Here is a 142,419-nt window from a genome sequence, read left to right on the forward strand (position 1 = left end):
AAACTGCATTGGCAGCTAGCAAAGCTTAGGAAAGAATGGCTAGGCTTAAACCATTTTCCTAAGCACCATGATTATAAAAATGATTATAATGAATAAGACCTAATCTTATTAATCTTTCATTCTCATTATAAGCCTGCAAAGTAGCTCCCATTTTCAGATCATAAAACAGAAGCACAGGAAAGTTGGCTAACTTATCCATAGTCATATAACTGCTATATAGAATGGTATTTGAACATAGGTCTAAATACAAACCATTTTCTCACCCTATTTCTACATTGCGTTGCCTTCCGTTGGTTGATGGGTAGATGTAAAAAAAAAAAGAAAATGCTGAACATACTCACATCATGTCCCTCTTGAGGCGATATAATTGGAATTTCACATCATCTGTGTAGTACTGTAGTACCCCCTTACCCATGCAGGATACATTCCAGGACCCCCAGTGGATGCCTGAAACTGGGGATAGTACAGAACGAACCCTGTAAAGACTGTTTTTTCCTATACATACCTATGATAAAGTTTAATTTATAAATTAGGCACAGTAAGAGATTAACAATAACTAATAAAAATGTAGTATAATAAAAGTTATGTGAATGTGGTCTCTCTCTCTCCCTCAGAATATCTTATTGTACGAATTTAATGTCTTTCCATCTTAACTAAGCGCTTATCTCACTGTGGCTGTAACTTTTGCAGTTCAAGGTTCAACAGCAAAACTAGCACAAATTTTTTTCCTTCTTCACGATAAAACAGACTGGAGTTGTTCTTAGACCATAGCACCCTCAGCATAGGACTTTTTTTTTCTTTCCTTATAAAGTCAGGAACTTTCACCTTTCCACTTAAAGGAAGCACTTTTCAGGTTCTTTTTAGCACATGCAAATTGCCAGCATTACTACTCTTGCACTTTGGGGATATTATTGAGTAAAGTTATTTGAACACAAGCACTGTGATATCACGATAGTCAACCTGATAACTAAGACAGCTACTAAGTGACTAATGGGATGGATGGGATGGAGAGGGAAAGCGAAAGATTTCATTATGCTACTCAGAACGGTGCTCAATTTAAAACATGTTTATTTCTGGAATCTTCCATTTAATATTTTTGTACCTCAGTTTACTACTGGTAACAAATTGCAGAAAGCAAAACTGCAGATAAGGGAGGGGACTACTATATCCTTGCCAGAAACGTTTAACTGGATTTTAATATGAGGAAACAATCAGGAAGATGCACATGCAGGACACTCTACACCACTGGCCTGGCCTCTTCAGAAAAATCAATTGTATATATTTTATGCTGAACTTCTTGAAGCATGTTAATGGTACTGTGGTTATTTAGGAGGAAAAGGCCTCTCTCTTAAACGTTGCTTAAGTATTTAGGGGTAGGGGCTTCCCTGGTGGCACAATGGTTAAGAATCCGCCTGCCAATGCAGGGGACACGGGTTTAAGCCCTGGTCCGGGAAGATCCCACGTGCTGTGGAGCAACTAAGTTCGTGTGCCACAACTACTGAGCCTGTGCTCTAGGGCCCATGAGCCACAACTACTGAGCCCACGTGCCACAACTACTGAAGCCCACATGCCTAGAGCCCACGCTCTGCAACAAGAGAAGCCACCACAATGAGAAGCCTGCACATCCCAACGAAGAGTAGCCCCCACTCGCCACAACTACAGAAAAGCCCAAGTGCAGCAACGAAGACCTGACACAGACAAAAATAAATAAATAAAATAAATTTATTTTAAAAAAAGTATTTAGGGGGCTTCCCTGGTGGCGCAGTGGTTGAGAGTCCGCCTGCCGATGCAGGGGACACGGGTTCGTGCCCCGGTCTGGGAGGATCCCACATGCCGCGGAGCGGCTGGGCCCGTGAGCCATGGCCGCTGAGCCTGCGCGTCCGGAGCCTGCGCTCCGCAACGGGAGAGGCCACAACAGTTAGAGGCCTGCGTACCGCAAAAAAAAAAAAAGTATTTAGGGGTAAAGTGTCACGTCTGGAACTCACTTTCAACTGATTGAGGGAAAAAAGTGTGTGTATATACTAGAACGAAACAAATGTAGCAAACCATTAATCGGTTTGAAATTTTTCAAAACAGAGTAGGGAAAGAAAAAGCTAGAGACCCCATTCTGTTAGGGTAGAAGCCCTACCCATCATCAAGCTATGACTGTTCTAGCTCTACCTAAAAGTAGACCATATTGTTAGTTTCACATCCCTACTTCTTAAAAAGGGGGAAAGGGGGACGTTGTGGTAGGGAATTAGCATTTTATAAAACGTCATTTGTGTTAAATCTTACCAAAACGGATTTTTTTTCCTTTTTTTTTTGGCCACATCACGTGGCATGCACGATCTTATTTCCCCGACCAGGAATCGAACCCATGCCCCCTGCAGTGGAAGCATGAAGTCTAAACCACTGGACCCCCAGGGAAGTCCCCGAAAACTGATTTTACTAACATTTCCTTACATGGCTTTAGGAGAGAAGACATCTAAATTTCAACCTACTATTAATCCAATTCGCCTGAGGCTGCAGTCTGAACTGGCTGTATTATAAGTCACTCAAACCTAAAACCTCTTTATCCAGCAGCTGGTTTCTACTATTACGGGGCTTCTAAAGTAAGACAGGATTTGTGTATTTTATTCTCTCAAGTAAACTTGGACTTCCCTGGTGGCGCAGTGGTTAAGAATCCGCCCGCCAACGCGGGGGTCACGGGTTCGAGCCCTGGTCCAGGAAGATCCCACATGCTGCAGAGCAACTAAGCCCGTGCGCCAGAGCCCTCGAGCCACAACTACTGAGCCTGCGTGCTGCAACTACTGAAGCCCGTGCGCCTAGAGCCTGCGCTCCACAGCAATAAGAAGCCTGCGCACCGCAATGAAGAGTAGCCCCCGCTGGCCGCAACTAGACAGAAAGCCTGCATGCAGCAACAAAGACCCAATGCAGCCAAAAATAAATAAATAAAATTACTTAAAAAAAAAAAACCAAACCTCATTTACTCAGTTCTTTAAGCAGAAAGCCTCCAAATCTACCCCAGCAAAGTCTTCGATGTCCAAGGCTAATACTGTACTGCGAGGGAAGAACATGTAGGGAAAAAAAGAGGCACTAAGGGGCTGGCTATTATCAGCACATCCTCAAGACTATCTTAATGACCACTTTAAAACTTTATTTCACCCGTTTTTGGGAAGGTATACAATTTGATCTATCCCCAAGGACATCCAATCCCCTAAGTCCAGGGTACTTGCTGGCCTGTCAGCAAGAAAATTCTATATAAATGACTTTTAATTTTTAGCTAATTTACCAGCCAGTGCACCCAAATATGTTTATGCAGCTGACTTTCATGTTGGGTGGTTTCCAGAGAATTGAAGCAGTTCTCTCAGCATATAACACGGAAACCAATGAAACCAACGACCCTATAATAGTTCTTTTTTTTTTGCTTTTCAATGCAAACACATGAAACAATACCTAATTTCAGTTCAAACTCATTTCCCTTTTATTAAAGTCCAAGTTTCATTACATGGTTTGGTACTCAACAAAGGAAAACTTGTTCAAATAAGGTAATATGTTTTCATCAGTATTTCCAGGTGATTGTTTACAATCAAGTAGCATTATCAATAAATCCTTAGGAAGCCCATCTGTAAGAGAAAACATGAAAAATTAGCTAGGAAATAAAGAAAAGGTAGAAATCTTACTAAAAATAACCTTTAGAGCAACAGCCCAAGAAAATCACTGTCTCTGTGTAGTCTCTTCTGCTCTTACTTAATCCTGCCTACAATCAACACACCAGGTACCGCTTAGTTTTCTGTTGTCATACGCCCGGTAATTATCGGGATAGTCTTCTTTTCCAATCAGAAAAGTGTTGGGGAGTTGCCCTCTTAAAAAAATGTTAAGTAGAAGAGTACAGTGTTACTGCTGCTACAAAATATCCTACATAACAAAGATCTTCTGGACTCCTTGGAATAATACTTGATAAAGGAAAGCCTTTCCACGTTTTACAAAGATGTGCTATCTGGCTCCAGGGAGGAGGAGGAGGTGGTAGTGGCATAGGGGTGGACAAAGATAAAATTAAGACTCCTGCTCCAAAGCAAGCTGTGAAAAGAGACCTCAAAATTGGATTACAAAACCTCAGGCAGGGCTTCCCTGGTGGCGCTGTGGTTGAGAGTCTGCCTACCGATGCAGGGGACATGGGTTTGAGCCCTGGTCTGGGAAGATCCCACATGCTGCGGAGCAACTAAGCCCGTGAGCCACAACTACTGAGTCTGCGCGTCTGGAGCCTATGCTCCGCAGCAAGAGAGGCCGCGATGAAGAGCGGCCCCCGCTTGCCACAACTAGAGAAAGCCCTCGCACAGAAACGAAGACCCAACACAGCCAAAAATAAATTAAAAAAAAAAAAAAAAAACTCCTTTAAAAAAACAAAAACAAAACCTCAGGCATTTTCTGCTCACTTTGTCAGCAGGAAGATTGAATACAGGGATTCTTTTTGACTTCTAAGAGTTTTTAAAAATTTAATTTAATTATTTATTGGCTGCGTTGCCTTTGTTTTTTTTTGTTAGATTCCATATATATGTGTTAGCATACGGTATTTGTTTTTCTCTTTCTGACTTACTTCACTCTGTATGACAGACTCTAGGTCCATCCACCTCACTACAAATAACTCAATTTCGTTTCTTTTTATGGCTGAGTAATACTCCATTGTATACAGGTGCCACATCTTCATCCATTTGTGTTGGGTCTTTGTTGCTGTGCATGGGCTTTCTCTAGCTGCAGCAAGCAGGGGCCACTCTTCATTATGGTGCAGACTTCTCTCTGCGGTGGCTTCCCTTGTTGCAGAGCATGGGCTCTAGGTGAGCGGGCTTCAGTAGTTGTGGCTCGCGGGCTCTAGAGCGCAGGCTCATTAGTTGTGGTGCACGGGCTTAGTTGCTCCACGGCATGTGGGATCTTCCCGAACCAGGGCTCAAACCCATGTCCCCTGCATTGGCAGGTGGATTCTTAATCAGTGCGCCACCAGGGAAGCCTTGATTTTTAAATAAGTGTTTATTAGGTGTGAAATTAGATGTTGACTAATGGTATCCTAACCTGGCTCTTTATCTTGTGAGGAGTCTGATACTAGCTCTTTAAATAATTTAGGGTCCACTTTTATTAAAACTTTTATAAGATAGTTTAGTTCCATCTTTTAAAAATAAACTTCTTCTTACTCTTAGGAAGCAAATCCTCTACTTAAGCCTCATCACTTACCTCTGAGAAGTAAGAGTATGGCCTTAGTAAATGCCTCAGTACTGCAATGCAAAGGATGTGTGGCATAGTAAAAGCAATGGACTCTGGAGCCAGACTGCCTGGGTTTAAATGTGGGCTCCTCTACTAGTTGTATGACCTTGGACAATGTGCCTCAGTTTCCTCATCAGTAAAATAGTAAAATGGGAATAATTATAATAATAGTAAGTACCTCACAGGACTGTTTGAGGATTAAACGAGTTAATACTTATAAAGCTCATAAAACAGTACCTGACACGTAGTAAGAGTTATATACACTATGTGTGTTTGTTAAATAAAAGAAATATATGACTTTTTACTTATATATTTTCTGTTTTACAAAGGATTTTCTGCGTACTGCTCACCACCCAGGCAATCCTGTGGCTCGTTTTATTACCTAATCTGTCTTTCCATAGAGGACAAGGTATCAAATAAGCTTTTATTATCAATGAATATTACTTAACTATCATATTCCAACATGAGCACACAAAAACAGAATCATCAAATCAATAAAACCCTATTAAAAATAAACAGATGTATAAAAGCGTGCATGATGAACACCTTCTATGTAGATTATCTTTAGCTGGGGGAGGTTAAAGGGCTGGAATTAGGGAAGAGGTACAGAGAGGGCTTCAACTCTATGTGAAACATGTCATTTCTTGGGGGAGGGGGAAAACTAAAGCACACATGGCAAAAATAATAATATCTCAAAATCTGGGTGTGGTTACACTTATTCCTTATGCTATTCATTATGCTTGAAATATTTTATATAGATTTTAAAATAAGGCTTTTACTTGCCTTTACGCCAGTAAAAGAATAATTACGACAACTAGAAACAACAATTCTAGCTCCTTAAATTAATCATCATAGGTACTCTCTCAATCTCTAAGCTCATAGCCTCTAAAAAGGCCACGAAAAGGTCTTACTCTGAGAATACTGAAATGCCACTCACTCACCCCTCCCTGGATTCTTTCCTGCCTTTTTCAGGTATGTAGCTTACCCATGGGGTTTACACTTTGTCAAGGCCCAGTTCCTCTGGAGTGGAGATTCCCAGTTCATTTAAAGTTGGTCTAAGTTCCTGGATGACATAGGGGTAGATTTCCTTATGAGGTCCTGCTTTGTCCTGATGGCAAAGAAAACAGTCACATTTAGCTCTGAAAAGCTGTCTCTATTAACAAAATGAACTTGAAAATGCTTTTAATCACATATGCAGAGGCTAGTAGCAGAGAATACAAGTCACCTACTTTTAAGTTAACATATCTGTTCAAAAAAGACAGCAACTTGGGACTTCCCTGGTGGTGCAGTGGTTAAGAATCCGCCTGCTAATGCAGGGGACAGACGGGTTTGAGCCCTGGTCCAGGAAGATCCCACATGCTGTGGAGCAACTAAGCCTGTGTGCCACAACAACTGAGGCTGTGCTCTAGAGCTCGCAAGCCACAACTGATGAGCCTGAGTGTCACAACTACTGAAGCCCATGCGCCTAGAGCCCGTGCTCTGCAACAACAGAAGCCACTGCAATGAGAAGCCCGCGCACCTCGACGAAGAGTAGCCCCCACTCGCTGCAACTAGAGAAAGCCTGCGCGCAGCAACGAAGACCCGACGCAGCCAAAAATAAAAAAAACAAAGGTAGGTTTTTAAGACACCTGGAGACTAACTAAGACAACTGCACTAAACCCAAGGGAAAAAACATTTTAAAGCCTTGAGTTACTGGAAAAGAAGGTGGTGATGACAGAATTTTGTGAAGGCAATTAAACATGCCTAGCAGGCAACAGTAATAATTAAATTATCACAGAAAAAAGTTTTTTGATTTGCCTCAATTTGAGACCCTAACTGAATTAACTACTGGTGCTGAATGGATTGATAGCCTACAGAACCCTTAATTATCTTACCCATTTTAGATAAAGTAATATCATTCTTTCCCTCTTACAGACCTTGAATTTCTTTCTTATAGAACACAATGTCTTTTCACGGAGAGCCACACTTAGAGGATACTTATTTCCAAGGCAAGAGAGTTTTGATGAATACTCGCCATAACATACAATCACACCTATATTGTCATAATATTTGTTCCTCAGGGACAAATATTAAAAAAGTCAAATGGACTAAGACAATGCCAAGCTATTACTCTTCTGTCTTTAACAAACTCTAGGTCCCTTAGCTGTATTTGCTAAATTATAAAATTCTTATTTAAAATTCCATGCATTAACTTGTTCATTACAGAAAAATTAGAAACTATAATCAAATAAGAGGGAGGAGAATAAGTATATATCCTCTTACATTTTGGTCATTCTCTCTATACTTTTTAATAAAATGCGGTCATAAACTGCAAAAATTATTTCATAATTTCTCTCAGTTAATATACTATGAATATCTTTAGTGTTAAACACATTTCTACAACATGAATAATAACCTCTTCTGGGAAGTCCCACCTTAAGAAACCACTAGCAACATTTAATTTCGTATCACAAACAGCACAAAGATAAGCTGTACACTCTTAATTATTTCCTTAAGGTAAATTCTCAAATGGGTATCAAGCATAATTTTTAAGTCTCTGAATAAATTCTACCAAACCACTCTCCAAAAAGACTGTAACCGCAATGTACATTCCCTCTAGCTATATAAACTAATTTTAGGTATTTTAACAAACTCAGAAACACAGAATATGCTAATACCTAATCAACAGTCCACCTACTTCCAAAACATTGTTATTTTACTGACCTTAACAACCTCTAGGATGCGGACTGCACTAGCAAAATCATTTAAGCGTCTGCATGCCCGCAAAGCAGCATCAATGATTTTGGGTTCTGGAACCAGATCATAGCCAACAAGGGTGTTCATCCCTGTCAAATTAAAAAGAGGGGTCATATCAACCTGGTATATCCTCACTTAAACTATGAGTTAGTTATCTGTATTTTTATTGAACCATAGACATGTGATCTTGTCTGTTTGAGCCTCTATTCTCTTATCTCTAAATTGAGATAACTGGGAATTCCCTGGCTAGGGAGGACTGGTTAGCACTCAGCGGGTCCACTGCCAGGGTCCTGGGTTCGATCCCTGGTCAGGGAACTAAGATCCTGTAAGCTGCATGGTGCAGCCAAAACTAAAATACTCTAGATAATGAGATCACAGTGGATCTTCCACAGTGAGTTAGTGAAAAGAACTATGCAGTAGCATGCAGACGGAAGGAAAAAAACCTCAAGAGTTTTCTTAAATGCAAACCCTGTTTTCAAAAGTAGCTGGTTTCTTTTCAAACAAGAGGGCCATTTTCAACTTATATCTTTAACTCTTAGTATGATGTATGTACTTTGATTGCTTTAAAATAGATCTGATTGGAAAATAATCTAAAAACAACCACAGAAATACTTAAGGAGAGGTAATGAAGCCCAAATGAGGACATTAAGGAGATACAGAGAGCCATTAGCACACAGTCACGAACATTCAACCAGAAAATGACTGGGCATGATTCCTTTTGGCTCAGCACAAAATGATACATCATAAAATTTAAGATTCTCTTAATGGGAATGCAGAACTGCTGTTCTTTTTCTTACTTCTACTCAAGATTATCCAATAAGAATTTCCCCAGCTGTAGCAAAATGGTGTCATTACATTCCTGCAGAAAAGTATGAAGCACTTAGGTTTCTTGCTTTTATTTGTTTTAAAATATTTAAACAAAGGACACCAGTGACTGCAATGCTAGAATACAGTCATAGAGAATGAACTCCTGGTCTGAGATAAACTTCTTACACTTAGAATTAGTTATCTACCAGTCTACTAGCCTGGTTATTATTAATGCTACTTACTTATGTTAAATGTGTACTTACAAATTTAGGATAAACAAGTTCTAGCTTATTCAGATCGGACTCTTATTCAGGGCAAGACAAATCATAACTGAGAATAAAAATAACAAAAATCCCAAACTATTACCAAGAGGGGAAGAGAACCAAATGACTACTTGCGTAAATTATCTAAAAATTACACAACTGTTAAATCTTGCTCACCCCGGCCTATCATTATAGCAGTGATGATTTTGTCCCCCAGGAGACATTTTTATTTGTCACAACTGGGGGTGTGTGAGGGTGTTGGCATCTAGTGTGTAGAAACCAAGGATGCTGCTAAATATCCTACAATGCAAAGGACAGCCCTTGCAACAAAGAACTGTCTGGCCCAAAATGTCAACTGTGCCTCCTTCAAAACCCTGCTTTACAGGAAATACTTACTCTGGAAACTATAAACTTTCCTAATTGCAAGATGCATGACAATCCCCAGTTTGCATGATACATGTTTTCAAAATACAGCTGACCCTTGAACAACATGGGTTTGAACTGTACAGGCCCACTTACACGTGGATTTTTTTCAATAAATACTACAGTGCTACATGATCCGAAGTCGGCTGAATCCGTAGATGGAGAACCTTGGACACAGAACTGTGGATAAAGAGGACCAAGTGTAAAGTTATATGTGGATTTTCTATGTGGGGGTGTGTTGGTGTCCCTAACCCCCCAAGTTTTTCAAGGGTTAACTGTAGTTACTTTCAACAAAGTAGTAGAAGACTACACAGCAGTTCATAACTCTATATGAAAATAGACACATATGCCTATGTTCCAATTACCTTTACGCAATTCCCAAGCATCAATATCTGGCCTATTGAAGTATGTCACCCAGCGAGCATCAAACTCCTCATCTGTCTCATGTGACCCATGGGAGTAGCAGCGAATTGACTGGATAGCTATAGGGGAGAGAGAGCAAAAACTTCAATATATAGAAGTAGTACTTGACATATCTTGCCAATACATAAAGTTTTTTTTTTTTCTTTTTTTGGTGTGTCTTAAAATACACATAAAATTTACCATCTTAACCATTTCTAAATGTACAGTTCAGTGGTATTAAATACACTCAATGCATGAAGTTTTGAATCAGCTATGTATGTCATGGTAGGAAAATTATTCAGCAGGTCAAATGAAACAAATCTTATGTAGTGATTTGAAAAAAATCTTAAAAATTAAGCACATTAAAGCAAGTAGAACAAAAAGTATTACGTATGTTATGTTCATGCTTTTATCCCACTAATGTATAATGCTGGCATGTAATTGTTAACAGCGGTTATCTTTGGAAGGAAAAACTTTATTTCTTTATACACTTAGTTTTATGATAAGCAATTATTAATTCTTAATTTAAAATAATGTCCATTCTTGGGAATTCCCTGGCGGTCCAGTGCTTAGGACTCTGCGCTTTCACTGTCGAGGGCCCGGGTTCAATCCCTGGTCGGGGAACGAAGATCCCACAAGCCACTCGGTGTGGCCAAAAATAAAATAAAACAATGTCCATTCTAGTTCTTAAGCAAATTTATAAGATACACTTTCTTGATAAATTAAAAAAAAAAACGTATGCTCTCCATTAAATTATATCCCAAAATAAATTATACATCCTGACAAAGCAATGGTAATTTAAAAATTGTTTTATCAAACTTCAGCCCCTTCCTTGAAAATTCTAATTTAAAAAGTGACTTACACCAATGGAAAAAAGTTTTACTATATTTCTAAGAAGTGAGATTTATTAATATAACACTATCAAGAAAATAGGAAACGCTTAGTATTCTGCTCTCAATCAATATACCCCTTCTAGTACCATATGAAAAGCCTTCCCATTTTTAGTTTCTGCCTATCAAATGGACAGTGAATTGGGAGTTAAGAAATCTGAATTCTATCTAAACAGCCTCTGAATGGAGCAGAAGGTGGGAAAAGGCATTTTTACCTTTGGGTTTTAGGAGGCAGCCGAGCCTAGTGGTCAGATGCTTCTAGGCTCTTCACTCTCCCACTGTTTGGCCCTGGTAAAATTAACTCAAGTTTTATATTCCTTATGTATAAAATGAGGATACTACTACCTTAGCAGAGTATGATGATTAAAAATGAAAGCAAGCTAACACTTTGCCCAGGGTTTAGTACCTTGTATGTAGGTACTCAATGAATGGTAGCTTTAAATTAATCCTTATCTAGAAATGTCTTAATTGATCTTCTATTTGTGGAAATTCTAATTTATAGAAATAAAACATTCTTCAAATTGCATTTCTTGTTATATGAATTAGACAAGCTTGGTATAATTTCTAGTTATTTTTAAAGGCTTAACATACCAAAAATAACGCTTTAGCCCACTGTTACCAAAAATTTGTAAACTACTTTTTTTAAAAACTAAACTTATTCCTAGCAGAATAAAGTGTAAGTATATAATCGAAGTATAAACTGTTACCAGTTCCTTATCAAGTTAAATACACACCTACCATACCCAGTAATTCCACTTCTAAGTATTTACCCAAGAAAAATGAAGTATATAATTCTCTCCAACCACCCAGAAAAGCATTTCATGATAACAAATTTCTTTTGCTCACTGCTGGGCATGGGCATGGATTTCACTGGATGACCGTGGCTTTGTTTTGTTTCCTAACTATGAAAAAGATGGCTAGCAACTACAAATCCTAGACAGAGAGATCAATGGATCACCTTTGACAATTTGTTCACTTTCCTTCTGAGAGTCCCAAATTACAAACTGGTTGTATTCAAAAACAAAAAAACAAAACCCCTGTATGAGACAAGTATTTAGAATACCAAGCAAGCACTGGGAACACACATAGCTTCCAGGTTGGGAAAAACATACTCTCCCACATGGTTTAAATTATATTCTTAATTCCAGTAATGGGCAGAGCAGGATCTATTCTTGTAGTTATTATGAACACGCTTAACATTTTGATTTTTAGGTAAACTATATAGACATCTTTTCCCTCCCCCACACCACCCCTACTTAAGTACAGCATTTCCACCTAGTTTTGAGGCTTGTATGGTAAATTATTTTGGAAAACAATTACTCAGTGCTTTAATATAAAGTAAAGATTCCAGAGTAGGGAAAAGGAAGCAGCTGTAAAAAATTGGGACATTTCTAGGGCTACAATCTAAAAGTCTATTTCTAACACTGCTTTCTGGCATTCGGTTAAGCAATCTTTTTTTAAAAAAGGGTTAACAATATATTTAGAAAATTTAAGGGGCTCATTAATCCCCTTCAATAACTAATCAGCTCAGACAAGGCTCAGAGAATGGACATTTTGGTGGTGGTGATTCTAGGAATAATGGAAAGAAGTGAATAATGTAGAGGATACATGAACAAGCTCAAAGGCAGGGTTGCAGAGGTGTAAGGCTTAAGAGCAGTCATGAACCTTGGGGTCCAAAGGCTGGAAATCTATAAATGTGGGAGTGGTGCAGAAAAGGTTGGAAGGTAATAGAAAGTGCTACTTAAATTTAGCCCTGCAGCAAGAAAGGAAAAGCGGAAACTCCTCCCACCTTTCCAGAGCTATCAGGGTAAGGACAGGTGCCAGGATTGTGTAACTTTTAACGGTTGACTAGAGAATCTAACCATTACTCAAAACATTTAATTATGTAACTCAGCAGTTATTGGAAAACAATTCTGTTACAAGTTGGAGACTTCTCCTGGGACCAAATATGGAATTTGGGTTGCTACTTACCTACAGCAAACTTGAGGCCCCTCAGGTAACCCCTCCAGAGCTCTTTCACTTGACCTTGGATAGCCTCATCCAAGAATCTTAGTCCTTTCTGACTTTTAATTGCATAAAACCTCTTCATCTCATATTGATAACAAACCTCACCTATAATATGCAAAAATGAAATGCACTATAAAAAAGCAAATAGGTATTAAGCATTTGTGCCAGGAAAGGTGCTAAGAGTTACATTATCTCAGTTAAACCTCACAACTACTAAATATTATCCCAATTTTACAGATGAGACAACTGAGTCTTAAGGTTTAATTAATAAGTCCTTGGTCACACAGCTAGAAAGTAGCTGACACAAATGTAACCAAGACTGCCTCCTTGTGGCAAATATTTAGGTTTACAGGACAACACCTAAAATAAAGCTTTTTATGAATTATACTAGAGAGGGTGACTAGAGTGCCTAGAAGATAAATCACTATGTCCAAACTTACTAAGAGTTTGAGTTTACATGTTTAAATATGCATGCTTAGGGGGCCAAATTTCATAATGTCGCATACACTACCATCATGGACCAAAAGCAAAGTGCAGTTACAATAATTAAAAGTTCCGTGCTGGACACAAAGTTTCCCGGAACACATATAAGGGGAAGGCAAAATAAGAGACAGCAATCAGCAGACCATTTCATACTCCAACAGTCAGGCTTCTAACCGGAAGCCAAAAATAACGCTTCCCCATGTTTGTAGAAGCCAGTATTCCTGGGTCTGTGGTACCCAATTTTCGAAAGAGTAATATTCTTATCATAAGACCTATCAACAGTCAGGCTTTCTTCCAGACCTCAGGAAACAACCACACACGTCGATCTATCGTAAAAATGGAAGAATTAGAACGTGGCACAGCAGTCTCTAAAAAGAACAGAATGGTCTGAGGAAGTGACACACAAAACGCTAACCGAGAAATGTCGGATGAAACGGCTATACTGCGTTCCACACGGGAAGTATAACTCATTCTCGGAAGACGCTGGGGGCGGCGGTGCCGGGGTCCCCGGAGGGACCACCCCCCCCCGCCCCTACCCTGAGCTCAATGTCACCTTCGCCGAAGCGCTGCAGGCCGGCGGTGGCCACTCCCAGTCAGGTGGCCGCGGGGTCAGCGCCGGGGCAAGGTCACGGCCCGGGGACCGAAGGGGTTCGGTGGGCGCTGGAGGTGCGCTGCGCCCCCTCCTTGGCGCCCACAGCAGGTCCACACTTGACCCGTCCGCGGTGCCCGCACCAGGAAGTCACGCCGAGGGAGGCCCCGGGGGCGCGCCCTCGAGTCCTCCAAAACTCGAGGCGGCGGAGAGAACGGCCAGCGGTCACCAGGTTCGGCCGCCGGCCCGCAGGGCAGGAGCTAGGCCTCTGGGCGAGCCTGCCCTCGCGTGGCAGCGGGGGCCCAGGTCACCGCAAGGACACGCGGGCGCGGACAGTGGCAGGCGGGGGCCTTACCGGCGGCGGGGCCGGGGGCCGGAGTGGGGTGCAGGAGGCCTCGAGGGCTGGTCCGGGCGACTGCGGCTGCTGCTACCGAGCAGCGGCGGATAGCGGCGCCTAGCATGACGGTGATGGCGGCGCGCAGGATAAGGTTGAGGAGAAGCCGGGTGTGAGCTCAAGACCGCTCGCGAGCTCGTGGGGGCCGGACTCACGCACCGACGCACGGCGGGCGGAGCGTGAGGGCCCGCCCACTGCGGCGTTCGCGCCTTGGCGGAAGGGGGCACCACGCGGCCTCGGGCGGGCTACGGCGGCGCGCTCAGGACAATTTATTTCGGCCCCGCTCTCCGCCGACTCGCTGGTCCCGTGGACTGCAGCGGCGATCGTGGAGCTAGGATGGAAGGAAGAAGGCGAAGAGCTGTCAGTGGACCGTAGCGTGGTTCAAGTCTGGCTCGGGAGGCGACTCTAGCACCTCAACATTGGAACAATAACAATAACAACGACAAATTATTGTAAAAATACCTTCTTTGCTTTACCCCCCTGTTTGAGCCTAAAATAAGAGAACGAGTGGGACAGAACGACTGCTTACCTATAAGGGACCCTATTAGTAACTATTCTTATACCACAAGCCCGCAAGCATTCAAAAATTGAGTCCAACCACTTGACGTTACAGAGAAGGAAACAGGCTCAGAAATTAGATTCCTTGCTGGCAATCGAGGCTCTTTTCACCTAATCCCCAGTCCCAGGACTCACCTGGGTATTTCTGGTGAAAGGCCCTCCCCCAGTCCCTACAGGAGGCGGTTGATTAAATTCCAAGACTCTTAACGTCTAATCTGGCTTCACTAACTGCATTCTGACCTTGAGCTCCTGGGCAGTGAGACCACATTCTCCAGGCCTGAATTATCTCGGTGCCACAAGGAGTTAATGAGACAAGTCTCATTTTCTCTTGTTATCCCTCATTCTCTATCCCTGGGTCTGAGGAAAGAAAAGATGGACATTCACTCTCCACTTCCTGACTCTAGGCCCTGTCTCCGGGGTGTCAGTATTGGCCCTTCTCTGTTTCCTACCTAGCAGTGCTTTAGGGGGTATGAACCTGGCTGGGAAAATGATAAAAAAGCTTTTTTTCAAAGCACCTGTACCTCAACTTCTCCCACCAACCTAACGAAAGGACACCTGGGGAAGGTTTCGCCTCTTTGATTTCAATTAATATTCATCAAATCTCCAAGAGCTGGAAACTCAGGATGAGGTCAGGACTCCTATAATTAAGAAAGCACTGGGAAAAGAATCTAGAAAGAAGTGCGTATATGTGTAACCGATTCACTTTGCTGTGCAGCAGAAGCTAACACAACAGTGTAAATCAACTGTACTCCAATAAGAATTAAAAAAAAAAACAAAAAACTATAAAAACTTGAAAAAGAAAGCACTGGGCTGGGAGTTCCGTAGCAGTCCAGTGGTTAGGACCCGGCGCTTTCACTGCCATGGCCTGGGTTCAGTCCCTGGTGGGGGAACTAAGATCCCTGAAGCCTTGCGCAGCCAACAAAACAAAACAAAACAAAAAACCCACTGGGGTATATGGCAACTGAATCCCAACTGGTCTCTGCTGTCAGTCTCTCCACTTGGCCTACAGGACCTTAGATTGGCTACAGGAGTGTTGCGTGTTTTTTTTGTTGTTGTTTTCAGAAACAATTATGACCATAATTTATTATGTGCCACTGCATGCTACAAACTATTTATTATCCCATCTAAGCCTTATAACATTGTTGTGAGATAAGTATTTATCCCTATTCTATGGATGAAGAAATAGACTCAGAGGACATTGCCCAAGAATCACACAGCTGATAAACAGTAGTGCTTAGTTAGATTTGAGGCCAGTTTTGTCTGACTCCAGAAATTTTCTTTCCCCACCACCCATAAAGGTAGGCTTTGCTGGCTTCCCAGCAAATTCTGAATCCCCTGCTACTTTGAGGGCAGTTCTAAGCCCTCATCACCTGTTTTAGGTTTTTTTTTGTTGCTGCATACCAATTTACCACAAACTAAGCAGCTTAAAACAATATCCATTTATTATTTCCCAGTTTCTGTAGGTCAGTTATGCCTTCATAGCATAACTGGTTTTCTACTCAGGGTCTTCAGACAAGACTGAAATCAAGATGTCAGCCAGGACTGTAGTCTCATCTGGAGCTCAGAGTCCTCTTCCAAGCTTGTTTAGGTTGTTGGCAGAATTCAGTTCCTTACAGTGGTAGGACTGAGTCCCCATTTTTTTCTTGCTGTCAGCCAAGGATCACTCTTAGGGCCTTACCACATGGACCCTCCATAGACCCTCTCACAATACCACCACTTATTTCTTCAAACCAGCAGGAGAGTATCTCTGACACTTCACCCTCCTTTAAAGACCTCATCTGATCAGGTCAGGCACATCCAGCGTTCTCTCTCTTTTGATTAATTCAAAGTAAATGGATTACTGGGTCCGTGTGCCGCAACTACTGAAGCCTGTGCACCTAGAGCCCGTGAGCTACAACTACCGAAGCCTGTGTTCCTAGAGCCTGTGCTTTCTCTAGTTGCGGCAAGCGGGGGCTACTCTTCGTTGCTGTGAGCGGGCTTCTCATTGCGGTGGCTTCTCTCGTTGTGGAGCACGGGCTGTAGGTGCACGGGCTTCAGTAGTTGCGGCACGCAGACTCAGTAGTTGTGGCTCACGGGCTCTAGAGCTCAGGCTCAGTAGTTGTGGCACACGGGCTTAGTTGCTCTGAGGCATGTGGGATCTTCCTGGACCAGGGCTCAAACCCGTGTCCCCTGCTTTGACAGGCGGATTCTTAACCGCTGTGTCACCAGGGAAGTCCCAATAAATTTACATTAAAAAAAGAATAACGATAGAACCTACTTAATAGGTTATTGGGAAGATTATATAAGATAATGCATGTAAAACACTATGTCCTGGCTAGACATAGCTCAATAAATGGAGCTCAATAAATGGTGAGTGTTGTATTCTTCTGTTGTAAATTATAGAAAGTTCTTTTCCCAGGGCATGGCAGGTTGTGAGACGAGGGACAAGGCATGGAGGTGGGGGGGGACAAACACACCATATAGATTACCTGGGAATCAGGGAGAAAGGGTGGCAGGAGCCTTCAAAGGTGATCCTGTGGGGGGCCAAAATACAGTATGGGTAGGAGAGCTCTAATGGTACTTTTTCATAATTAATTAATACTTATGTAATTTCCTAAATTATTTCTTTTATGATCAGAACATCATTAAAGGATATCATTTTTGATTGAGATATAACTCACATACCATAAAATTCATCCTTTTAAAGTGTATAATTCAGTGTTTTTTTGTATACTCACTATGTTGTATAAGCATTATCATTATCTAATTCCAGGACATTTGCATCACGCCAAAAAGAAACTCCATACCCGATGGCAGTCACTCCCCATTCCCCCTACCCCACCAGCCCTAGGCAACCACTAATCTACTTTCTGTCCCTATGGATTTGCCTATGCTGTACATTTCATATAAATATGAATGTTATTTCATCTGGTTTCTTTCACTTAGCATGTTTTCAGGGTTCCTCCCTGTTGTAATCAGTACTTCATTCCTTTTTATGGCAGAATTATACTCCATCATATGGATATTCCACATTTTGTTTGCCTATTCATCAGTTTATGGACAGTTGAGCTATTTCCACTTTTTGGCTATTATGAATAAGGCTGCTGTGAACATTTGCGGACATGTTTTTGTGTGGACACGTGTTCCATTATTTTGGATATATATCTAGGAGTATTATATGGGTTATAAGGTAAGTCTATGTTTAACTTTTTGAGGAACTGCCAAGCTGCTCCAAAGCAGCCTACATCATTTTACATTCCTGCCAGCAATGTAGGCAGGTTCCATGTTTTCCACATCCTTATAAATTTTCTTTTAAACAAAGAAAGCTGAGTCTTTGTAGCTGTCTGAACTGAGCCCCACGCCCCCAGTTTCCAATCAGGAAACAGAGCCCAGGGCAGGGGTACTTTGTGTTCTGAGTTCATTAGCTGCTCTCCTAAAGGTTTCTTCCTGTGTCCCCCAGCTCCTTGAGCCAAGAGACTCTCTTTTCCAGCACCAGCTGTAGGGGGCAGCTCTCAACAGTTCTTGAATAGTTGAGTTTCTCTCCATGGCTGAATGGGAAGGGAAAGAGAAGGGGATTTAGCTTTGGGTCTCTTACAAGTGTGAGTGCCGCTCCTTCTATATAGTATCTCAGGGACTAGGCAACCTTGATTAATCATCAAAATCACCTGAGGATCTAATTGAACTGCCCATTTCCAGGTCCTTCCTGGGATATTCTGATCCCATTGCTTTGGAGTTCAACCCCGGCAATCTGTATTTTTTAAAAATTGAGGTATAATTAACATATAACATGCAATCTATATTTTTAACAAGTGCCCTAGGTGATTCTGATGATGAATGATTGGGAAGCCTGGTATTGTCCCCACAGCGATCTGTCCCATTTTGTAGATGAGAAAGCTGAGGCTCAGAGAAGAATTAACTTGCTCCAGATGAGAGTCAGCCTCATTTCCTGCAAAGCCTGTTCAATATGACACCAGGCTTCATATTTGCTAGCAGAAACCTGCAGAGACCCTCTGTCCATGCAAGACTGGACCTTGGCAAACACCCCATATTCCTTTTCCCTATTCCCACTGAAGGTGGTGGGAATACCTATTGTATTAGTTTCTTAGGGCTGCTTTAGCAAAGTAACACAGGCTGGGTAACTTAAAACAACAGAAATGTATTCTCTCATAGTTCTGGAAGCTAGAAGTCCAAAATCAAGATGTCTGCAGGACCATGCTCTCTCTGAAGGCTCTAGGGAAGACTCCATTCTGTACCTTTTTCTTACCTTCTGTTGTTCGCTGGCGACCTTTGGCATTCCTTGTTTTGCAGCTGCATAAACTCCAATCTCTGCCTCCATCTTCACATGCCATTCTTCCCTCTACGTGTCTGTCTCTGTTTCTTCTCCTCTTTTTTTTTTTTGCGGTACGCGGGCCTCTCACTGCTGTGGCCTCTCCCGTTGCGGAGCACAGGCTCTGGACGCGCAGGCTCAGCGGCCATGGCTCGTGGGCCCAGCCACTCCGCAGCATGCAGGATCCTGCCGGACCGGGGCACGAACCCGCGTCCCCTGCATCGGCAGGCGGACTCCCAACCACTGAGCCACCAGGGAAGCTCCCTCTTCTCCTCTTCTTATAAGGATATATTGGATTAAGGACTCATCCTACTTCAGAATGACCTCACCTTAAATACTAATTACATCTGCAAAGACCCTATTTCCAAATAAGGTCACATTAACAGGTATCAGGGGTTAAGCCTTCAAAATACCTTTCGGAAGGACACAGTTCAACTCACAGTATCTATAATAGTCAGCAGATGTCAGAATCCTCAAGTTTGATATCACCATGGTGACCCTTAGCTTCTTCAAAGAGAAGATAAAACCCAAGGGCCCAGACGGTGGGGATAGGGGATAAGCAGTGGTGGGGAAAAGGGGAACATTTGGTCACTGTTTATGGGGCTGGACAGTTAAGGACTTTGATGTGGCATCAGAACAGTTCAGAAATCTGGTTCAGCCAGTCTTTACTCACTCAGTCAACAGCTCTCTGTGGGCTTCCTGTGTTCCAAGATCTGGGTAGGGAGCAAGGCAGGCAGGATCCATTCAATCATGGCTTATGGTTTACTGGGGTGACTGACAACCAGAGGTTCACAATAATGAGGGCACAATTATAAACTAAGGTCTGTGCTCTGACAGGAAGAAACCTGGTGTCACCAAAGAGACCTTCCTGTGACTATATTCCCTCCTTCTTTTTCTTCAATTGCCCTTCTCTCTGGGAGGCCTGTAGGTATTTCAACATCTCAGCGAAATAGAGGGGACTAGAGAGTCCCTAGTGGCTAGTATGGGTATAGCAATGATCCAAACTGCAGAACTATGGAGTGGGGGCAGGGACATGAAGGGAGCTGGTAGGTGAGATGGGTGTGGCAGGGTGGGAGTGTCTGACCCAGGTCTTCCCCCAACCGTACAGTGAACATGCCCTGGCACATTCATGGGCAGTGGACAAGAGCTTCTAAAGCTTTTACCAATTTAAAGCTGTGGACCCCCCCTACCTCACTCCCCTTCCCCACCAAAATCCATCTATTGTTTGATGCCAGGAAGGCAGGCTAAGTCCTGGCCAAGCTAGGGTTAAAGCCACAAGGAGAAACCCTTCTCTATCCTGGCTATAATGGCAGTGAAATCCTACCTAGCCTGGGGTAGCTCTCATATCTGTCCCCATCTCTGTCCCCACTCCCACTGTCCCATCTCCTATCTCCCTGCAGTATATGGAATGCAGTCAGGCCCCTTCCAATCCACCTCCCACCTACACAGGTGCCAGAGGGATCCTTCTCAAACATCAGTCAGACCAGGGCACTCCCTGGCTTCCACTCCCTGCCCCCTCCCCTTCATTCAGGGAGGCTCCTTGTGACCTAGATCCCACCTGGTATTCCAGTCCCACCTGCCTCTTGTCATGCTTCCTTCAGACACTTGTGGCTGCCTCAACACCAGACAAGCATCACCTCTCTGTGTTCTGCCTGGAATTCCCTGTCCAGTCCTGTCCAGCTGGCTAATTCCTTCTGATCATTGGGGAACCGGCTCCGTCAACACCTCTGAGTGAATTAAATGCCTCTTCTCAGAGCTCCCTTCTCCCATTATCACTGCATTGTGCTGTAACTTTCTTTTTTCTCTCTCCTAGACTGGGACATCGTTGCGGCAGATACGATGTCTGATTATTCTGATTCTTCCACCCCAGTCCCACCCTGGGCCTAGACTGAGACTTGGCATAATAATGAAGTCCCTCGAGGTCCAGCTGGTGGTCCACTGCCCATCTGACCACATGCTCTGGCCTTGGATGATACACATTTATGTTCCCAAATGGATTTTGATTGTGTGACGGGACAGTTTTGTGGGTGTGTTTTCACTGTCACCCCTAGCCTGGAAGTGCCCCAAGGCAGGGCCCAGGTAGCTCTTGGTTAGAGGCCACTATTGGAAAGATGAGGTCTCACGGTTGTGGTGGTGGTAGTGGGGTTTCCCACTCCCTCCCATTCTGCCACTAGTCAGTTCTCAAAGTGAGCATCTCTTGAGATGCTCCCCTTGCCACTCCTTGCCTTACTCCAGCACTTCTCAGGTTCCCACCTTAGCCTTGGGCGTGGGGATGTATAGGGATATCTGTCACCTTCCTTTGGAGCCTGCTCCTGGGTCAGCAGGGCCAGAGGGTCCAGTAAAGCAGGGGTGGGGAGCTCACAGGTGCTGGGTTCCACTGGCACCCATGAGCACCTATCAAAATCCTGGGAACTGAAGCTGCTGGGGTAGAGTAGAGGTGCACAAAAGAAAGCCAGTTTCATAACCTGCTTTCTAGCATGGGGGCAGAAACAGCCCACATGTGAACAGGTTAACGCTCTGAAGGTTGGGAAATACCATGAAGGGGACTTACCTGACCCAAGGCATCAAAAGAGAGTCTCTTCTTGATTAGTCCTGGTGACCCGGCAATCAGGACTTCAGACACTGGTGGTCTTGGAAAGTTGGCCATTTTCCAGAACCAAGACCAGTCTCTCTTAAGATCCTACCATGCAGGACCTCTTCCAAGTTTTATCATGTACTTTAGATGCAGACGCCCAGGGCACCTTAGTTGTCAGGATAGTTTACATTCTCTCCACACTTCTTGGGCCACCAGCGAGAGTCAGACAAGCACACCCAAACCCCTTGGCCCTCCTAGGGACTTATCAAGAACAAGAAATTGGGGAGGGCAACCAGTGTCAGAATCTGTATGGCAGGGCTCTCTGATCCAAAGCTGAAGCCGAGATAGGGGGGTGGGGGTGGACTCCCCAAAGAGCCCCTTCTGTCAACTGCAGAAACCTACCTCTTGTTACCAGCAGGATTTATTTCAGGTTTCTGCCTACCAAGTGACTTACATACTTCCCCATCTCCTCCTTTGCAAGGATGCTGTTAAGTTGCAAGGGGGCAGGTCCCCTGAGATCCCAGGGCTATGTGCCCCCCGCTGCTGCCACCCTACCTGCTAGAGTGCTTCCAGTACACACAGCACTCTCTCCACCCTCCCACCTTACTTGGAGTTGGGCAGAAAGGCTTATAAGGCCATTATCTCTCAACAGACAGCTGTGCAGGGCTGGAGGCAGCAGCTTATCAGGGAGCCTGCAGTGATTCACAACCCAAGTCCCAGCTTCTCTGCTGAATAGTAATTTCCAGCAGTGGATTTGCGCTCCGTCTCTCCTCCCCCTCTCCCAAGGGTGTGCTGTCCTTTCTCAGAGAGAGAAAGCAGTGAAGGGTAGACCCTATCCATGGGGATGGGGGGGCTCTGTGCCAGCTTTCTGGATAAGGCTGTCTATTGGCAGGAGGCTGCAGGTTTAGGGACCCCAGTTGGATCTGCCACCCTTGGCAGTGACAGAAGAGTTCATCGATGCTCACCTTCCTTCCCCATCCAGAAAAGCAATGTGCTGTTCCCTTTCCCTTAGTAGTAATGTGTAAGGTGAAAATGGTCCCCTTCTGGCCACAAGCCCTTAAGCTAGAGCCAGCCAGGGAGGGCTGAGAAAGAGGGAGAAGCCAGGGACTGGGTAATGTGCCCCCTGCACCATTTTGAAGCTGTCCAGTTTCTGTGCCTGACCCCTAAGACTCCAAAGGCTAAGGATCCAGGCTGGAGGGGACTGACACAAGGGGGCAGACCAGAGCAGTCTCTGCACAGGCAACTGGTTAGGAAAAAACCCAGGGACAGAGCCATTTTTGTGTTTGTTTTATTGGAAGCAAGACTCCAGCTGTGGGGCTCAGGGGAGGAAGCATGGGAAGTTCTGTCCTGGGTCTCTCCCTCTGGGCCAGCATGGGGAAAGGGGGATGTTAAAAGAGCTAGAACCTATGGAGATGCCCCTGCCAGCATGATCTCAGGATGTTCCTTAAAAGCAGGGGAAGGGAAACGAAAGGAAACTGTGTCCTAGGTGAGGGGCACAACAGGCCACTCCCACAACTCATAATCTGCTGCCCTCAGGCGTGGTTTCCAACCCCTTGCCCTCTGCTGACAGTGGTGGGGTGATACCAAGAGCCTTCCTCAGCTTCCACCCTCCAGGCCCACTTCAAGAATCCTAGGTGCCTTTAACCCTTGGGGGTCCTGAGCAAGGCTCAAGAGTCCCACTGCCCACCATTCCCTCCCTGAGGAAGGTCCCCGTATGGTTCAGAAAAGCTGAAGGTGCAGTTCTGTGTCGTCAGTCCACATAGGTGAAGGAGCAACCCCACCACGAAGCTTCCCTGGGGTCCCCTTCTTGTCGCCTTGGGGTCCATGCTGCCAGGTCGTGGGTTCCAGAGTACCAAAGCATGAAAGGCTGGAGGTACATCTCAAGGTCGAAGCTCTGGAGGTAAGATCCAGCCCACCTAGGTGGCCCAGAGGCCGGAGCTCTCAGGCGGTCTGGTCCTCTTCAGCAGCACCTGGCTCAGGTTGTGACCGCTTCGCAGAGCCTTCTCCAGCTGCGGGTTCCCCTAGACTCCTCTTGGACGTCGATGCAGCTGGCTGGGACGAGGGGCCAGGATGGGGGTTCGGGGGCTGGTAGCCGGGTTGGCGCGGATCCAGTGAATCCTTGGAAAGTAGGATGGCGAGGCTGGGCACGTTCTTAAGTACACTGAGACTGGCGGCTGGCTCGCCAGGCTTCTGACCAGGCGTGGGCTCCGGAGGGAGGCTCTGCCACACTTCGCGCACGCTCCGGTAGCGCAGCCGCGTGACCTGATGCAGACCCGCCAGGCGGCGCTTGAGGATCTCGGCGCACGTGACGGTCTTGGTGGTGGCCCGACCGCAGCCGCTGAAGACGATGGTGCGCGTGGCTGGCTGCGCCATGCTGGCGGTGGCGAAGGCCAGCAGGTTCCGGATCTTACTGCCCTCCTTGACCCGCATCTGCACGGCGCCCGGCGCCAGGTCTGCGAAGGGGCCCGAGCCCGGGCCGCCTCCCTCGTCCCCGCTCCCCACCGGCGCCTCCTCTGAGTGCACCTTACGGAAGTTCTCCATGCGCCGTCGTTGCCGGGACCGCGGGGACGCAGCCTTCGCCATTGGGCCGCCTCAGCCCCGGGGCTGCATGGCGGCGGGTCGCGTCTGGCAAGGGCCGGCCGGGGTAAGGGTGAGGGAGCTGCGTGGACGCTGGCGGGCGGGCTAGGACGGTGCGATCCTCGTCTTCCACTTCTCTCCACTGGGCGCTGCTCTACTCCGCGCTCTCCGCGCCTTTGGCTGAGGCCCCGCCTGAGAGCCTAGGAGCCCCGCCCCTACCTCCAGGCCCCGCCCCTAACTCAGCCAGCCCAGCTGGGGCCCCAGCCTCACCAGCCTCTCGGATCCAGTCCGGTCGTCAGCTACAAGGGCGTGGGAGCTGCGCGCATCGTGGGGCGCCGTGGCAGCGCTAGGGGGTGACCTGTCAGGTGAAGTTTCCCAGTAATCGCCATCAGCCCTCCCAGAGCCGACCCTGATAAACGGGCAACCTAAATAAAAACTGCGTCTGCAGGGCAAACGGCGCTTCGACCCGGGTGCCCGAGCCCTTTCGCGTTTCAGCTGAAGGCCACCCCTTGTCCCCTCCCAAGGAGAGATTTCAAAGCGGCCTGCTGGGGGCTGCACCTCTTTCTCCCACTCCTTGGCGGAACCCCCCACCCCCACCTTCGTCCCTTCGGCTCCCGAGCCGCTATTCTCCACTCAAGGACAGCCCTGTGCACCGTCAGCAGACTGCGGGAGGCGCTGTCTCCGGCTCCGCTCCGCTTCTGCCTTCGAGGACTACGTCGCGGCGTGGTCCTCGCAGAGCAGCCGGAGACTGAGGTCTCAGCCTCTCCGTGCCTGACTGGTGCTGGAGGCTCCTGGACGCCCGCACACCCCTAGGGTGTGGGGACTGAGGCTCTGGGCCAGGCTGTTCCCTGAGATGAATGGGAAGAGAGCAAGGAGACCATTTCTCAAAGGGAGTTAAGCTCCCTCCATCCATGCCTGAAAGTCGAGTATTAGGGCTGCATGCTTTAGGGTAAGCCAGGCATTGTTCCCTGCTAAAGTGGGTCCCCCTTTTTCTCAAGTGGAATTTGTTGTTAGCCTGGCTCGCTGAGACCCAGCAGGGTCCTTTTTCAGAAAGGAGACTGGGTGAGGGCAGGTTTTGAGAGAGAAGGGAGGTAGGTGGAAGTTGAAGCCCCGGGGGCATTACGAAGCTACTGGGTGCCCCTCCCCGGGAACTCCGCAGGACTGAGGGAGTGGCCCCGGATCTCCTGCCAGGAGAGATGAACAGTGAAGGGAGAGGTGAAGTTGGGGTTGTTGATGGACTGATGAGAGGGAGGGGGTTTGAGAAGGAGCTGGACCCTCCCTAGAACTGCCCTAGCGTCTCGCTCTTCATCCTTCCAACCCCTCGCGCACGCACAGAACCGAGAGTGGGCCAGACCTGATCCGGCGGGAGTGACTACGACGGGGCTTGGCGGGGAGGAGCGCAGAGAGCTGCGGCGGGAGGGAAGCCCTTGAAGTGCTGGGGGCATGACAGTGCCCGGGGGAGCTGGGCCCCAGTCTTGAGACGGGGCTGCCGGGGTCCCCCTCCCTCCCCTCGCGTCCTCCTCAGCATCTTGTATCTCCCAGCTCCCATCTCCCAGCCTTCCTGTTTGGAACCCGGGGCTGACCCCATTACCGCCCCTTGGGAGTGACTGGAGCAGGTGGACCTTTGAGCCCCAGCGTACGAATGACCAACCGCCTCTCGGATCTTCTGCTCGCATTCTGGGATCAGGGGCCCTCGAGGTCGCGTTCCCCTCGGAACCTGTATTTCCGTCTCGCCAGCTCCCGCGGGCCCCACAAGGAGCAGCCGTAGGGGTCGGAGGCACAGCAGTCCGGAGAAGACACAAGAGTCTGCAGCGCGTGGCGGGGCGCAGGGAACCTCAAGCTTTGTAAGACTCGGGCAGTTGTGGGACTTAAAGGGCATCCGTTTCTCTAGGCCTGAGAAAAAGTCCCCGAACAGCTGGAATCTATGTTCGAACGGGTTGGTTAGGGAAGAAGCGAGCTCTCCATCCACGCGGGTATGCAAGCCTAGGCTGAACGTTCACTTGGAGGGGATTACGCGGGGGTCTGCAGTTTGGAGAAAGGGGCCTGGGAGCTCCCAGTTTACGTCGGGTGAGAGTGACGCCGTTATGCGTCCGCCTGAGTTGGCCCTGGAAAGCGCCCCACCGCCATCCCCCTCCACTGCCGCCAGCTGTGGAAGTCTCGATTCACTTCGCTCCCCAGTCAGTGAAGGGAGACCGCGGAAAAGGCCCGCATCCCCTCCCGTCCCTCCCCTCCCCTTCCCAGCTCCCTCTGCAGCACTTAAAATGTAAATGTACTCCGTGATTAGCCGCCGGGTCGCTAATTACCGCTGAAGCCATTCATTACACTGTCAGCGCGCGTCGTAGCCAGCCGGCTGTGCACTCCTGCCGGGCCGCGGAGTGGCAGGGCCCGGTGGGGAACGAGTGAGGGATGGGAGCGGGGGCGGGGGACTCGAGGAGGGGAGCGGAAAGATTTGAGGTGGGGCAGGAACTGTGAATGAGGGGAGCGAGGTTGGCAGAGAGGACGCGAGGGCGGGAAAGGGGCCAGTGTGCTAGATGGTGACGTGCGGGAGCGGGGCGGGGAGAGCGGAGAAATGCACAAGGCAGTTAGGAATGGAGGCGAAGGAGAGGTAGCGAGGATAGCTGGGGAAGGGGGCGCTGTGATAGAGAAACCGGGATGAGGAGAGGGGCGAAGGCAGGATGCGCTGGGGGAGGCAGGGAGGAACCGGGAGGACAGGGCGGAAGAGGTTGGGAGGGGAGTAGAGGGCTCAAATCTGGGAACGTGGGTAAATAAATGTGAGCATCTGTGGCGCACACTCCGCGACAGTTAGAAACGTGGACAGTCAAGACTTTCTGTTAAAAAAGTCGGGTGGCAGCTATCCACACAGTAGGACCACAAGTATTGTTTTTTTAAAGTTCGGGAGTCTGTTTCCGTGTGTGCATGTTTATAGCTGTAAATGTAGTTTTCAAATAATTTTAAAATATCTGCAAAAAAACAGCACACTGCATCTGTTACCTCTGAAGCCACATTTTGTGGGCCTCTCTAAGGAAAGAACTACTAAATATGAATACAAAATTAAGCCCAGAGTTTTAGAACAGTCTGTGTAAGTGAGGGCCTGACCTTGAAGCCTGAGCTTCATTAGTTTCTTTTTGCCTCTTTGTGACCTTGGGCAATTTGCTTAATCCTTATGCCTTGGTTTTTTTAGCTGTAAAATGGGGCTAATACAGGAACCTGCCTCATAAAGTGGTTGTGAGACACATAACAGTATTAGAACCTTGGCTGGTAAGTTCTCAGGAAATGTTGGCTAATGTTATTTTTCATACATTATTTGTGATTAAAATAAATTTTAAAAATTTAAAAAGGGAGGGGGAGGAAGAAACCTGGTGAAAATGAAAAGAAATGGGCAAAGCCTTGGAAATAACAGTTTTCCTAATATGTTGGGGACTAGTGAGTGGCAAAGTAGACTCCTTTCACCCTCCAAGGAGGTGGAGGGGTGACTAGGCTGGAGTCCAAGCCTCGCCAATGCAGCACCAGCCCCTGATCTGCAACGGGACCTTTCCAGCAGTACATCCCGCCTCTCGTGGACAAATCGCCTGTCACCCCAATACTGGGAGAAGATCCCTGGTGCCGGGCAGGTCTCTTCCTCCTCTGTCTCCAGAGGCAGGAAGAGGATGGGGATCCCCCTAAAACTCCTGGTCCTAGTCCCAGCTTGTCCAGGCAGGGGCTTGGGGGGATGCAAAGGAGTCAGAAACTAGCAAGTTAGAGAGGGCCAGAGGGAGGTCAGATTTATCAGGCACCCACCAAGTGCCCAGCATTGGGCCAGGTACCCTCACATCTATTCCCTGATTCAACCTTTGAAATCTTCCTTTCTATCATTGTTTGACAGATGTGGAAACTGAAGCACGGAGAGATTAAGTAACTGGCCCAATATACCACAGCTAGAAAGCAGCAATCACAGATACCTAAATGCAGGTGTTCTACCTCACCTGAGTTTAAGAAAAAAAGAAACTTCTTAATGATTTGAGCTCCCCAGTAAACGTATGAGTTAGGTTTGGGGAGAGAGGCAGTTCCTACAGTGGGGAAGATGTATTGGTTATCTATTGCTGCATTAAAAATTACCCCAAAACTCAGTAGCTTAAAACAAAAACATTCATTCTCTTACCCAGTTTTTGAGGACTAGAAATCCAAGAGCAGCTTATAGTGGTGGTTCTAGCTCAGGGCCTCTCATGAGGTTGCAGTCAAGATGTCAGCTGCGTCTGGAGCATCTGCTCTCAAGCTTACTCACATGTTGGTCAGAGGCTTCTGTTCCTTTTCACATGGATCTCTCCATAGATCTCATGACAAGCAGCTGGCTTCCCCTGGAGCTGAGAGAGAGGGGGAAAGAGAAAGGGAGGGAGGGAGGGAGGGAGAGAGAGGGAACAAGCATGAAGCCACAATGCCTTTTATGGCCCCACCTCCTCTGAAGGGGAATCTGGTTCCAATTCTTGAAGGGAGCAGTATCAAAGAATTTGTAGACATTTCAAAACCACAACAGAAGGGGAGTATTTGGGAGGCAAATTCAGGAGGAGAGGGAATCAGGACTCAACATATCGAAGCAAATATGTGGAAAGACTTTGAATCAGGAGAGCTGGATTTATTTGTTTATTGTTAAATGGATGTAAGAGTGACAACTTCTCCGAGATTGTTTTTGGTCATGGGCATAAGAGCAGTCACCGCTCTACAGGGCTCTCCTGGAGGTTGAGTAGGATTATGGCTATCAGAGCTCTTTGTAAATTTAACACTGCTAGGCAATGATGCCTGGAGGTGAGCGTGGCCTGAGAGAGAGTTCTGCTATAACAGACAGGTACCTCCTCCATTAGACTGAGTCCGGGGCCCTGGGCCAGTGCTCTGATTCTAGCTCCCCATCCTTGTCTCCGCTACAGTCCAGCCTCCTCACCATGTTTCACTTCCATCAATGCTTTTCCCCTTGGGCCAGCCAGGATAGGACCCAGGAGTCCCAACACCACCAAAGCCTCTACCTTCAGGCCACTCCTCCTGCTGTGCTGGCTGTGGCCCCACAGATGGGGAACAGGGGTTTGCATAGCAGACCCAGTGAGTGCTTCCCTTTGCGGACAAGAGCCATTTACCTAGCATGAAATTCGCTTGCTTTTCTAGCCAACAGGCCAAGTCACCTGAGTCCTGGGGTAAGAGGGTATATGTGAGACCTAGAGTGAGTGAGGAGAGGGGTCTGTAGGATGGGGAAAAGAGAGGCAAAAGAAGCCACTGGAGCTCCTTCTCCATCTCTTCAGGAGTGGGTGCTACCGCTAGTCATCTACCTTCCTTCCAGATTCCAGAGGCAAGTATAGTAAAAAGCCACTCACCTGGGCAAAGTTAGAGTTCCCAGGAGAGTGCTTGTCCCCAAAAGACTTCCCAAGAGCCTGCTGGGATGCCTGAAATCCCCCGTTATTTCTTCCACCTTTAGGTCAGTTTTGCCCTCTGAAGATAAGGTTATACTCCTAATTCCAAGGTGGGAATTGATCAAAAACAAAAGAATCAGCATGTTTGAGAACCTTGGGGTGGGAGGCAAGTATAGAGCTGATAAGGTGTGGGAATAGTTACCAACTCTAGCGGACACTTACTTAGCACTTACTTTGTGCCGGACACTCACACATATTAACTCATTTCATACAACAGTGAAGCCACTACCCGTTTCGTAAATGAGGTAGAGCCAGATCCAGAGTCAGTATGGCTTGAGCCTGCTCTTAATCATGGCATTAGACCATCTGCAGGAGAAAGGGGAAGCAGAGCAGAAAACCACCAGCTCTAGGCCTCCGCAGCTACCCACAACGAAGGTCCTAGAACTCCAGGGTAGAATTCTGCTCTGCCAGGTGCTTGCCTGGGATGGGGGGGGTGGGGGGCACCAGGGCCGCTCTTCCTCCTCCCACTCTGACCTGGGCCACAGCTAGGGTGCTTGGTTTATGCCTTCCCAGAATTACAATTATCCTTCAGGGATGCACTGAGTTTTTCTACAACTTACAAAATGCTTGCCCATCTAACACACATGAGCAGCTGGTGAGGTGGTTAAGAGCATGGACTCTGGAGCCTGACTGCCTGGGTTTGAATCCCAGCTCTGCAGTTTGCTAGCTGTGCTCTTGGTCAAGCTATGGGACTTCTCTGGGCCTCAGTTTCCTCTATTGTAAAATGGAACCTATAAGGATGATAATAGGACTTACTTCTTGGAATTGTCTCAGGTTATGTCCCAGTACCTCCATGGGATCATCACTCCCACTTTGCAGATATAGGCTAAATCCCTTGTCCAAAGACTCAGCTACCGAGCAGCAAAGCTTGTAGGCAAACCTGGTGGGTGGGGTTAAAAAAATTAAAAAAGAGAGAGAGAGGCAGAGCAGAATGTCAGCCCTCATGGGGCAGCCAGAGCTGCTGGGCCCCAGCTGTTTGTTGACAGGTAGGAATGCAGACCCAGTGGTTTTGTTTTGCTTCTGTGTGATTTGACATTTTCTGCTTCATTTCAATGGGGAGTGGTTGTATCAGCTTTTCGGAATGCTACATGCGTAGATCCCTTCTCCCAGAGTCAGGCTTATAATAAACTGTAATTTTGTTGCCGTAGAGGCCCCTAGGTTTTGGAGCACTGGGAAGAAGCCAGGAAATAGTGTCCTCTTCCCTGCACCGCCTCTTTTCCTGGCAATTGTCCCTTCCCCACCTCTTCATGGTGGTGAGAATGGAAGCAGCTCTCTTCACATAATACTCCTGTCACCACCATCCCAGGGTTCATCCCAACTGGGGTTCATCCCAGTTCAACAAGCTAGTTGGTCAAATCCAACTTTATGGCCATGAGGGTCCCCTGTCACCACCAGGTAATTCATTGTCTTCCCTTCTCTTGAGTAAGAGATGAAGTTAACCAAGTGTGCCTGCCCTCTATTGTTCTGAATTGAATCACAAGGTGCCTTGTGCATACTGTCCCAGAAGATAAATTTTACATATTTCAACAAGGGAAAAGAGCATATTTTGTTTGCAGAATTCCAGGGAGAACCCTCTCTCTGCCCAGAAATCATGCATACTTGCTGATGAATGACCTGCTCAGTGAACCTTCTTTGGGAAAGATAATAGTTGTGATTGGGTGTCACCAGCTCCCATCATTTCTGCCTCCAGGGAAGCCATGGGAACAGGCAGAACTCCCCTTTCTAAAGCAGTTGTCTTGTTGTATCCACAGATCTTCACTCTGGGTATTGGCACACCTTTCAGATTCTTCCCTGAAGTTCAAGTGAGCAACACAGGTCCAGTGTTTTCAAAAAAGAAGCCCAGGGACTTCCCTGGTGGTCCAGTGGTTAAGAATCTGCCTTTCAATGCAGGGGATGTGGGTTCGATCCCTGGTCGGGGAAGATCTCACATACTGTGGGGCAACTAAGCCCTTGTGCCACAGCTACTGAGCCTGTGTGCTCTAGAGCCCGCACCCCACAACTAGAGAGCCTGTGTGCCGCAACTAGAGAGTCTGAGCACCACAACTAGAGAGAAGCCAGTGCACCACAACAAAAAGACCCTGCATGCTGCAACGAAGATCCCGCTTGCCTCAGCAAAGACCCAACACAGCCAAATAAATAAATATTAAAACACAAACAAAAAAGAAGCCCAAATTTCATATTTTTGTGTAACAGTTTAGGTTTTTAAATGTTTCAGTTAACTGTTGCTGGCTAACAAATCACCTTTAAACTTTCTTTTTTTAATATATTTATTTATTTATTTTTGGCTGCGTTGGGTCTTCATTGCTTTGCGTGGGCTTTCTCTAGTTGCGGTGAGCGGGGGCTACTCTTGTTTGCAGTGCATGGGCTTCTCATTGTTGTGGCTTCTCTTGTTGAGGAGCACAGGCTCTAGGTGCGCAGGCTTCAGTAGTTGTGGCACGTGGGCTCAGTAGCTGTGGCTCGCGGGCTCTAGAGCGCAGGCTCAGTGGTTGTGGCGCATGGGCTTAGTTGCCCCGCGGCATGTGGGATCTTCCCGGGCCAGGGCCCGAACCTGTGTCCCTTGCATTGGCAGGCAGATTCTTAACCACTGCACCACCAGGGAAGCCCCAAATCACCTTAAAACTTGGTGGTTAAAAATAACAATGATTTCTTGTTTCTAATGCTTCTGTGGTTTGGCTGGGCTCAGGCTGGCCATTCTGCTCCATATGGGTCAGTTGGGTCACTCACTCATAGACCTTCAGCGGGGAGCTTGACCAGGGCTGGAACACTCAAGATGGTTTCATTCACATGTCTGGTGCCTCAGACGGGGTGGCTGGAATGGCTGGGGGTGCTGGATGGACCTGTCTCCACATGATCTCTAGCCCAGGCTTATTTCTTAAGTGGCTTGATCCCAAAAAGATGAAAATGGGGGCTTCAAAGACTCTTAAGGTCTATGCCCAGAAGTCACACATTATTACCTCCTTTGCATTCTATTGGTCAAACTAAGATGCACATCTAGCCCAGATTCAAGGTGCAGGAAAATAAATTCCACCTCTTGGTGGAAGGTCTGACATGTATATACAGGCACGGGAACCATCTCTCTGGACAGTCTACCATATCAACTAACTCCTGTCATTAAAACACACATATCTGGGGGCTTCCCTGGTGGTGCAGTGGTTGAGAGTCCGCCTGCCAATGCAGGAGACACTGGTTCGTGCCCCGGTCCGGGAGGATCCCACGTGCCGCGGAGCGGCTGGGCCCATGAGCCATGGCCGCTGGCCCGCGTACCACAAAAAAAAACAAACAAACAAACAAAAAAACACACATATCTGCAGGTCAGTGTGGTCCACAGATGTAACTTCTACTTGAAACTTTTAAGAAATTCACCGGAAATCCTTCATGACCAGGGGCATTTTATGACAGGCGGTAGGGTGGGGATTAGCAGGAGAAGGATACTCTGGGCTTTCTCTGGTATTCATGAAGCCTTTTTTCATTGGAGGAGATGAAGTCAGAAGCTAGGCACTGCCCATGTCTGACTATTATTACTTCCTTCTTATTAACCTACTTTGGGACTACTTCCATCCATGAGCCTGAATCCCAAAGCTCCCCAGTTATAACCTGGAGGGAAGAAGGCTAAATGATTGTTAGGATTTCTTTAAATACCCTGGCAGGTACATCCGCTTTTGCCTAAGAAATCATTGCAGGATTTTTTTTTTTTTTTTTTTTTTTGCGGTACGCGGGCCTCTCACTGCTGTGGCCTCTCCCGTTGCGGAGCACAGGCCCTGGGCGCGCAGGCTCAGCGGCCATGGCTCACGGGCCCAGCCGCTGCTCGGCATGTGGGATGTTCCCGGACCGGGGCATGAACCCTTGTCCCCTGCATCGCCAGGCGGACTCTCAACCACTGGGCCACCAGGGAAGCCCTCATTGCAGGATTTTAATCCGGCCTGTTTTGATTAGGTTAGTACTTTGAAATGCTCACTTAGGATGCTAACATGCCTCTGTTCCAGTTACCAACTGCTGCTTGACAAATTATCCAAAATTGAGTTGTGTAAAGCAATAATTTATTATGTTCACAGATCCAGTGGGACAGGAATTTAGGCAGGGCAGCGAGGGTGGTTTGTCTCTTTCTTGCCCGTGTCTGTGGTTTCAGCTAGAAGACTCATATGAAGGCTGGGGGCCAGAATAATCTGAAAGTTTTCTTACTTGCATGTCTGTTGGTTCTTGCTGGCTGTCAGATGAAAGCCTCAGATCTCCATGTGTGCCTCTTCATGTGGTCTTTCTTCTTAGAGTAGTTTGAGCATCCTCACAGCATGGCGGCTGGATTCCAGGGTGAGCATCCAATGACAGAGAGAGCCAGGCATAAACCATATCGCTTTTTATGACCTAGCCTTGAGTGTCACACAGTGTCACTTCTGCCACGTTCTGTTTACCAAGGAAGTCACTAAGCCTTTGCCCAGGCTTGTGGGCAAAGGAAGTAGACTCCATTTCTAGATGGGGGATGGCAAAGTTCTGGAAGAGCATGTAGGACTAGAAATATTGCTGTGGCCATTTTTAGAGAATATAATCTGCCATGGCCTTAAAGAGGCATTAATTCAGTGAAACCACCATTACATCCAAAATCTGCACTCCTCCCTCCTCTGACGTCATCTCCCACCACTCTCCCCTTTACTCATTCCATTGAAGTCTCACCAGCTCCCTTGCTTTCCCTCAAACACAATGAACACACTTCCATGTCAGGGCCTTTGTACTTGCTGCTCCTTCTGCCCGGAATGCTGTCCCTCTGATATCCCCCTGGCTCTCTCCCTCATATTCTACAGTCTCTGCCCAAATGTCACCTCTGAGAGGCTTCCCTGACCACCTTAATATAACAAACAAACAAACACAAATCCCCCTACTTCAGTCTCTATTCCCTTCTTTGGCTTTATTTTTCTTGGTGACATTTATTGCCTAACATAATTATAGTTTAAAAATTGTTTATTACCTGTCTCCTCCCACTAGAATGTAGGCTCCATGAGGGCAGGGACTTTGTTTGGTTCTCACCTGCATCTCCAGCACCCAAAACAGTGTCTGATACTCAGAAGGTGGTCAATATTTGTTGAGTGAATGAATGATAGGCTTCACTGGGTATGAAAAATCAGCAACTCACTCCCAGGACATGGTCTAAAAGAGTGTTTCTTAAAGTGTGATCCAGGGATCTTTGGAGGTCCCTGGATTTTGGTGGGGAAATAGAGGGAGGGAGGATCTGTGGGAGCAAACATTTTTGGGAACACTAAGATATTATTTGCCTTTTTCATTCTTCTTCTCTCATGAATGTACAGTGGAATTTTCCAAAGGTTGCATGACATGTGATATTGCAACAAATTAAATGCAGAAACAGATATGGGACTCCAGCTGTCTTCCATTAAGCCAGACACTAAAGATGTCTTCAAAATTGCAAAACAATGCGCTCTGCTAGTGGGACCTCACCAGAACTTGACCATGCTGGCACCCTGATCTCAGACTTTCCAGTCTCCAAAACTGTGAGAAATAAATCTCTCGTTTAAGCCAAAACAAAACAAAACAAACAAACAAAAACACAATGCCACTCTTCTCACTACTTTTTTATGTGTGTTTGTTTTGGAAAATATAATTATTTTAAATAAAATTATGTTAACATGTAATTTATTATTATTATTTTGAATGGACAAATACATAATTTTTTTAAATGTTTTAAGTTATAATACAGTAAATATTGGTAAATAACCCACATTTGTAAAGTTCTATGGGGTTAATAAAAAAAAATCCCATAAGGACTCAGAGGCAAAAAGTATACAAGTCAATTTTCACTGCAAAGTAAAGGAGCTGTTACAGTGGAGGATTACTGGACTGAATGTCACTATTATGACATAGTATGAGTGTGTTTTGTGTTTGGTAGTTGCAATCCTTGTTGCTTTTGTTGTGGTCATCCAGTTACAATGCTTGGTGTCAGTTTATTTATCTCTTGTAAAAATAAAATACAGTGTGTGTGTGTGAAAAAAAATTAAAAATAAAAAAGTTTAAGAAAAATAAAATAAAATTCACTGATTAAAAAAAGTTCTATGGGGTTAATAATTTTTAAGAATGAAAAGTGGTTCTGAGACTAAAATGTTTGAGAGGGTAGGAAGCAGAGAAGCTAAATTGTTTTCCATACTACAGAATTGGGGAATATGGAGCTGATCATCAGCAGTTCCAGAGAGATGAGGGCTGGGAGGAGGCCGAGGGGTCTCGACCCAGGGAAGAGTTGAAGTGTGCAAAGGAGCCAAGCATCACGGTGGCCCAGGTACCCATGGAGGAACAAGGCCAGAGCATCAGGCTCTGAGTTCAGGAATGACCAAAAATGTTCTAGAGATAGTCAGGTATGTTATTGACTGTTTATTGTTTTAATTGATCCAAAAAGATTTAATTTGTTTGGGGGAATATGCATAAAATATTGTTATTTTCATAGTAATTTACATATAATAACAAAAGAATAAAGCAACCAGATCCTTGAAATCACAAGCGAAAAGCATAACGCTGGTGCAAATTTTCAGTTTCTAAAATTAAAAGCCAAGCAAGGAAAGTAATATATATATTTCTTATTAAATAATGGGTGGCCATAAAATTATCAATTCATGAAAGGAAGGCTGACTTATAGCAAACTAGCTCTCAAGAGACTGATGAATAAACCAGACACGAACTGTCAAAGCATCTGGCAGTCACATCCTCTGACTGATCACACCCCTAAGAAAGGTCCATGGGAGGCCAGGTAATGACCAGAGTTATGACTGATGGCTCTTGAGTCAAAGCAAGGGAGTTTGTCATATGACTTACCAGTTACCCTTCCAATAAATACCTTTTCTGCTCACATTCGCCAGAGTTGGCTTCCTCACATTTACAGCCAAGAACCCTTGGTTGATCAAAGCATCTTCAACACACATGGGATACTTACTGCCTTGGGAGTGGCTGAAATCACCGGGGGATATGAGTTAAACAATAGCTTGAGTGCGCTAGGGACAGAGGAATAACAATTTTGCTTTTCCTTTTGGGAGATGTTTGAAAGATAAATAGAAGAAAGAAGAAGTTGAGGGCACTGAAGGAAGAGGATAATTGATGGATTAAAATCCCTGAAGAGGCAATAAGTGGTGCTGGAAAAACTGGACAGCTACATGTAAAGGAATGAAATTAGAACACTCCCTAACACCATACACAAAAATAAACTTGAAATGGATTAAAGACCTAAATGTAAGGCCAGACACTATAAAACTCTTAGAGGAAAACATAGGCAGAACACTCTATGACATAAAGCACAGCAAGATCCTTTTTGACCCACCTCATAGAGAAATGGAAATAAAAACAAAAATAAACAAATGGAACCTAGTGAAACTTCAAAGCTTTTGCACAGCAAAGGAAAACATAAACAAGACAAAAAGACAACCCTCAGAATGGGAGAAAATATTTGCAAATGAAGCAAACGACAAAGGATTAATCTCCAAAGTTTACAAGCAGCTCATACAGCTCAATATCAAAAAAACAAACACCCCAATCCAAAAATGGGCAGAAGACCTAAATAGACATTTCTCCAAAGAAGATATACAGATTGCCAACAAACACATGAAAGGATGCTCAACATCACTAAGCATTAGAGAAATGCAAATCAAAACTACAATGAGGTATCACCTCACACCAGTCAGAATGGCCATCAGCAAAAAATCTACAAACAATAAATGCTGGAGAGGGTGTGGAGAAAAGGGACCCCTCTTGCACTGTTGGTGGGAATGTAAATTGATACAGCCACTATAAAGAACAGTATGGAGGTTCCTTAAAAAATTAAAAATAGAACTACCATACAACCCAGCAATCCCACTACTGGACATATACCCTGAGAAAACCATAATTCAAAAAGAGTCATATACAACAATGTTCATTGCAGCTTTATTTACAATAGCCAGGACATGGAAGCAACCTAAGTGTCCATCGACAGATGAATGGATAAAGAAGATGTTGCACATATATACAATGGAATATTACTCAGCCATAAAACGAAACGAAATTGAGTTATTTGTAGTGAGGTGGATGAACCTAGAGTCTGTCATACAGAGTGAAGTAAGTCAGAAAGAGAAAAACAAATACTGTGTGCTATCACATATATATGGAATCTAAAAAAACCCCAACGTTCTGAAGAACCTAGGGGCATGCAGGAATAAAGACACAGACATGGAGAATGCACTTGACACGGGGAGTGGGAAGGGTAAGCTGGAACGAAGAGAATGGCATGGACATATATACACTACGAAACGTAAAATAGATAGCTAGTGGGAAGCAGCCACATAGCACAGGGAGATCAGCTCGGTGCTTTGTGACCACCTAGAGGGGTGGGATAGGGAGGGTGGGAGGGAGACGCAAGAGGGAGGAGATATGGGGATATATGTATATGTATGGCTGATTCACTTTGTTATAAAGCAGAAACTAATACACCATTGTAAAGCAATTATACTCCAATAAAGATGTTAAAAAAAAAAAAGGAAAAAAATCCCTGAAGAGGAAATTTACTGGCAGTCCAGTGGTTAAGACTCTGTGCTTCCACTTCAGGGTCATACGTTTGATCCCTGGTCGGGGAACTAAGATCCCGCATGCAGTGAGGCACAGCCAAAAAAAAAAAAAAAAAAAAATCCCTGAGGAGTTAAGGAGGGGTGGAAATCAGAGCAAAGTTGGGGGGCTGTCCTTAGACTGGGAGAAGATGGGGAGACATCTGTCTCAGTCTGTTTGGGCTGCTATAACAAAATACCACAGACTTGGTGGCTTATAAACAACAGATATTTATTTCTCACTGTTCTGGAGGCTGGAAGTCCAAGGTCAGGATGCACTCATGGTGGGGTGAGGGGCTTCTTTTGGCCTGTAGACTTCTTGTTGTATCCTCACATGGTGGAAGGGGCTAGGGAGCTCTTTGGGGGTCTCTTTTATAAGAACACTAATCCCTAGTCTCTTCTCAAAGACCTCACCTTCTAATACCATCACATTAGGGGGTCAGGATTCAACATATGAATTTGGAGGGGGCACAAATATTCAGCCTATAGCAACAGCTCTTCCTTTGAGACAAGTAGGAAGGAGGAACAGATATAGGGGCATGTTAACTTTTCCCCCGAAAGAGTTGAGGTTACCTGCTGAGACTAAATGGAGTGGGCACTATTGGGAGGAATTATCCCCAATGGGCTTTTGCAATGTCCACATTCAAGGACATCAGCTGATAGGAGTTTATTGAAAGGATACCCAGGGAAGAAAGCAACACTATTATTGATCACTGATTCATTCCAAATATGTATGGGGTCCCTGTTATGTGACAGGCACTGATGTAGGTGCTGGGGATACGGCAGTGAACAACACAAGAACAGTACTTGCTCGGTGGAGCTCACATTCTAGTGAAATAAAAATAGCCCAGTAGATGTGCTCATCACCACCTCCATGGCGCTGAATTGTCAGATGAACTGAACTCCTGATTGCCTCTGCAGTCAGCACACAGAACAAAGCCCATGGCCCGCTGAATATGCCCAGTTGGTGCTCACCAAGTGTGGCAGACAATGCTGGTACCCTCCTCAGTATCCATTCTCCCCGTCTTCCTTACTAATACAGCCCTGGTTTTATTGGCAGAGACAATTGTTCCCAGTTAAAAAGTTAAAATGTGCCACACAGTCACTTCCTTGCCAAATAGGAGTGACTATGTGACAGTTCAGGACAATGAGAGATAAATAGAAATTGTTGGGTAGGGCTTCATGGAAAGCTCATTAAATAGGGGTGCAGACTCAGGTAGCATGCCCTTTGGCCCTTTGCCCTTCCTCCTTCCAGCTGTCTGCAATGCAGCCATGGTGGCTGCAGTTGAGAAGCCATCTCAAAAGTCTGAGGAAAAGGCCAAGAGATTTGCAGAGATTTCTACCCTGAATCATTTTTTAAAATTGAAGTATAGTTGATTTATAGTGTTGTGTTAATTACTGCTGAACAGAAAAGTGATTCAGTTATACTTATATACATTCTTTTATTTTTTTTTTGGCTGTACCGTGCAGCTTGAGGGATCTCAGTTCCCTGATCAGGGACTGAACCCGGGCCACGGCAGTAAAAGCATGGAATCTTAACCACTAGGCCATCAGGGAACTCCCTATACATTCTTTTTTATATTCTTTTCCATTATGGTTTATACAGGATATTGAATATAGTTCCCTGTGCTATATAGTAAGACCCTGTTGTTTACCCATTCTATATATACTAGTTTGCATCTGCTAATCCCAAACTCCCCCTCCATCCCTTGCCCACCCCCCTACCCCTTGGCAACCACAAGTCTGTTCTCTATGTCTGTAAGTCTGTTTCTGTTTCATAGATAAGTTCATTTGTGTCATATTTTAGATTCCACATATAAGTGATATCATATGGTATTTGTCTTTCTGACTTACTTCACTTAGTATGATAATCTCTAGGTCCATCCATGTTGCTGCAAATGGCATTACTTCATTCCTTTTTATGGTTGAGTAGTATTCCATTGCATATATGTACCACATCTTCTTTATCCATTCATCTGTTGACGGACATTTAGGTTGTTTCCATGTCTTGGCTATTGTAAATAGTGCTGCTATAAACATAGGGGTGGATGTATTTTGAATTATGTTTTTGTCTGGATGTATGCCCAGTAGTGGAATTGCTGGATCACATGGCAACTCTATTTTTAGTTTTTTTGAGGAACCTCCATACTGTTTTCCATAATGGCTACACCAGCTTAAGTTCCCACCAACAGTGTAGGAGGGTTCCCTTCTCTACACACCCTCTCCAGCCTTTGTTATTTGTAGACATTTTAATGATAGCCATTCTGATCAGTGTGAGGTGATATCTCATTGTAGTTTTGATTTGCATTTCTCTAATAATTAGCAATGTTGAACATCTTTTCATGTGCCTGTTGGCCATCTATATGTCTTCTTTGGAGAAATGTCTATTTAGGTCTTCTGCCCATTTTTGTTTGGGTTATTTGTTATTGTTGAGTTGTATGAGATGTTTGTATATTTCAGAAATTAATCCCTTGTCAGGGATTTGCATCATTTGCAAATATTTTCTCCGGTTCCATAGGTTGTTTTTTCATTTTGTTTATGGTTTCCTTTGCTATGCAAAAGCTTGTAAGTTTGATTAGGTCCCATTTAAAAAATATATTTATTTTTATTTTGGCTGTGCTGGGTCTTAGTTGCGGCATGTGGGATCTTCATTGTGGCATACGGGATCTTCGCTGTGGCATGTGGGATCCTTAGTTGTGGCATGCGGGATCTTTTAATCGCAGCATGCAAACTCTTAGTTGTGACATGCGTGCGGGATCTAGTTCCTCAACCAAGGATGGAACCTGGGTCTCCTGCATTGGGAGTGTGGAGTCTTACTCACTGGACCACCAGGGAAGTCCCCTTATTTTTTTGCTTTTATTTCTATTGCCTTGGGAGACTGACCTAAGAAAACACTGGTATGATTTATGTTAGGGAATGTTTTGCCTGTGATCTCTTCTAGGAATTTTATGGTGTCATGTCTTATATTTAAGTCTTTAAGCCATTTTGAGTTTATTTTTGTGAATGGTGTGAGGGTGTGTTCTAACTTCATTGATTTGCATGCAGCTGTCCAACTTTCCCAACACCACTTGCCAAAGAGACTGTCTTTTTCCCATTGTATATTCTTGCCTCCTTTGTCTAAGATTAATTGACTGTAGTTGTGAGGGTTTATTTCTGGGCTCTCTATTCTGTTCCATTGATACATATGTCTGTTTTTGTGCCAGTACCATACTGTTTTGATTACTGTAGCTTTGTAGTATTGTCTGAAGTCTGGGAAGATTATGCCTCCTGCTTTGTTCTTTTTCCTCAGGATTGCTTTGGCAATTCTGGGTCTTTTTTTTTTTTTTTTTTTTATGCGTTACGCAGGCCTCTCACTGTTGTGGCCTCTCCCGTTGCGGAGGACAGGCTCCGGACGCGCAGGCTCAGCGGCCATGGCTCACGGGCCCAGCCGCTCCGCGGCATGTGGGATCTTCCCAGACCGGGGCACGAACCCGTGTCCCCTGCATCGGCAGGCGGACTCTCAACCACTGCGCCACCAGGGAAGCCCAATTCTGGGTCTTTTACGGTTCCATATAAATCTTAGGATTATTTGTTCTAGTTCTGTGAAAAATGTCATGGGTAATTTGATAGAGATCACATTAAATTTGTAGATTGTTTTGGGTAATATGGCCATTTTAACAATATTAATTCTTCCAATCCAAGAGCAATCAATTTCCTTTATTAATGTTTTATAGTTCTCAGCATATAAGTGTTTCACCTCCTTGGTCAGGTTTATTACTAAGTATTTTAACTTTTTTGGATGTGGTTGGTTTTTTTTTACATTCTCTTTCTGATATTTCATTGTTAGTATAAAGAAATGCAAATGATTTCTGTATGTCAATCTTAAATCCCCCCCCCAAAAAACTTGAATCCTGCTACCTTGTTGAATTTGTTTATCAGTTCTAGTAGTTTTTGTGTGGTCTTTAGGGTTTTCTGTATATGATATCATGTCATCTGCATATAATGACAATTTTACCTCTTATCTTCCAATTTGGATACATTTTAATTCTTTTTCTTGTCTGATAGCTATGGCTAGGACTTTCAGTACTATGTTGAATAGAAGTGGTGAGAGTGGGCATCCTTGTCTTGTTCCAGATTTAAGCAGAAAGGCTTTTAGCTTTTCACCATTGAGTATTATATTGGCTGTGTGTTTGTCATAAATAGCTTTTATTACATTGAGATATGCTCCCTCTATATCCACTTTGTCTACCCTGAATCTTTTTTTTTGGGTGCACTGCACAGCATGCAGGACCTTAGTTCCCTGACCAGGTATTGAACCTGTGTCCAGTGCAGTGGAAGCATAGAGTCCTAACCACTGGACCTCCAGAGAATTCTACCCTGAATCTTAAAGTCACCAAGCCAACTCACTTATTCCTGGACTTCTCATTATGTGAGAAAAAGACTTATCTTGTTTAAGCCACTGTTATTTGAGTTTTCTGTTACATGTAGCCAAGCTAAATCCATACATAATGCACCAAGAATCATCTGTGTTTGTGGCCATGAGAATGACTTCTCACATCTTTCATGACAGGGAGCGCAATTGACCAAGGGACCCAGCTGCTGCTTTCTGAAATCCATCACTGCATTTGTTACAAGGCCAAATTTCCCATGGGCTGCTTCTGGCTAATGAATGAGCACATATGGGATATTAAAGCAGGCCCACTCCTGGGAAAAGGTAGATGATGGGTGGCTTTTGCTGGAGGACTCCCCGGTGGCATTGCTGAACTTTCCTGCACCGCAGTCTAGAACGCTTCCACCCACCTTCCTTCCTTCTCTCTCTCCTTCACTCAGGCTCAGACTTGTAGCATGGTCTGATGGTTCTCCTAGGCTCACCTGGCTCCCTCTTCCTTTTCTCTAACAAATCATTTCCCCTAATAAATATCTTGGGTGTTTAATCCCATCTTGGTGTCAGCGTCTCTAGGAACTCAGACTAACACATTCCTAAACCTGTTTATGCCTTTTTACTCATTATTGTAAATACATAATTTAATAAAGTGTAACTAAACCAAAGAAATATGAGTGCAAAAGGAAAGTGAGTTATTATTTATATGAAAACTAACTTTACTGCTTTGGAAACTTTTGGAAAAGATAGTCATTTTTTTAAAAAGCTGTTCACAAAAAGACAAATACTATATGATTCCACTCGTATGAGGTATTTAAAGTAATCAAATTCATTTTGGTTTTGAAAGTAGAATTGTGGTTACCAAGGGCTGAGGCAGAGGGAGAAATGGGGAATTGTTGTTTAATGGGTAAAAAGTTTCAGTTTTGCAAGATGAATTGTTCTTTGTACAACAATGTGAATATACTTAACACTGGATACTTAAATGAATACTTAAAAGTGGTTAACATGGTAAATTTATTTTTTGTTTTTTAATCAAAGTATAGTTGATTTACAATGTTGTGTTAGTAAATTTTTTAAATTGAGTGAAAGATTCTTTAAATTCTACAGTGCTTTACAATTTTCAAAAGTTTCACACATATAATTAAAGATGGTAAATTTTATCTTGTGTGGGTTTTTTTTTACCACAATGAAAAATAAATTAAAAAAATAGCTTTTGAGTTTGGCTTGGGGAAACCACTATAAAAGATTTGGGAAACTATAAAAACTCAAGAGTCTACACTCAAATTCCTTTGCAATTGTCCTAAAACTCTTATGCATGTTATAGAATCTGGAAGTCTAGACAATTTGTTATGGGTATGTTCTACAAGAAATAAGGAATTCCAATCAGCAGATCCATATTTTTTAAAAAAAGCCTTAGTATTACATCAAAAGATTGGCAAGTTAATACGCATTTATATGTTTTAAGTTAAAACATGTCCAAATACATATGATTTTTTATGATACTCCTTTTAAGCTGACTTTTTTGTTGAATTGACCAACTTCTGGTTTCAGTTGCATCAGATAAGAGGGCTTCTACTGAAATAATGATAGTAAATGTGAATTGCTTTATTGCACAATTATTATATGCCCAGGGTGAAAGGCTTGAGTATAGCTACAGGAGGATGAGCAGAGAAGGGAGGACGTTTCAGGCATCAGGAAGAGGCTGATAAACAGGGCTCAGGGAATAATGTCCTTCAAGATTGAAGGACCTGTTTGGCAGTGCCGAGAGGACTGGAAGAAGAGCAGGCTATGGTCCAAGAGACAAGAGGGGAGAATGAGATTCTTGGGCAAAACTGTTCCTGGTGATGGATGACAAGTCCCATAGTGAGACCATGGGAAGAGGGTGATGGCTGAAGGAGAAACAAAGGTCACTGGAGTGAGGAGGAGTCATAAACCCAGGGTGTTGGGTGGGTCACCCAGTGAACTCAGAAGTCTTCTAGACTGGCAGCAAGATTGGGCCTGGAGGAGAAATGGGGGGCCAGATATGTGCTGGAAGCAGCTCGTACTGGCTCACGAGAGCCAATTGCTAAAATTTCAATTTTGTGTTCTGCTTGGTAAACACAGCCATTATTAAAAGTTTAATTATATTACCTTACAATGAAGTCAACTATGTTAAAACAAAGGTAATAAATATTCAAAACTCATCACTTTCAGACATGTTTGTTATTTGTCTTCAAGGAGAAGAAACATGAGAACAGTTAACAATCCTAAATTCTGAGTGCGGTAGAGTTATATGTAAGGTAGTGCTGGCACAGAGGAAGAAGAAAGCGCAGGCCCTAGGGGGATGAGGCAAGGATGTGAATTTCAGCTTCTCACACGTTTTTCTCCTCTGTACCGGGCACTGAGCTAAGTGAGTTTCATGCATTATTTCTCACGTCTTATGGCCACACTATGGAAAGAAAAATATTTTTTTAGCCTTATTTTTCAGATGAGGAAAAAGAGACTCAGAGAAGTTAAGTAGCTTGCCTAAAGTCACACAGCTAATGAATGGCAGAGCTAGAAATCAAATCCAACCTTGTCTCTTTATGACTGCACACTATTACTTCTCCAACAAGTTGTGTTTAAGATACAGAGCTCTAAAAGTAGAAAACATTTGTTTTTCATGTCTCAGCTTTAAACAACCACTTAATAATTTTCATGATGATATATATTTTATGTTTATAAAAATATAGATGATCCAGGAAAAGGTGTTGCTTAAAAATTCATTGTCTATGGGGTTTCTGTGGTGGCGCAGTGATTAAGAATCTGCCTGCCAATGCAGGGGACACGGGTTCGAGCCCTTGTCCGGAAAAATCCCACATGTTGCAGAGCAACTAAACCCGAGCGCCACAACTACTGAGCCTGAGCTCTAGAGTTCGCAAGCCAAAACTACTGAGCCCGCGTGCTACAACTACTGAAGTCCGCGCACCTAGAGCCTGTGCTCCGTGACAAGAGAGGCCACTGCAATGAAAAGCCCGCGCACCGCAGCGAAGAGTAGGCCCCACTTGCCGCAGATAAAGAAAGCCCACGTGTACCAAAGACCCAATGCAGCCAAAAGTAAATAAATAAATATATTTTTTAAAAAGTTCATTGTATGGAATGATCTCTATCAACATTACTCTGGTGCCAAGAATTTGTGAGATCATGTAGCTTTCAAAAACCAAATTCAATTATGAAAAAACAAAACAGATATGTTGTTTCACTTTCTACCATGCCTTAGAAAAGCTTTTCCATAGACTTTAAAATAAACATGTTAGTAATAAATCATATTTTTTGAGCTGTAAAAAAAACTCATCACTTTCTAATAACTTTACAACATTTTACTGTTCATGCTCTTTAAGTTATTTATGTTTCTTGTCTCTGTGTGGTGGAAATACTACATAATGGTGTGCTATGGTACATCTTTTCTCAACTCTGCATTCAGTGACATCATGTTGGTAGCTCAAAATCAGCCATGGTGAAAATATTTACATCACAGAAGTTAGAAATACTATAATTACAGTTAGATTTATTGTTTTGTTGATTATCTACACTCCTTCATCAATTGTAACTGTAAGTTGGCTATAGATGCAAGAGTTAAGGAAAAACCAATGAAAACAGTCTCTGAGAATCAACTGGCTATATGAAATTTACAATAAAGAGTATTGTATATTTTATTATGTGTTAAGTTATTTGTTACACATACATATCAGTAAAACATAAAAAATATATGTGTATATTTATGTACACATTTTTCCCTAAAGAGCCAGTTGTTAAACATTTAGCAAACACACCTCTCAACTAAGGTCTCCTTCCCCTGAGACTGGCACTGGGGTGATGGTGAACAATTCAGATGTGGACCTGCTCCCTCCATCCTGCTCCAGAGCTCACAGGCTCATGAAGAGTCAGGCACCTAGATAACAACACAGCACTGGGTGGCAGGGAGAGAAGCACGAAGCCGAGGTGCCTAGTCCAGGGAGCCATCCAGAGGAGTGGGACTCACGTGGGCACTCAAAGGATGAGTAGGAATCAGCCAGCCAGAGGAACAACGCGAGCTAAGCCCAGCTGTTGACAGCAACAATGTCAGAGAGTGGCTTGTGTGTCTGCCAGGGAGAAACCAGCAGGTTATAGGATGCTCCACCTGGCCTTGTGGTACCTGGAGAGTGGAGTAAGGGCAGTCTCTACTAGAGAGGGTCCTCTGGACCCCAGTCCTAAAATGAGTAAGGATTTCTGGACAAAGGGACAGGGATGGGAGTCAGGTGAGGAGAGGAGAGGATGGAACAGCATGTGCAAAAGCAAGGAGGTAAAAGAGAATCTGAATTCTTAGAACTACAAGCTGTGCTGGGTGACAGCAGCAGTGGGAAGCCTCGGGAGTGCCCTAATTACTTAACTAATTGGCATAACTAAGATTCCTGTGACTGCTTGGAGGAGAATGGCTCGAGAAGGTGTCAGGTGGGGTAACACTAAAGCAGGGGTCCCCAACCCGCAGGCTGCAGACCGGTACCAGGCCGCGGCCTCTTAGGAACCGGGCCACACAGCAGGAGGTGAGTGGCAGGCAAACGAGCAAAGCTTCATCTGCTGCTCCCCATCGCTCCCCATCACTCGCATTACTGCCTGAACCATTCCCCCGCTACTTCCATGGAAGAATTGTGTTCCACAGAACCGGTTCTTGGTGCCAAAAAGGTTGGGGACTGCTGCACTAAAGGATGTAATGTCTTTGAGGAGACTACTGCAGTGATGATGGAATTGGGTAGTGGGTATGGGGAAACAGAATTGATAGGACTTAATTTCCAGGGGTCGGGCTTGGGTAACTGAGGGTTGACACAATCATTTTTTTAAGAGTACTGGTCAGTTATTTTGTAGAATGTTCCTCAACTTCGGTTTGTCTGATGTTTTCCTCATGATTAAATTGAGGTTATGCATTTTGGGGGGCAATAAAATCACAGAAGGCAGTGAAGCCTATCAGGAGGTACATGATGTCAACATGTCTTATCACTGATGATAGGGCCATTTTTGGAGGCAGGATCACAGGAGGAGGAACAAATATAGGGAAAATATCTGGGGTTCCAGCTTGGGACGGGGCTGGAATGCAGAAGAGAATTCAGACCAGAGACAGAGCTCTGGGAGCCCTGGGCTCCTTAGAGGTAGCGGAGGACTTTGCAGGGGGCAAGGTTGCCAAGGGAAGAAGGTATCAGGATGAGGAGGTAGAAGCAAGACTGGCTTTGCAATATAACTTTTCAGGCAGGTGAGGACTGGAACATGTCCTGTGGTTTTGGTATCCATGGGCCCAGCCAGTGACCAAGGCCACTGTTTACCAGGCCAGGCCCAAGCTGGGACTTGTGAAAGGTATTTTTTCTCTCTGACAGTTAGTTGGAGCAGGTTGGGAGGGGCACTCCTGTTCTACCTCGACAAGTGAGCAGTGGGTGTTGCATGTTCAGAGCTGCTGGCAAGGCTGCAAGAGGCGGTGGTGATGAAAATGAGCTGTGTGTAGGCCAGCAGGCTACCCAACGCCCAGCACTTCTAGCTGCCTGCAGAGAATTAGCTCTGCAAGTGTTAGTGGATACCAAGTGCAAGTGCGGGCGTTGGCGCCCCCAAGTGGTCTATGGGGGCACTGCTGGTAAAAGAGAAGCAATGAGAGGTGGTCATTGACCTGGGTTTCATGTCCAGGCAAGAGGTTGGAGGTCTGGAATCACCTTTGTTCTCTAGATTCAAGCTGCCTCAGGGATCCCCATTTTTTTAAGCTAACAGTCCTTTACTGAGTTATAATCAATAAGTTTTCAGTTTGGTAAGTGTTTTGACAGTTTTATATACCTTTTAACTATCACCCCAAACAAGATCTAGAATATTTCCACCACCCAGAAATTTCTTTTCTGTCCCTTTCCAGTCAATCTAATCTACCCCCATAGCCAACCAGGAACCACGATTCTGCTTTCTATCACATTAATTTTCCTGGTTTTGAACTTAATATAAGTGGAATCATATAGTATGGTTTTTGTTTGTTTTTTTGGCTGCGTGCGCAGCTTGCAGGATCTTAGTTCCCCAACCAGGGATCGAACCTGGGCCCCCTGCAGTGGAAGCCTGGAGTCTTAACCACTGGACCACCAGGGAATTCCTCCTAGCATGTATTTTTTGATCTGCCTTATTTTGCTCAACATAACGTTTTTGAGATTCACTCGTGTTGTAGTTATTAATTGCTCATTCATTTTTATTTTTGATTCATATTCCATTGTTTGAATATACAATAATTTGTTTATCCATTCTCTTGTTGATGGCTGTTTCTGGGTTTTAGCTACTACGAATAAAATTGCAGTGAATTTGCAAGTTTTTTGTGAATGTGTGTTTTTATTTCTCTTGGGTATATAGCTAGGAATAGAACTGATAGGTTTAACTATGTTTAACTCTTTAATGAACTGCCGACTGTTTTCCAAAGTGGCTGCACCATTTACCTTCCTTCCAGCACTGTATAACGGTTCCAATTTCTCCCCATCCTTGTTTTTTAAAAAATATTATTTATTTATTTATTTATTATTTATTTTGGCTGCACCAGGTCTTAGTTGTGGCAAGCAGGATCGTTGTTGTGGCATGTGGGATCTTTAGTTGTGGCATGTGGACTTCTTAGTTGCAGCATGCATGCATGTGGGATCTAGTTCCCCGACCACAAAGTTGGGCCCCTGCATTGGGAAGCATGCAGTTTTACCCACTGGACCACCAGGGAAGTCCCTCCTCATCCCTGTTTTTTTTTAAATTAATTAATTAGGCTGCATCCGGTATTAGTTGCAGCACGTGGGTACTTCGTTGCAGTGCATAGGATTCTCTCTAGTTGTGGCGTGAGGGCTCTAGAGCACTCTGACTCAGTAGTTGCGGCACGTGGGCTTAGTTGCCTCATGACATGTGGGATCTTAGTTCCCTGACCAGGGATCGAACCTGAGTCCCCTGTATTGGAAGGCGGATTCTTAACAACTGGACTACCAGGGAAGTCCCCCCATCCCTGATGATACTTATTATTATTTGTCTTTTTGTTTATAGCCATTCAAGTGGATGTGAAATTGTATCACATTATGGTTTTGACTTGCATTTCCCTGATGACTAAAGATGTTGAGTATGTTTTCAAGTGCTTATCAGCCATCTGTATATCTTCTCTGGAGAAATTTCTATTCAGATCCTTTTTATATTTTTATAGTGGATTGTTTGTCTTTTTATTATTGAGTTGTAAGAATTCTTCATAGGACTTCCCTGGTGGCGCAGCAATGAAGACTCAATGCAGCCATAAATATCCCTTAAAAAAAAAGAATTCTTTATAAATTCTATATGGAAGTCTCTTATCAGATAGATGACTTGAAAATACTTTCTCCCATTCTGTGGGTTGCCTTGGGGAGGTTCCAGTCTGCTTGGGGAAAGAAGACAAACATGGAGGGGTGAGGTGGTGGGAAGGTGGTGCGGAGGGGAGAGGCATTGTAGGGGAGGTCTAGGGTGAACTCTCTGAGCTTCAGGTTGCCCACCTAGGTAGTGAGTGGATGAGCTGCTCTGACATTGCCATGGCTGCAAATTTCCACAGGACTAATGGGTGACATTAGAAGCAACAAGCGTTGCTTAAGAGCCAGCCAGGCTTGGATTTAGATCTTGGCTGTAGTCGACACTACTATATACATTCCCTTTAGCCATTCCTGATGGCTTTTTATATTCTTATTCTTATCTTCTTTCCATATATATGCTTATATTCTTATATTCTTACTGTATGTGAGCCCCTGGGATTTTCTGCCTAAGGGCTTTCTCTGCTTAGAAGGTACACAAAGAAATCTGCAAGTTCCTGGAGCAGCCCTCAACACTTAGTTTCCTCATTCTTTTGGTGGAATAACTCATTGTATTCTGCATTGTGTCTTGGAGGTCCCCAGTAGAATTGCCCACAGTGGTAACCTGTTCATTACTGCACCCTGAACTGAGTTCCTTTCATTTCTTTGTTTCAACTTCCTCCACTCCTCTACTAGTGCTTCCTGGGATCATCTCTCAAATACAGCAGTGTTTGCTTCTAGGGAAACCCAACCTAAAGATACTGGTTCTTCCACCTCTTAGATACATCAATTCTATTTTCTTGAGCAGATCACCTTACCTCTCTGAGCCTCACGTTCCTTATCTACGAAATGGAGATAAAAGCATTTACTTCATAGTATAGTCACGAGGCTTAACATCTCCCTCAGATATATATAGGGTTCAGTAAATGCTAATCCTCTTTTCTTTCCAGTTGTTTACTGTCCTGTAAATAGATATCCTCCCAGAGACTGTTGGGTGGACATGCCTCAACATGCCTCCTACCATAGTTGTGCAGGAAAAGATAAGCAGCCTGCAACTGGCCCTGTAGGTGACTGGATTACTGTTCCCAGTCATTTGCTCTCTCCCTGCTCTAGGATTAAACATCCCCACTGTTTGTCATGTCTTGCATCCTCCAGAGGGAGCAAGTCTCCCTGTTGCCCTGGCATTAGCCATAGGACATGCGTTGGTGAGTGGCATGTGAGCAGATGTGACATCCACCCCATTTGAGAAGAAGCTTTAACTGTCGTTGCATGGTTTGGCTCTGGCTCTTTTACTCCGGCTCTCCACCATGAGAAAGACGTGTCCCCAGAGCCTGGCACACAGTATGAGCCAGCACTTATTAGACACTTATGTGTACCAGGCACTGTCTCAATTGTTACCTATGTCTACACGTGTTTATTCGTTTAATCCTCACAGGAACTCTAAGACATAGGTATTATTATCATCTTTATTTTACATATATGGAAAACTAAGATTCAGTACAGGTGAGTGCCTTGCTCAAACGTACACAATTGGGAAGGCGCAGGCAGTCTGCCTTCCAGGTCTATATTCTTTTTTTTGTTTTTTAGATTTTACTTATTTATTTATTTATTGGCTGTGTTGGGTCTTTGTTGCTGCGCGCGGGCTTTCTCTCGTTGTGGCGAGTGGGGGCTACTCTTCGTTGTGGTGCGAGGGCTTCTCATCGTGGTGACTTCTCTTGTTGCAGAGCACAGGCTCTAGACGCACAGACTTCAGTAGTTGTGGTACATGGGCTTCAGTAGTTGTGGCTCGCAGGCTTCAGTGGTTGTGGCTCATGGGCTCTAGAGCGCAGGCTCAGTAGTTGTGGTGCACGGGCTTAGTTGCTCCGCGGCATGTGGGATCTTCCCGGATCAGGGCTTGAACCCGTGTTCCCTGCATTGGCAGGCAGATTCTTAACCACTGTGCCACCAGGGAAGCCCCTCTAGGTCCATATTCTTAATGACTGCACTATGCTGTTTCTCATAGTTAATCAACAAATGCTTGTTGAGTAAAAGTTTGTTCAAATGACTGTAACTCCTGAAGCATTGTTTCCTTCTCTTTACCCAGATTCTGAAAGTACAATCCCCTGGGACAAAGATGGGCTTCTGACTTTGGACCTGGGCACTTTTCCTGCCTCAGTTGTTAGCTAAATAGGAGGCCCTTCTACTTCTCTTGATTTGGGAAAAGTCATCTGTGGATATCAGATGGGAATCCAAATATTTCTCCTGTAGGACCCACACGGACCACAAGATATCTCCTGTAAATTCCTTGTGGATCCCAGACATCTCCACTGTAGATTTCAACATGGACCTCAGACCCCTCTCCTGGAGGCTGATATGAACCCTATATCTTTCCTGAGGTCCCGATGGACTCCCAACATCTCTCCTACAGGAGCCATGTTTGATAACCTCCTCAGGGTCATGTTCATTTCATTGGGTCCTCTCACAACTCTGTAAGTCAGCTAAAGCTTGTCTTATAGCAGGATAGAGAACAGTTATTATGAAAGTGAACCAGGGACAGGATCAAAAGCAGAACCTCTTTGCCCTTCCCTGTAGCCCATGACTCTTCTGTTCTGATTGGCATAGATTATGCTTCCTGCACAACACTCCATAGCCCCTGAGGCTCCCTCCCTTTCCTTTCCTCTCCTGCACTAATTCTTGTCTGCCTTTATTCACTCTGGCCCCCTTTCTATCCCAGCTGTGGGAGTGAGGCCCCACTCCCAGCAGGCTGAGACCAGACAATGGGCCCTTATTCTGGGCAAAGAATCCCCTCAGTGTCTCCCACCCACTGAGGCCCCCTTCCAGGCCCAGGATGGTGTGGGCGGAAGGCACTGTGGAGGGCAGGAGCCATTGGCTGGCAGGACAGAGGGTGGCCCTGGTTGTAGATATCCCACAGGAAGTCTACAATGTAAACATCACTCACAATAAAAGCCAGTCTGTCTTTCACTCCCAGCCCCATCTCTCCAAGTGGGTCTCTCTCAACCCTCATTGGTTCTGGGTTTTTAAACATTTAGCCTGATTTCTACTCACTTTCAGTGTTCATCTCTGCATAACACAGTTTCTTTCCTTCTCTCTCCCTTCCTCTCTCTCTCTCTTTCTTTCTCTGTTTTTCTTTCTAGGCCTCTCCCTTTCTATCCCTCTGGGTAATTTGTCAGTCCCTATTTCTTATCTCTTTCTCACTTCCTCATGCTCTCTCCCCTCTATCTTTCTTTGTCTTTTTTTTCCCTTCTCCAAATCTTGATCTCTCCATGTCTCTGTCTCTTCGTGTTTCTATGTCTCTATGTTCATGGCTCTCCTCTCTTGTCTTTCTATGTCTATCTTTTTTGGATTTGTGTGTCCTTGTCTATGTCTCGTTTTTGTCACTTTATGTTTCATCTCTGATATTCCATCCTCCATCCCCTCTCTGTCACTTTGGGTCTGTGGATCTGAAGGGCTTTCACCAGTCATCACACTCCTGCTCACAAAGCTCCCTCTCATTCTTACTTTCTGGTACGTCCCAGTGGCTCCTGGGACTGGCATGGGAGGTTATTTTCCCCAGTTTACAGATTTGGAAGCTGAGGCTCTGATTGTTGGTACCAGACTCCCATTTCTGGGTCTCTTCCTCGACGTTCTCGCTTTGCTCTTGTCCCCGTGCCTGCCGACCACCTGATCTGGCCCTGTCCCTGGAACTCAGCACCTCGGACAGCTCCTGTAAGGTGAGGGGATGGCCAGGCCTTCCTTCTCGCGAGTTCAGGAGGAGCGGCCCTAGAGGAAGCTCGGGAATCTCGCGAGAGCGGCTGCTGCAGGCAGGCCGGCGCGGGCGCGCGAGGAACTGGCCCCGAGGCGCGCGCACGCTCGCGCACCCAGTCCCCAGACCCGGAGCCGCTCGCGGCCGGCTCCGCGCCGCATCGTTGGGCGCATAGCAGCGCAGCGCGGCGGCCTTTCCGCAGCCGAGCGACAGCAACGGGTGAGTCCCGGTCCTAAAGGGCCAGAAAAGGGCTTTGTAGGGAAGTTGGGCGCGGGGCGAGAGGGAGTCACCCCATCTCCAGCTTTGTACACCCTACGCTTCACCTTTGGATGCCGGGGGCAGGTCGAGCTGGAGAGGCGCAGAGTCGAGGTGACCTTCCCTGTTGGGGCGGGGGAAGAGAATCTCGGGTGCCCCAGACCCCCCCAACCCCCGCCATCCCCATTCCCGGCTCCCACAGAAGGATCCCAGTCTTGGATGACGTCAGACCCCTGGATTCTGGAGCCTGGGCCTTGGGCCCTCCATACCCCCTCAGCCCCACCTGGCGTTCCCTGGAAACAGGCCTCCTCCTCTTCCTGGGGATGGCGCACGCGGCCTGGGATGGGGGCGTCTGGAGGCGGGGTGGCTGTGGCCTCCTTTGGGTCCTTCCTCACAAGAGGAGCCTGCAGGTGGATGCAGGTTGTATTCCCCACCTCCCAGACCCCGCCTAAGCGAGGCGGCAGACCTTTGGACAGCTCGTCTGAACCGCCTCAGTGTTTCATGGGATGGGTGCATTGGCTTAAGCCTGTGGGCCGCCAGGGCTTTGGGCTAGTGTGTTGGGGGCGCCAGAAGAAGCTCATTCCAACGCTGACAGGAGTCAGTCACGAGGATTGGGGTGAGATGTTTGGGAACCTGTCTCTGCCCCTGCCTCTGGGAGCTCGTGATCCAAAGGTTGGAAAAACCAAGTATAGACTGGACTGAGAATTCACTATCTCAGGCAGTTCAAACCGGCAATGCCCCAGCTCCAGGATAAGGAGTTGAGGGAGGGCTGGGCAGACTTTCCCGTGGACACTAGGAGCACAAGGAGAAAGGGAGGCAGGAGGCAGTGAGATTGGGATGAGAGGAGAGGTAACAGAGGGCATTTTCGGGGAATAGTCTGGGCAAAGGCATAGAGGTGGGAATTAAGCATAGCTGTTAGGGAGCCTGGCCTGTGAGTCCAGCCATGTGACTGTGCGCATGGGGTGGAGAAGTCTGGAGAATTTTGCAGCCTGTGCCCTAACTGTTCTGCCTCCAAGGGGCAGGCCTCTGAGAGAGGGAAATGGTTCTTGCAGGGGCATGACTAGCAGAGAGATTTTGTCTGGGGCTGCACAGATCGTGCTAGTTGAGATTTGATCTGGGTTTGATGAGCCTGAGTTGCTGAGAGAGGACTGACTGGTCATGGGCCACAGAAAGAGGGTCTTCTTAGGTCTAGCAAACCCATGGAGAGTTAGCAGTGTCCTGGGAGGGGAGCTCTGGTTAGGGGCCTTGGGCTCTGTTCCTGTTTCTTTAACCCTTTCTCTGGTGGGCTGGCTGGCCACCTCTTAACAAATTGATTCCTCTCTCTGGGTATCTCTTTGCCAGCACCTTTCTCTAGGGATGAAATAATAGGACTAAGTACTGACCTCCCTTGAGGAAGCTGCTTGTTCTAGTTTAGAGCGTCCTTCTCAGTTCTTCTACCTCTTCCTTTTCCTTTTCTCCCCCCTCCCTCTGCCTTCCTCTCCCTGTCCCTGCCCCCTCCCCACAGCAGTTCCTCTACAGGCTGCACTTCCTTCCTTGCTGACAGCCCGGAGTCTCTGAAGGTCTCCTGGAGGAAGTGTGGTACAGCAGGGTTCACGGAAGCTGTGGGCTTAGCCTGATTTGGGGAGGGCATCAGTTGCTCCACTCCTACCCTGGGAGGGTGTCCAAGGCTTAAGGAAGAACATGATTGACCATTCTCTATGCCCTGCCCTGTGCTGGGTCCCTCCTGGAAGCCCCATCCATGACGGAACAAGGAAGAGATTGGATGAGAATGAGTGAGCACTTGGTGCCCAATAACTGGTTCAGAATTTAAGCAGTGGGAGGCACAGCAGGGATGTCTGGAAGGGCTTCCCAGAAGAGGTGGGATGTGAGAAAAATAGAAGGACTCAGAGGCGCTGATGGGGCTCTGGTTTAGGGTCAATGGAAGCAGATGGGATGGCTTGATATGATCTGCATGAAGCTGGGTTGTGTGGGAAGCAGGTCAGCCTGTGGTAGAGAAGCAAAAGGTGGTGGGTTGGAGGTTTGTAGCTGATTGACACAAGGTCTTGATTGCCAAGCACAGGATCCGTAGGGGCTACTGAAGAGTCATAGGATGGTAATAGCAATGCTAGGAGTGTACTGTTCTCTGAGGAATATTCATAGTTTGGGGACATCAGGGCTGGAGATATGGGATTGGGTGTGGGATAAGGGGACCAGAGGTAGAGCAAGAGGGGAAAACTTCCATCTTAGCAGATAGGCTCTGGGCAGACAGCAAGAAAATGACCATTTCTATGCCAAGGATGGGGGCTCATCCCATCCTTGGCATAGAAGGATGGGGAGGAGGGAGGGCTGGTGAGTAGGGAGTCCTGGAACTAAGCCCAGGTCCCTATCCTGATCTGAGGCCAGACTTGACTCCCTTCTCTCTGCCATGGACCTTACTCTCTTTACTGTGGGACCTTCTGTCCTCCCAACTTCACAGTTAGAAATGGAATAGATTATAGTCTGTTTTTTTGGAACAAAATTCAGTTAGTATTTGCTGTCTTATTGATAACGAAGGAGGTGCTTCCTTAGGCCTACATCTTTGGGGGGATATGTAACACCCCCAATGCCTCCCAGCGTTATGAAAGACTCTCAGTTGAGGAATAAATTGCTACTTCTCCCATTTTTCAGTTTAAGAACTTTGGTTTGCAGAGGCCAGTCATTGCTGCTCCCCTCTCCCCCAACACAAGTATAAAGAGCAGAGAGCCTGGAACCTTCCATTCTTGTGACCTCAGCCTCCTGTACCCCTCCCAAGCCTAAATTCTCTCTGGGCTAACCATGTACAAACAAGGCAGCCTTGCTCTGTGCTCTGGCCCTGAGTGCTGGCCTTCCCACCATCCATACTTTGCTACACTGACTTCTCTGTAACCATGGGCACACCTTTGGGAGACAGCCTGGGACCAGATGGGGGTCAGGTTGGAGCCAGGGTTAGAGCCTACTTCCTTGAGGCTCCTACAATCTAGTTATTGCCCACTCTCCCCCTGCCTCTCTTCTTTGTTTCCCTGGAGGACATTAGTGCTGGACCACAGTCTCCCTTTCCACATCCCATTGTCGCATGGGGGGCAGTGCCTCCTTTGGCCACCCTTTCTACCAGCTACACCTGAGTCTGGTCATCACTGGCATGTGGCCACCTCCAAAATCTTAAACTCCAGTATCATTCTGTGACCACAGTCCAAATTCTGCTTTACCTACTTTGGGACCTCAAGGAGACCTCAAGTTCTCTGACACCTCCATTTTCTCTATCTCACGAGCACGACACCTTCTGTGTCCTTCCTGGACTCCATGGTCCAGGATTTTAACCATCCTCTGGCTCATACCTTCAATGATCATGCCACTTTGCCTGTGTGTCCCACCCCAGCAGCAGACCCCCCAATTCTGGATTCTACACTCAGAATGTGGAAAGCTTCTGGTGGCCATCACATACCAGGGCAGTCTGGTTCTGCTTCCGTGGAGGGTCTCCAGCCTCAGCTGTCCCTCCATCACTTCTAGAAACCCCTTTCCTCTTCCCATCAGCTCTCCATTCTATTCCATGGGAGGAGTATTCCAAACTAGGACTATTATCCCAAAGCCCTTTACTCATGGAGAGGGTTAGTTGGCGGGGGGTGGGGTTGTATGTAGGAGTTGGAACCACACTTATGTTTCTCCACTTCTTGAATCCCAGTAGAAGGAGGGCTCCTAATCTAACATACCCGCTCTGTGCTATGGGTGCTGGCCCTACGTATCTCCTGAGATACCAGTGTCTGTCAGCTCTTTCCCCCTCTACTGTATCTTCAGCCTCTCCACTGTTTTCCTTAATAATACCTTCCTCCCGGCTTATATATATGCTCAAGTCTCCTATCTGGAAAATCCTTTCTAACTGTATGTCTTCCTCTAGCTGCTGCTGTTTTAAACCTATGGCTTTGTCTCGCTAGAAAAGTGATATATGACTGTTGCAGAAATTTTAGAAAATAAAGATAAAAGAAAGACAACAAATAACTTGTAATGTCACTATCAAGAGATTGCTACTAAAAAAAAAAAAAAATCCTGTATGTTATATTAAAGTCTCAGCTGAGTTTTTTGATTTAAAAAAAATTTTTTTTAGGTCTTTATTTAATTTGTTACAATATTGCTTCTGTTTTTTTAAGTTTTGGTTTTTTGGCTGCGAGGCATGTGGGATCTTAGCTCCCTGACCAGGGATCAGACCCACACCCCCTGCATTGGAAGGCGCAGTCTTAACCACTGGACCGCCAGGGGTGTCCCTCAGCTGAGTTTTTTGAAAGATTAGTCTGCTAGACTTGTCCCTCTTCCTCTCCTCATGTTCCCTCATTTCTGGGCAGCTGGCCTCTACCCCACCACTTCCTGAAGCTGTGACCTCCTAATGCCAAATCGGCCCATGTCACACCTGACCACTCTGTGGCCACGGACGTTGTTGACCTGGTTGACCAGTCATTAAAAAGGTTGAGATAACCTGTATTCATTGACATTAAACATTTTCATGAGCTATTGAGTGGAAAAAAACAGGTTATAAAAGAGCGTGTATAAAGTGATCTCACTTTTGTCATATATGCTTATGTATACATAAAAACCAAAAACCTAAAGGTCAGACTGTTAAAGGGGTGACCACTGAGAAGGTGGATTTTGGAAGAACTTGTATTTTCTACTTTATGCACTTTGATTTTTTTTTTTTTAACTTGCAGATATTTTTATACGTTACTAAAAAGCAACAAAATTTCATTTTATTAAAAAAGAAACTTTGAGGTTATATTTTTTAAAAGGAGAAGAGGAAGAATAGAAATCTCCAGTGGCTCGCAAGTCTCAGGATAAAGCTCAAATCCTGCTCATGGCCTTCAAGGCCAGGATGACGGGCCCCTCCCACCTTTCAACCCTATCATTGCCTTTTCTTCCTTCCTTCCACTTTGGACTTTATCTGTGTGTGCTCTACTTTCTGTTCCTTGAACTCGCCATGCTGTTACTCTCCTGACCTTCCCTTTGCATGTGCTTTCCTGGTTCTTTCCTTTCCTGGCCAACTCTTATTCATCCTCCAGGATTCAGCTCTGATATCGTTTCCTCTATAAAGCCCTCCCTGGCTTTTCCAGGATGGACCAGGGAGGTGCTCCTCTGTGTTCCCACAGCCTTGTGTACTTGCTCTCCTGGAGCACTTCTCAGGCTGTGGTGTAATTGCCCCTTGATTTAGCTGCATCGTCTACTCTTAACCATCTCACTTTCAACTCAAACGTGTCTCCTGTATTACAGAGAAAATTGAAGCAGATATGTGGGACGTGCACTGTCCTTTCCAAGGCCTCAAACCTCCCCCATCTGCTTGCGTCATGTTCTCCTTCCCACCTGCTAGGATTGAGGCTTGTCCCACCCCTTTGCAGTGGACCTCATGCTTTTCCCTCTTTCAGGGGTTTGCTCCATTAATTAACCTCTGTCTCTATTGTAATTGCAACGCTTCCCTGGATCTTTCCCATCTCTAGCTTATTAACATCCTAAACAAACAACCCTCAGACACAGTCCTCCCTGGACCCCATAGCCCACCCAGGTAGTACCCTGTCTCTGTTCTCTTCCAAGGCAGGCTTCTTCAACGTGCTGTCTACACCTGCTCTCAGCTTATGTGTTCAACTATATAATTTGGCTGCTACTACCCACTCCCACCCCTCCCCCCAACTCCCAGCTGCCACGACCACCAAAGTAGTTCTTGTTGGGGTCACAGGTGACTTGCTGTTGCTGAGCGTACTGAACATTTTTCAGTCCAGACCTTTCCATGCTGGACCTCTCAGTGGCATCTGTCATATTTGTCCACTCTCTACTCCTGGCTTTGGAGACTTCACACTCTCCTGGCTCATCAGCTGCTCCTACTCATTCTTTGCCAGCTCATCCTCTTCTGCCTGACTTTTCTTTTTTTTTTTAAAGCAGGTAATACGTTTACCTGATTCATAATTCAAAAAGATGTCCTAAATTTCATCAATTCTAAGATGAACATTTTGATATTTCTGAAAACATTTTAATGTCTGTGTCTTTAAAATTTTGGCATCTTATCATTATAAGTTGGTGGCATTTTTTTCTTTCTTTTGTTCAATAAGATAATGATCTATCTTAAAATTGATGGTGACTTGGATTTGATGGTATAAAGATACATAGTAAAAATTTCCTCCCACCTACTCCCCTACTCCGCATGTATTCAGTTCCTCTGGCCCCCAGGAACCACAATTATTTTTTTCTTGATGTCCTACTAGAGATTCTTTGTGTATATATTGCCAAATGCAACTGTGTATATCCCCCTCCTGACTTAAAAGTATTTATTTATTTATTTTTAAAATTTTATTTTATTATTTTTTTAAATATTTATTTATTTATTTGGTAGCGCCAGGTCTTAGCTGCGGCTCGCCAGCTCCTTAGTTGCAGCACATGGGCTCCTTAGTTACTGCAGGTGGGCTTCTTAGTTATAGCTCCAGGCTTCTTAGTTGTGGCATGCAAACTCTTAGTTGCAGCATGCATGTGGGATCTAGTTCCCCGACCAGGGATTGAACCCAGGCCCCCTGCATTGGGAGCGCCAAGTCTTATCCACTGCGCCACCAGGTCCCTTTATTTATTTTTATGAAGTATAATTGACATACATTACTTTCAAGTGTACAACATAATGATATTTATACAACATAATATTTGTATGTATTGTGAAATGATCACCACAATAAGGCTAGTTAACATCCACTGCCACACATAGTTACAGAATTTCTTTTCCTTGTAATGAGAACTTTTAAGATTTACTCTCTTAGCAACTTTCAAATATGCAGTACAGTGTTATTAACTGTAGTCACCACGCTGTACCTTACATCCCTGTGATTTATTTATTTAGAACTGGAAGTCTGTACCTTTTGACCCCCTTCACCCATTTCACTCACCCCTCAGCCCCCGTCTCTGGAAACCACCAATCTCTTCTCTATGGATGAGCTTGGTTTTTTGCTTGTTTGCTTTTTAAAATTTTATTTTGTTTTAGATTCCACAAATAAGTGAGGTCATACAGTATTTGTCTTTCCTTGTCTGACTTACTTCACCTAGCATAATGCTCTCAAGGTCCATTCATGTTGTCACAAATGGCAAGATTTCATTCACCAACCTTTGGTATCTCATCCTTCTTATAACAGCCATTCTAACACGTGTGAAGTGATATCTCATTGTGGTTTTGATTTGCATTTCCCTGATGATTAGTGATGTTGAGCATCTTTTCATGTATTGATACCCGTTGGCCATCTGTATGTCTATTTACCAACTTTTTATTTTGAAAAATTTCAAAGCTACAAAAAGTTTAAAGAACAGTGCAATGAACGCCTGTACTAGGGCACTTCACCTAGATTCAGCAGCTGTTAACATTTCGTGACATTTGCTTTGTCTATCAATATCTCTGATTTTTTTTTTTTTTTTTGGCCGTGCCGCGTGGCTTGAGGAATCTTAGCTCCCTGACCAGGGATTGAACCTGGGCCCACAGCAGTGAAAGCGCCGAGTCTTAACCACTGGACCACCAGGGAATTCCCTATCTTATTTTTTTGCAGAACCATTTGAAAGTAAGTAGCAGACAAGACACTGTATTTCTAAATATGTCAGCATGTTATCTCCTAAGAACAAAGATATTCTCCTATGTAACCACAACACCTAAGAAATTTAACATTGAACAATGATATCTACTGTTCAGGCTATATTCAAATTTCTCTACTTGTCCTAAAAATGTCCTTTATAGCTGTGATTTAAAAATCCAGGACCAATCATTGCAGTTGGTTGCATGTCTCTTTAGTCTCCTTTAATTTAGATGAGTCCCTTTACCAATTTTTATCTTTCATGACATTAACGTTTATCTTGGAGAATTTCCCACAGTCTGGATTTGTCAGATTCTTTTTCTTTTTTTTTTTTTTATTTTTTATTTTTTTATTTTTTTTAAATTTATTTATTTGTGGCTGCGTTGGGTCTTTGTTGATGCTCATGGACTTTCTCTAGTTGCAGAGGGCAGGGGCTCCTCCTGTTGCAGAGCACGGGCTCTAGGTGTGCAGGCTTCAGCAGTTGTGGCGCGCGGGCTCAGCAGTTGTGGCACACGGGCTTAGTTGATCCGTGGCATGTGGGATCTTCCCGGGCCAGGGATCGAACCCATGTTCCCTGAATTGGCAGGTGGATTCTCAACCACTGTGCCACCAGGGAAGTCCCTCTTTTTCTTAATAATTATTTTCAGATTAAAGATTTTGGCAATAATACTGCATTGATGATCTTATGTCCTTCTGTGTGTATCACATCATGAGGCACATAATGTCCTTTTGTCCCATTATCAGGAATGCTAAGTTTGGTCACTTGGTCTACCAGATCCTCTCATTATAGAAGTACCTTTTCTCTCTTGTGATAAATAATCTGGGGGGTGACAGACTGTGTGGCTCCCCTCTTCCCTAATCACCTTCCACCCAGTGGTTTAAGCAGCCATTGATAATCCTTCCCTGTATCAGTTCTGACATAGGGGTTGCAAAATAATGATTTAAAAAATTATGTCATTCCTTCTATATTAGAACTTTTCTTTCCCTCCTCCCTTTCTTTTGTGTATTATAGTTCACTTATGCATTCTTTTCAGTGTGTTATTATCCATTACTGACATTACTCATATTTTTTCTCCAGCTTTTTATTTTGAAAACTTTAAAGTTGAAAGAATACAAGGGACACTCATATAACTTCACTCAGATTCACCAATTGTTAGCATTTGCCACATTTGCTTTGATTCTGTCTATATCTATCCATTCATTATTTCTTATTTTTCTGAACTATTTGAAGCAAGTGTCAGATATCACGATACTTTATCCCTAAGCACTTGAGCACATATTTCCTAAGAAAAAGGACATTTTCCTACATAACCTCAATAACATTATCACACCCAAGAAATGTAACATAGACATAATAATATTATCTAGAGTCTATATTCAAGTTTCCTCTGATATCCCAGTGTTTCCCTCTTGAACCAGGATTCAATGAAGGTTGACACATCAGTTTTTGTTGCCATGTAGCTTTTTTTAAAAAAAATATTTATTTATTTGGCTGCACCAGGTCTTAGTTGAGGCACACAGGATCTTTAGTTGCAGTGCTTGGGCTCTTTAGTTGTGACATGTGAACCCTTAGTTGCGGCATGCATGTGGGATCTAGTTCCCTGACCAGGGATCGAACCTGGGTCCCCTGCATTGGGAGTGCAGAGTCTTATCCACTAGACCAGGGGTCCCCAACCCCCCTCCCCCATCAGTCTGCAACCCAAGGCCTGTTAGGACCCGGGCTGCACAGTGAGAGAGCGAAGATTCATCTGCCACTCCCCATCGCTTGCATTACCGCCTGAACCACCCCCACCCCCCGACCCCTGCACAGTGCATGGAAAAATTGTCTTCTGCGAAACTGGTCCCTGGTGCCAGAAAGGTCAGGGACCGCTGCACTAGACCACCAGGGAATTCCCCAACAATCTTTCATCCAGTGAAAGATTTAGCAGCCACTGAGGATCCTTGTCTGAATCAGCTATTACATTCATGATTGCAAAATTAGGAGATTTTCTAATTCTGTCACTCCTACACTTAGTGCTAGCATTCTTCTGAAAAGAATAGCTTGCTTTCTTCCTTCCTCCCTCTTCTTTTTAAAAATAAGAATGTCACTTTGGACTCATGGATTATTTTTTAATAATGTTATGTTACTGTCATTATTTTTGTTGCTCTTAATTCTCCCGAATTTGGCTGTTGGTAGCTCCTTCAAGCTGGTGTCCTCTTGACACCAATTAGTTGAATTCCTTCTTGCTTCTGGCACCACAAGATGTTTTAGGCTAACGTTGTATTTCCTTGTCCTGGCTTGGGACCAGCCACATATTTTTAAAGTCATGAGTTCATATTGATGCTTCCAATTCAAATCCAACATCACAGGACTCTGTCTTACCTTCCTATATTCCATATTCTGTCTCCATACCTAACACTGAGAACCCAGGTTTCAACAACATGAACACATTCTCTCATATGCTGTCTGCTATGGTTCACATGACAGAGTTTCAGAATCATCACACTAGTACCAACAGTAACAGTAAACCCGCTAAGAATTCAGATTTCTTTCCAGTTGTTTTTGCTCTTGAGATATATCCCTCTAAGAGAACACAGAGTACTGAGATGAAGTCACTTGGCCAATTCTTTTTCCTGTGTGATTGTATTATCAATTCACAGTATAGATAGCTTCATTTGTTTTTGTTTATTTCAATTTTTAATGGTTCTCTCCAATTTCTTTTTGTTTGTTTCTGTTTTTGGCAGCATTTCAAGGCTTGTGGGTTCTTAGTTCACGGACCAAGGATCAAACCCAGCCCTGTGAGTGAAAGTGCCAAGTCCTAACCACTGGACCACCAGGGAATTCCCTGGTTTTTTTACTTAACAGTATATCCTGGAAATCATTCCATAGCAGTTCATAGAGATCATCTTCATTCTTTTTTACATCTATATATTATTCCATTGACTGATGTACCATAGTTTATTCAAACAGTTGCATTTAGGTTGTTTCTAACATTTTGCTATTGTAAAATAGTGTCATGTTGAATAACATGTATTTGTTGTTTCTTACTTGTGGGTAAATAACTAGAAGTAGGATTCTGGGGATAAAAGCAAAATATATTTTTATTCTCCTCTCCCCTTCTTTTTTTTCTTTTTTTCAATATGAAAGGTAGCATAAACTATTCTATGTCTTGCATTTTTTCAACTACTTGTAATTGTGGAGTTCTTTCCATATCAGTATTTTAAAAAAATTTTTTTGGACAGATTTTATTTATTTATTTATCTATTTATTTATTTATTTTTGGCTGCATTGGGTCTTCGTTGCTGCTCTGTGAGGTGGGAGCTGCCTCCGGTTCATTCCACCATGGAAATGTGAGATGAGTCCTGCTCCAGGGAGTTTCCAGCCTGGCTGGGACTAAGAGAAGGACTAGGTTGGGTGAGCCATGATGTTCAACCTTCTCTGGCTCTTTTTCCTTCCAGTTCAGGACAAAGAGGAGTGGACAGGCCGCTGGGCCGGCTGGTGCCATCATGTCAGGTAAGGAGAGGGTGGGCCACTTGGGTAGGATGTAACAGTGAACTTAGGGTAGGGGTCCCTTTATGCCCCCTAGTTTTTGAAGGTCAGGTTCTTTCTGTCCTCTTGCCCCTGCATTTCCCCTGGTTCCCCACTGAGGCCTATTTATCCAAGACCCTCACTGTCTAGCCCTCTGTCAGACCTCTGACCCTGGGGACCAGGGGTAGCGCATCCTGATGCTCTGGTCCTCCTGTCTGTCTGACTGATAAGTGGCATGGGTGTCTCAGTCTCCATCCTCTCTGTCACCATTACTCTCTAATACTGTGAGACCTTTACATTCTGGTTTCTGAGTTGTCTGGTTTCCAAAGGCTCAGAGCTGGAGGGACCTGTAGGGACTATCTAGTTTGACCCCCACCCCACTGGATAAACTGAGGTCTGGAGAGGGGTAGTGACTCACCCAAGAGCATAAGTGTTGGAGTGGAGGCTAGATAGAACCCACGTACCCAGACTCACCATGCTGCTTCCTCTACCCGGAACTGGTCCCCCACTGAAGAGGGTGCTGCACCCCTGATGGACAGTGTTTATTGTTTTTATTCTTCTGAGAGACAGTGACACTGCCTCAGGGCTACTTTGGGAGACCTGAGGCAGTGGGGATAAGCTGGGTGGGGATAGCAAAGTGGCCTGTGCCCACAGGGGCCAAGAGGGCAGCCCAGGCCAGGGAAAGGGTGATCATATTGGATCATCAGGGAGGGGAACATTCAGGGTGATACCATATGATGTGCCTCGCCCACAGAGAAAGTGAACAACTTCCCACCATTGCCCAAATTCATCCCTCTCAAGCCATGTTTCTACCAAGACTTTGAGGCGGATATCCCTCCTCAGCATCTCAGCATGACCAAGCGCCTCTACTACCTTTGGATGCGTGAGTGCTGTGGGATGGGGGTGGGCCATAGCTGGGGAATGGGGGAGGGGGAAGGCTGGCGGGTGCTGGGCATTGGGACGGGGTCCCCACAGGCTCGGTGTCCTTCAGCCTCACTTGCAGCATCTGTGTGGGCCAGTAAGCCTTTCCCTGCCTGACTCCTGCAGGCTCCTCTCCTGGGCCGACTCCCCAGCTGGGCCTCAGTTTCCCTCAACCTCCCATCTAGGCCTCTCCCCATCTCCCAATCGCAGAGCAGCGGGTGGGGAGTCTCTGTCTGCGGTGTAATTCCTCATTTCTTCCTCTCCTTCTCCTTTTCACTGGAGTAGTTTTCCAGGGATCCTCTGATGACTGCCTCAGGATTCTGGATTTGGAGAGGAATCCTCCCCTCAAAGCCACATTTTTCTTGCTTTCTCTGGAAAATTGCTCAAAAAGACATTCAGCTGGGATTTAGGAGATATGGGAGGAGGCTGGGCTGGTCACTCCACTTCCCAAGTGGCAGGTTCCTCATTTATAAGAAAGAGGGTATTGTCTCAGTGATCGCTGTGGTTCCACGTAGCTCTGCGTTGAGTCTAGAGTTTTAATGTTCTAAGATTTTGAGGTTGAGAGTTTAAAAGCCCCAATTTCTCATGGTCTGTGGCAGTAGAATAATTACGGCTGGGGCACTAGATCAAGTGAGCTGGAGAGAGGTGGGACTGGGAAGAGAGATGTAAACCAATATAAAAGCAGTTTAATGTCTGTTCTATGTAAAGAGCAAATAAAATCAGTGAGAACACCAAGGTTCCAGGAAATCTGGGGGCAATAAACAGGGATGGAGGAAATACAACTGAAACTCACAGAAAGAAATGCTTACCCTCATGGTGAGGGGCCCTGAGAAGGGTGTACCTTCACAGGTGACAGCGTTGTCAGGCCAGACTTGGGGAGCACTGGCCCTGGGCTCTGGGAACTCTGCCCCTGAGAAGATCTCATCCAGGAGCTGGATTTAAGGGCTATAAATATCTTCCTAAGTCCTCACTAGGTGCCCGCCAGATGCTGTGTTCCCAAGGAAGTGTATATAACCCTTGAGATGCTTCAGGGTTCTATTCAGAAGCCAGGACCATAGATACCTGGCTGTTTGAGGCCAAGATTAAGCCTGCCTTCCTTTATTTATTCAGTAAGTCTTTGTGGGACCTTAAATGGACTCAGTCTAATATTCGAGGAAAGGAGCACCCTTATGTCAGATGACCTGGGTGTGTGTGAGTGACAGCATCAGATGAGGAGACTTGAGGTCCCTGCTGGCTCTGACTCAAGGATACAGTGATTCCAAGGTTTAGCTAGATTATGTGGGCACAGAGGAGGGGGACCCTGGGTGTCACTCTCGGGGAGCTTCTAGTTTGGTTGGTGGGCTGGGATTTGTACTTGGGGAAGCATGAGAGCGCCCAAGTCTTCAGGAGGTCAGAGGGATGGGAGATGAATAAGGCTGCAGTAGTGAAAGAAGGCTTCTTGGAGGAGGTGGCATAATAGTTGTCTAAGAAATGGATTAAAGAAAGACAGATCCCAGCCACTGCTGCCTGCCCCATTTAAGTGTGGAGCGGATGGTACAATGGCTTAAAGAGATGTTACCTTTTACTTTCCCCTTTTCATGCCCTACCTTGCAAGAGAAGATGGAAGATGGGTTTCCTGTGCCTTGGGCTTGGTGATTGCTGTGGGTCTGGGATGGCCAGGGGCTGAGGCCATTCTTATAAGGAGAAATTCTTATCAGGAGAAGAGCATTTCTCCCAGGCTGAGGCTTTGGGGCCCTTCAACAGGGCTTGCTGGGCTGAGGCTCTGAGTTCCTGATCTGGAGACTCTTTGTTCTCTGGATTTCTCAGATCCCCAGGAACGGGTGTGGGAGAGGGTTGGTCTGAGCTCCCAGTTTTCTTTCTCACAGTCTGTACTCCCTGTGTGTGTGTATGTATACGTGTGTCTTGTGTATCTGTGTGTGTGTATTCACTGATGTGACTTGTGGGTGTGAATCTGTACAAATGCGGTTTGCATGTGTGTTTGTATGTGTCTTCATCTTTCTGTGCTTGTGCTGTTTGCCTGTGTTTGACTGTGGGTCTGTGTTGAGTTGTGGGGGATGTGTGTGTGTCTGGGTGCTCATATATTTCTGCATGGGCCTTGGTGTCTGTGTGTGTGTCTGGTGTCTGTCTCTGTGTGTGCATGTGCTCCTGGGTCTGCAGTGAATAGCGTAACGCTGGCCGTGAACCTGGTGGGCTGTCTCGCGTGGCTGATCGGAGGCGGGGGAGCTACCAACTTTGGCCTCGCCTTTCTCTGGCTCATCCTCTTCACACCCTGCTCCTACGTCTGCTGGTTTCGGCCCATTTACAAGGCCTTCAAGTAAGTGATGGGTGCTGAACTCCAGCTCCTAACCCTGTCTCTTTGCCCATCTCCACTGTCTCTTCTCTACATATTTTTAATTTTAATTTTTTTTTTTTGCCATCCTGCAAACTCACTTTCCCTTTGTTTACCCTCAGCTCAGACTGCCAGGTAGGATTTAGGCTTCCTGGGAGCTCTAGGCTGGGGTGAGAGGGCTGGAAGTTAGAACCTTTCTCTTAGTTTCTTCCTTCCTCACTCTACCCTTGGGTGGGGGCAACATAGAAACCGGGCCTGTTCTTGTTTTCCCTTCCCCAGGCAGCTAGCTGCATAATAAGTTTTGCCAATGGGGCCACCTGTCTTGATGGAGCTGTCCATCCTTGTACCCGTGGGGCTAGCTGATTTGGCGCCAAGTGGACCATCTATCCACGTGCCAATGGAACAAGCCATCCATGTGCCACTGACACTATGTGCTAATGAGGGCATCCAACTCTGTGCCAAAGGGATTACCCACCCATGTATCAGTAGGGCTAGCTGTCTTAGTGCCAATGGGTGTCTGCCTTGTGTCAAGTGGGATTTTCAATCTTTGTGCCAATGGAGTGTCCCTCTCAGTGCCAGTGTGATCTCAAATATCTTTGCCTATTGGGCCCATCCATGTATGTGCCAATTAGGCTATAATCTTGGTGCCAGTAGTGTGTCTGTTCTTGTGCCAATGACACTTTCTATCTTATGGGACCATCCATCCATGTACCTAGATGTCTTGGTGCCAGTAGGCCTCTCCAATCCTTTGACAATAGGTTTGTTTATTCCTGCCACAATGGACCCATCTATTTCTGTGCCAATGAGGCCAACCATCCATGTACCAGTGAGTGGTGCATTCATAAGGTGATCTCTCCCCATGTAATGTTGTACACACAGGCCTAACACATGGAAACTTGCAAAGATCCATGGGTAAACGCTGTCCTATTTTGGCCTCTTAACTAAGGCCTTTAAATGTCTTCTGTCTATTGTGTACCCACTTAAACTTGGAAGGACTTAGAAGTCTTGAAGGCAGGGAAGCCCTGGCCCTCTACCCAGGTGATGGAAGCCATCTCCTCTGTTGCAGGACTGACAGCTCCTTCAGCTTCATGGCATTCTTCTTCACCTTCATGGCCCAGCTGGTCATCAGCATCATCCAGGCTGTGGGCATCCCAGGCTGGGGTGTCTGGTAAGAGACTGGGGTGTCTGGGACTGACCCAGGGCTAGCAGGGTGGCACCTGGGGTGTGTCCTTTGCTTACTTCTGTGGGCTAAGCTGCCTAGCCTGTGGGAACACCATGAGTTATTGGAAGTGTGAAAGGATTCAGGATAGTTTACAGTAGACAGAGCCATAGCATCAGAGGGGAATGAGAACCTTGCAGTGGTTTTTAGGAGTGCTGAGGGGTATCAAGCATCATGAGATTAAACTGAGGGAAGGAAGCCTTATGTCTGAGGAGCTTGTTTCCTGAGCCAAGGGTTCTTTCTGAACCACTGACACAGGCCCTTTGCATCCAATGATATCGTCTCTCCCTGTGACAATGAGATGGTCCCTTACTCTAGTGGGGTGGCTCCTGGGTACCCCTCACCATGCAAGGCAGCCCCACAGATGGCCTATTTCTGCAGCGGCTGGATCGCTACCATTTCCTTCTTCGGAACGAACGTTGGCTCAGCGGTGGTGATGCTCATTCCCACTGTCATGTTCACGGTCATGGCTGTCTTTTCCTTCATTGCCCTCAGCATGGTATGTGGTCACCTCAAGGGTTAGAGGGTGGTGTTGGGAAGGGACTGTGATCTGTAACAACCCTTCTCCCAAGTTACAAGAGGACCCAGGGGTCTTCCAAGGGACTCACTCTGGAATGGCTTGGTGGACTTTGCTCCCAGTGCACAGGGCATGGGTGGGAGGACTGGCTTTTACGGTGACTTCTCTCTGGCTCCCATGTCTTTTCTGGATAGGTTGCCTCTTCCCTTTGATTAACCCTTCCTTGTGCTCCTCATTCTACAGGTTCATAAATTCTATCGGGGCAGCGGGGGGAGTTTCAGCAAAGCTCAGGAGGAGTGGACCACGGGGGCATGGAAGAACCCGCACGTGCAGCAGGCGGCCCAGAACGCAGCCATGGGGGCGGCGCAGGGTGCCATGAATCAGCCGCAGACTCAGTATTCTGCCACCCCCAACTACACATACTCCAATGAGATGTGAACGAGCCAAGCCTACCAGAAGCTGGCTGGGGGCCGGTGGAACGGGGGCTCAAGCCACACGTTGTGGTGACCAAGCAGGGTTCCCCCTTCCCTTTTTCTCCTCCTCCACTTTGTACAAAGAATCAGAGTTATATATATATATATACATATATATGTATATCCTCTCCCCCACACCCTTGGATTCACGTGGAGCTGTCCCGTGTGGTGATAGCCGTGTCTGTGTCCCCTTGTGAATAGTGTGCAGTGAAGGTCTCTGTTGTTGTGGTGCTAGATGTATGTTTAGAACTAAACCAGCCCCCCACCCTCCACCAGGCTGCCCCCTCTGACCTTGGCCCAGGGACCCTTCATGGGGCAGAGGGAGGCATAGCAGAAGAGCCTGGCCCCCTCCCAAGGGTTATGAGCTGAAACTGTTTCCACTTTCGGTCTTACTGGGGAGCAGCAGTATTTAGAACCCATGGGGATGGTAGCGGGGAGAGTGGAGACCCACAGAGGATCTTCTTCTGCTCCTTCTGATCCAGGTCTCTCCCCGCCACCACCCCCAACCTCCTCCTCCCCTCCTCTCTTCCTGCTGTCAGATTCCTGTGGTCCCTTCTCCTGCCCAGGGTCTCTCTCTTCTCTCTGTGGCTTTTCTTTGTCTTCTCCAAGGTTGAGTGTCCCAGTTGTATCTGCTCCTGAGACTGAGCCCCTTCCCAGATCCAGGAAGCAGACAGGGGAGCTGAGCCTTAGCCCTGATGTGGGAGGGCCCACAGCCGGAGATGCGGAGCCCAGCTGGGTACCTGAATCCAGGGGATGGAAATGCAAGGCAGGCTCCTCTCTTCCCTGCCTTGCCTTCCCCTCCTTCTCTTTCCAGAGCCCCGTTGAGCCCCGTCTGCCTATGTCCCGGCTGTGGCCTGATTCTCCTACCCTACCCCTACTGTGTTCTAGGTGGCATCTGCCATCCATAAGGGCAGATTCCACTGCCTTCCCTGAAGAGCTAGGTAGTGTCCAGGCAATTTTCAGGTGTAAAGGTGCAGCTGGAGCAGAGGGTATGTAAATAACTACTGGTCCCTGGGTGTCGTTTGGTTGGCCCAAGCCCACTGGGCAGGTGCTAGGTGTCTCTGAATGACCACTGGATTCCTGGGAGCGATAGCTGTTCTGTTTGGGTCTGTTAGAAGGGATAGGCTCAGAGGGCTGGTTCTGGAGGGAAGATCAGAGGAGAAGGCAGGCAGGGCCCGGTGAGAGGGGATCATGCATCCCCCCCACCCCAGCTCACTCTTGGTCATAGGGCAGTTCTGGGCACTTGAACTCAAGGCCCAATCCTATGTGGAAGCACAATGGCTGGAATGTGATTTCAGTTTAGGTCGGGTGGGAGGGGCGATTCTCTGGCTCTTGTTTTTTTTCAAATCAAGATTACTTGCTTCTCTCTGCCTACTAGACTTGATTCTTGGCCCTTCCTCACCCTGTCAGCAACCCGTTTCCTTTCCAGGCCAGTGACTGCAGGCCTGTTCTGTGCCAGACATTGTGAGAATGTTGTTCGTAGAGGCCCTGGCTCTCTCGGAGGCCTGGAGGGGAGTGGGTTCTCACCCAAGGAGCAGCTGCCCATTTCTCACTCACTGCCCCCACCTCCCACCTGGGCTATTTAGCTTGAAAAACCAAACCCTGCCTGGCCACTCTGGGTGGCTCCAGCTTAGAACCCAACACCTGGATTTCCAGGTGCCGTCCTGAGCTTTGAGCTCCAGGTACTTCATTTTCCTGTAAGGGGAGCTAGGGCCTCTGGGAAGTTATCTTCCTAATGGTCCCTTAGGCTTGGGCCAGAATGTGATTGGCTCTCTCCTCCACCACTTTCTCTGCAGAAAGCAGTTGTCACAGGCCCTAGTACCTGAAAAGAGACCCTAGGTCTAGGTTCTTCCTCCCGTTTCCTTTCTCCCCTCCCAGACCTCTGGCTCCCTTTCTCTTTGTCTCTCTGGTAACTCCAGGAGGCCTGTGGTCCAGCTGCCAGCCCAGCATCCTTGACCTGTTGGATGCCACCTCCAGTCGATTTCCTGTCCTACCTGCCCTTTCTCTTTCCTGGCTCAGACCTGTGTGGCCATGCCCTGGCTCTGCCCTTAGGAAGACCTGCTACCTGTGTGTGGCCCAGCTTGTCCAGGCCCTGGGATGCTGCATCTCCAGGCAACTATGCACTTTCCTGGGGAGGGAGCCAGTATGAGAAGTGGGGGCTGGGCACAGATACATCTCTGCTGGATGGTCTGGCTTGAGGGTCGGGTGGAAGAAGGCCCAGGTCAGTCTGGAAATCCTCAGGTCTTTGGCCAGCCAGTCACCTGCTTTTGCATTCTGCTGGTGCCCCCTGCCCCTCCTTGTTTCTGGGAGACACAGACCATTCTCCAACTGGCAGTTGACCTGCCTGAGCCAATGTGTCTGTCAGTGGTAACTGAATGAACCATAATAAAGGGGAACATTTGGCCCTCTGTGTCCTGCTGTGTCATGTGTCTTCATGTGGGCCTGTGTGGAGCCTCACCATGGGCTGTAGGCAATGGGGATAGGGTGGTTTGAGTGGATCTGTCATTCCCAGAGGCCAAAAGTCACACACCTCTGTGTGGTTCTTTCTCTGAGGCAGCCTCGAAATTGCCACAGAGGCCTTCTGCCTGTTAGGAGGAGGAGTTCTGAGTTGCCTGAGGAAGAAGTAGAAGGCTGGATCAGTGGGTGAGGGGTGGTTTGGTTCAGATGGTCAGTGTAGGCAGGGCAGGGGTAGAGCACAGAGGGCCCCACCTCAGCTCTCATTGAAGGAGACTGGCAGCTGATTGAGGACCCAGGGGCCTGTGGATGCTGGAGGATGAAGGAGGCAGGGAGGTGTATCCAACGTGCTTTCCTCTGCTTTCCCTTTGCCAATGCTGTGTCCTCCACTTGGAGGGCTGTTCTGGCACTTTTTATTTAAGCTCCTGGTCATCCTTCAAGATTCACCTTGAGTGACTCCTTCTCTGAGAGGGCTTCTCTGCCTCTGATTGTTACTTAGGACCCTCTCCTTCCTCATGGACCTTATTCTGTAATTTTTTGTGTCCCTCTTTGTCTCAAGAGCAGGGAAGAGTCTGATTTAGCTCTGTATCCTGTGCACTTAAAACATACAAGAGGCTCAGTAAATGTTAAGTATTAAGTGCTGCAGTGATGAGCAGTGTGGGATGGGGCTGGGGCGGGGGTAAGTAGGTCAGACAATCTGGGCCAGGCCCAGATGAGCACAGGAAATACCAAGAACTTGGAAGCTGGTGTTCCCGACAGGACTCCCCGGAATGGACTACAGTTCCCAGAAGGCTGAGAAGTGGACTGCAACTCCCAGAAGTCTGCGCAGTCGCGGAGGCTGCCGGCGACTGTGGTAGCGTTGCGTGCCAGTCAGAATCTGTGGGAGGGGTGACCGAGGTATCGCGATATTTTGGGGGCTGCTCTGAGACGCGCCTGACGCGGGTGAGGAGTCTGGGGGGCCCTCTGGAGGCTGGTTTCACGCGGTGGGGCAGGAGGGAGGCTGGAAAAGCTTCATTCGCGATTTTGGGTGTGTGGCTCTGTGTGTGACCTCACTGTGTGTGTGTGTGTGTGTGTGTGTGTGTGTGTTCTCTCCCTCCTATCGGTGCCCGAGAAGCTTTGCTGCGGGTCTGCGGCTGTGTGTGTGTGTGTGTGTAGGGCCTGTGGAACCTGTGGGGCCGGAGCGCTATGGACCCCTTCCCGTCTCCATCCTGAAGTGGGGCCTTTATATACATATATACACGCTCCCATCCCGGCTTTGTGCTGCTCTGCAATGAACTAGTACCATTTAATCTAGTTTGAAAGGTGGTCCTATCAGTTACCCACACTTAACCTTTTGCCTTAAAGAAACAAAAACAAAATCCATGAGCCTGCCTCCAGAAAGGAATGGGGATAGCCCAAAGTACAAACTATATTTTACAAGTTGGTAAAATAGAAAAAGGAAAGCCCTGGGATATTGCAGTTGTCCCCTGGCTCCACCTAAAAGTGCCGAATGGCATTAAAAATGAAAGGCCAAATTTTGTCAGAGAAAAACTTCGTGCTGTACTTTGAAGTATTGGAGGCCTGTGCCAGGTAATAGGCAGGGGAGATTCCCAAGCTGGGGAAGTGGTGGGTATCTTGGGGCAGGAGTTTTCCACATCTCTCCAAGTGACTGAGAGGTGGCAGTTCTCAGTCACTCCCTCACTAGTAGTCACTGCGTGTGTATGTAATATATATCTATATATCCCCAACATGTGGCCTTGAGGAGGGGTGCCTAATGGGATTCCAGGAATAGCAGACTCTGGAAGCATGCCTGCTTCTGGTTTGAGAGAAAAGCAGTCTTTTTGTTTGTTTGTTTTTAATTTTCTTGGCCGCACTGGCAGCACATGGGATCTTAGCTCCCCAGCCAGGGATCAAACCTGAGCCCCTTGCATTCGAAGCTCGGAGTCTTAACCACTGGCCCGCCAGAGACGTCCTGAGAGAAGAGCAGTCTTAGCAGAATGTCAAGACCTTGAGCTCTCCCTGAAGAGTTCCTTGCCTTTCCTTGGAGGAAGGGGTTTAAAGTGCCCCTGTGGCCACGTGACTCCTTTTAATGACTGGGTTTGAGGGAAGAGTACCACTATGGGGAACTATAGGTGTTTCATTATTACTGGGGCAGAGTTGTATTGACTGGTGGGAGATGAGGCCAGAGCAGACTCTTGGGGCCAGTAATAGGAACTTTGACATCAGGCTAAAGGATTCAAGCTCTTAATGGATCCTGGATCCCTGCCCACCCACCCAAATTTGGTTCTGCTTTTTACTAGGCCCCAGTTCCTCATCATTCCTGTGCTGTGCTGGGCTCATACCCCATCTGGCTTTTTTTTTAGCCCTGGTCCTGCCCTGGCTGCACACCTGCCCATATTGTGACTGGCAAGTATTCCTGAAACTTTTACTTAACTCTGTCCTAATTAAACTCATCAGAGAAGGAGACTTACACATCACAAGTCTGCCACAGCTGAGGCTCTTTACTCTGTCTGGCCTTGTTTTTCTAAAGGACAGAGAAACTGTCATTTTTCTGGCTGTGACTGTATGCATGTGGCTACCTGCATGGCTAGTGCCCTGGGAGCTTGAGGCTCAGTAATCACAGCCTTCAGCCCTATAACCTCTCTGCCTGCCAACTCTTTCTGCTGCTCAAGAGTTCCTATGAGTAGAGCAGAGCTCAGGAAAATGAGGTGCTGTCTACAGCTACCTTGGCTGTGCAAATAGATGGTTCTAACAGGGACTGGGTAGAGTAATAGACTTACTGGTTTGGGATTTGAGAGTAAACATACAGAACTGCTGGGACTTCCCTGGAGGTGCAGTGGCTATGGCTCCGTGCTCCCAATGCAGGGGGCCTGGGTTCAATCCTTGGTCAGGGAACTAGATCCCACATGCATGCCACAACTAAGTGTTCACTTGCCACAACTAAGGAGCCCACGTGCTGCAATTAAGGAGCCCGCCTGCTGCAACTAAGACCCAGTGCAACCAAATAAATAAATATTTTTTAAAAAAGGGACTTCCCTGGTGGTCCAGTGGCTAAGACTCTGTGCTCCTAATGCAGTGGGCCCAGGTTCTGTCCCTGGTCAGAGAACTAAGGTCCCGTATGCCACGTTGCATGGCCAAAAAAAAAAAAAGAATTAAAGGGCTTCCCTGGTGGCGCAGTGGTTGAGAGTCCGCCTGCCGATGCAGGGGACGTGGGTTCGTGCCCCGGTCCGGGAAGATCCCACATGCCGCGGAGCGGCTGGGCCCGGAGCCATGGCCGCTCAGCTTGCGCATCCGGGAGCCTGTGCTCCGCAACGGGAGAGGCCACAACAGTGAGAGGCCCGCGTACCACAAAAAAAGAAAACAAAAAAGAATTAAAAATAAATAAATAAATACATGTTAAAAAAAAAAAGAGGGGCTTCCCTGGTGGCGCAGTGGTTGAGGGTCCGCCTGCCGATGCAGGGGACGCGGGTTCGTGCCCCGGTCCGGGAGGATCCCACGTGCCGCGGAGCGGCTGGGCCCGTGAGCCATGGCCGCTGAGCCTGCGCGTCCGGAGCCTGTGCTCCGCAACGGGAGAGGCCACAGCAGTGAGAGGCCCGCGTACCGCAAAAAAAAAAAAAAAAGAACTCCTGCCAGCTGTCACCCTACATGGGACTGTCAGATTGAACTGATTTGACCTTGCTTTCAGATGTTGGTTAAATTTTCCACTTTCTGATCCTCAAGTACATATCCCCCCCACACCCGCCTTCTAGAAAGATAGGTAGGCTTTGGTCCTTAACAAAGATCGCTCAGCAGGCTAAGTAGTAAATCTTGGGCTGTACCACCTGCTATGGGGAAACAGCTGAAGTCACCAGCATGGATTCCTGCCCCAAGTTTAACTGATTGCTTTCAGTAACCTATTCCCTAGGAATGATATCAATTTGATGTGGAGGAGGTTTTATTTTTTTTTTTAATTTTTAAATTTTTGTGTTTTTTTTTTTGTTGCACCGTGCAGCTTGTGGGATCTTAGTTCCCTGACCAGGGGTTGAACCTGGGCGCTCGGCAGTGAGAGGGCCAAGTCCTAACCACTGGACCACCGGGGAGTTCCCTGGAGGAGGTTTTAAATTCAGCTTCTGGTTTTGCAGGAATCTCCATGTCCTTGCACCAGTTGGCTGGGGTAGGACAGGGTCCAGGTTTGGGATTTGGCAGGCGGGTTTCCCTGGAGAGTGCAGGATGTGCCTCTATCACCTACTGTGGGTGCTCGCTAGCACACTGATTAGTTCTGGGAAGCTGGCTGATAGGCCCTCTAGACCTTGTCAGTTGCTAACAGGGCTCTCCAGGCCCTAGAGTAGACTCAGTTCTGCTCTGGGCAAGCATGGCCCTGGCTGAGGCCCTGTTGTAGAGGTTGAGATCGCTGGCAAATGGAACTTTGGGGGAAGTTCTGTTCTAGGGAACTGGCCTGTGCTTAACGCCTGTTGAGAAGGGTCTGGGCCCCTCGGAGACCCTTCCAGGTAGGAGTGGAATAATAGACGCAAACATGATCCTCAGCTCATGTGGTTATGTGCCTGAGTCTTGAAGGCAAAAAATGGGCAAAGAGGCCCTAGGGAGCCAAGGGGCCTGTGGAGTGAAGAGGGAGCCCTTATGGGTGTGCAGCCACATAGATAGCCATTGGGTGACTCACTGGACTTCCTCCTCGGGGTCTGCCTTGGTCTCCCTTCCCCTTGTTGATTCTACCCTTTTTGAGTACATCTCCCAGGACCCCCTTGTAGAGAGAGTCCCTCACCTCTGTCTTTCATGCATTGACTCCGAAGTTTTCTGATGGAAGGAGCTTCAGAGATCACCTGGTCCTATCTTTGCATTTTTCAGATGAAGAGACATGTCCCGGGAGGGAATGACCCTGAGCCAAGGTCACATACCAGGTCAGGAGCACAACCATGGCCAGGGCCCAGGGCTGCTGATTCATGGCCCAGGCTTCTGTTCTCTGCCCCACTCTACTTCAGAGGGTACAGTTTATTACTCATTCGACAGATGTTCAGGACCTACTACAGGCCCAATACCTGTCTGGCAGTTGGTGTTTAGACCAGGTCGCACATTCAGGGAGCTTGCTGGGGGTGTTGGTGGTCATGGGAAAGTGGAGAGGGAAAGGCAAGGAAACCGATGCACAGATTGAATCAGTGATCACCAAAAAGGTGCATCCCAGAGAAGGACCCATCTCAAGTGATTTCAGGTGTGACTCTTGTCTTCTCAGTTCATGCACAGATCCCCTAAAGGCAGCGGCTGTCTCTTCCACGATTTCTTTGCCGGTGCTAGATGTCGTTGGTCCTTGATAATTGTTGCTGATGGAGTATGTTTTGCTGGCCCAGTCTGCCAGAATGTAGGTTTTGATGTGTTCATCAGCCATATTATGAACACTCAACTTCTAGCAACATCTGAGGGCCAGAGGAAGAAACCAAGCAGCTAGTCTCATGGGGTGGCCTTTATCCTTTTTATGCTTGTCTCTTCTCGGCCTTGGATTTGTAGGGTGGTGCCTGATCCACAGGGAGGGACAGAGGGGCAAATCTCTCAGCTCCCTGGAGCACCCAAACCCCTTTGTTGCATAGGGTTCTACCCCACAGGCATCCCTGGAACCTACCCTGCCCTGCCACTCTCTTCAGCCAGCCTAGCCCACTGCAGTGGCTCCTTTGTCTGCCCCCTCCAGTCTCTTCACCACCAAGGCCCCCTCCACACTTCTCACCAGCACCGTCTTTCTAAAATGAAAACGCACCATAGCCCTCACTGCTCTTGACACTTAGTCCTTGACCTGATTTTGCAGCCTTACCTCCTGCCCGCCCCACTGCCCCCTCCTTCCATCACGCTTTAGCCTCACTGCTAAGCTGCTTTCTGTTCCCTAGACCTGCCACCCTCCTTCAGGCCTCTTCACCTCTGCAAGATTGCTCCTTCTTGCAAAGTTATTTCCTTGCTTCTCTGAAAAACTTCCTCGTCCTGCAGGACTCAACCTGAATGTTATTTTTTTGGTCTCTGACTTACTCAGACAGTAACTCCTAGGCAGCACAGCCTCATGGCACTGGCCACATTACATTGTGACTGACCCACGTGGGATGAGCGTGTCTGATCTTCTTATCACACTGTGCGCTCCCAGAAGCTGGGACTGTTGACCCCTCAGGAACACTAACATCAGGCCCAGGCTCTAATACAGGGTCTCAGTACATTTTGGTTGAATGTATGAATGAAGCAGGCACCCCCTGTTCTGCTTTTAGATCCTAAATCCTGGCAGAGCTTTATGGAGCCCAGTTCTGGCAGGCTCCCAGGACTCGAAGCCACCAGACCACACATGGAACCCAGGGCCACGTGTTCAGCTGCTGCACCCTTGGTGGAGAGACAGTTCCGTGTTCTTGTCGGTGTCACTGGGAGTGTTGCAGCCCTGAAGTTGCCTCTTCTGGTGTCAAGGCTTTTGGACATTCCTGGCGTGAGTATGCTTACTAGACAGCCTCGGGCATTAGAGGGCTGATGCTCTGGGGCCAGCCTGTTTTTGTGCAGTGCACAGGGTTTTCTTTTTCTTAATCATGGTGTTTGTGGAAGTCCTCTGTGTGCATTGGTATGTGGGGGACGTGGAGACAGAGACCAGTGTGACAGTATAACCAGGAGCTAGATTAGGTAGTAGACAGAGAGTGAGGGGAGACTGCAAAAGGAACGCTGTGGTGAACGGAGGTGTTGGGTTCCCAAACATTTGCTTTGAATTCCCTGAAGTACTAGCATGAGAGAAGAGCAGGCTGGAGAAGTGCGGCAAGTTCTCAGCGCCCCCTGGCTGCCTTGTGCTCCCTGCCTCTGCTTTCACCCCATCCTGGACATTGTGGCTCTGTCCTCCCTCCTTGTTAGACACCATGGGTGTCCTGTCAGTCCAAATGCACTGGAACCTTAGGGGCTCCCCGCTGCCCGCAGCTCTGGTTTCAAACTCTGCTCCTTCAGGTGTTCAGAGATGCCCAGGGGCCACCACAGTGTGTTGGAGGTGGGGGGCTTAGCCCCCTGCCTTTGGTCAGATCACCTCAACTTTGATCAGTTTTATATGTAGGGGTTCTGGGGCATATTCTTTTGCAGGAAAAGTTCAAGGCTTTAAAAAATGTGAAAGCCAGCTGGTGATAACCCCACTTCTTCGTCTGGTAACCTAGGCCCTTCACTGGTCTGCCACTCTCCAGCTATCCCACGCTTCCCCCTGATGGCCTTTGCTTTGGCCCAGCCCCTTCCAGGCTGTGCCGCCCTGCCTACTTTTCCCTGCCTTTTCAAATTCTCCACAAACACTTCATGTAAAAGCCTTCCTGGCCTGCCTCAGCCCATGTGGTTTTGCTCCCTTCCTTTTTTTTTTTTTTTTTTTTTTTTTGGTGATTGTTTTATTGTTTTTAGGCTGCGAGGCATGTGGGATCTTAGCTCCCCGACCAGGGATCAAACCTGCACCCCCTGCACTGGAAGGCGAAGTCTTAACCACTGGACCACCAGGGAAGTCCCTGCTCCCTTCCTTTTAAAACTCATTTGATGTATTAAAGAAAAGCTAGAAGTAAAGTGGTAAAAACAGGTTTTATTCAGAAAAACTATTGCAATAGGGGGAAATAGATCTCAGTATAGAACTGGGTTTAATTCTGAATACAACAAGGAAAAGTGGAGATTTGTAGCCAAGGAGCAGTGTGTGTGTGTGTGTGTGTGTGTGTGTGTGTGTGTGTGTGTGTGTGTGTGTGTCAGTGGATGGAAAATTACTAAGAGGAAACATCAGGGGTAAGGGAGATTTTAGCAAAACTGTCCTGACCGGATTCATGCTGAAGGCAGCCCAGGGTGATCTGGGGGCTGTTGGGGGATGAGGAGCCTGATGAGATATCCAGGCTGATCAGATATCGAGCGTAGGGGATTCTGGCTAAACCAACTTAGCAGGAATCTTGTTCTGGAGGACAAAACCCAAAGACGGGCCTAGTTGAAAAAGTGGCTCCAAGGAGCCTGACTAAAGTTTGGTTAAGAAGAGAATCTTGACCAAGCTGTGGAACCATAGGTTATCTTTGACACTGCCTGTGTTGTCAGACACTAGTTTTGTGGAGTGTTAAGCCGTTGAGGCCCAGGCTGTGCTTTTTTCCTTGCTTGATACAAACATAGCACCTAACTCAGGGTGGCGCAGGCGGGTGTACCCTAAGTGTCCAGCAGGGAGCAGTGCTCACTTGCAGATGACTATGTCCGGAGTCACAGGCAAGGGCGGGAAAGCTGCTTTTTTTTTTTTTTTTTTCCAACTTTCCACAAACTTATACCCAGAAAGTTATCCCCTTACCCCACCCTCCAGGCAGCCAGGGATGCCAGTCAGGCCAGAAGAGGGAAAGGAGGAGAGTGTTGTGGCTGCTCTGAGGTTGGGCACTGGTGCTTTGGGGCAGTAACCCCTTCGGCCTGCCCCCGCCTCATGTGCCCAGAACCGTTGGTAGGAGCTGGCCAGCTAGAGCCTTGAGGGCGGGAGGCCTGGAAGCGTTGCTGCAGCAACAGCCTCTGCCACCGCCCTCTGGGGAGGGAGGGAGCCATGCAGTTCCCTTTTCCCATAGCCCCAGAGCAAGTGAATTTCCGGACTTGGGGTAAGTGGGGGCAGGGAGTCCTATCCCAGGAAACAGATGAGCAGCATCAGAGCAGAGGGAAATGGCAGCTCCACCGCTTCCTGCCATCCCACACAGCCAGCATTTATGCGGGTGTGAGGAAAGGGTTGCCTGAAGCAGCGAGGCTCTCCAGCCTACCCTAGGCCTTTTAGTCCAGCCTCTGTGGGGGACAGGCCATGTGTGGAATGGGACTTGGCTCTCTGTCTCTGGCTGGAGCTGAAGCTGAAGGTCAGGCAGCCAGAAGGGCAGTGACAAGGAGAGAGGACTGCCTGACTTAGCCTCTAGGAGCCTGCCTTTCTCATTTTAAAATAAAGATGGTGGCTGCCACCCATCCCCTCGGGAATGTTTGCAAGGCTGGGGGAGGGGGACACAGATGAAACTGCCATCTTGTGCCCACAACTAGGCGCAGCTCCTGGCACACGGAAGCGCTTAACACTGTTTGTTTCCTGTCCGTCCCCCTCTCCTTTTCCCTTGTTGTCGTGTCCTTTGGGGCAGCCACACGTGGTGTGGGGTGTTGGGGTTGGTAGACGGCCCATGTGGGAAGAGCCGTGGAGCCACCGTCCATCCGCTTGTGTGGAGGGGCCCACATCCCTCTCATCCTGTGGGTAGACAGCTCTCCAGAGAGCCTGGATTTGCTCAGTGGAGTCCTTGTGAGGTGTTGGTAACCAAAGGGGGAATCCCTGCTTGCCTTGTGTTGGCCCCGGGGGGGTGGCCTTTCCCCTGGCTGTTCCCCACACTCCCTGATGGTACTGATCTCCCCAGTGCCCCCCTCTGGGTCACCTCCAAGAGTAGTCTTTGTCCCTTGGAGCAGTCCTTCTCAGCTCTTTGCCTAAGTCATGGATTCACATGCTTGAGGCTTTGCTGAGCTCCCTTAGGGATCCCTAGATTTTGACTAGCAAACGAGCAGCTGGGATATGGGCGGCAGGGAGCTGGGGGATTCTACAGACCTGGCTCAGGATTACTCCTGATCCACCAGTGTGTTGAGGCTTCCCAGGAGGACCATTGACCTAGAGCCAGACCAAGGAGACTATGGGGGAGTGATGGGGAGGGGTAGATTTGGTTTTCTGCCTCAGTCACCAGCAGCTGGAGAGAGTGGCCACCAGCAAAGAAGCCTTGGAGGCTTTGTGTGAGGTGGGAGGAGCTGGACAGTGGGGGCCAGCCCTCCCTCAAAAGAGGCGTTGCACATAGAGGATTTCTCATGCTGGGACTCTGGGCAAGTCAGGTCTTTTTTATGGCCTCAGTTTTCTTATCCCTGCAATAAAATGTGGGCCAGGTACCCAAATGATGCATCTCCAAGGCCTCTTCTGGCATGAGTGGTAGAAGATTCTAGATGTGAGGACAAAAAGCACTAGGACCAAAGGCAGCCTGAGAGAAGGTCCTAGGGTGTAGGAGCTGTGGCTGTTTTGCAGTTCTGTGATCGTCATGTAACTGAGTGGCACTTACGTCTGAGCAGTTAGCTTAGTCAGTTTCTGCCCTTTGGTTGGTACCCTCCTCACTATGGAGGAGAAAACAGAACACCTCTCTAGCTTTTGCTGGGTAGGTGTCAGCAGGGCTGAGTGCCAGAAGAGGATTTCTAAAAGTGGAAAAAATCTCCCACCCAGGGAGTTGGCAGACCTTGGCCTTAGAAAAGGCTGTTTCCAGAATGCCTGTGAGGACATTCAGGACTGTTAAGGGTGCAGGAAGAGGGCCCTGCTCATATGCAGAATGAAGTAAATTCTGCTTTTCCGGAGGACTGTTGTGGCAATATCTAGAGAAAGCAAAAATGGCCACAGCCCTTGCTTCACCCATAGGATTGAACCCTATAGGGCAGAAGTCCCTAACTCCAGGGCCATGGACCGATACTGGTCTGTGGCCTACTGGGCCGCACAGCAGGAGGTGAGCGACGGACGACTGAGCAGAGCTTCATCTGCCTGCCTCTCCCCATCGCTCGGATTACTGCCTGAGCCATCCCCCCGCCCCCTCGACCCGTGGAAAAATTGTCTTCCATGAAACCAGTCCCTGGTGCCAAAAAAGGTTGGGGACCGCCGCTATAGGGTACAAAAGTTCACCAAATGTACAAGCATGTTCATTTTAGCACTGTTTATAATTTTAAAAGAAAACTGAAACAAACAAAATATTCAACAATAGAGCTGTGGTGCAGTTGTGGTTCAGCCTCTTGATGGATTCGGAGGCAGCAGTTCAGAAGAATGGGTGGATCTTGTGTGCTGATATGGGACAGTCCTCAAGATATAAGTGAAATGAGCAAGGTGCTGAAGTTAGTAAAGTGTGGCCCACAGGCCAAATTCTTGTTGTCTGTTTTTGTATGGCCTACGAACCATACATATGTAAACTATTTACATTTTTACATGGTTGAAAAAAATCAAAAGAAGATTATTTTGTGCCATATAAAATTATATAAAATTCAGGTTTCAGTGTCTGTAGCATTTTATTGGAACACATCCATACCCATTCATTTAAGTATTGCCTATGGCTACAGTCTTGCTACTATAGAGTAGAGTAGTTGTGACAAAACCTAAAATAGTATCTGGCCCTTTATAGAAAAGGTGTGCCAACTGCTGGCATATAGTATGATTCCTTTTGTGTGTTCACGTATCAAAGTTACTGCCTGTGGTCTTCCCCCTGGAGGTGGTTACCCTTGTGGAGAGATGGGGGCAGGAAGGGAGATTTGCATTTTGTGTCATTCTGTTCAATTTTGATTTTCTAACCTCTCTGTGTACTTATTTTGTTTCATTTTTAATTTTTTATTTATTTTAAAATAAATTTATTTATTTATTTTTGGCTGCGTTGGGTCTTTGTTGCTGTGCATGGGCTTTCTCTAGTTGTGGCGAGCGAGGGCTACTCTTCGTTGCAGTGTGTGGGCTTCTCACTGCAGTGGCTTCTCTTGTTGTGGAGCACGGGCTCTAGGCGCATGGGCTTCAGTAGTTGTGGCACACGGGTCTAGTTGCTCTGTGGCATGTGGGATCTTCCCGGACTGTGTCCCCTTCACTGGCAGGTGGATTCTTAACCACTGCGCCACCAGGGAGGTCCCCTTATTTTATTTTATTTTATTTTTTAAAGTCAGTGGGGCTTTTAGTAGGGATATCATGGAATGTTCTTTGTAATTTTATGCTTTTTTTTTTTTTTTTTTTTTAATAATGCTCATTGAGGAAAGGAGAGCAGGAGAAACATGGCCTGGTTTGAGGTTTTTTTTTCTTTCCAGGCAGGGGCCACCTGCCTGCTCTGTGCTCCTGCTGTGGAAACTAATCTACTCAGCAGTAGCACTCTGAGGCATTTTTCTGGACCTGCACTGGCTTGGCTAGCCCCATCCTTCCCTGGCTTGCTCCCCCAGGGAGTGACCTCTGCAGGCCACTGGTTGGAGGCAGCCAGCCCTGGGCCAAGGGCTCTTGCACCCAGGGTCCTTCCCTGCTACTCCAGAATAGCGTCCCTATGGAGAGCCTCTGCAGTCTGCTTCTCTAGTTTCATTCTTTAGAAATTTCTCTAGTTGGGGAGGGATTAGCAGCTATGCCCTGCTTGAATGGCAGGATGGGCCATGCGACTAGAATACCAGCTCCCCCAGGAGGCCGGTTTGGAGGCAGAGGACAGAACGGCAGAGCCTGCTGGGAAAGGACAAGGGTCACAATAGGGCTGGGAGGTGCAGCGAGCTGGAGGGGCCCCTGGAGGCCCTGTGGTCCAGATGGCTCATGGCTCCGGAGGAGAAACCAGGCCAGAGAGGAAGAATTTGCCAGAGATTCCCCCAGCCAGTGGGCTGGCGGAACTGGGGCTCAAGGCCGGTTTCCTGACCACCATCAGCAAGTGGACTTGAGCTCAGATTATGGGCATTCTCTACTCCACCTAAACACGGCCATGAGGCTGAGAAGCCCCAGGCAGTTGTGGACTCCTGCCTGGTCTGTCTTGCTTTATAGTCAGGGGTCATATATACCCCACCCACTTGTTAGACACACTGAGCCCTTACCAGCTCTGGCTCCCATGTGTGTAGTAGGCTCAGTAAATGTTTGTCAAGTGGAGACATCATTGTGAGCCATTGGGACACCCACTCAGCCAACTGGAACTCCCTCGGGGATTTGTTAATGAGGCCACCTCCTCCACAGCTTCCCCCCACCCCAGCCCCATGTGCTGACGGCACCCAGAGTCCTTTTATCTGGAGTATGCCCACCACCCCCATGCTCAGAGTCATGCCAGCTTCTTGGCTGGCCCCCAGGCCCCGGGCACTACCAGTGTCAACACTGGGAGGCCCAATGTCGGGGTCTTCTGCTGTGTGTGTCAGCCCAGAGGACTAAGCCACTAAAACTCTGGGTTCCTTGCCTTGTGCCGGGTTAAGTCATAGCCGGTGTCTCCTCTTTAGAGTCCTCATCAGTCTCCTGTGGAGCCATCATCACATGCCCTACTAGAAACGCCTGCTTTTTTCTAGCCACGGAGCTGGGGGTTCCAGCCGGGGCTCTTCTTTCCTTGTATATGCCAGAGCTGTGCTATCTAACACGGTAGCCACTAGCCACATTCAAATGTAAATTTAAATTATTAAAATTAAATAAAACCAAAAGTTCAGTTCCTTTGTCATACCAACCACACCTCAAGTGCTCAATAGCAACATGTGGCTAGAGGCTGCCATACTGGACAGCACAGGCGTGACATGTTTCCTTCACTGCAGAGAGTTCTATTGGATGATTCTGTAGAGAGTGGTTCTCAACTGGGGCAGTTTTGCCTCCTAGGGAACACTGGACAATGCCATTTTGGTTGTCCTACTTGAGGAGAGGGTGCTACTGGCTCATGGTTGTAATGGATAGAGGCCAGAGATGAGGTTGGAGGTGGACATTCAAGCCATGGGATTTATCTCATCCTGTGGCTGTGAAAGTGCTTCTCCACAGATCCCTTTGATATCTGTCCCAGAAGCAGCCTGGGCCAGACCAGGGGCCTAAAAGTAAAAATGGAAGTATTGCCCAAATTCTGTTTTCCATTTCCCCTCCCTGACTCCCCAGGAGCCCCAGATGGGATTGCTGATGTATTTTCAACAGAGAAAGGAACACCAGACTTGCCAATTGGTTTCAGGAAGAAATCTCTATAAATGCTAAGCAAAATGCAGGCAGCTTATGTAATAAGGTCTGGCCAAGCCTTGGTCACATCACACAGAAGCTCAGGTTAAAAATATTAAGACATAAAAACTGTTGGCCAGGGTCTCGCCAGGGGGCCAAGCACGGAGCTGCCTTTCAGGAACTCTGATGTGTGTGAGAGATTGTTTTAATGTCCAGCCCCGCTTCTACGATGACCCAGGAGGGTGTAAGAGAAAGCCAAGGAGGGTTCCTGTCCTCAGGAGTTTTCTGCTCTGCCAAGACTCCTTAGCATTTGCTGAGGGAAAGGTCAGGGTGAATGAGTGACTAGCCCAAGTTATTTAGTATCTCAGAAGGTAACACAACATGCCTTCTTTTTTTTAATGTGTGCCAACCCAGGGCCTAGCTCTTGGCTCCCAGGACCTTTTTACAGAGTGAATGAAAATGAAAGAACAAAGCCCACAGGACTGAAGAATCAGATCAAGTGACATACTTCTAAAACCAGAAAAACTAGCCTGGGCTTGGCCAGACAACACTGGGGTCAGGGTCACTGCCAAGGAAAGGTGGCTGCTTGATAGGGGTCAAGGGAGGGACATTGGGAAGGATGGGCTTATTACATACTCTTCACATTACTCTTTAGGAAAGACATTGACCCCAAGAAGCTCCCTAACAGTGACAGTGTAACCTGGGAGGGTAGCCAGAGACGGATAGATTGAGAGACTAGGGGAAGATCTTAAGGGGAAGATCTCAAGCTGCAGCTATGGACCAGGGTGGGAGGCCTACTTGGACCCCTGGTTGGAATTCCCCAGGAGCCAGGGGAAGACTGTGAAGGGGATGCAGAAGGAAGGAAAAGGTAGAGCTGAGAGGAAGGAGGGAGCCCCTGAACAGGGCCATCACCAAACTGGGTATGTTTCTGAAGGCTGGCCCTAGGCACAATCCTCACTTTGAGAACTGGCAGGCCGTTTGGGAGTTGGAGAGAGTAGGGGAACTCGATCTTCAGGAAGCAGCTTTCCAAATTTCAGAATAGAGAGAGGATGAACTGGGGTGATCTTAAGTGGCAAATTGTTCAGGATGGTCAGGAAGCTCCTAGAAATGAAAGAAAGTAGTCCTCTTAAGGAAAAGAAGGCAGTGACCAAAAACTGATATGTCTGTTGAAGCCGTCTGTTGAAGGAAACTGGAAAGCAGTTAAATGGAAAGGAGGAACATATAACCAAAGATAAAGGTAGAATATGGTCCAGAGGTCACCAGAGTGAGCTGAAGCCTGCAGTGAAACTCAGAACGACCAAGAGGGCTCTTACACATATTTAGAAAAAGAGCAATGGAACAATGCCTGGTCCTGGAGGCCAATGGTATAACATTAGTGGGGGGACAGAAAGAAATGGCAGGGACTCTTGAGTCCACTTGGCTTCCATTGTTTTCTTTTGAGTTTGAAAAAGGACCAATGGTGGCAGAAGAGACTTGAACCCAAGTTGGGTGATTCATCTCCTGAACTTGGCAAGTTCTGTCCTGGGGTGCTGAGGTTGTGGTTGGTGACCTACAGGATGTGTGGGAAACAGCAGAGGGGCTAGAGGCTGGAGATGACTAATGTCCATTTATCAAAAAGGCGGAAGAGGTAGGCTCCACAAATTAGAAAAAGCTTGTGAGCCCTTAGAAAAGCACTTAGAAAATGGTTGTTACTGGGGTTTGATTGGGCTCACTGGGGACAAGCCATATCAATTTTATTTTATTTTATTTTGGATATTAGAGTATTTTTGGATTTGGTGAGGGCTCTGATGGAATCTTAGGACATCCCCCTGGACCACCTGGTAATGTTATCAGCATGTTTATAATCAGGGAAAGATCCTACTTGGAAAGGGTTCATTCTTGATTCTTTCCCACCCCAGCCCCCCAACCTGTGGACCTTGGCGAAGGGCTCTGCTCTTGACCTTGTCCTTTTCATCATTTGGATTTGTGTCTTGGGGCTACTGATGGTGGTACTGGCTGAGAACAGGCCAGGAGGAACAGGATTGAAATTTTTGGAGCTCTTTACATAGACTGAGCAAACACTGGGCCAACTCTGGAAAGGTGGGATTCACCAGGGAAATGTGAGGGGCTACATTTGGGAAAGTAACAACGCAAGTACAGTTTGGGGCTTGTGGTTTAGTAGCAACATGGGTGAAAAGAACTTGTGAGGTTTTGTTGATTGCAAACCCCATATACTTCAGTAGGAGGAGAGCTGATGTGGGCTCAGGCTCCATTGACTTATACTCAGTGGATGCCAGGGACATGAGACTTCAGGTTCCCTGAGCCTAACAGGTTGCCACCTTCTCAGAGCTCTGTAGGCAGAAGAGATGGCTCCTACCTCTGAGTTCTTCAGTTTGGGGAAATTTCATTTTATTTCTTTTGTAATTTTCACCCCTCTATTTTTCTGTTCTCCCTTTCAGGAACTCATTATTAGTCAGATTTTGGACCTCTTGAGTTGGTCTTCTGATCTCATCTTTTTTTTTTGGGGGGCTGTGCCATGCGGCATGTGTGATCTTAGTTCCCCAACCAGGGATCAAACCCTTGCCCCCTTCAGTGGAATCGTGGCGTCTTAACCATTGGACCACCTCATCTCTTTTAATAGTATTATCCATCTCTTTATCTTTCTCTTCTACTTTTTTGAAAATTTCTTCTAAACTTATATTGAATTTTTTATTTGACTATTTATAATTTTAATTTCCAAGAGTTCCTTTTTGTTCCCGGAATGTTCATTAAAAAAAAAAAAATCTGATCCTGTCTGATCTAATCTGATCTGTTAATGCTTCCTTCCACTTCCATATCTTATGTGTTGATATATCTTAACTGCTGGGTTTTTGTTTATGTTTTTGTCCTCTTCTCTTTGTTCTGGTGATTCATACCTTTAAAAAAATCCCTTCACTTTTATTTCAGTGCGCTTTTGAGAGGGAGTAGAGTTTAATCCACTTTATTTAACTGAAAGTTTATTCTTTTATTTAAGCTTTATATATCTTTTTGTCTTAAATGTGTCTTTTCAGACACATTTTGATGTGATTGATGGATTTTAAAACATCCAGTATGAGAGTCTGAATTTTGATTAGGGAGTTTAGCCAATTATATAATTACTATAATTGCTATTCTATTAGGACTTCTTCCATCTTATTTAATGCTTTCCGCTTATCATGTGTTCTCTCTGCTTTTTTTTTTCTCCTTTCCCTATCCTTTATTGTGTTGATTGAATTTTCTTCTGCTGGTTCGAAAGTTATATATTCTTCTTCTTGTGGTTAGTTCTAACTTACTATGCCCCACACCTTACGTCATTACTGTCTCGTGTCTTAAGAGTCTCAGCACCATTCTGCCTTTCACTGCTCTCCCTGTGCTGGTCCTGTGACATCTTCAGGGCTGGGTTCCATGGAGGGACAGCAGCCCTGTTCATTTGCCATCTTGTTCAGAACTGGACCAGGCTCGTTCAGGTCTATCCTAGAAGGGACTCCCCGGCTCAAAAGGAGTTTGGTTTAAATGACCATTAAAGAGGTCCCTCAGGTTTTGTGCAAGTTTGGGGGATGGTAGGTTCCAAGAGGGAGTGAGTGGGAGAATGGACAAATCTGAGAGCTCTTCAGCAGAGCTGGGAGCACCAGACCTTTTGAAGTTCTTCTGCAGTCTGGCTCTCTGAGATTTCTACTCCCTGGTTCCAGCTTTACTCCTAGGTACTGTGCAGAACAGTGTCTGACAACCCACAAAAGGCAGGAAACAAATGAGGAGAGGGAGCCTTGGTGAGATGATAGGGAGAGGCAGGGACTAGGTTGAAATGGCATGGGCACGGCCCATCCAAAGAGGCAGCCCCACCAAGTCCCACCAAGTCATTCTCAAGCAGGAATGTGGGCCCAGCAGTGCCAGAGCACTCCGTTTTGTTTTGTTTTTTTATAAATTTATTTATTTTACTTATTTTTGGTTGAGTCGGGTCTTCGTTGCTGCGCGTGGGCCTTCTCTGGTTGCGGCGAGCAGGCTTCTCATTGCGGTAGCTTCTCCTGTTGCAGAGCACGGGCTCTAGGTGCGCCGGCTTCAGTAGTTGTGGCTCTCAGGCTCAGTAGTTGTGGCTCACGGGCTCTAGAGCACAGGCTCAGTAGTTGTGGCTCACAGGCTTAGTTGCTCTGTGGCATGTGGGATCTTCCTGGACCAGGGCTTGAACCCGTGTCCCCTGCATTGGCAGGCAGATTCCCAACCACTGCGCCACCAGGGAAGTCCCAGTCAGGTTTTTAAAAGGAGCCAGGAAATTGGATTTTCTGTGTGAAATCTCCCAATTTGTATATTTTGGCTTAAAAATGTTTATAACCCGGGGCTTGCCTTGTGGTCCAGTGGCTAAGACTCCGTGCTTCCACTGCGGGGGGCGCAGGTTCGATCCCTGATCGGGGAACTAAGGTACCACATGTTGCCTGGCGCAGCAAAAAAAAAAAAAAAGTTTATAACCCCATGCAGGCCAAAGAGCACATCTAGCCCAGACACTGCCACCCACGACCCTTGCTCTGGTTAGTTGATGATTCTGTCCTTGTCACCCTTGACTTTTTTCCCTCCTGGATAAATGTCCCCCAAAGATGTGATTTCCTACACTCCTCCCCTCCCAGCCACCTCTTCTGGGCCCCTTTAATCTGCATGCTTGTTAGTCTGACATCTCGTTTTACGAGTCATGAGAACTGGTCTAGTGCTGCTCACCCTATCATGTGCTATTTCTGTCTGTTAAGCACCTTAACCATCCCTCTTGTTTGCATTATTAATTTATCTGCTAAATGAGTAGTGTGAAGGTAAATATCACTCTTGCCCCATGAGTGTAGGGCACACAGGTTTGCTTTTCCTGGAGCCTGTCTGCAGCCAGAGCCCACGAAGCCTTGTTCCTAGAAGTACGGCAAGGGACTCTGCCTGCTTTCTCTCTGGGCCATGGCTGCAGACACCACATGCAGGACCCCAGCTCCCCAGTGCCTTGCCTGCAGAGGGCAGATCTGTGGTGTGGCCCAGAGCTCAGGACCTGTGAGCCTCCTTGGGGTGGCCCCTCCTGCCTGCCATGGCCTGCGTGGCCTTCTTGCCCTAATTTCCCTTCCTGTCTGTCTCTGCCTGAGCGGCAGGAGCCTGCAGCTTTATATACGCTGGGCAGTTGGTGACTCATTCCTCGGCAGCACCTCAGATAGGGAAGTGAAACGGCCGCACCTGGTGAGGCCTGACCTTCGGGTGACAGCGGAAGTAGCTATGCAAACATGGGGCTCGCTGCCTCGGAGGGAGAAGTCCTCTGCACAGCCAGGCTGTGAGGAAAGCTCTTGCTGGCCTGGCCCCGTGTGGCCTCCAGGCTGGTGGCTCTGGTAAGTTTCTCTTTCCTTCTCCACCCCCACTCCACTTTTTCTTGGTGACAGCTGGAAGTAGCAGTGGTCACAACTGAGAGAGCCAAACATTTCTACAGTCCCCAGGATGTTCCTGTCACCCTCTACAGCGACGCTGATGAATGGGAGGTCAGTGCTGGGGGCCCCAGGGCTGAGTTCCATCGTGTTTGTACCAATAGGACAGGACCATCCTCCCTGCAGCCTATGGTTCTGGTGGCCGGAGCAGACAGGCCAGGCTCAAGTCAGCGGTCAGGGCTCTCTGGGCAGAGGCAATGAGGAAAACATCTGTCTAGCTCTGGCCTGCAGGAGGCCCACAGTCTCCTCCCACCTCAGGCAGACCTCAGCTTTGGCCCTGTGCCTGAGGTTGAGTGTCCTTGTATTTATCTGGGCTGATGAAACCACAGAGGAGCTCTGTTCCCACCACCCTTGTCCACGCGGCTCCCAGCGTCGGGGCTGTGGAGAGTGCCTCACTTCCCACGGCTGCCGGGCTCTGCTTTTGCTCTCCTGCAGAGGGGCGGGCACTGGCCGATTCACTAGACATCGAGTGTGGGCCTCACAGGGGTGCCCTGCCAGGCATTTTTAAACATTCTCAGCCTAGAACATTTCTGGCTGGCCCGTCTTCCCCACCCCACCCCCTCCATTTCTCACCGCCCAGAGCCTTTCCACTGGCTTGGACAACCCAAGCATCCGCCTCAAGCAGACAGGCCAGGAGTTCCCTGCCAGATGTCAGTTCTCTTGAAAACCAAACCATAAAGGGAATAGCTCAGAGAGACAAGGGGCGTTTGTTTCCTCAGGGCTGGTTTCTCTCAGGCTGTTGGCTCCACAGCCAATGTTCACCAGCTTAGCTGCAAGAGGGGTGGCAGTGAACTTGGGCGGGGGTCTCTCAGGTGGTCTCCCTTGGGTTCCTGACTTAGTGTACCTGGTCTGTGTTGGCCCTCACCCCACCTGCCGCTCCTCCCTCCACACTGAGAGAATGGCCGGCCCGGTGACCCCACTTCCTTCCCTCTGCCAGATGTGGAAGTGCCGATCCGACCCAGTTCTCCACATTGACCTGCGGAGGTGGGCAGACCTCATGCTGGTATCTCCTCTCGATGCCAACACGCTGGGAAAGGTGGCCAGTGGCATCTGTGACAACTTGCTTGTGAGTGACTCCCTGGGCCCTCCTCCCTCCCTGGGCCGCACTCCCAGTTTGCTGAGCTGCAGACTGCTTCTGTTCTCACCTTGGAATCCCTTTATGGTGGGCCTGTTTGCTCGGAACACAGTCCCCTGGACAACCCTCCACCTGGCCTCACCTGTGCTCCAGCAAGTGGGTAGAAGGCCTGGTCCTGATGGGTTGACTCGACTTGCGGGTGCCCTCTGAGGGTGTCCACCTCTCACCTGCCCCCCGATGCTCAGCTGCTCTTTCTTTGTCCATAGTTCATGGGCTGCCCTCAACATGCTCTTCTGTTGGTCTCCCTTCCCAACCCCGTTGCCTGCCCACCTTAGCTCCGCCTTCCCATCAGGACCTGGATATCCACATGGGTAATCGGATAAGAGCGTTTACTTCTGCATGGATCTCTCAGGCACACTTATCTCTCCTGTAGCTTTAGCCACAAAGCTGAGATATGGTTTTCCTGTATATTATGGAAAGCTTAAAGGGGAAGAAAGGAGAAAGGACGAGAGGCCCAAGGTGGAGGAGAGGAAGAGAAGTCCAGCTGTACAGAGTGGGGATTGTCTTAGGCCTGGGGGACCTCCAGGGAGCTGTTGTCCTTAAAGAGCCTTTGTTTACATGATCATCCTGGGAAGACTGGGTGTGGTCCCCCTCCCTCTCCCTTATCATCCCTCTTCCCTCATCCATTGAGCTTTAACTTGCCATGTGTCAGGCCCTGTGTGGAGGGACACAGAGGACACAGGGAGCTGACAGTCTGGAAGGAGAGGGTTTTTAGAGTATGCTCTGGTGTGTGGTACAGTCAGTCCTTTGACAATGGCGTCACCACCTTGCACAGTACTGGGCATGTAGTAGGCATTCAGGAAATGCTTATTGTATGTATGAGGCAATCAGTCATTCTACTTTGGCTAACAGCCAAAGTAAATGAAGTGACTAACGAAGCTGGGTCAAGGTTTTGGGGGTTAGATAGGATGTTAGTCTCCTCATATGCTTGTTGACTGGTGCTTAAGGTACTTCTCAAAGAAGCTGCTGGTGATTTAAGCATCATTTGAAATAGAGCACAGGTGATCAGAAGAAGAGCAGCACACAGATTGTGTGGCAGGCGCAGGGGTGGGGGAGTGCAGAGGAGGGCAGGCCTAGGAGCAGTGTTATCAAGAAGGCTTCCTGATGGGGCTAGTGCCTGGCTGACAGGACGGCGGAGCAGGTCAGGCTCCTGGCCACTTTCATCTAAGTGCGTCAGCATTGTGTGTAACCAGCACCATCTCGCCAGATCTCCAGGCTTCCCACTGGTCGGTCAGTAGCCAGCTGATGTGACAAAGCACGCCAACCTCTAGGAGCTAAGCCCCGGCCCGGGCCAATTCTCTGAGGGCTCCTTCCTTACTCCTGAAAGCTCTGCTTCCCTCTTTTCTTCAGTGCTGCCACCACTCCCTGAAATCTTTGGGGTTCCCTCCTACTGAGTTGGCTGAGCAGTGGAATATGTTCCCAGGACCAGCCCTGAGGCCCTTTGCCTCAAAGGTTTCCCTTGAAGGTGCAAGTATTTCAAAGAACTGCAAATCTTACACTGCTGTCATCATGGTCTGTGGCTCTGTGCTCTCTCAAAAGATGTTTTGTCCTTATATTCCCCAAAAGAAGCTTGACCTGCTTCCTCCCTCCTTCAGATCATCTCCCTTTCCAGTGTCCAGAGCTTGGGGTGCCATTAGAGCAGTGCGCTAGGTATGAACCTGTGTTCCCAGTCTCAGGGCCCTTGGCCTGGGTGATGTGCATCTCTGTCTGCCCTCTGGCCCACTCAGGCTCTAGCCCTTCTTTGTGCTAAATAACCAAGCAGATCCAGAAAGAGGAGGTGACTTCCCTGGGTCACCAGTATAGCTGGCAGCTGGTCTCCTGACCCGGATCCAAGCCTTCTCTCCACCCAAGCGGATTCCCAGGGGCAGAGCCTGAGGTGCTGCACACAACATGGGCCAAACAGAAGTGACTGTGGGAACTGATGCCTCCTTTCGGCCCTCTTGTGCTGGAAGGTTTGGAGGAGCTGTGGTTTGTCCAGGAAGCGCTGAGTTTTGAGATGAGGTGGGAAAAGCTAGAGAGGTGTGGGGCATGGAGATGTTGAGTTTCTGCTCCGGTTGCTGTGCTTCCCTTTGAGGTCATTTAGAACCCCAGCCCTGCCAACACCCGCCCCACACGCAGTCAAGGGACTCTTCTAGGTATGCTCATGACTTCTGCAGAAGCAGCAGGTGGCACAGGGCCAAGAGGAAGTGTGGACTGAAACTGTCCACTCATAGCCAGGTTGCCTCATTGTGAGGACTTGGTGGGAAACAAACGCTGTGTCTGGGATGACACAAGCCCCCAGATCCTGAGGCTGTGTGCTGACCAACTTCCTTCCTGTCCCCAGGAGAGGGCAGGGGCACTGAGGAGGGCAGGCATTTTCCCTGGCCTGTTCGTGGCATTGTTCTCTGGACTCCCCCTCTTATTGCAGACAGGCTCCACTTCAGGGAAGGGGTGTGCCAGCTGCTGTCTCCCTGAGGGGCCCACAGCCTAGGCAGAGGTGCCTGAAGCAGTCAGAGCCCAGGGGAGCACACTCCTGCGGGCCCCAGAGCTTATTTCTCCCCGAGGCAGCCCCTGGCCCAGGGAGCCTATGCCTGTAATAATAACAGGAGCTACTATTTCTGGATCCTGTACTTTGTGCCAGGCCTTGTGCAAAGAGCTTTATAAGTATTCTCACCCTCCGCCCTCAAGACCACCCAGTGAGAGGGCTTTTGCAGAGAGGAAGCTGATACTCCCGGCATGAAAGAACTTGTTCAAGTTCTCATGGTTAGTAACAGGAGATAGCACAGCAAGATTTGAACCCAGGTCCACGTGATTGCAAAGCTCACAGTGCTAAAGACTCTGTGAGCTGGTCTGTCCCTTTCATAGCTGCTCTGGTATGTGACTTGGTGGGATGGCCTGGACATCGGGAGGTAGTGAGGTTGCACGATGCAGTGGAGGATGGCATGGGCGGTGTGCAAAGCCTTGCCCTGGATCATTGTCTGGTGTGTCCTTGGGTAATGGCTCACCTCTGGGAAGTACAGCTTCCCCTCTGTGAAATGGGACAGCAACTTCTTTACAGGGTCGCAGTGAGGGTTCATGAGATAACACGTGGGAGAGGGTTTTGTCATGTGGAAGATGTTGTTTTCATGGCCAAGCTTTAGTTGGCCTCAAGTAGAGCTGGTGTCAGGATAGATGAGCCCACCTGCTGGGCAGTCTGGTCCTTAGCTTTGTGGGAACCGCAGGCCTGCCCCCAGCTGCCCAGGGTTGCTTCAGTCTGTGAGGTGTGGCTGACTGTGAGGAAGACAGAGGCTTGGGCAGAGGGAGCCCTTTCTGCACAGTAAGGGAGGTCTGCTTGGAGGTGGCTAGGCCATTGCTAGCATTGGTAGAGCACCTCCTATGTGTAGGGCCCTGTGACAGAGCCTATGGGGAGGTGAGAGGGACCAGGAGACACAGCCCCACCCTCAAAGTATGAGACAGCTCCCTTCAGACAGTGGCTCCCAGTCATCCCAAGTCCTCAGCTGGCTGTGGCCCAGAAGCAGAGGGTAGGATTTGGGAAGGCCAGGGAAGGGTGGCAGGCAGAGCAGCAGGCACCCCCTACCTTTTTCACAGACCTGTGTCATCCGGGCCTGGGACCGCAGCAAGCCCCTGCTCTTCTGCCCGGCGATGAACACCGCCATGTGGGAGCACCCCATCACCGAGCAGCAGGTGGGCCAGCTCAAGGCCTTCGGCTATGTCGAGATCCCCTGTGTGGCCAAGAAGCTGGTCTGTGGAGACCAAGGTGGGTGTCTGGCCAGGCTCACAGCTCATTCCCACAGCCTGGGGCCGCGGCAGGGCTCAGCTTCAGATCCCAGCCTGTTGTGACCTCCGGCTCAGCTTTCTCATCTGGCAAATGGAAGTGGTAATTCCTGTCTCTCAGAGTTGTTAGGTAAACTGCCTGGTATCCTCCCTGGCATGCAGCCCATACAGTTCAAGATGGCTGCTGTAACTATTCCTGGGGCCTGTCCTGGGGGTGTCTCGGGAGGGACTTGCTGGATCTGCCTCGGGCCTGGTCCTGGCCTTCTCAGGCACTGGGCTCTGGGTGGGACACTCGGGGAGCAGTGGGTGAGGGTGGGTGGGGGACAGTCCCCTGCTTCAGTCTGCAGGGTCATAGCCGAACTCTGCTCCCTAGGTCTGGGGGCCATGGCTGAGGTGGGCACCATTGTGGACAAAGTGAAAGAAGTCCTCTCCCAGCACGGTGCCTTCCAGCAGAATTGAACCCGGGGATTTCTGTCACGCATGTCCCTCTGAACTCAGGTGTTTTCAGGCCAAGTTGGTGAAGAAGGTGGACTTTGGCAAAATATGGTGAAGACTTCTGCATTTGTTGAGTAGTGGTCTGGCCTGGGCCTGCTCGGGAGCCTCCCCAGGAGCGTGACCTGCCCCAGGTTAAACTAGACCAAAGGCCCAGGTCCCAACTCCTTTCAACCAAGAGACACCTGCTTTCTGGAGTTCCTCCCCACCTTTTCCTGGGATGGGCACAGCAAGCCAGGGGAGCAAGCTGCTGTATTGTTCCTGTGCTCTGGGAAGGGGACTTAGGAATGACCGAGAAACCTCCATCCAATGTTGTGCCCAGGAACTGCTTTTAGAAAGAGCCACAGCTGGAGATCCCCAGACCTTTGGAGCTTCAGCTTCTTGGTGGGGTGCAAGGAAGACTGCGAGGTGGCAAGGCCCTGAGATTTCCCACAGACCGTGCTGTGAGATCGGGGGTACTGAGAATAAAGAAAAGTGACTCTTTGGGAGACTCTGTCCTTCCTTTAGAGCCTCTCTGTGGTCTTAGAGATCCGGGGCCGGGGAAGGGCCTAGGCTGGCAACTGACTGACTGTCCTTAGCTCCTATATCGTATGGCAGGTAAGGGCAAAGCGTTCAGAAGCCAGACAGTCCCTAGTTCAAATCCAGCTCTGCCACATACTAGCAGTGGGACTAGGGCTCAGGGCTCAGCCTTTCTGACCGTCACTTTCCTCATGGAGTTGTTGAGAGGATTAAATGAGATAATGTATGCAAAATGCCTACCCTACTACCTCTCACATAGTAAATGTCAAATAAAATGGAAGTTAAAGCTAGATATGTATTCATACCAGTGAGCTTTTCTAACGTTTACTGAAATAGACTGTCTCATTTTGGGAAAAATAAAATCCCCGACCCTAGGCTGACATGCACTTTATACAAGTGACAGGCACACAGCCAGCAGGGTTGGAATCTGACCTGGAACCCAGGCCCCTTGCTTCCTGGTGTCCTCCTCATCAGCTTTTCTGTGCCTGAGATGGGGACCTCGGTGTCTGTACCTCCCCCTGCCCCCCACAGTGGCACACATGGGTGGGGGAAGTAGACTCCAGAGAGACACATGTTCTGCCCTAGAAACCCTCCGCTACCCTGCCTTTGACTTACTGCTGTTTGATGGCTGCTGTGGGTTGGGGCTTGTTTGACTGTTTGGAGCTGAGGTTGGGGCTGCCTTCCTGCCCTCTTGCCTTCCAGGCCGGGGTGAGCGGGTACCCCTTGCATGCCGTCGGACCACTGGGGAATAGAGGCGCCTTAGAAGGGCCCAGGAAGCCTGCTGGCTGGAACCAAGCCTCCAGCAGCCTCTATGAGCCTTTATCTCTATAGCACTTGACTTAATCAGGTGATCCTTTGGGATAAAATTGTCTTAGGGCACTAAAGAAAATATAACTGAAATGGTAGCATCAAGAACCAACTTCTTTGGCTGGTTTGGGGGTCGGGCATGGTGAGGGCCTGGACAACTGAAATCCAGAGGCAATCCCAAAGTTCCGTTTAAGTGTTTTCCAACTTCCCTCCTTCTGTCCACATCGCCCTTCCTTTCCCTCAGCAACCTCCTAATGAATGGTGAGGCTTCCAGTTTTAACAGAAACTGCTGCTGAGTGCTTGCTGTGTGCGAGGCTCTGTGCTGGGCACTTTAGCAAGGACAGTTGCTCAGGACACCTGCTACAAAATGCCTGTTTTAAAAAGTCACAGGAGCAGAGAAGTTCGTAGGCCTGTCTGTGGCCGCTCATAGTGGGACTGAGCCTTGTTGGCTAGAAGGAAAGAGATGTCCCCATGGACACGGGCCAGCTGGGGTCCACCCCTCCATCACGGCAGTCCCGCATCCTGTCGCCCATTCTGAATGAGGGTCTGGATGAATGGGCGGGGGCTGAAGAGCCCAGCTATTTCCTGAGCCAGGCTGAAGCTGAGGGGAGGGCAGGTAGTGTCTGAGCTGCATTAACCTGGCCCCATCTGCCAGTGGGGTGCTGAGGTGGGCGTGATAACCACTGGTAACAGTAAAAGTCAGAGCTCTTGTAGTTGTCATCATCTTGGGTAGAAATGTTTCTCAGAGAAGGTGCTAGCTTCCCTGATGATTTTTATAGAATTCTGGAAGTTTGACAGAACAGAACATTTGGGTCTGAAATTCTCAGTCTTGTTTGGCAGCCTGGAGCCCCTAGGCTGCCGTGGCTGCTGCTGGGCAAGAGGCAGAAGCCTTAGAGCCAGGGCCCAGCCTCCACACTGGGTCGTCTCCAGCTCTTCCTCCACACGGCTGATGTGTCCCCCTGCCACCTCCGCACTGCCTCAGGGTAAGGCCCTGACTTTGGGGCAGTATCCTCTTGGCCCTCGGTAATCTGGCCCCTGTCTACTTTCCTAGCTCCACCCCTTACCACACACCAACCCTGCAGGGCTCCTTGTCCTCCTGCCAGACTGGACAACTTTGACCGAGCCCTGTTGCTTCTTGCCTTTGCACATGCTGCCGCTTTTACTGGAAGACCATTCTTCCCCTGGCTGCCTCCTACGCATGCCTCTGGATGTACCCGGGTGCCACTGCCTTTGGAAAGCCTTGCCTGGCCAACTCAGGCTGGATTAGGTGGTCCTAGCCCAGGCTCCCATTGTGCCCCCTCTTATTAACTATACCATGGAATTGCAATAGTCAGTTTATGTCTCCCTAAAACTGGAATCTCCTGGAGGGCAGGAGTTGTCCTGTTCCTCACAAAACCTGGCAAGTCATTCCAAGCTTTTTTTGTACTGACAGAATTTTTAAAAGCTTTGTGTGTGTGTGTGTGTGTGTGTGTGTGTGTATTTAGGGGGTTGGGGGGTGTCTTGCTCATTTCTGAGCCAGGCACCCAACCTAGGAGCCATAAAAGCAAAGATTGATAAATTTGACTATAGAAAAATAAACAATTCCACCTAGCAACAGCCGAAAGGCAAGGTCAAAAGACAACAAACTGGGGAAATTATCTACAGGTCATATAACAAAGGGCTAAATCCCTTAATATACAAAGAGTTCCTCTACATTGATTAGAAGAAGGCGAAGAACAGAAAAGAAAAGTGAGCAGAGGATAAAAACAGAGTCCACATACACACACACACACACACACACACACACACACACACACACGACTATAAAAGCTATTCAGCCACCTTCACGAGGAGAGTGGTGCAAATCAAACTACACTGAAATGAAAGTTTTCACATACTAGGTTGGTAAGGGTGTTAGGAGATCGCACCCTCGTACTTTGCTTGTCGGAGTGTAAAATGATACAACCTCTTTGGAGAACAATCAAAATTACATATTCACCTTACCTTTTGGCCCAGCAATTCTACTTCTAGGGATTTGTCCCACAGATACACTCACATATATGACATTAAATCTGAACAAGGCTATTCTTTGCAGCATTGCATATGGTAGTAAAAGACTGGAAACACTCTCCCCATCTAACAACTGAAGGTTGGTTAAATAAATCAGGGTCATCCCTGCACTGGAACACCACACAGCCGCAAGACAAAGAGTGAGGAAGGTCTCTAGGCCTGATACAGGATGATGTCTGAGATACATTGTTAAACAAAATGCAAGATGGAGAACAATATGTATTGCATGTTAGCTTGTGTATTTAAAAAATGAGGGGAGAAAAGGAGGATCTATTCGTATTGGCTTGTATTTGCTGGAATACTTATTGAAAAATAAATAAGAATCCAGTCCATTGTTTGCCTCTCAATGGGGGAACTGGGTGGTTGAGGAACAAAGGTGGGAGGCTGACTTCATTTTAAGTTTTGAGCCAGATGAATATATTATCCACCACAAAAGCCACAATTACATACATTTTTTAAAGGATTCCCTCTGCCCTTTATCCAGAAGTTCTTAAGAATGACTTGGCAGGGGCATCTGGAGATTTCCATCAAGGCCTTTGGAGTAGAAACGGTTTGTTTTTCTCCTCAGGAGCTCATAGAGGAAGATGACTTCTGAGTATCCCTGGGTGCTCCCTATAAGCCTTTGAGGTCTCTGATCTCAAGGAGCTTATGGTCTTATGGGAAGAAGACTCAAGGCTTTAAAACAATCAAGTGACAGAGAAAATCAAAAGTGAGACTGTGTGGCACAGACTCTGTGAGTGCCATGATTCAGAATTGGGAAGAAGCCAGGGTGGGCCCTTTGGAGGGAGTGGCTCTCAGGCTGGTGCTCACTGGCAGGCCAGCGTAGTTAGAGTGCAGGCAAAGGTGGAGATGCACTGCCACGTGCTCGATGTGGGATACCTGGATGGGATCTTAGACTCCATGTGCTGAAGTCGGAGCTGTACAGCAGGGGAGCCACATGGTGTGTATGGAGTGCAGTAAAGATCAGCTGCGTGGTACGTGCAGAACAGATGGGAGACTTGAGAAGCTGGAGTCAGGGAGGAAGCCAGATGCTAAGTCAGGGAAGCCAGGCTGTGCTGAAGGCCTTGGCCACACCCATGGTTCTAGAAAGGGAAGCGATGCAAAAGTGAGTGATGACGTGAAGGAAAATATTAGAAAGTGTAAAAGCCACAGTCCTGTGGCAAATGGGGGGAAGGAGATCTTAATGACAATTGTGTACATGGTGGTGCAAGACTTATTAATGGTTCCCAGTCTCACCCACTAAAAAGAATTTTGCTTTGCTTACCACAGTCTTTTCTTTCAGGATTGTTCAGCCTGCCCTCATGGTTCCCGGACATTTTGTGGTGTAGAATTTGAAAAAAAAAGATTGAGATATTGAACTGAGAAGATGGGAGGAAAAGGGGAGGAATCTTACTTTTTGGGTTGGTCCCAGAGTCTCCTTTATTGTGACAAATTCTGGTAATGCGTAAAGGGAGAAAAAAATAAAGCATGGCGCATAGACTTGGTTAACTCCATCCTAAAGAGCTGAGAGGGGCCTGAGTGGAGGGATGGCAGCAGAGCCATGCAGGCTGGCCAGAAGTTGGGGTACATTCTGGGAATTGGCTTAACAGAGTCTCCAAGCTGCTAAGAGGTACCAGAAGATGGGGGTGGGGAGTAAAAGGATTTTTGAGGAATGCTGCTGAGGATTTTGAGTTTGACACACTTTAATGTTCTTCGAGAAGCCCAAGTAAATATTGGATCTTCTTTTAAATTAATTAATTATATTGAAGTATAGTTGATCTACAATACTATATTGGTTTCAGGTATACAACATAGTGAGTCAATATTTTTATAGATTATACTCCATTTAAGGCTACTATAAAATATTGGCTATATTCCCTGTGCTGTACAATATATCCTTGTGGCTCATTTATTTTCTACATCGTACTTTGTACCTCCTAATCCCCTATCCGTATCTTTCCCCTCCCCCCTTCCCTCTCCCCACTGGCAATCACTAGAATATCGGGTCTTTCAAATTCCTTTGCCAGTCTGTGCTTCTTGGAGTGTGACTCTGTGCAGGATTGAGCCGTATGGAGCCCTAGATTATGTCTGGGTTATGTATATGTGTCATGTGTTCCTTATACTGCTGAGAGTTTCCTTGATTTCACTTCACCCTCCTAACATAAAGCCTCATGACAGAATCAACTAGTATATTTAATTCCATTTTATAGATGGGAAAGTGAGGGTCACCCAGCCAGTTTCTCTTTCTGCCCTAAAGCTGCCTCCAAATAGGCTGCCCCTGCAGAACCAGAGCTCCCACCCTCATTAGCATTTACCTCCCTGCGATCTGTTGAAACACCCCCTCCACCACACACCACCACCACCAGATACCTTTTTTTAGTCCCAGTTTAGCAGCTGCTTCATTACGTTTTTCTTCCTGTAGCTTCCTTCATACATATATTGTTTCTAGGGCAGCATGAAAATCTGAAACGTCACGCAACTGCCTCTGAACAAAGAACCCTAGAGTCAGATCCCAGTGACTGACAGGTTGTTTACACCGAGAGCTTCCTGGTGGAACAGAATATTCTATAATATTTGAGGCAGGCTTCGTGCCACCTGGGGCAAGGCAAGGGGAAGGAGTAGGCCAGGAGAACTGCTATAGCTATCTAAGAGCAAAGGAATGCCAGGAGCAGGTGGGTGTGAGGGCAAAAGGCAGATGGGAGATTTGAGCTTCAGGGTCTTTGGAGGACATGTTGCTAATCCAGGTGTGATCTGGGAGCATGTTATCCCCTTGCTGCAACAGGCTGGTCTCATGGTGGCTTTATCTGCTGAGATTACATGATTACCCTTTGCCTGCTGACCCAGATAGCAGGTCCCTGGGGATTGGAGACCCAGCAGACTCCTTTTTGGGCCTCTGGATTCCTGGAAGAGCGGGGAGAGTTCAAAGGTGCCTTCTGTTCATGTGGACAAGGTAGCTGAGGGCTGAAGGGTTTCCAGCTATAGCGATGGGCTTGGAAGCTGCCAGCAGAAACACGTGGTTGCACGCAGGAAGGAGAGGCTGGAATGCTCCTCGGGGCCTGCAGTGGAGGGTGGAGGTGAAGATCGTTTCTTGCTCTCAGGAGAGATCATGGATTGGGAGCTCATATGTCACTTGGAACTTCTAAAAATCACTCTCTTGGTAGGGGAGAAGTTTAGCTCTGGAGCCCCACTCTTGGGGGGAAGCCAGCATGATGGGAACCAGGGAGAGAAGGCCATGGAAGGAGACTCACGTTTATCTGGCACCTGGCCTATGCCAGACAAGTGCTTTGCATACCTTATCTCATTTAATCCTCTAAGCAGCCTTCAAGATAGGCATTGCTATCCCCATTAAAAAAAAAATAACCTGAAGCTCAGAGAGAAGGTTATAAAAATCCTCCTAACTATAAACCAAGACATGGCTTCTTAGAGGGGAGAGTAGAAATGGGTGAGGGTGCTGCTCACACAGGCTGGACCTAAGTTGGGAATGGAGAGAGGTGCAGGTAGGCTGACCATGTATTTTGTTGACGAAAGTGGGCTCTTCTGGGACTTACCTGGTGGTCCAGTGGTTAGGAATCCGCCTTCCAATGCAGGGGACGAGAGTTCAATCCCTGGTCAGGGAATTAAGATCCCACATGCTGTGGGGCAACTAAGCCCGTGTGCCACAACTACTGAGCCTGCACGCTTTAGAGCCAGTGCGCCACAACTAGAGAGCCCGTGTGCTCAATATCCCCCGCTCCACAACTAGAGAGCCCACCTGCCGTAATGAAAGATCCTGCATGCTGCAACGAAGATCCCACGTGCTGCAACCAAGACCCAACACAGCCAATAAATAAATAAAAAGAAAGTGGGCTCTTCTGAGAGTGAAAAGGGGCAGTAAATATGCCAGGACAATAGGCATCAACTGGGACTGTCCTGGGAAAACCAGGATGTGTTGCCACCCTGCCACAGAGCACCAGAGGGAAGTACTGCTCAGAAGCCATGCTCTGTGAAGTAACAGCTACCATTTGTAGCATAATCCTCGTAGCAGTCCCTAAGGGGGAGCTTATTATCCCCATTTGACAGATGAGCAGACTGAGGCTCAGAGATGTTACTTAATGTTCTCAAGGTCCCACAGCTTTTAAGCAGGGAAGCTCTGGCTGGCTCCAAGCCCTGGTTCTTCCAGTGGGTCATGCTGCCTTCCAGGCTCAGGGCCTTTGGAGGAAGACCAGAGAAAGAGACCAAATGGAGAAACAGCTGGAGTGTGGCAGACCATGTGATGGTCTCTTTGTGGCCTCTTCCGGGACTGGCATGTGAGCAGTGGCTGAGGAAGGTGGGTGAGTGTGTGGCAAGGGGCTGGGGAAGGGTGGAGGCTCCAAAGACTTCTGCAGCCTTCTCTGATCTTCCTGGACCTCCAGGGGAGCAGTGGCCAAGGCCGGGAATTTCTAGGAAAATAAATCGTCATTGTGTTGCCCCATGTCTATGAGTGGTGAACAGGAACACTGAGAAATCGAATGGCAGGTATCCTGGAGTCAGGACTGTCCCCTCTGGTCTACAGAGCCTGTTCTGGCTCCAGCTCAGTCCCTCTGGGGCTCCTGGAGAGACTGTGCAGGTCTGGGATACAGGAATACTTTAGATCAGGGGTAAAAAGTCTGCAAGGTCACACACATATGGAGGGTTTGTGAACCTTGGGGTTAGTTCCTGCTATGTTCACCAGCCAGCCTGACCTTCCAGGAATGGGTCAGCGGCCATAGCGCTGACAATGGAGGGCCCAGCTGAAACCTCATATGGCCTTTGCAGGCGCCTTAACTTGTTGCATCACAGGTAGATGGGCAGGGAATTGGTCGCTGGTCATCCAGCCAGTCAGACCACACCACCTGTGTGCACTCAGACATGGGCTGACAAGGCTGGCAGGGCTGATAAGGGAAGGGAAGTCCCTGCCCTCAGGAATGACAGGTCTGCCTGGGGTACCTCCCTCAAATACAGTAGCCTGTGGCCTCTGCAAGCCAATGTTGCATAATCAAAGGCTGATCATGTTTCTTCATTAAAAAAAAGTTTTTTAATTAATAAACATTATTTTTTAGAGCAGTTTTAAGTTCTCAGAAAAATTGAGTGGAAAGTACAGAGAGTTCCCACATACCACCCACCCCACACATGCACAACCTCCCCATATTCACATTTTTCAAAGTCTGTGTTCCAGGCAGTGTCCTGGACCAAAGACCCAGCCCTGTCATCAAGGCACTTCCAGTTCAGTGAATAGACAGCAGAGCAGAAAGACCAGCCCAGGGAGGGAGGAAAGGATGGCGGTAAGTAGGCCTAGGGTGCCAAGTGAACCAGCAGGACAGCCCACCCACCCTGCAGGGGAGGTCTGAGGAACAAGGAAGGACCTCAGAGGAGGTTCTCCCTGGGCTGAATTCTAAAGGTGGTGTGGGCACTAGCAAAAAGTAGGAATGGCAGGAGTGGGGTGCAATGTGTGCAAAGGCCTGGGGCCAGATGGCACACCTGAACCAGGTTCTGAGTCTGGCTCTGAAGATGGACATGGTAGGTGGAGGCGGGAGGAACCTCGTCCTGCAGAGCCCAAAGCCAAGGGGTTTAGTCTGAGGAGGAAGGGTCCAGTTGGGCCAGAGCAAGCAGGAGGGGCTTACCAGTGTGGGCGGGGCCAGCAATGGCCCTTGAAAGAGTTGGAAAGCTCAGGTGCTGGATTGTGCAGTTATGGCTTTAAATGTGTCCTGAAGATGCTTCAGCGGTTTTCACTGATGCCTCAAGTGCCTGGCCCTTGAGGACAGGACCATTTTTCTGATGGCTGGGTGCTAACGCCTGCTTCACTTCTGCCCAGATATAGCCTTGGGTAACTGTCTCACATCTCACAAAGAAGCAGACGAGGCCCACCTGGCGGAAGTCATGTCAGGTTTTCTCCATTTATTCATCCCTGGTGGTGGTTCCAAGGGAAGAGGGGTATGAGGAAAAGGAACCCTTTTCTAATAGACAAGCTGACCAAGGCACAGGAAGGGCAAGGACTTGGACCCCTCACTCCAGCATGCCAGAGGCAGAGCCTGAGCCCCCTGGGAGGGGCAGCAGCCAGGACTAGAGTAGGTGAGAGTGCCCCATGCAGCCGAGGCTCAGAGCCTCTGCTTGCTTGTTTAGAAAATGGAGACAGTAAAGTGTGCCCTTTCCCTGTGACTCTGAAAGTGGGATGAAGATGAGGGGCTCTGAGGCCATCAGAGAGCAAAGATGGTCCCAGACCCAATTAGAGAATTCCCAGAGCGATCTGGTGGTGAGAGACAAACCTCTTCCCTGTCCCCACTGCTCTGCCTGCAGCAGAGGAGCCCCACGAGGTGATGAGAACCTACCTGCCCGTTAGAGGTCTTGGGATGTGAACACACCCCTCTCACAAGCTTCTGGGGGAGAAGACTCACATGTTCTGAGCATTGTGTGCTAGGCCCTTTGCATACATGATTTGTACTTCATCCGTCATCCTGTGAGGTGCCCACCATTACCATCCCCATTTTACTGGTGAGTAAACCGAAGCTGGGGGAGGTGAAGTGACTCACCAAAGGCACAGTCTGGTGAGTGGCAGTGCTGGAACTCAGGCCCAGGTCTGCCTATCTCCACAGCCCACCCTCTGCTCTTCATCTTCTTGCTCCATTTGGGCAGGATGGAGTGGTGTGGTAATGAAGGGGCTTTGCCTAATTAGACAAAATAACCCTGTGCCTCAGTCACGCGTTCATTCACTTGATCCAACTTTGTTCTGCGTATATCCCAAGCCAGGAACTGTGCTCAGTGTTGGGGATACAGTGAGGAGCAGAAGCAGATGTGCTCCCTGCTCTCAGGGCTAGCTGTCTAGTGGGAGGGATAGACCTTTATCAGACAAGGAAGAGGAGACACTCCAATAAGTACCATGGAAGAAAGGTAAGGGGTGCTATGAGAGGGGTAACCATGGGGCCTAGTTTAGTGAGGGGGAGAGGGGAGCTTCAAGAGAAGACTTCCTGGAGGAAGTGATCAGAAGAAAGATGAGTGAGCAGGAGTTACCCAGGGAAAGATGAACCAGAACATTCCAGGCTGAGGCTACTGTATGTGAAAAGGAAGGGAGGAGAGGGCTAGCTGGGGGTACTGAAAGAAGGGCTGTGAATACGAGAGGGTAGTGGTTTAAAGTGGGATAAGGTGGGCAGAGGCCCAGTGAGACAGGGCCTGGGGGCCACAGCAAGTGACTGTGGGAAACCAAGGCAGGTGCCTATGAAATGAGAACTTTCTTTCTCGTGAGCTACAGTGAACATACAATGCACGGAGCTTCCCCAAAAGTTTGGGCTGCATTAATAGTTGCATAGCATGCAGGTCAAAGGAGGAGATTATTCCTCCCTCTGACTCAGACTGCACCTGAAGTGTTGTGATCCTTTCAGGGTCCCCGCTGCCCAACATCTGCAGAAGAAGAGCCAGCACACCGAACAGGTGTACAAAAACCAGACTGGATGGGCAGGGAAGAGCAGCCTCAGGAGACAGGAGTATGTCCTAGACCTCTAAGGAATCTCCTAGAGGCCAAGTTCAACCCCATAGAGGGAGAAACATCCTGGCAGTTAGAGCTTATGAAATATGGAGTGAAAATGTGAGGTAGTGAGCCTCTCGTGCTGGGGAGCAGATGCCAGAGGACCAGAGATGTGGAGAGGGCCCCTGCTTAGCTTAACGTGTGGTCGAGATTCAGTCCTTGGCATTGACTGAGCACATAGTGTCTGCCTTCTCCCTTCCACCTCTGAGCTGGAGGCTCACCACACATGTCCCCAAAACACAGGGTCTTGGGCCATGCAGATGGTGAGGCTGACCCTGACTAGCATGGGGTGGGCTCTGGGTTTGTTCTGCTTAGACTGCTTTGGGGAAACCAGGCATTGGGAATGGTGGAGGTCTTGGACCTGTGGGCTGCAGCTGCTGTTCACTATCTGAGGTCACTTCCCAGGACACCTTTTCCAGAATCCTGAGTGTTTTCTAGTACCCTGGACCTTCTAGCCATCCATCATGGAGTCCCCACTCAATCAGAACCTAGGAGAAGCCAGCAAACGTCTCCCCACCTCCCCATCAACTGTGTGTATACTGAGACTTCCCAGAACTCCTTGGTTTCCCTAAAGAGAGGGCTGCCCTGGCTCTCATACATCAGAACTCTCACTCTTGATCCCCTCTGTCTCTGACATTCTGTTGGTCCCTAGACATTTTTTTGACAAGGGCTCCAACCCATGCCCTCTGCAACTTCCCACTGTCATCCACCAGCCTCCAGACCTGGGTCCCCCAATGTTTCTATCCTCTGTCTTCTCTCCACTTGGCCTGTCTAGTCTCTGCTGAGTTCTGGGGGCTAGGGCCAGTCACAGTTTTTTTTTTAATTGAAGAATAACATATATTATACCACCCAGATCAAGCTAGAGAATACTTTCAGGTCCATCCTTTTAAAATGGTTCCTTCCTCTAGTCTCGTACAGCTTTATTATTGGACACTTGGCAGGTGTTACCTTTCATGCCAGCTAGTTGGAGGAGAGGGAAGCATCCTGTGTGCCATTTTTGCCTCTCCCCACCTGACCTAGCACAGTGTAGGGCCCATAGGAGGTGCCGCTTTAGGTGCATTAGATGGAAGGGTGTGGAATTTCCCAAGTGTGTTTTAGCGTATGTGTTCAGTTGCCCCTCAGAAATGCAGGAGAGGCGACAGATGAAGGATGCGATCACCAGAGTGCAGGAAAAGCCCTGAGCACCAAGTGTGCTGGTTTTGCTCAGGTGACCGGTCACCCCCAGGATGATGTGTGCAGGCCTGGAGGCACACATTCCCAGCAGAGGGCTCAGGTGTGTAGAACTCCTTGTGTGGAATGCCCTTCCTAGAGGGCACTGGCTACAGCATGGAGCTGGCCAAGCTCTCATCCTGGCCCCAGGAACTTCAGGTTTGAGCACCCACCATGGCAGAATCAGAGAGCTGAAGGAATAGGGCCAGACCCAGCTCAGGGAGCCTTTGAAGTCAGATGCCTGGTGCAGAATGCTCTGAAGGAGGCCAGAGCACACAGATTCTCAGTTGGAGGCCAAGACCTCCCCTGCTGGCTTAGGAGAGGCTATCCCTTTTCTCCTCTTGCTTTATGGCCTTGCTTAGGAGATGGTATCCTCAAGGAAATAGAGCCGTGGCCTGGGCTTAAGCAGCAAAATGGGTGCAGCAGGAAGGAGCTGGAGGGCAGTGGGGAGGCAGGGTAGTGTGGGGATGTGGTACATGAAGTCTAACAGCTGTCCTGAAAAATTGTGTATCCGGACTGTTGGAAGATTTGAAGACACCCTCTTTGCTCTAAGCAGAGAAGAACCTCTTTTCTGAGGTCCAGATGCCAGTTGTCACTGAGGGTCTTCCTCTTGGGTATGTTCTGAGTCCCTCAGACCATATTGTTCCTGTCTCCTCTTATCTCTCTCTTGTGTTTTTGGGCTGCGTTGGGTCTTCGTTGCTGCGTGTGGGCTTTCTTTAGTTGCGGCGAGTGGGGGCTACTCTTCGTTGTGGTGTGCGGGCTTCTCATTGTAGTGGCTTCTCTCATTGTGGAGCACGGGCTCTAGGCACGCAGGCTTCAGTAGTTGTCGCATGCAGACTCAGCAGTTGTGGCTCATGGGCTCTAGAGCGCAGGCTCAGTGGTTGTGGTGCACAGGCTTAGTTGCTCTGCAACATGTGGGATCTTCCCAGACCAGGGATCGAACCTGTGTCTTCTGCATTGGCAGGCGGATTCTAAACCACTGCACCACCAGGGAAGTCCCTCCTCTTATCTCTTTGACTGTAGTAAATAGGGGTCTCATCCAAGGCCTGGAGACACTGGGTGAACCTCTGATTTTACATGATATCTGTTATTTCAAAGCTCAGTACAGAGCTTGGATCCCAGGTCCACCTGACACCAAATTTGTTTTAAGGCATCATGGTGGCATAGTCTTATTATCAGGGATGGGCTGTCCCTCCATGGTTGGTAGAGGCATGATCATGAGCATATGATGTTAATAGAAAGGGAGAGACAGAAGGAAGAGAAGTGCACGTCAGTCAATGCAGAGGATAAGGACTGACTGAGGTATCTTAGACCAACTTCTGAATGGGGAAGGCTGGGATCTTAACATTTCCTGAGTATCTGTGGTGTGCCCAGCACTTGCTTATGTGTGATCTGCAAGGGTATATTATTATCCTTATTTTACTAAAAGGGAAGCTGATGCTCAGGGGATTTACCCAATCAGAGTAAAAAAATGTGGAGACGGGTTTTGAGCCAGGTGTGTCCAGCTCCATGGTTGGCCCTCTTTCTCCTCCACAGAACGTGATCTCCAGGTGATATGAGCATGCCTTCGGGCTGGGACGTCAGCCCTGAAATAAAGAGCCAGTTTTCAGACATGTGAGGGAAGTTTTTTTTTGTTTTGTTTTGTTTTGTTTTTTGCAGTACGTGGGCCTCTCACTGTTGTGGCCTCTCCTGTTGCGGAGCACAGGCTCCAGACACACAGGCTCAGCGGCCATGGCTCACAGGCCTAGCCGCTCCGTGGCATGTGGGATCTTTCCGGACCGGGGCACGAACCAGCGTCCCCTGTGGACTCTCAACCACTGTGCCACCAGGGAAGCCCAAGGGAAGTCTTTTTTTTTTTTTAATTGTTTATTTTTGGCTGCGTTGGGTCTTAGTTGCGTCACGCAGGAGCTTCGTTGAGGCATGCGGGATCTTTCATTGCAGCGCTTAGGCTTCTCTCTAGTTGTGGAATGCGGGTTTTTTCTCCTCTAGTTGTGGCATGCAGGCTCCAGGGCATGTGGGCTCTGTAGTTGTGGCACATGGGTTCCAGAGCCCGTGGGCTCTGTAGTTTGCAGCATGCAGGATCTCTAGTTGAGGTGCATGAGCTCAGTAGTTGTGGCACATGGGCTAAGTTGCCTCGCAGCATGTGGGATCTTAGTTCCCTGACCAGGGTTCGAACCCGCGTCCCCTGCGTTGTAAGGCAGATTCTTTACCACTGGACCACCAGGGAAGTCCCTGAGGAGAGTCTTTAACATGTAAGAGAGGCCAAAACAATAGAAAAAGGAAACTCAGAAACAAAGATGCTGCAAAGAGCAGATGAAAACTTCAAAGAAACTATTGTTCATAATCTTAGACTGAAAGAGATATTGCATCCTGAAACAAGAACAGGATGCCATAAAAAGGGAACAATCAGCGAGCAAGTAAGAAATTTTAAATGTGATAACCAAGTGGTAGAAAGATAAAGTCAAGGAAACCTTTCAGAAAGTTAAACAGAAAGAAACAGAGATGGATAATAGGATGAAAGAGATAAGAAACCCATTATGTCCCCCTTTGCCTGGCAAAGTAATAAAGCTATCCTTTTCTACTTCACCCAAAACTCTGTCTCTGAGATTTGATTTGGCACCGGTGTACAGAGAGGCCAAGCTTTCGGTAACAGTAAGAAGAGTTAGAGGCCTTGGCATTTGAGCTATGATCTTCTTTCTCTCTCTCCCCTTTCAGGTCATTGTGAAAGAAGCTCTGCTCTAGGCAGTTACAGCCAAGAACACAGGGTTCTCTCTATCCCCAGGGCCCAGTTGAGAGCTAAGGTATCTCCCTGAGAGTGGCAGACCGCCAGCATTTCTCATCTCCCTCACCTCTGTGTTGCAGAAGCTCTATTCCAGGTAAGAGTAGCTGAGAGGGCTGGAGCTCTCTTCCTCAAGCCATTTCCAACCTATAGGGTGGAACCTCTACCCTAGGCATGGAAGCCTGAGGATACTGAGGCCTTGATCTCCCTCACCTTGTTTACTTATAGAGTGGAGGTTCCATTCTGGGAGAGGCCAGTTTAGAAGACCAAAGGCTACTGCCACAACCCAGCACCCTTGTAAAGCAGGAGTGTAACTCCAAGACACCAGCTTCAGAGCAGTGACACAGAAGTTTTGTACAGGGAGAGGGGAAGTCCATAAGAGGGAGTCCATAAGAACATAAGAACTCTGATGCTCTCCCCAAGGGAACTGACTTATTTGCAAGAGAGTGTGGGGAAATACAAGCACATGGGTGCTCTCAAAAACAATGGAGATATTGATGGTAAGCAAAGTCTGGTACTGTTTTGAGAAAAACAAGCTAAAAATTAGACTAAGTAGAAGTTTGCCAGAGAGAAGCAGGCAGAGATAACTAAAGAGCCCTCTTGAGGTCAGAACAAACTTCAGAGATTGACCTCAAAGACTACTCCTGCAAAGGGTCTTCATTTCTTTGTATCAGACTGTGGAGCAATTTATGCCCCAGGGCATTGTTGAAAACAATAGAGCAATTAGTCAGCAATTAGTGGAGGCTAACAGCTGGGTATGATACCAATAGAGACAGCTTAACAGAATGGTCAAGGAAAGAGATGAACAGAGCCCTTTTAAAACCACTCTCATTCCAGGGTGATGGCACATATCCAAGGCTATGCAGTTTAGGAGTGGAATCAGTCTACATGTTGCAGGGGAAGTAAATTTCAAAATAGTCTAGCCAGATCACAAAATAAACAAACAAACAGCAAGAAGAAGAAGCTGGGGGGAGAGGACGATGGCTAGTATCCAGAGTTGCTGCAATGTATTATCTAAAATTTTATTACAAATATAATAAAATTATACACACATGGTTTTCAACAAAAAATTATGAAACATGCAAAGAAACAGGAAAATGTGACCAATACACAAGAAAAAAAAAAGCAGTCAACAGAGCTGCTTTCGAGAGGGTCCAGATATCAGACTTAGCAGGCAAAGATTTCACAGCAAATATGTTCAAAGAACCAAAGGGAACCATGCATGAAGAAGTAAAGTGTGATGATAGTGTTGCCAAAATCTTGGCTGCCTGTACACTGATGCTGAAATGAGATACAGAGACAGAGTTTTGGAGGAGAAAGAAAGGGTGGCTTTATTCTTTGCCAGGCAAAGAGGGGAACACAGCAGGCTAGCAGCTCAAGAACTGTGCCCCCCTCCCTGGGGAATAGGGAGAGGTCTTATAGTTGGGGCTTGTGGTCAGGGGTATGCAATAAGGATCAAGGCAGTAACAGTCCTGCATTCTTCTTTCTTCTGCAGAGTTTCAAAAGGGTGGGGTTGCTGACAAGATTAGGGTGTGTGCAGGGTCTCAGGTGGTCAGTCTCCTATCTTGATGAGCTTCTCTGGTCCCTTTAATCTTGCCTCAGGTGGTTTTCTGGCTGCTCCTCCCTTGATTTGCAATCTGCCCTTTGGAAATCAAGGAAGGTCATGGAGGCTGGAGTCTTGCCTACAAGAAATGGGGGACAAAAATTCCTCCGTACTTGGGAGCCCCATAGGGCCCTGCTCATTTTCATTCGTATCTCATCAAATAGATAATATCAATAAAGAGAAAGACATTAAGATACAATTGGAAATTCTGAAGTTGAAAAATATAAGAATTTAAAAGAAAAGTCCAATAGATGGACTCAGCAGTAGACTTGAGCTGGCAGAAGAAAGAATTGGCAAACTTGAAGACAGGTTGATAGCGAATATGTAATATGAAGAACAGAGAGAAAAAAGAATGAAGAAAAAAGAACAGAGCTTTAGAGAAAAGTGAGATACTGTTAAGTGTACCAATATAAGCATAATAGGAGTACCAGAAAAAGAGGAGGAAGAGAAAATTTAAAAATATTTGAAGAAGTAATGGCTGAAAACTTCCCAAATTTGATGAAAAACATTCATCTACACATCTAAGAAGCTCAATGAACTCCAAGTAAGATAAATATGAAGAGATCCACACCCATACACATTGTAGTAAAATTTTGAAAGTCAAGGACAAAGAGAAAATATTGAAAACAGCAAGAGAAAAATGATTTGTCATGTCCAAAGAAACCCTAATAAAAATAACAGCTGCCTTCTCATCAGAAACAGTGGAAGCCAGAAGGCAGAGGGATGACATCTTCGAAATGCTGAGAGAAAAAAACTGTCAACCAAATCTTCTTTCAGCAAAACTAGCTTTCAGATATGAAAGTGAAATAAAGACATTTCCAAGTACAGTAAGTCCCCTACATACGAACCAGTCCTGTTCTGAGAGCGCAGTCTTATGTCCAATTTGTTCGTAAGTCCAACAAAGTTAGCCTAGGTACCCAACACAATCGGCTATGTAGTATTGTACTGTAATAGGTTAATAATACTTTTCACACAAATAATACATAAAAAACAAACACACAAAATAAAGGAAACATTTTTAATGTTACAGTATGGTACCTTGAAAAGTACAGTAGTACAGTACAACAGCTGGCATCCAGGGGCTGGCATCGAGTGAACAGGCAAGAAGAGTTACTGACTGGAGGAGGGAGAGGAGGTGGGAGATAGTGGAGTTGAAGGATCATTGCAATAGGAGATGGAGGGCAAGCTGCAATTTCACTCATGCCTGACATTGATGGAACGCACGTTCACATATTTGAAAGTTTGAAATTTGAAGGTTCATATGTAGGGGACTTACTGTAAACAAAAATTGAGAGAATTCGTTGCTAGCAGACCTACCCTACAAGATATACTAAAGGAAGTTCTTGAGACTGAAAGCAAGTGACCTCAGGCAATAATTCGAAAGTATATGAGAAAACAGAGTGTTAAAGACAATTAGGTAATTTATAAGATAGTATACGTGTATATTTCTTCTTTTTCTCTTAACTGATTTAAAAAGCAATTATATGAAACAATATGTCTATAATTGTATTGTTGGTTATATAACATATAGAAATGCAGTGTATTTGACAATAACAGCACAAAGGAGGTGGGTGGAAACAAATTTGTATTAGAATAAAGAAATGACAACAGATTGTAATTTGGATCCACAGGAACAAATGAAGAGAGCCAGAATTGGTAAATAACAAACTCTGTAATTATATATCCTCTCCCTTCTTCTCTCAGCTTCTTTAAAAGACATACAAATATTAAAAAAGTAAGAATTATAACAATTTATTATTGGATTTATAACTTATATAGACATATACAAATACACTGTATACTATTTATTTTATAAATTAGTAATAATAATAAATAACTATAATAACAATAATAGCACAAGGAAAAGGGAATCAATATACAGGAGTATATAAATAAATGTGTAAGGAGTAATATTTTTACAGCTCACTGGAATTAAATTAAAATAAATTTGAATCAGACTCTGATAAGTACTAAGAAAATAACTCAAAAAATAGTGAAAAAATTATTAAAGAAATTAAAATGTTATATCAGAAGGTATTCACTTAGTGTAAAATTAAGCAGTGAAGGAAGGAGAAAGGAACAAAAAAGATATAAAACATATAGAAAACAAAAAATAAAATAGACATAAATCCAGCTATATCAATACAACACTATACGTGAGTATATTACACAATCTGGTCAAAAGGCAGAGAGAGTCATACTGGACTAAAAAAACAAGATCCAACCCTATGATATCTAAAAGATAAATGCTTCAGATTCAAAGATACTAATAGATCGAAAGTAAAAGTATAGATAAAGGTCTCTTATGTGAAAAAACAAAACAAAAGTAAGCTGGAGTGGCTCTACTAATATCAGACAAAATAGACTTTAAAACAAAACTTGCAACGAGAGATAAAGAAGAACATTTTATAGTGATAAAAGGGCCAGTCCATCAGAAGACATAACAATTATAAACATATAATTGTTATGTCTGAAAAGACAACACCAACATGCATTAAGCTAAAACTGACTTGAAGGGATAAATAGACAATTCAGCAGTAATACTCAGAGACTTCAATATCCCACTCTAAATAATGGGTAGTACAACTAGAAAGAAGATCAGCAAGGAAATGGAAGAGCTGAATAAAACTATAAGCCAAACAGACCTAACAGATATCTAGGGAACTCTCCACTCAAACAGCAGAATACATATTCTTCTCAAATTCACATAGAGCATCCTCTGATATGAACCATATGATAGGCCATAAAACAAACCTCAATAATTGTAAAAGGATTGAAATTATAAAAAGCATGTTCTCTGACTACAATGGAATTCAATTACAAATCAATAACAGAAAGAAATTTGAGAATTTTACAAATATGTGGAAAATAGGAGTATACTTCTAAAAAAATCAATAGGCCAAAGAAATCACAAGGCAAAGTAGAAAATACTTTGAAGTAAATAAAAATGAAGACACACCATATCAAAACTGATGGCATGCAGCTAAGGCAGTGCTTCAAGGGAAATTTATAGCTTCAAGTGTGTCTATTATAAGATAAGAATGATTACGAATCTATAACACCACTTACCACCTTAAGACACTGGAAAGGAGTGCAAACCAAATCTAAAGCAAGCAAAGGAAGGAAATAATAGAGATTAGAGTGAAATTTAATGAAATAAGAGTAGAAAAACAAAGACAATATAAATGAAACAAAAAGTCAATTCTTTGAAATGACAAACAAAATTGAACAAACTTTTAGCTAGACTGACCAAAAGAAAAGAGAAAGAAGACTCAAAATACTAAAATCGGGAATGAAAGAGAAAACATCACTACTGATTTTAGAGATATAAAAAGGATTATAGGACTTCCCTGGTGGCGCGGTGGTTAAGAAACTGCCTGCCAATGCAGGGGACACGGGTTCAAGCCCGGGTCCAGGAAGATCCCACATGCCGCAGAGCAACTAAGCCCATGTACCACAACTACTGAGCCCGCAAGCCACAACTACTGAGCCAGTGAGCCACAACCACTAAAGCCTGCGCACCTAGAGCCCATGCTCCGCAACAAGAGAAGCCTCTGCAAGGAGAATCCCGTGCACCGCAATGAAGAGTAGCCCCCACTCACTGCAACTAGAGAAAGCCTGTGTGCAGCAAGAAAGACCCAACACAGCCAAAAATAAATAAATAAAAATTTAAAAAGGATTATAAGTGAATATTATGAACAACTTATACCAGCAAATTGGATAATTTAGATGAAATGGACAAATTCCTAGGAAGACAAAAACTACTGAAACTGATTCAAGAGGAAATAGAAAATATGAATAGACCTATAACAGGAAATTGAATTAGTAATTTTAAAACTTTCGACAAGAAGAGACCAGACCCAGAATTCACTGGTGAATTCTACTAAACATTTGAAGAAGAATTAACACCAATTCTTCACAAACTCTTCCAAAAAATGGAAGAGGGAAAACTTCTTGTCTTGTTCTATGAGACAAAACCAGACAAAAGCATCACAAGAAAATAAAATTATGAAACAATATCTTTTATGAATATATATGCAAAAAAATCATCAAAATATTAGCAAACTAAATCTAGCAAGATGAAAAGAATTTTCACCACAACCAAGTGGAGTATTCTCCAGAAATACAAGGCTCAACATACAAAAATTGATCAATATAATACACCATGGTAATATAATAAAGGACAAAAACCACACAATCATTTCAATAGATGAAAAAAAATTTTTGACAAAATCCAACACCCTTTCATGATTAAAAAAAAAGAAAGAAAAAAAAACCTCAGTAAACTAGGAATAGAAGGGAACTGCATCAACCTGATACAAGTAATCTATGAAAAATCTATTGCTAACATCATACTTAATGGCAAAAGCCTGAAAACTTCCCCCTACAATCAGGAACAAGACAAGGATGTCCACTCTCACCACTTGTATTCAACAAGGTACTGAAGGTTTTATCCAGGGCAATTAGCCAAGAAGAAGAAATAAAAGACATTAAAATTGAAAGGAATTTCTATTTGCAGAGGACATGATCTTGAATATTGAAAATCCTAAAAAATTGCTAGAACCAATAAACAAGTTCAACAAGTTTTCAGAGTATAATATCTATATACAAAAATCAAGTGTATATTTACACATTAGCAATGAATGATATGAAGAGCAAATTAAGAAAACAATTCCATTTACTATAGCATCAAAAAGAATAAAATATTTAGGAGTAAATTTTTAAAAAGAAGTTCAAAACTTATATTCTGAATACTCAAACATTGTTGAAAGAAATTAAAGATGACCTAAATAGATAGAAAGATATTTGTGCTTGTGAATTGAAGGAAAATATTAAGATAGCAATATTCTCCAAACTAATCTACAGATTAATACAGTCTTTATCAAAATCTCAGCTGGCTGCTTTGCAGAAACTGATAAACTGATGATAAAATTCATATGAAAATTCAAGAATCCTGAATAGCCAAACAATCTTGAAAAAAAAGCAAAGTTGGGGGCTTCCCTGGTGGTACAGTGGTTGAGAGTCCACCTGCCGATGCAGGGGACACGGGTTCGTGCCCCGGTCTGGGAGGATCCCACATGCCGCAGAGCGGCTGGGCCTGTGGGCCATGGCCGCTGAGCCCGTGCGTCCAGAGCCTGTGTTCCACAACGGGAGAGGCCACAACGGTGAGAGGCCCGCGTACCACAAAAAAAAAACAAAGTTGGAGAACTCACTTCCTGATTTTAAAACTTACCACAAATCAATGGTAATCAAGACAGTGTGGTACTGGCCCAAGAATAGACATACAGATCAATGGAATTGAACTGACAGTCCAGAAATAAACCCACACATCTATGGTCAACTGACTTTCAACAAGGGTGCCAAGACCATCCAATGGGGAAAGAATAGTCTTTTCAACAAATGGTTCTGGGACAACAGAGTATCCACATGTGAAGGATGAAGTTGAATCCTTATCTCACACCATATACAAAAATTAACTCAAAATGGATCAAAGACCTAAATGTAAGACCTAAAACTAAAAAACTCATAGAAGAAAATTTAGGGTAAACCTTCACGACCATGAATTTGGCAAAGTATTCTTAGAAATGACACTAAAAGCATGACCAACAAAAGGAAAAATAGATACATTAATCAAAATTAAAATCCTTTTTGCTTCAAAGAACTGTTTTGTGTTGGTTTCAGCCTATCAGTAGTGATGCTATTAGCTAAAAATGCCTTAGGCATTCTCCTGGCCTCATACTACTTGTGGCAAGCCCCCGTAGACATTTCCCAGACTGGAGCCAGTGTTGAGGTTGGACTGGCCCTTGTGGTTCTATTATGATTGCAAGATGCACCTCAGCAACAACTATCAGAGAACTTTGAAAAATCAAGGTTTATTATTCACAGGTCCTGGAGGGTTTATTATTCACAGGTCCTGGAAGGTACAGGGCATCCCCAAGGATCACACAATGAGGTTGTGGGGAGAGTGAGAGAAAGTGCGGACTGGGGTTCTGCCCTTGGGGTTGAGGGTGCGGTGCCTAGGATTTCGTGGGTTCACTCTTTGCTGGCAAATTTAAAGCATAAGAGTGGGAATTAGGGCGTGGGAAGGGAAAAGCAGAGTCAATCAAGTGTTCAGTTACTCCAGGGCTTTCTGAAAGGAGAACTTCATGGGTGGGGTGGCCTGGCTACTTATCTATTTGTTTAACTAGAAGTTATGTCATACAGCTGGCAACATGTTTATTTGAGATGGATGTCTTGAAATGGATGCCTCAGAAATCAAAAGCTTAATGCCAGGCACTTACATTACAATACATAAAACTTTAATGTCAGGCATTTATACTACAAGGACACTATATTAATTTCCTAGGGCTGCCATAACAAAGTACCACAAACTGAGTGGCTTAAAACAATAGAAATTTATCTTGTCACAGTTCTGGAGGCTGGAAGTCCAAAATCAGGGTATTGACAAAACCATTCCCTCTGAAATCTGTAGGAGTGAATCCTTCCTTGCCACTTCCTAGCTTCTGGTGATAGTCGTCAATCCTTGGCATTCCTTGGCTTACAGCTGCATAATTCCAACCTCCACCTCTGTCATAACATGGTGTTCTCTGACATCACAGTGACTGGTAATGGACACAGGGTTTCCATGTGTATCTTCACAACACTTTCTTATAAGGATACCAGTCATATTGAATTAAGGCCCACTGTATTCCAGTTTGACCCTAGCTTAATTAATTACATCTACAATGACTCTATTTGCAAATAAGGTCACATTCTGAGAAACTGGGGGGTTAGGACTTCAACAGATCTTTTTGGGAAACATAATTCAACTCATAACAGACACTATCAGAAGTGAAAAGACAACCCATAGAATGTGAGAAAGTACTTATAAATTATGTATCTGATAAGGGACTTGTATTTAGAATATATGAAGAACTCTTAACAACCCAGTAATAAAGACAATTTAACCCAATTTTTTTTTTTTTTTTTTGGCCACACCATATGGCATGTTGGATGTTAGTTCCCCCACCAGGGGTCGAACCCATGCCCCCTGTAGCGGAAGCGTGGAGTATTAACCACTGGACTGTCAGGGAAGTGTGTAATTTAACCCCATTTTTAAACGGGCAAAGGAGGGAATTCCCTGGCAGTCCAGTTGTTGGCACTCTGTGCTTTTGCTGCCTAGGGCTCATGTCAGTCCCTGATCAGGGAACTAAGATCCCACAGGCCACGTGGCATGGCCAAAAAAATAATAATAATAAAAAAATAAAATAAAACAGGCAAAGGAGATGAACAGACATTTCTCTAAGGAAGGTATACAAATGGCCAACATGAAAACATGTTCAACATCATTAACCATTAGGAAAATGAAAATCAAAACCACAATGAGATATCACTTTACATCCACTTATAATAAACAAGGTAATAATGAGCGTTGTGATGGATGTAAAGAAATTGGGACCCTCATATAGTGCTGGTGGTAATGTAAAATGGTACACTTGCTTTGGAAAATAGTCTGGCTGTTCCTCCAATGGTTAAACATAGAGTTACCATATACGCCAGCCAATTCTACTCCTAGGTATATACCCAAGAGAAATGAAAATATATGTTCATACAAAAACTTGTACAAAGATGCTCATAGCACCATTATTTATAATAGCCAAAAAGTTGAAAAACTCAGATGTCAATCAATTGATAGATGAATAAACAAAATGTGGTGTATCCATACAAGGCAATATTATCCAGCCATAAAGTGGAATGAAGTGCTGATACATAACACAATATGAATGAACCTTGAAAACATTGTGCTAAGTGAAAGTAACCAGTCACAAAAGACCACATATTATATGATTTCATTTATTTGAATGTCCAAAACAGGAAAATCTATAGAGAGAGAAATAGATTAGTGGTTGCCTAGGGCTGAGTGATTTGCGGGGAGGTGGAGAGTGACTGGTAATATACAGAGTTTCTTTTGTGGGTGATGAAAATATTCTAAAATCAATTGTAGTGATAGTTGTTCAGCTCTATGAATACACTAAAAAACCATTGAATTGTACAGTTTAAATAAGTGAATCGGGGCTTCCCTGGTTGCACAGTGGTTGGGGGTCTGCCTGCTGATGCAGGGGTCGTGGGTTCGTGTCTCGGTCCGGGAGGATCCCACATGCTGCGGAGCGGCTGGGCCCATGGGCCATGGCCGCTGAGCCTGCACTTCTGGAGCCTGTGCTCTGCAACGGGAGAGGCCACAACGGTGAGAGGCCCGCGTGCCACAAAAAGTAAAAAAATAAAAAAAAAATAAGTGAATCATATGGTATGTGAATTGTACCTCAGAAAAGCTGTTTTTAAAAATGGAGGGCTTCCCTTGTGGCACAGTGGTTAAGAATCTGCCTGCCAATGCAGGGGACGTGGGTTCAAGCTCTGGTCTGGGCAGATCCCACATGCTGTGGAGCAACAAAGTCCATGCACCACAACAACTGAGCCTGCACTCTAGAGCCAGCGAGCCACAACTACTGAGCCCGTGTGGCACAACTACTGAAGCCCGTGTGCCTAGAGCCCATGCTCTGCAACAAGAGAAGCCACTGCAATGAGAAGCCCATGCACCACAACGAAGAGTAGCCCTTGCTCACCGCAAATAGAGAAAGCCCGCGTGCAGCAACAAAGACCTAACACAGGCAAAAATAAAATAAATAAACAAATTTATTATTTTTTTAATGGAGAGAAGATTCCAGAAAGTGACATCAGATCTTATACAAAGGATCAGGAATCAGATCAGAATCAGACCTTTTAATAGCAACATTCGAAGCTAGAAGTCCTCAAAGCAATGCCTTAAAGATGCTGAAGGAAAAGTATTTTCAACTGAGAATTATATACCCAGCCAAAGTATCAATACAATGTGAGAGTAGAATGTAGATATTTTCAGATATGCAAGGTTTGAAAAACTTTATCTCCCATGCAGACTTCCTGGGAAGCTACTGAAGGATGTGCTCCACCCCCTAGAAGAGCATAAAACAAGAAAAAAAAGTTGAATCCAGGAAAATCAGAGATAATTAAAGAAAGAAGTTTCAGTATGTTGGCCAGGAGAAGTCCCAGGATGACAGCTCTGTGGCTGATCTAGAGCTATTAGTTCAGATGGAGGCAGGAGAACCAGAGACTCCAGTAGAGGTGTCTCAGAGGGAAAAGAGAAATAAGGAATTGGAACTGATAATGAAAATGTGTATCAAGAATCATTTTACAGGGCTTTTGCAGGGTGTGGGAAGGGTCAAAAAAAAAAAAAAAAAGCAAATGAAAAAATGAGTCAACGATTACCGTGAAGAGAGAAAGAAGTTTACAAAGAAAGGAAAGGTAGTTACAGCATACTAGTTGGCTCAGCCATGAGCCCTATTGATTGATTGTGAATGTAACCAAGAAATGTGGTGTCATGATATTGAAAGGAGAGGGAAAAGGGTGTAAGTAAACCTCCTTTATCATGAGAGGAAGGACAAGAGACGGTATCTAATATGATTATATATCTAGTATTATTGCTGTGGAGATAGCAATAATAGCAACAAATGCTTTATTTAGGAGATAAAAACCAGAAGAAATAACAGAATGAGTTGAGGTGGTCACTTCTGGAGAGCAGGGTGGAGTGATGTAGGAGAGTGCTGTCTTTGTTCTAACCCTTTAGCACAGTTTGACTCTGTAAACAATTTTCGCACATGAGTTTGGGAAGCTAAAAATTAATTGAGGGCTTCCCTGGTGGCACAGTGGTTGAGGGTCCGCCTGCAGATGCAGGGGACGCGGGTTCGTGCCCCGGTCCGGGAGGATCCCACATGCCGCGGAGCGGCTGGGCCTGTGGGCCATGGCCGCTGAGCCTGCGCGTCCAGAGCCTGTGCTCCGCAATGGGAGAGGCCACAGCAGTGAGAGGCCCGAGTACCGCAAAAACAACAACAACAACAACAACAAAACCTGAGCAAACAACCCCATCCGTCTTTTCAGCCATGTCATAAAAGTGCATTCTCACCCTGTGAGGCAGGTATGATAAGGGTTCTTGTGAGGGCCAAAAGAGATGCTGCTTCGTAAAACATGAAGTTGCATGTGGTTTAAAAGGTTTTTATCAGGCAGGACAGAAGGAAATATCCCCATGTCACACACAGGAAAACAGAGACCCCCCCCACACCCCAAAATGGAAGTAGTCCCCCAAATCGCACAGCTGGCAGAGCTGGAGTTCTGACTCCCTGTCTGGCTTTCACTCAGCTGGCATCAGGCCCAGGGACCTCTTAGCAATCATGCTTCCCCACCTCCCCTCTCTCCCAGCTGACCCCACCCTTGCCCTCAGACACTTTCCACAACTTCCCTGGCTCTGAGCCCCACCTGGAGGGTGATTAATGTGAGGGCCCTTGTCATCAGGACTGAGTTCTCATTCTGGTCACACTCTGAGCCCTGATCCTGGTCATAGACTGATCCCTGATGCTGGTTGCAGACTGAGCCCCTCATCCCTTGCCACTAAATCCCTTAACAATATTTACAACCAAACATAAGCTGGGCCTGGCCTAGAAGACGTGGATGGCTGGGTTCCATCCCTCTCCAGTGCTGTCTCAGGGTCAGGGTTGGTGCAGCTGTGGCCTGGCTAAAGTCTGTGACATGGTTTCCCTCCACCCTGGACTAGACTCAAAGCCACAGCCTGTGCCCAGTCCATTTCTCTCCCCTCCCACTGCTGTTCCTTGTGCGGGTGGGGGATTGTGGGGCCCATGGTACACTTTGAGCAGAGATTGTCTGTGATGAGTCATCCTTCCTCACAACAGAGGAGTCTAGCATGGACAGTACTTTTTCTGGCTTCTCTGCTGCAAGGGAGTAACCTCACCAACACATATGTTCAAGTACAGCCTTGAACTGGCTGTTTCCCACCCTGAGCTCTTCACTCCCATCCCTCACCAGGGCAGCATTTCTCCAACATGATTTCCAGGAGTTGCCAGAACACTGGCTTGTTGCAGCTGCTGCCCTGCGCTTAGTGAGCTGCATGCCCTCCAAGCAGTCCTCTAGGGTCAGTTGGGAGGCAAGGCTGACTTTTAACCCTCTCATCTCTTGTCAGTCCCAGGAGAGGTGGAAGGTCAGGGAAGGGGCAGTGGCAGATGCTGGGTCTGGGAAAGTTGGAGGGGAGAAGACAAAGGGGTGGGGTGGGGGCCAGGCATAGGATCATGGTCTTGATATACCACTGGGTCACAAATGTCAGGGCAGTCAGGAAGCTGAAAGACTTCCTCTCCTGCCCCTGTGTCAAACAGATGGAGAAATGAGGTCCCTGGAAGAGGAATGTTCCCAAGATCCCACAATGACTTGGGATCAGATTGGGGGCCCAAACTGTGGATTTTTTGCGCTGAAGATTAGCCTCGGGCAGAGGGGGCAGACTCCATGGCCCCTAAGGCCAGAAGACGACTCTTGCAGAAGGCCCAGGGAGACAGAGGGAAGGGCTCCAGGGAAGGAAGATCTTCCTTATTATCTGAGTTGTCCAGCCCCTGGGACCTCTGGTTGGAGGAGACGTAGGGTCAGAGTTCCTTATCATCAGAGGCATAGCAAGCACAGGCTGGACCATAGTATGAGGATGTGCCCACAGTGAGGGGAGCTTGCTTGCTCCTTTGGCCATGTTTCTTTTTGTGGGACTGGAACCGAGTTGTGTTCCCCACAATCCTGGGGTTCCTTTGCTTGACCTAAGGGTCTGCTCTCCTTTCTGAGCCCTCAAGGTCCAGAACAGCTCCCTTGAGCAGCCCTGGAGCTCTGCAGCTGCCTCTGGCTGGTCACAAGGCACTGGGGCTGTAAGAGGCACCTGGACCCAACATAGTAAGAATATGTATTTGAGGAGGAAAGTTGGGAGAGGGCCACCCTGGGGGGTGTTGCTTATGGGAGCAGACTAGGTCAGAGAAAATCATGGTAGCAGGTGGGAACCCTGTCCTTCCTCCAAGCCAAGGGTCTGTGCTGCAGCTTTAGGGTGGCAAGAGGTGCTTAGGCTCTTGCCTCAATGCTGCTACCCAGTGCCTCCCAAATCCTCCCTGCCTGTGCACCAAAGCCTGTTTTGGGGGGCCTCTGGTGGCTGTGTCACCCTGAGGCCATCCTTTCTCCACTTTGGTTGTTTACGTGTCTCTCTGCCACTAGGCTGGCAGCTCTTTGAAAGCCAAGTATTGCGGGTGGGTTCTCCGGGAAGCAGACTATGACTCAAAGTTTAGCATGCTGGATGTTCTTTAAGGAGACGTCTTGAGATTGATGCCTGTAGAAGGGAGGGGGAAGAGGCAGAACTGGGCAGAGCTGCACTGCAGGCCCCACCCCAGCTTTGGTTGCCTCATTGGGAGCTTGGTGCAGAATGGCCTGTCACAGTCCCATGCTGGGTTGAAATAGCTGGGCCTTTATACCCCAACTAGATTAGTCTTTGTGTATAGAACACCCAGAGAAGGACATGACCTCTGGTAAAGCAAGTATCTGCAGCTGAAGCAATCCCCTCAAGGGGCTGACAGCCCACAATACTCCTGCCCCTGGGTACCAAGTCCTTCCCTGAAGGGGAAAATGGGCATCGCATCTCAGTGTCTACTGTCCTGTGTTTTAGCGGGCTTTTAAGGAATGCTAGTTGAAGGAATGCATCGATTGCTTTGAAAGAAGCCCCTAAAACATTTTGGCCTCATTCTCCCTGGCTATTAAATGGGTATATCTTTTACACTCATGCTATAAAAGGCAAAGCTCATTATAAACACCATGTCCCATGGATGTATGCAACTCCCTTCAGTTCTCTTTCAGTTGATGCCCTGAGGTTGGGGCTAGGGCACTGACGGGTGGAGTGGGGAGTGGAGGGTAGGTGGGGTGGGCTTGGCAGTTAGTGGTTGCTGTTTTAAGGAAAACCACAGCTGCCTGTGGTTTAGGGCGGTCAGTGAGGCCCAGGGGAAGGGAGGTTCACATGCAGGGTGGGCTGCGGGCACTGAGTCACCACCCAGAGGAAAACCACAGCTTCAAGAGCCCCAAGGCCCAAGGAAGAGCGGCAGATGAGCTGGGCAAGTGCCAGGTCTCAGGAGCGGGGATTTGGACAGCCTCCTTACTTCAAGGGCCAGCCCTGTTCAGGCTTGCAAGGAAGCACCTACCGTATGCCTGCCATGAGAAAGGCTGGCTCGGTGGCACATCTCTGTGCAACAGAACAGAGCAAGAGCTGGGTGACCCTAGAAAAGAACTATCCCTCTCTGGTCTCTAGCTCTCCACTCTCTGGGAAGATGGGGACAACTCTTGAATTTGAGAAAATTCGTCTAAGATATCTGAAGACTCATAGTCCACAACTTTGCTTATATATAATTTTACCATCATCATTGTAGTCTAGAGTGGCTGCTATCTGTCACATTGCATTCATCTAATGATTCCTCAGTAACTATGAAATGTCTGTTTTTCTCTCTTTCTTCTTTGTAGGAAAATGAAATATTCTGAATTCTCATCTTCTACAATGAAAGCTAAAACAAACAAACAAAGACGTTTCCAGACTTCTTGTTTCCATCTTCGTGAAAGATGTCTAACGCTTTGGACAAAACAATAAGAAAATTAAAAGATGGTGGAATAGTAATGATTCATATCACTATTGAATCATCCTTCCAGGTAATTCCATCATTCTTCTTTTTTTTTATTATTTTAGTCTCTGTTTTTAAAAAGCATGGTTGAGAATAATTAATGAGTAATGATGAAATATAGTTCCTAGGAGGATGAAATAGCAAAATGTTTTAAGATCAGGATAAATTTTTTTTTTTTTCTTTTACGGTATGCAGGCCTCTCACTGTTGTGGCCTCTCCCGTTGCGGAGCACAGGCTCCGGGCACACAGGCTCAGCGGCCATGGCTCACGGGCCCAGCCGCTCCACGCATGTGGGATCTTCCCGGACCGGGGCACGAACCCATGTCCCCTGCATCGGCAAGCGGACTCTCAACCACTGCACCACCAGGGAAGCCCCAGGATAAATTTTGAATTTATCCAGGATTCAATGGATCAATATGGTAATTGATACATTTTGGATATATAAAGGATCCAATGGATTGTTATGGCAATTGTAAGATAGAACAAGCTTTATTCTATTAAAAAGATAATTGAAATTTCTCTTTGGTTTTTTGGAAGACCCCTGTGAAAGGATAAAAGTCATAAACTATCAATCCTTATGAAGAGTTAAAACTGCTCAAAAAAGAAACTTAAAAATTAAAATTAGGTTTAAAGGACTCTGATGGTATACTGAGAGTTAAAATAAAATTCCCCAAGGGGGATTTAGCTGAAGGTCCACTTTTCCCTACACCCAAATAGGGAGGAATAAGCAGAGACTGTGAATTTGACATAAAATGAGACCCCATGCAAATGACAAATGACATGCAAAAAGATGCAAATAAATGAGGACAGTAATGAGGGCCCCAGTGCTTCTGGTAGACATGGGATACTGGCTTCCTCTGGTTGGAAGGTAGTTCTAAGAGAGCTGCCCATCCTCCTCCCAGGGGCCACATGGTCCCTCTGGCTGGGAGACTCAGGCCCAAAGGCTGTTCTTGCTTCCTTGTTCCCTCTTCCAGTTATCTGCAGAGGCCCCTGTAGCCCACTGGAACCCTAAGGCTTGGCACTCCAGGCCCCCTGCCACTGCCTGCTCACTCTGCTCTCCCTGCTGCATGGACCCTGGGGATGGAGTATGGCACTGGATTCAGGGCACTATGGAGTCAGGACGACAAGGCATGGTGGATGGTTCTGTGGCACTCCCTGATCTCCTTCACGGTCTGTCCCCTTCTCTTACACAGCCCCCTCCCTGCCCCCACACCATATGTTCAGCTGTTCTCTTCCTCACAGCTTCTGCAAACTCATTGTTTCTACCTCTTAATCTCTTAGATTGCTGGGCATGACCTCAGAGTCCAGAGAGCTTCATGGCCTCTCTGACATGCACCCTTTCAACTTAGCCTCAACCTCTCAAATCCCTAAGGGAGGAACTTCTAGTCATGGTAGGGTCATTGGTTTTAGATGGAATCTTCCATGGTAAACAACTATGAATGTGAGCAAAATATATGTGACAACAGTTTGCAGGGACTAGACAGCAGGCAAAGCAGGGCTATGATCTTTGGCAGATGGAGGGCACACAAGGTGAGCCCCATATTTACCCACTTTTCTTCCTGAGGCCATTTTCCAAACTGAGATGCAGGGAGCTAGACCAAGCAGGAGGTGACATCTCAAACAAATGTTTTGTTTTGGTTTTTTTTGCGGTACGTGGGCCTCTCACTGTTGTGGCCTCTCCCGTTGCGGAGCACAGGCTCTGGACGCACAGGCTCAGTGGCCATGGCTCACAGGCCCAGCCGCTCCACAGCATGTGGGATCTTCCCGGACCAGGGCACAAACCCGTGTCTCCTGCATCAGCAGGTGGACTCTCAACCACTGCGCCACCAGGGAAGCCCTCAAACAAATGTTTTAAAATAGGTAAGAATAATATGTTAAAGAGAATAGAGCAAAAGATGGACAAAATGGGTGAAAAGCTTGAGTATTTAAACAGAAAACTTGAATCTATAAGAATGAAAAAAATTGGCATTCTAGACTGCAAAATACAATATCTGAAATTAAGAACTCATTGAATGGGTTTAACAGGAGACTGTATACAGCAGAAGACAAGATTAGTGACCAATCAATAGAACTTATCCATACTGAAGCAAGAGTGAAAAAGAATTGAGGAGTAAACAGAGCTGAGCATAAGAGATATGCGGGACATGCTCAAATACTTGAATAAATAATGACTGACAATTTTCCAATTATGATGAAAGGCATCAAGCCACAGATTCAAGAATATCAGTGAGCTCCAAGAAGGATAAGTATAAAGAAAACTACACCTAGGCCTATCATAGGTAAAGTGCTGAAAATCAAAGACAAAGCAGAAAATCCTGAAAGCAACCATATTTTTAAAGAAAGAAGGAGAGGGAGTTAGTTATCAGTTAACAGCACTGATGGCTGATTATGGAAGCCAGAAGACAATGAAATGACATCATTAAAATGCTAAAAGAAAAAAACCATACCAATCTAGAATTCTATGCCCAGAAAAATATCCTTCAGAATTGAAGGCAAGGGATTCCCTGGTGGCGCAGTGGTTGAGAGTCTGCCTGCCGATGCAGGGGACACGGGTTCGTGCCCTGGTCCGGGTGGGTCCCACATGCCATGGAGCGGCTGGGCCCGTGAGCCATGGCTGCTGAGCCTGCGTGTTCAGAGCCTGTGCTCTACAATGGGAGAGGCCACAACAGTGAGAGACCCGTGTACCGCAAAAAAAAAAAAGAAGGCAAAATAAACATGTTCAAGTGGACAAAAATTCAAAGAATTTGGTTTGTCACTAGTACACATCAGCCCTACAGGAAATTCTTAAGGGAGTTCTTCTGGCTGAAGAAAAATGATCCCTGAGGGAACTGCAGGAAGGAATTAAAGGCATAGCAAAAGATACAAATGTATATAATTATAAATGAATATTGACTATTTAAAACAACAATAGAGAATTCCTTGGTGCTTCAGTGGTTAGGACTCCATACTTTCACTGCCAAGGGCCCAGGTTCAATTTTGGTTGGGAACTAAGATCCCACAAACTGCACAGCCAATAAATAAATTAATTAATTTTAAAAATAAATTAAAACCAACTTAAAAAGAATAATATCTCATAAGATTTTTAACATAAAAGTAAATATATGTCAGCAATAGCACCAAAGATGGGAATTAACAGTTCTAAGGTATTTGCATTAAGTACTAACTATAAAAATACTAATTTAAAGTAAATTGACATAAATCAAGGATGCATATTATAATATCTAGGATGATCACTAAAATCATAATAAAATAAGATGCAATTAAAAAGCTAATAGTAGAGCAAAATGAAATAATAAAAATTTAAAAACTTGATTAACCCAAAGGAAAATCAAAAGGGAGGAATAAAAGTACAAAGGATAAATAGAAAACAAATAGCAAGGTAAAGCCAACTATGCCAGTAATTACAATTAATGTGAATAGTATAAATATGTCAATTAAAAGACAAGGATTATCAGACTAGATAAAAAACAAAATCTAACTCTGCTGTTTACAAAAGGCTCACTTTAAATAGAAGGACACAGAAAAGTTAAAGGTTAGAAAGCAATGTCATATAAATACTAATCCCAAAAAAGCTGATATGGACACATGAACATTAGAAACTTTAAGTTAATAAATATTATGAGAGAAAAAAAAGACTATGTCATAATAATCAAATTCCTAAGGTACTATCTATTTGGCCCAACTAGTACAGCCAGACCAGGTTATAAGCCACTAGCTGTGAACCGACTGCCCTTTCCCATCCCCAGGATGTACTGGTGTTAAGGAGAGCTGCCCTTTCAGCAGCTCTAAGGAGGAAGGTGTGGGTCCCTTGCCACTCCTTCTGGTTTGCTCCTAACTTCTCTGTGTTTAATGTCCAAAAGGGTACCCAGGTGTGACTGACCATGCTTCCCTCATCCTAGGCAAGTGCTCAGTTACTAGGATCTCAGTCTGAATCTGGGGTGTACAACACTCCAAGCTTGACTTTGAGCTGCAGTCCTGCCAGGATCCCCATCCCAGAGCCCGTGGCCTTATAGTGGGGGTTGACAGTCCCTGGAAAATCCTATCTTGTTTGGCCTTAGCCACCGTTCTCATGGACAGTGACCATGTGGGCTCATGACTGTGGCTCAGCCTCTTCCCTCACCCCAGTGGACAGGCAGGTCTTTGCTACCAACATGTTGGGCAGGCTGCATAGGGCAGGACATGCAGCTCCCCAACAGGGCCACAGTTCATGGCTAATATACCTAAACAATCATCTCTCAATTTCTGTGACCTCCCTTCTATGCCACAGAGAAAGCAGTGGGACAGGGTAGGCCACACTATGTCTCGGTCTGTCTGTGGCCATATGCCTGGCTCCTGCCTCAATTACTAGCTCTAATCTTTAGCACTTTCCTCCTTCAGGCACCATTCCATCTCCCTCCAGCTCCAACTGCTCCTGCCCCACTGTTGGGATCCCTCGTTTGGAAGAGGAGGTGAGATGCCTTTCATGGTTCTCCATCTATGGCTCCCCTTCCTCCCAATTCTGCAGACTTTCAAGGCCCTGCCCATGTGGTTTGACAGGCCTCAGCAACAGCTTTTGCCTGCCTGGCTAGTCCCTACCCCTGCTCACCTGGGCAGATCCTGACCCACTCCAGCTCATAACCTGGGCTAGTTTTGGTAGAGCTACCACTAGTAGTCACCTTGTCCACAATGTTCTCTCAAGAGACATTATCTGTCTTGTTGGAGTCTAATGTTCTCTGTGAGATTTTATTAGCTGTGGCAGGTGTATGGCACATGACAACTGAGATGAATGATATTAATTAGTTTTAACCTCATTCAGGGGGCTAAGGGGCTGAAGAGTATGGGCTCTGCAGACTGGCCTGGGCTTGAATTCCATCTCTGTGATTCTGACCTCTTTGAGCCTGAGTTTCCTCATCTGTGAAACTGATTAATATCTACCTCCTAGGAGAGTTGTGTGGAATAAGTAAGATGATGTTTATGAAGTGCTTTAATGCCTGGCACATAGATAATGCTTAATACCACAGATGGTAGATTGTTATTTCTGAGGACCTCAGCTAAGTTATAAATATTCTAAGTACAGAGACCATATTTCTATTTTGTTGTGGCTGGGTTTTTCTATCTTTTTATTTTTTGAATTCTGGAATATATCATATATACAAAAGAATATGCCTTATATAACATATATGTACAAGTTTAAATAATAATAGTATAATTAATACCAATATACTTAATTCCCAACTAGAAAATAAAACACATCCAATTCCTTGGAGCCTTCTATGTCTCTTCCCAAATCATATCTGCTCTCACGACTCCAGAGGTTACTACTATCCTGAATAGTATAGTGTAAGTAGAGGTCATAAATACAGGGGGCAGTAGGAGACACACCTACTCCTCACAGCCAGGGAGGTGTAATGGGAGCCAGAATTCCCATGCCTTCCCAGAAATAACACATACTACCCCCCACTCAAGAGTCAGTGGAGGCTGTTATGAACTGAATTGTGCCCTCCCCCATTCATAAGTTAAAGCTGTAACCCCTGATGATACAATGTTTAGAGATAGGGCTGTTAAGGGGGTAATTAAGGTTAAACGAGGTCATAAGGATGAGGTCCTAATCCAATAGATGTCCCTATAAGAAGAGGAGGAGACACGTGGGATGCAAGTGCACAGAGAAAAGGCCATATGAGGACAGAGGGAATAGGTGGCCAACTGCAAGCCAAGGAGAGAGGTCTCACTAGAAAGCAAATGCCAACATCTTGATCTTGGACTTTCCAGCCTCCAGAATGTGAGACAATAAATTTCTATCATTTAAGCCACCCAGTCTGTGGTGTTTAGTTATGGAAGCCTGAGATCACTAATATGGAGGCTGAGTGGGGAACCTGGATGTCAAACCCTGCCTTGCCATAATGAGGTAGCACCTCCCTTCCTCTGCTGGACCAGTGTCAGAGGAAGCCAGCTAAAACAAAACATTTAAATAAGATCCAGAGTCTCATGACATAATAGCTAAAATACCCAGGTTTTGGTAGTAAATTACTTGTCATACCAATAGCCAAGAAGACCTCACACTGAAGGAAAAAAGAAAGAAATAGATGCCAAACTCAAGATGTCAGAGATGTTAGAATTATCTGATGAAGATTTAAAAGCAGCCATCATACAATGCTTCAGTAAGCAACTGCAACACACTTGAAACAAATAAACAGAGAGAAAGTCTCAGCAAAGAAATATAAGTTATAAAGAAAAACCAAATGGACATTTTGGAACTGAAAAATTCAATAACCAAATAAAAAACTTGGTGAAAAAAAAAAAAACAACTTGGTTAATGTGCTCAACAGCAAAATGGAGGGGGACAGAAAAAAGAATCCATGAACTGAAAAATAGAACACTAGAAATTACCCAATCTGGACAGCAGAGAGAAAAAACTGGAAAAAAAAAGTGAACAGAACCCCAGGGACCCAGGGGACTATAAAAAAAGATCTAATATTCATGTCACTGGCATCTAAGAAGGAGAGAAGAATATGTAGGATGGGATATATTGTGATGGTCATCTTTAGAAAATACAATCCATGTTTCATGGAGCTATAGTTTTTTTATTTCACTTCAATATTCTATTGTGTGATTGAACCATAAGGTTTTCTTTTTGTTTTTTTAAACATAATTCCTCCGTCATTTTGTTTATTTATTTATTTTTGGCTGTGTTGGGTCTTCGTTTCTGTGCGAGGGCTTTCTCTAGTTGCGGCAAGTGGGGGCCACTCTTCATCGTGGTGCGCGGGCCTCACTATCGCGGCCTCTCTTGTTGCGGAGCACAGGCTCCAGACGCGCAGGCTCAGTAGTTGTGGCTCACGGGCCTAGTTGCTCCGCGGCATGTGGGATCTTCCCATTCCAGGGCTCGAGCCCGTGTCCCCTGCATTGGCAAGCAGATTCTCAACCACTGCGCCACCAGGGAAGCCCCATAAGTTTTTATTCATTCTACTGTAATAGACATTTAGGTTGTTTCCATTTTTATTGCTATTTTAAACAGTGCTCTGGGAATATTCTGTTCATGTCTGCAGGAGTGGAATTGCTGGATCAAAGGGTGTGTGAATATTCACCTTCACCAAATAATGTAAAATTGTTCTTCAAAGTGAGTGTACTAATTTTTAGTCCCACAGCAGTTTAATAGTTACATTTTGCCAACATTTTGTCAATCTTTAAAAATGTTACCAAACCAGTGGGCATGAAATGGTAATTTGTGTTTTTATTTGCATTTCCCTTTCTACTAACAAGGTTAAGTATATTTTCATAAATTTAATGGGCCGTTTGTGTTTTCTGTGAAAAACGCAAATGCCTGTTTGTGCTTCTGAAAATTTTTCTATTGGATATTTTGTCTTCCTGATTGATTTATAGGATTTGGCTACTAATCTTTTTTTGGCTTTATGTGTAAAAAATTCTGTTAGGACTTGATTGGAAAAGTAATACAGCTATAGGACAATTTGGGGAGAAATAACAACTTTACAATATTGAATCTTTCTATCCATGAACATGGTGTTGCTGTGTTTGGTTTTCTTATTGCCTTTCAATAAAGTGCTATAGTTTTCTACATAAATATTTTGCACATCTTTTGTTAGATTTATTTTCAATGACCTTATATTTTTCATTGCTATTGTAAATTTTTAATTGCATTTTCTGACTTTATTGCTGATGTTTATAAATTCATTAGACATATTTATTGGACACTGAATTGATATTTTCTCCCAGGCTGTAGATTGCCTTTTCATTTTGTAAACAGTGTCTTTTGAAGATCACTGATTTTAAGCAATTTGTTTATGATGTCCCTTGGTGTGGTTTCCTTCATGTTTCTTCTGTTTGAGGTTCATTGAGCTTTTTTGTAACTGTTGGTAATTGTCAACAAATTTGGATTCTTCAAATGTTTTTCTGTCCTGCTTTCTCCCTCCTCTTCTTCTGGAACTGCAATTACATGTATATTAGGTTTCTTGGTGTTGTCCCACAGCTCACATTTACTCAACTCCTTTTTTTTTTCAGTCTTTTTTTCTATATATATTTCATTTGGATAGTTTCTACTGCTATGTCTTCAAATTCACTAATCTTTTCTTCTTCAGTGTCTAGTCTACTACTAACCGCAACTAATGCATTTGTAATCTCACATAGCATATTTTTATTATCTAGTAATTAAATTTGCATTAAAAATATTTATTTATTTGGTTGCACTGGGTCTTAGTTGCGGCAGGCAGGCTCCTTAGTGCGGCTTGCTGGCTCCTTAGTTGCAGCATGCATGTGGGATCTAGTTCCCTGACCAGGGATTGAACCCAGGCCCCCTGCATTGGGAGTGTGGAGTCTTAACTACTGCACCACCAGGGAAGTCCCTAAATTTGCATTTGAAAAAATACTTTTCATGTCTCACTATGCTCAGGCTTTGTCTACTTTTTTGAAGATATGCAATATATTTATAATTGTGGTTTTAATGCCTTGTCTACTAATTCTATCATCTCTGTCATTTTTGAGTCTGTCTCTACTGATTTATTTTTCTTACATTATGGGTCACATTTTCCTACTTCTTCATATGCCTGTTAATTTGTTTTCTTGAGAATAAGTCAATTTTATTAACTTGCAAGCAAGGAAATAGCAAGGTGACCAAAGTATGCTGCTTCAGAGAGGGTATGAGGAGGAGTAGTGAGATACTATAGACACAGATCATTTGCCTAAGTGGAATGTTGCCTAAGCAGGAAAGAGAATGAGGTCTTTTGGCAAGATGGTAGCAACATTAGGTCTCTATCGTTTTATCAGTTGTCACAGAGAGGGCCTTTGTGGAAAGCGGCCTGAGGTACCTGTAATCAGGAGCAGAAACACATGACCAGGACACATTTGTGTGTGAATTGAAACCACAAGATTCATTGCCCCCAAGGTGTGTCTCACTGGCCAATTAGCAGAAGGCAGGAAACAGTGTCACCCCAGACAAACAGCCAGCCTCAGAGCAACAAGAGGGAATGATAAACAGGCAGGCCACCCCCAGTGCATTTTCTCAACCTCAGAGGATGCAGTGTATGCAGGTTGCCCATCCCTTAGTTTGCAGACAAGCAGATCTTCCTGTGCAACTTCATTTCTTAGCTGGAATTCCCAGTGTGGGCGCATTGGAGAGGCCTCTGATGCACTGCAGCAGCCCGCTTTAGTCCGTTTCGCCTCCATGTGGCTTACTTGCTGGCAGCCCTCTGTGGTCCACCACTGCTTTCAGGGTGATGGCATTGAAGCCTCCTCTGAGTCTGGCTGCAGCCCGGATACAGTGTCTCTCTCCCAGTGCGTCCTTACCACGTTCCCAGCAGTGTGCAGTCTCTTGGCACTGGACCCCTTGCCTTTCCTCATGTGATCCCTTCCACCTACCCCGAGGCCCTATCTTGGGCCCCAGCCAGCAGACCCGGTGGTACAGTACCTGCCCATTCTAAGTATTTAGTGAGTGGACAAGGGAAGAGGGAGAAATGCTTTTGCTATGATATTATATGAACAGCTTCTCTTTTGAACTCTTGTTGGGAGAGTAGGATTTGATGAGCATATGTAGGATGATTTATTACTATTCCTAAGGCCCTCTTCTGTTGGTGATGATCCCACCTGAGAAACCTTGATTCCTGTCTGCCTTTTTCTTCTTCAGGCCTACCATTTCTTCTCTCACTAAATCAATCCCTCTTTCACACTGCTTGCCTTCCCTTCTCCCTCCTTTCTTTCCTTCCCCACTTTTCCTACTTCTGCCTCTATGCCTTAGTTCAGATTCTTTGTGCTCAGCTTCTAATAGGTTTCCCCCTCCACTCCACCTTACATGCTATACTCCTGATGACCTTTTAAAAAATATCACTACTGGGACTTCCCTGGTGGTCCAGTGGTTGGGACTCTGTGTTTCCAATGCAGGGGACGTGGGTTCGATCCCTGGTCGGGGAACTAAAATACTAAGATCCCACATGCCCTGAGGCCAAAAAATAAAATAAAATGATCCATTCAAATATATATATATATATATATATATATATATATATATATATATATATATATATATATAACTATTAATCATGTCTACAGTAGGGTTTTGCTCTGACTATGCCATGGAATTTTTCTGATGCTTTCCAGCCTTACCTCTGTTCCTGTCAGCCTGGCCTCCTCCCAGTTTCCCTAGGAGCCAGGCTCTTTTTCTCCTTCTCACCATTACTGAGTTATCCTTCCAGACCCACATGGAAGTCTTCTATGAACCCCATTGTGCTTGTAGTCATACAGTGTAGCCCCCAATGTTCTCTAGTTTTATTATTTCTTCATTGTGGTAAAATACCCATAACATAACATTTATTATTTTAACCATGTTTAAGTGCACAGTTCAGTGATATTAAAATACATTCGTGTTGCTGTGTAACCATCACCACCGTCCACCCACATAACTCTTTTCATCTTGTAAAACTGAAACTCTAGACCCATTAAACAATAACTCCTCATTCTCCCCTAGCCCCAGCCCCTGGTAACCACCATTTTACTTTCTGTCTCTATGGATTTGACTCCACTAAGTACCTCATCTAAGTGGAATCATACAGTATTTTTCTTTTTGGCTTATTTCACTTAGTGTAATGTCCTCAAGGTTTATCTATGTTATAGCATATTGCAGAATTTCCTTCCTTTTTAAGGCTGAATAATATTCCATTGTGTGTATATGCTACATTTTGTTCATCCACTCATTCATCAATGCACACTTGGTTTGCTTCTGTGTTTCAGCTGTTGTAAATAAAGCTGCTGTGAACATGCGTGTACAAATATGTTTTTGACACCCTACTTTCAATTATTTTGGATATATGCCCAGAAGTAGAATTGCTGGGTTTTATGGTAACTCTATTTTTAATTTTTTGAGGAACCATCATACTGTTTTCCACAGGAGTTGTACCATTTGACATTCCCACCAACAGTGCACAAGTGTTCCAATCTCTTCACATCCTCACCAACACTTGTTTTCTGTTGTTGTTTTTTTTTAATAGTAGCCATCCTAATGGGTGTGAGGTGGTATCTCATTGTAGTTTTGATTTGCATTTTCCTAATTACCAGTGATATTGAGCATCTTTATGTGCTTGTTAGCCATTCATATATCTTCTTCAGAGAAATGTCTGTTTACTCAAGTCCTTTGCCTGTTTCTGAATCAGATGGTTTTGTTGTTGTTGTTGAGTTTTAGGAGTTCTCTATGTATTCTGGATAATAATCCCTTATAAGATGTATGACTTGCAAACATTTTCTCCCATTCTGTGAGTTGCCTTTTTACTCTGCGGATGGTGTCTTTGATGCACAAAAATTTTTAATTTTCATGAAGTCTAATTTGTCTATTTTTTTCTTTTGTTACCTGTACTGTTGGTGTCATATCCAAGAAATCATTGCCATATCCAGTGTTGTGAAGTTTTGGTCCTATGCTTTCTTCCAAGAGTTTTGTTGTTTTAGGTCTTACCTTTAGGTCCTCCATCCACTTTGAGTGAGTTTTTACATATGGTGTTAAGGATCCACCTTCATTCTTTTGCATGTGGATATCCAATTTTCTCAGCATCATTTGTTGAAAAGACTGTATTTTCCCTCATTGAATGGTGTTGGCACCTTTGTCAAAAATCATCGACCATATATGTGACAGTTTATTTCTGGGGTCTCTATCCTATTCCATTGGTCTATATGTCATACCACATGTTTTGATGACTGTAGCTTTGTTGTAAGTTTTGAAATCAGGAACTGTGAGCCCTCCAGTTTTGTTTTTCTTTTTCAAGATTGTTTCGGGCATTCGAGGTCTTTTGAGATTGCATATGAATTTTAGGATTTTTTTTCTATTTTCACAAAGAAGTTATTGGGATTTTGATAGGAATTGCATTGAATCTGTAGATTGTTTTAGATAGTATTGACATTTTAACAATATAAAGTCTTCCAATCCTTGAGTATGAGATGTATTTGCATTTATTTATATGTTTAATTTATTTCATCAATGTTTTATAGTTTTCATCATACAAATCTTTCACCTCCTTGGTTAAGGAAATTCCTAAGTATTTTATTCTTTTTGAAGCAATTGTAGATGGAATTATTTTTATAACTTCTTTTTCAGATTGGTCATTGTTTGTGTATAGAAATGCAGCTGATTTTTGTGTGTTGACTTTGTATCCTGTTTTATTGAATTAATTTATTACATCTATCATGTTTCTTTTGTTGTTGTAAAATCTTTAGGGTTTTCAACATGTACAATCATATTATCTGTAAACAGTGATAATTTTACTTCTTTCTTTTCAATTTGGATGCTTTTATTTCTTTTTCTTGTCTAATTGCTCTGGCTAGAAGTTCCAGTGCTATGTTGAACAGAAGTGATGAAAGCAGACATCCTTTCTTTATTCTTTTTTTAAAAAATCATATTAGGTGTTTTCTTAATATTTATTTATTTATTTTTATTTTTCGCTGCTTTGGGACTTCGCTGCAGCACACAGGACCTTTCATTGTGGTGCACAGGCTTCTCTCTAGTTGTGGTGGGCAGGCTCCAGAGCGTGTGGGCTTAGTTGCTCCACTGCATGTGGGATCTTAGTTCCCTGACCAGGGATCGAACCCACCTCCCCTGCATTGGAAGGCAGATTCTTTTTTTTTTTTTAATGAATACAGATCAGTTATTTTGTAGACTATCCCTCAGTTTGGCTTGTCAAATGTTTCCTTATGATTAGACTTAGGTTACACACTTTTTTTTTTTTACATCTTTATTGGAGTATAATTGCTTTACAATGGTGTGTTAGTTTCTGCTTTATAACAAAGTGAATCAGTTATACGTATACATATGTTCCCATATCTCTTCCCTCTTGCGTCTCCCTCCCTCCCACCCTCCCTATCCCACCCCTCTAGGTGGTCACAAAGCACCGAGCTGATCTCCCTGTGCTATGCAGCTGCTTCCCACTAGCTATCTATTTTACGTTTGGTAGTGTATATATGTCCATGCCACTCTGTCACTTTGTCACAGCTTACCCTTCCCCCTCCCCATATCCTCAAGTCCATTCTCTAGTAGGTCACAGATTCTTAACCACTGGACCACCAGGGAAGTCCCCCTTGCTTTATTCTTGATCTTAGAGGAAAAGCTTTCTTTCACAATTGAGTATGATGTTCACTGTGGGTTTTTCATATATGGCTTTTATTATGTCAAGGTAGTTTCTTAGTTTGTTGACTGTTTTCATTATAAAAGGGTCTTGAAGTTTTTCAAATTCTTTTCTGCATCAATTGAGATAATCATGTGTTTTTTTCCTTCATTCTGTTGATGTGGGATATTACATTGATTGATTTTGCTATGTTGGACCATCCTTGCATTCCAGGAATAAATTCCACTTGTTCATGCTGTATAATCTTTTTAATATGCTGCTGAATTCTGTTTGCTAGTATTTTGCTGAGGACTTTTTGCAGCAATGTTTATAAGGGATGTTGATGTAGTTTTCTTTTCTTATAGTGTCGTTGTATCTCTTTGGTATCAGGGTTATGCTGATCTCATAGAATGAGTTAGGAAATGTCCCTCCTGTTCACTTTTTTGGAAAGGTTTGAAGGATTGGTATTAGTTCCTCTTTAAATCTTTGATGGAATTCACCAGTGAATCCATCAGGTCTAGGGCTTTTCTTTATTGGTAGATTTTGGATTCCTGATTCAATCCCCTTACTAGGTATGGGTCTATTCAGATTTCTATTTCTTCATGCTTTTGTCTTGTTAGGTTTTCTGTTTCTAGGAAATTTTCCATTTCATCTAGGTTATCCAATTTGTTGGCGTACAATTGTAATTGTACTCTCTTATGATCCTTTTTGTTTTTTCTGTAGAATTGTTAGTTATCTCTACTTTCATTACTGATTTTAGTAATTTGAATGTCCTCTATTTTTTTCTTAGTCCATCTAGCTAAAAGTTTGTCAATTTTGTTGATTTTTTTCAAAGAGCCAACTTTTGGTTTCATTGCTTTTTCTGTTATTTTTCTATTCTCTATTTTGTTTATCTCTGTGCTAATCTTTATTATTTTCTTCCTTCTGCTAGCTTTGGGTTTAGTTTGTTCTTCTTTTTCTAGTTCCTTAAGTTGTAAAGTTAGGTTGTTTTGAGATCTTTCTTGTTTTTTTAATGTAATCATTCATAGCTACAAATTCCCCCTTAGCTCTGCTTTTGCTGCCTCCTATAAGTTTTTGTATGTTGTATTTTCATTTTCATTCATCTCTAAGTATTTTCTAATTTTCCTTGTGATTTCTTCTTTGATACATTGGTTGTTTAAAAGTGTGTGGTTTAGGGACTTCCCTGGTGGTGTAGTGGTTAAGAATCTGCCTGCCATTGCAGGGGACACGAGTTTCAGCCCTGGTCTGGGAAGATCCCACATGCTGCAGAGCAACTAAGCCCGTGCACCACAACTACTGAGCCTGCGCTGTAGAGCCCACGAGTCACAGCTACTGAGCCTGTATGCCACAACTACTGAAGCCTGTGTGCCTACTTCCCGTGCTCTGCAACAAGAGAAGCCACTGCAGTGAGAAGCCCATGCACTACAACGAAGAGTAGCCCCTGCTCGCCGCAACTAGAGAAAGCCCGTGCACAACAATGAAGACCCAACGCAGCCGTAAATAAATAAATAAATTTATTTTAAGAAGTGTGTTGTTTAATTTCCACAATTTGTGAAATTTCCTTTTTATTGATTTCTAACTTCATCCCATTTTGATCAGAGAAGATACTTTGTATGATATCTATTTTTCAAATCTATTGAGACAATTTGTGGCCTAACATATAGTCTACCCTGAAAATGTCCCATGTGCGTTTGAGAAGAATGTGTATTCTGTTGTTAGGTAGAGTGTTCTGTATACGTGTGTTAGATCTAGTTGGTTTATTATGTTGTTTAAGTCCTTTATTTCCTTACTTATGTTCTGTCTGGTTGTTCTATCCATTATTGTGAAGAAGATATTGAAACCTCCAATTCTTGTAATCGTGCCTATTTCTCCCTTCAATTCTGTCAGTTCTTGCTTCATATATTTTGATGGTCTGTCATTAGGTGACTAAATGTTTATACTGCTTGCATATTCTTGCTGTATTGAATCATTTATTATTACATAATATCCTACATTTGCTCTTATAAACTTTTTTGATTTAAAATCTATTTTGTATGATATTAGTATCACCACTCTTGCTCTCTTTTGGTTACAGTTTGCACGGAAAATC

General features: G+C 46.1%; 4 protein-coding genes across 7 annotated transcripts; 2 read left to right on the plus strand and 2 right to left on the minus strand.

Moving 5' to 3' along the window:
- Nucleotides 1-3,439: 3,439 nt before the first annotated feature.
- Nucleotides 3,440-14,399, minus strand: COX5A (cytochrome c oxidase subunit 5A). The gene is made up of 5 exons (XM_065872623.1): nucleotides 14,191-14,399; nucleotides 9,830-9,946; nucleotides 7,939-8,060; nucleotides 6,221-6,343; nucleotides 3,440-3,605 (listed from the first exon to the last, which is right to left on the minus strand). Exons 1-4 carry the CDS (start codon nucleotides 14,294-14,296, stop codon nucleotides 6,230-6,232), a joined length of 459 nt encoding a protein of 152 aa, XP_065728695.1. The 5' UTR covers nucleotides 14,297-14,399; the 3' UTR covers nucleotides 3,440-3,605; nucleotides 6,221-6,229.
- An 8,541-nt stretch (nucleotides 14,400-22,940) lies between these two features.
- Nucleotides 22,941-24,433, minus strand: RPP25 (ribonuclease P and MRP subunit p25). The gene has a single exon (XM_065872707.1). The coding sequence runs from the start codon at nucleotides 24,249-24,251 to the stop codon at nucleotides 23,610-23,612; it is 642 nt and encodes a 213-aa protein (XP_065728779.1). The 5' UTR covers nucleotides 24,252-24,433; the 3' UTR covers nucleotides 22,941-23,609.
- A 1,454-nt stretch (nucleotides 24,434-25,887) lies between these two features.
- SCAMP5 (secretory carrier membrane protein 5) lies at nucleotides 25,888-70,375 on the plus strand. Its single transcript, XM_065871746.1, has 8 exons — nucleotides 25,888-26,009; nucleotides 53,686-53,842; nucleotides 64,882-64,936; nucleotides 65,706-65,834; nucleotides 68,030-68,186; nucleotides 69,268-69,369; nucleotides 69,802-69,919; nucleotides 70,181-70,375. Exons 1-8 carry the CDS (start codon nucleotides 25,888-25,890, stop codon nucleotides 70,373-70,375), a joined length of 1,035 nt encoding a protein of 344 aa, XP_065727818.1.
- An 8,724-nt stretch (nucleotides 70,376-79,099) lies between these two features.
- PPCDC (phosphopantothenoylcysteine decarboxylase) lies at nucleotides 79,100-97,237 on the plus strand. 4 transcript variants are annotated; one of them, XM_065872431.1, is made up of 5 exons: nucleotides 79,100-79,285; nucleotides 91,849-91,944; nucleotides 92,828-92,956; nucleotides 96,593-96,761; nucleotides 97,152-97,237. In XM_065872431.1, exons 1-5 carry the CDS (start codon nucleotides 79,100-79,102, stop codon nucleotides 97,235-97,237), a joined length of 666 nt encoding a protein of 221 aa, XP_065728503.1. The 4 variants fall into 4 exon arrangements, with proteins under 4 accessions (XP_065728503.1, XP_065728505.1, XP_065728504.1 ...); XM_065872433.1 differs by lacking the exon at nucleotides 92,828-92,956 and having other exon boundaries at nucleotides 79,151-79,285; XM_065872432.1 differs by lacking the exon at nucleotides 91,849-91,944 and having other exon boundaries at nucleotides 79,151-79,285.
- The last annotated feature ends 45,182 nt before the right edge of the window (nucleotides 97,238-142,419 follow it).

This window comes from Phocoena phocoena, chromosome 2, assembly GCF_963924675.1.
Source record: "Phocoena phocoena chromosome 2, mPhoPho1.1, whole genome shotgun sequence".
In the NCBI taxonomy this organism is placed as follows: Eukaryota; Metazoa; Chordata; class Mammalia; order Artiodactyla; family Phocoenidae; genus Phocoena; species Phocoena phocoena.

What these genes read in the sequence shown, in the direction of transcription:
- PPCDC (XM_065872431.1), top strand. Translation starts at nt 79,100, where the DNA reads ATGGAGCCCAGTTCTGGCAGGCTCCCAGGACTCGAAGCCACCAGACCA. An exon ending in GGCTTTTGGACATTCCTGGC is followed by an intron (nt 79,286 to 91,848) that starts GTGAGTATGCTT and finishes TCTTGGTGACAG; the next exon opens with CTGGAAGTAGCAGTGGTCAC. An exon ending in GCATCTGTGACAACTTGCTT is followed by an intron (nt 92,957 to 96,592) that starts GTGAGTGACTCC and finishes CCTTTTTCACAG; the next exon opens with ACCTGTGTCATCCGGGCCTG.
- RPP25 (XM_065872707.1), bottom strand. Translation starts at nt 24,251, where the DNA reads ATGGCGAAGGCTGCGTCCCCGCGGTCCCGGCAACGACGGCGCATGGAG.
- COX5A (XM_065872623.1), bottom strand. Translation starts at nt 14,296, where the DNA reads ATGCTAGGCGCCGCTATCCGCCGCTGCTCGGTAGCAGCAGCCGCAGTC. An exon ending in GGCCCCCGGCCCCGCCGCCG is followed by an intron (nt 9,947 to 14,190) that starts GTAAGGCCCCCG and finishes TCTCCCCTATAG; the next exon opens with CTATCCAGTCAATTCGCTGC. An exon ending in TGCTTGGGAATTGCGTAAAG is followed by an intron (nt 8,061 to 9,829) that starts GTAATTGGAACA and finishes TTAATTTGACAG; the next exon opens with GGATGAACACCCTTGTTGGC.
- SCAMP5 (XM_065871746.1), top strand. Translation starts at nt 25,888, where the DNA reads ATGACCAACCGCCTCTCGGATCTTCTGCTCGCATTCTGGGATCAGGGG. An exon ending in CCCATTTACAAGGCCTTCAA is followed by an intron (nt 68,187 to 69,267) that starts GTAAGTGATGGG and finishes CCTCTGTTGCAG; the next exon opens with GACTGACAGCTCCTTCAGCT. An exon ending in CCTTCATTGCCCTCAGCATG is followed by an intron (nt 69,920 to 70,180) that starts GTATGTGGTCAC and finishes CTCATTCTACAG; the next exon opens with GTTCATAAATTCTATCGGGG.